The sequence below is a fragment of the Zingiber officinale genome, chromosome 9A (assembly GCF_018446385.1).
Source record: "Zingiber officinale cultivar Zhangliang chromosome 9A, Zo_v1.1, whole genome shotgun sequence".
NCBI classification, from domain to species: Eukaryota; Viridiplantae; Streptophyta; class Magnoliopsida; order Zingiberales; family Zingiberaceae; genus Zingiber; species Zingiber officinale.
The window spans coordinates 131,406,844-131,551,022 of record NC_056002.1 but is presented as its reverse complement, the minus strand read 5'-3'; the positions used below and the strand labels follow the sequence as shown (position 1 = coordinate 131,551,022).

At 37.3% G+C, this 144,179-nt stretch overlaps 10 protein-coding genes and 1 pseudogene across 14 annotated transcripts; 3 read left to right on the top strand and 8 right to left on the bottom strand.

Annotated features, from left to right (window-relative positions):
• Positions 1-30,203: 30,203 nt before the first annotated feature.
• LOC122019593 (putative disease resistance RPP13-like protein 1) lies at positions 30,204-30,629 on the bottom strand. Its single transcript, XM_042577046.1, has 2 exons — positions 30,606-30,629; positions 30,204-30,533 (listed from the first exon to the last, which is right to left on the bottom strand). Exons 1-2 carry the CDS (start codon positions 30,627-30,629, stop codon positions 30,204-30,206), a joined length of 354 nt encoding a protein of 117 aa, XP_042432980.1.
• A 13,944-nt stretch (positions 30,630-44,573) lies between these two features.
• On the bottom strand, positions 44,574-49,099 carry LOC122019592 (putative disease resistance protein At3g14460). The gene is made up of 9 exons (XM_042577045.1): positions 49,003-49,099; positions 48,481-48,553; positions 47,631-47,802; positions 46,604-46,710; positions 46,048-46,517; positions 45,829-45,943; positions 45,644-45,708; positions 45,343-45,548; positions 44,574-45,158 (listed from the first exon to the last, which is right to left on the bottom strand). The coding sequence occupies exons 1-9, from the start codon at positions 49,097-49,099 to the stop codon at positions 44,574-44,576; spliced, it is 1,890 nt and encodes a 629-aa protein (XP_042432979.1).
• On the bottom strand, positions 48,230-50,450 carry LOC122020702 (esterase FUS5-like). The gene is made up of 6 exons (XM_042578711.1): positions 50,149-50,450; positions 49,969-50,067; positions 49,854-49,895; positions 49,642-49,771; positions 49,003-49,104; positions 48,230-48,553 (listed from the first exon to the last, which is right to left on the bottom strand). The coding sequence occupies exons 1-3, from the start codon at positions 50,395-50,397 to the stop codon at positions 49,881-49,883; spliced, it is 363 nt and encodes a 120-aa protein (XP_042434645.1). The 5' UTR covers positions 50,398-50,450; the 3' UTR covers positions 48,230-48,553; positions 49,003-49,104; positions 49,642-49,771; positions 49,854-49,880.
• A 637-nt stretch (positions 50,451-51,087) lies between these two features.
• Positions 51,088-61,262, top strand: LOC122020043 (THO complex subunit 7A-like). Of its 4 annotated transcripts, none has more exons than XM_042577758.1 (5): positions 51,088-51,453; positions 51,549-51,643; positions 51,732-51,800; positions 60,128-60,721; positions 61,009-61,262. In XM_042577758.1, exons 4-5 carry the CDS (start codon positions 60,128-60,130, stop codon positions 61,141-61,143), a joined length of 729 nt encoding a protein of 242 aa, XP_042433692.1. In that variant the 5' UTR covers positions 51,088-51,453; positions 51,549-51,643; positions 51,732-51,800; the 3' UTR covers positions 61,144-61,262. The 4 variants fall into 4 exon arrangements, with proteins under 4 accessions (XP_042433692.1, XP_042433693.1, XP_042433691.1 ...); XM_042577759.1 differs by having other exon boundaries at positions 60,124-60,721; XM_042577757.1 differs by having other exon boundaries at positions 60,110-60,721.
• A 1,105-nt stretch (positions 61,263-62,367) lies between these two features.
• LOC122020169 lies at positions 62,368-68,020 on the bottom strand. The gene is made up of 8 exons (XM_042577959.1): positions 67,868-68,020; positions 66,701-66,875; positions 65,829-65,914; positions 65,715-65,757; positions 65,534-65,596; positions 65,402-65,459; positions 63,531-64,366; positions 62,368-62,657 (listed from the first exon to the last, which is right to left on the bottom strand). Exons 2-8 carry the CDS (start codon positions 66,842-66,844, stop codon positions 62,553-62,555), a joined length of 1,335 nt encoding a protein of 444 aa, XP_042433893.1. The 5' UTR covers positions 66,845-66,875; positions 67,868-68,020; the 3' UTR covers positions 62,368-62,552.
• Positions 68,021-68,257: 237 nt separating this feature from the next.
• Positions 68,258-72,052, top strand: LOC122020045 (sodium channel modifier 1-like). Of its 2 annotated transcripts, XM_042577764.1 has the most exons (5): positions 68,258-68,596; positions 69,674-70,144; positions 70,934-71,074; positions 71,532-71,710; positions 71,916-72,052. In XM_042577764.1, exons 1-3 carry the CDS (start codon positions 68,405-68,407, stop codon positions 70,979-70,981), a joined length of 711 nt encoding a protein of 236 aa, XP_042433698.1. In that variant the 5' UTR covers positions 68,258-68,404; the 3' UTR covers positions 70,982-71,074; positions 71,532-71,710; positions 71,916-72,052. The 2 variants fall into 2 exon arrangements, with proteins under 2 accessions (XP_042433698.1, XP_042433697.1); XM_042577763.1 differs by lacking the exon at positions 71,532-71,710.
• Positions 71,949-75,120, bottom strand: LOC122020044. The gene is made up of 9 exons (XM_042577762.1): positions 74,449-75,120; positions 73,993-74,106; positions 73,806-73,922; positions 73,406-73,708; positions 73,006-73,316; positions 72,827-72,926; positions 72,612-72,671; positions 72,446-72,529; positions 71,949-72,374 (listed from the first exon to the last, which is right to left on the bottom strand). Exons 1-9 carry the CDS (start codon positions 74,509-74,511, stop codon positions 71,949-71,951), a joined length of 1,578 nt encoding a protein of 525 aa, XP_042433696.1. The 5' UTR covers positions 74,512-75,120.
• Positions 75,121-80,830: 5,710 nt separating this feature from the next.
• On the bottom strand, positions 80,831-86,202 carry LOC122019678 (annotated as a pseudogene).
• A 2,009-nt stretch (positions 86,203-88,211) lies between these two features.
• Positions 88,212-92,415, top strand: LOC122020843. The gene is made up of 7 exons (XM_042578869.1): positions 88,212-88,553; positions 90,213-90,270; positions 90,488-90,568; positions 90,715-90,750; positions 90,908-91,147; positions 91,244-91,382; positions 91,689-92,415. The coding sequence occupies exons 1-7, from the start codon at positions 88,369-88,371 to the stop codon at positions 92,177-92,179; spliced, it is 1,230 nt and encodes a 409-aa protein (XP_042434803.1). The 5' UTR covers positions 88,212-88,368; the 3' UTR covers positions 92,180-92,415.
• Positions 92,416-93,106: 691 nt separating this feature from the next.
• Positions 93,107-94,640, bottom strand: LOC122020842 (anthranilate O-methyltransferase 2-like). The gene is made up of 4 exons (XM_042578868.1): positions 94,519-94,640; positions 94,034-94,426; positions 93,692-93,964; positions 93,107-93,604 (listed from the first exon to the last, which is right to left on the bottom strand). The coding sequence occupies exons 1-4, from the start codon at positions 94,597-94,599 to the stop codon at positions 93,236-93,238; spliced, it is 1,116 nt and encodes a 371-aa protein (XP_042434802.1). The 5' UTR covers positions 94,600-94,640; the 3' UTR covers positions 93,107-93,235.
• A 14,476-nt stretch (positions 94,641-109,116) lies between these two features.
• LOC122019590 lies at positions 109,117-110,478 on the bottom strand. Its single transcript, XM_042577044.1, has 5 exons — positions 110,464-110,478; positions 110,142-110,347; positions 109,433-109,545; positions 109,308-109,336; positions 109,117-109,182 (listed from the first exon to the last, which is right to left on the bottom strand). Exons 1-5 carry the CDS (start codon positions 110,476-110,478, stop codon positions 109,117-109,119), a joined length of 429 nt encoding a protein of 142 aa, XP_042432978.1.
• Between the last annotated feature and the right edge of the window lie 33,701 nt (positions 110,479-144,179).

Here is a 144,179-nt window from a genome sequence, read left to right as displayed (position 1 = left end):
CACACATCAGTGTGGATTAGGTCAAGTGGTTCATTATTTCTTTCATTATGTTGAAAGGATGACCTTGTCATTTTCGCTTCAACACAAATCTCACACTTGTGTTTTGAGTCAAGGTGGAATGTAGGTATGTTTTGCACGTTTATTAATCTACGCAACACATCGTAGTTAACATGTCCTAGTCTACCATGCCACAAACACAAAGACTCAAACATATAAGTGGAAGAGCTTTCATTTTTTATTTATCTTGGACCTAATGGACATTACATTGAGCTTAAACATCCCATCAGATACATAGCCTCTTCCTACAAACATTCCATTTTTGGACAATATAACTCTGTCCGACTCAAAATAATGCGAAAGCCATGCTTGCTTAACAATGATCCGAACACTAGATTCTTCCGAATCTCCGGAACATACAGCACATTGTTCAGAGTGAGGTCCTTGCTTGAGGTCATCTTCAGCACCACCTTTCCTTGGCCCATGATGTCCGAGGTTGCTGAGTTCCCGATGAACAATTTGCCTCCAGTGACTTCCTCGAAGTTGTGAAGCAGCTCCTTGTTGTAGCACATATGTTTGGTGGCTCCAGTATCAATCCACCATTGTCGCGGGTTTGAACCGATCAGGTTCAACTCAGAGATCACAGCGCAGAAGTCCCATTTCTGGTCCCTCGTTCAGGTTGGCTTCTTGCTTCTTCTTCGACTTTCTGCACTCCGAAGATTTGTGACCCACTTTGTCACAGTTGAAGCACTTCCCAGAGAACTTCTTCTTGCTGATGCCTCCTCTAGGTCCCATCTTGGAAGACTTGGGGTTCTTCCGCTTCAAGGTTTGACCGAGCTCGACCACGTTGGCTTTCACAGTAGCTTGAGAGAACAGTTTTCTCTCTGAATTCTTGTTGTCTTCTTTGATGCGAAGTCGAACAATGAGGTCCTCCACATTCATCTCCTTCCGCTTGTGCTTCAGGTAGTTCTTGAAGTCCTTCCATCTGGGAGGCAGTTTCTCAATGATAGCAGCCACCTGGAAGGTTTCACTCAGAACCATCCCTTCTGAGTGGATCTCATGCAAGATCACCTGAAGCTCCTGGACTTGGCTGATCACCATTTTGGAGTCAACCATCTTGCAGTCCAGGAATCGGCCCACGATGAACTTCTTTGCCCCTGCATCCTCCATCTTGTATTTCTTGTCCAGGGACTCTCACAGCTCCTTAGCCATTCTCGTCATGTTATACATAGTGTACAGTGAGTCGGCAAGGCAGTTGAGGATATAATTTCGGCAAAGGAACTCAGAATGAGTCCATGCCTCCACTGTACTGATGGTTTGCACATGAGCATCCTCAGGGCGCATGGGAGGGTCCTCGGTCAAGAACCGAGCCAGATTGAGCGTGGTCAGGTAGAAGAGCACCTTCTGCTGCCACCTCTTGAAGTTCAGTCCACTGAACTTCTCTGGCTTTTCCCCATGACTGATTGGCATAGTTCCAATTGGGGTGGAGGGGGCCTGCACGTGTTGAGTCTGTTGCACCTCAACATTTCGTTCCGTGGCCATCTCAACAGAATCGAGTCTGTTTCAAGATTGTTGCAAACCAAACAATCTGTAGCCGGAGATTTATAGGAAATTAGCTGAATCTAAATACTCGAATTAAATTCAACTCACAGTTAAGATGACCTGAGCAGATAATCTCAGGCTGCCAACAGAGGCTGATTTTCTGACCTCAGAGTCTGAGCAATCAAAGCGTCCAAGCAGACTGAAGGATAGACTGGCAGAGCGGGAGAACGGTCGGGCAGATCAGAAGGGCGAGTGGCCGACCCAGCAGATGAAGAGTCCAACCGAGCGGACAAACAGAGCAGCGGACCGAGGCCTGCGATCGACGTAGTTTCTTTGAAACAGATTCGTCCCACCTCTAGCTGTGCTTCGAGGTTTTCTCGGATTGTCTGTTTCCCAGGATACAACGGCAAAACCACGAACGCAACGAAGCACTAGTTGTTCGTGGCGAACTGAGAATGCACCTGAGTGCTATCACAAGTAGTTTAGCTGAGCGGATGCACGACTGAGAGAAAAGAATCGGGGAATGAAGGTGGAGGAATTCTCTTGCTTTTGCTTCGCTTTCGCTTTGCTTTCGCTTTGCTCAAGATCCAGCCTCCTTATATAGGAGCTCTCATCTTGCATGCAATAAATGATCAAATTATGATCATTTAATGCTGAGTTTAATTTCGTCATTAATGAGTTTAATGTCTTCATTAATGTCGAGACGTTACAGAATCATTATTAATGAGATTAATGTCGCCATTAATACTGAGACGTTACGAAATCACCATTAATGAGTTTAATGTCGCCATTAATGTCGAGACGTTACGGAATCAACATTAATTTCACATTAATACTTTCATTACACTCTTGAGCAAGATTCAAGTGGCAATATGTTGGTTCATTCTTTTGGGTAAATTTTACCTCAACCGGTCCGGCATTCGACATGCGCAAGTCGTGCTCGCGCACGAGTCAACCTTGGTTCAGTACAATCCGGGCTCTAGATTTGCACCCACCCCTGCGCACTCATACGTGAGAGATGTAACACTCATAGGATCCCTAGCAATTTTATATAAATTATTGCATGATTAAAATAGGCTTTATGTAGACTTTTCAAAAATAAAGAGCAAAAAGAACCAAAAAGAGGCATGACCAAAGTTTGAACCTTGAACCTCTTGGTAAGTGGTTGTAGGTGATAACCAGTAGCCCCAGCAGGGGTGTGCTGTTAGGAAGAGAAGGGAGATTTTAGTTAAGGGTGGTGAAAGTGAAGCCCCTTTCACTTAGAAGGAAAAGTTTGAGTTTCCTTCTTCCTTCCCAATGAAAAGATGGTTTTGTCTTCTTCCTTCATTTAGCATAAATAAGAGAAAGGAAAGGAAAATTTCATTTTTTCTTCTTCCTTCCTCCTTCTCCTTCCTCCACCGAAAATTCAAGCTTTTCTTCCCTCATTGCCGAAATCAAGCTAAGAGCCTTCTTCCTAGGAAAACTTCTCAAGCAAGGGTACTCTTCCTTAGTAAACCAAGCGAAAGGATGTAAGTATTCCCCTCACCTGCAGTACAAGTAGCTTACATATGCTTCTATGTTTAAATGTTGCTTGAAAAACCTTAGGTCTTGCCTTTAAGTTTCGTCCAAGATAAGGATAAGAGATTATCTATGGTTGTTAAAAGTTTCATGCTACTTGTTGCTTAAGAAGTGTAGAACCATCTTCTTTAGGTTTCGGCCAAGAATAGATAATAGGTTTAGAGAAAAGTTTTGAAACCTAACTATGCTTGTTCATGATTTCTTATGATATATGATCTCTTAAATAATGTTAGTTTAAGTTTTCATGCCATATGTTACTTGAAAAGTTAGAACCATCTCCTTTAGGTTTCGGCCAAGGATAGATAAAAGGTTTAGAGAAAAGTTTTGAAACCTAACTATGCTTGTTCATGATTTCTTAGGATGTATGATCTCCTATATGATGTTAGTTTAAGTTTTCATGTCATATGTTACTTGAAAAGTTAGAACCATCTCCTTTAGGTTTCGGCCAAGGATAGATAAAAGATTTAGAGAAAAGTTTTGAAACCTAACTATGCTTGTTCATGATTTCTTATGATGTATGATCTCCTATATGATGTTAGTTTAAGTTTTCATGCCATATGTTACTTGAAAAGTTAGAACCATCTCCTTTAGGTTGCGGCCAAGGATAGATAAAAGGTTTAGAGAAAATTTTTGAAACTTAACTATGCTTGTTCATGATTTTTTATGATGTATGATCTCCTATATGATGTTAGTTTAAGTTTTCATGCCATATATTACTTGAAAAGTTAGAACCATGATATGTAGGTTTCGGCCAAGAATAGATAAAAAGGTTAAAGAAGAGTTTTGAAACATAACTATGCTTATTCATGATTTCTTATGATGTATGATCTCCCATATGATGTAGTTTAAGTTCTTCATGCTTATGTTGCTTAAAGACCTAGAGCCATGACATGTAGGTTTCGGCCAAACCAAGGAACTAGGGTTTGTGTTTGCTAAAGGTCACACATGTGGTGCTATGTATCATGAAACATTAGATAATTGAGCCATGTTTAAATGTTGCTTGAAAAACCTAGAACCATGACATGTAGGTTTCGGCCAAACCAAGAAAACTAGGGTTTATGTTGCTAAAGGTTTCCTATGTTATGATAAGTACCATGTGATACTAATGTGATGCTTTCCTTGTTTAAAATGTTGCTTAAGATCCAAGACCATAACCCTTGCAAGCTTCAGCCAAGTCATGATTAGGGTTTGTAGAAAGTTCTAAGAAAAAAAAAGATTCCAACTATGCATGAAAATGACTCTCTATGATATGCTATGTGAAATGTGAACTTCATGATTACCATGTTATGTTTATGCAAGACATATGTATGATGATATGCTATAAGAGTTGCTTCCCTATAAGTTGGGATCAAGAGCACTTTTCATAATATGACAAGAACATGCTATGCTCCATGATATGACAAGAACATGCTATGCCTTATGACATGACAAGAACATGCTATGCTTTATGATATGACAAGAACATGCTATGCTTTATGATATGACAAGAACATGATATGCTATTTTACTTTTGTATTGGCTTGTACCGGACCCTAAGAATGGTCCATGGGATGAGCTCCTAAGTTGCCCCTAGTTCGATGGTCAATGAAACATGCCTAGTAAGGGATGGACTTCTAAGTTGCCCCTAGGTCGATGGTCAAAGAAATGGGCCTAGTTCCTAATAGGTTCGAGATTAGCTACCTCGGATTTATTTAGGATACGTGTAAATTCATGTATGTGGTACAAAGCCGAGCCCTCATGTTGAGATTATGTTTAAGTACCTATGTAATATATGTTTTCAAAGGAACATCTTGCATATATGCATTATCATGAGTTTTCAAAAGAACATCTTGCATATGAACATGCTATATGACTTTCTTTATGCTCTCATATACTATGTTTCCATACTCTCTTAAGTGATGTCTAAAATGCCTATATGAACATGCTATATGATTTTCTTTATGCTTTCGTATACTATGTTTTCATACTCTCTTGAGTTATGTCTAAAATGCCTAGATGAATATACGATTACCTTATGCTTATGCTCTCACATGCAATGTTTATTACTCATGTTTTTATGTTCTTTTCCTTTCACGTTATGATTCATGGTTTTGTGAGTAGGAAAGGGATCTTACTAAGCCTATGTGCTTATAGTTTAATTTTCTTGTACTGCAGAAAAGGGTAAAGTGTTGGTTGCTACTCGGAAAGTCTAACGGTTCCACTGTATAAAAATTTTGTACAAAGATCTGAACCTTTTTCTAGCTACCATGTGTTCTTTTAAATTAACCTTGGATCGCTTGCGGAACTTAACACGTTTGATCCTAAGTTTAACTTATTTGTTATTTTAGGTTTAGATTTAGATCTCCTACAGAACATAACACGTTTGATCCAAATCACCTAGGTCACGAAGATAATTAAATATCTATTTCCAAAATCGGCTTCCAATACTGCATGGCGAGGTACTTGGCCTTCTTGGATATGAGAGCAACCACCACCGATTAGACAAAGCCTTTTAAGGAAATTAAATATTTAACCTTCCCATAGTAACCCTAGGTTAACCACTAAGAACAATCAAATCACAAGGAAAAGAAAAAAAAACAAAAGAACACAACTTCGAAAACTAATTCGAAAAACTAGAATCGCATGCCTCTTGTATTTGGTATTTTTACAAAGAAACAAAACTAACATGATGCGGAAAACAATTATTAGTTATACCTTTCTTTGTAGATAATGACCTCTTGATCTTCTACCGTATTCCTCTTCTAATCTCGGACGTTGTGTGGGCAACGATCTTCCAAGACGAGAACCACCTAGCACCTTCTTCTTCTTCCTTCAAGTTTCGGCCAAGCACAAAAACTCCTAAGGATGAAGAACCTTTTCTGTTGGATCGAGACGCGCTAGAGGGGGGGGTGAATAGCACTCGTGGCTATTTCATTTTTCGAATCGCAAAACTATCGGAGTAATTAAAACGCAGCGGAATAAAATAAAGAAACACAAACAGAAGGACATAGAGAATTTACTTCATTCGGAGCCTGTAGCGACTCCTACTCGAAGCCCCGCGATCCTTGATCGCTTTCTGTGGGCAACAACTATAGGTTCGAATAGATTTACAAGTTTGAGTACAAGAAGCAAAATGAAGAATATAAATATAATTTTATACCGACAACTAAACTGCCAAATTGAAGCTCCAGGTCATCGGTGTAGAGTTGCAGCACTTCGGAATGAGTTCGTTAGCCGTTGAATGCAGAAGAATCGCTTGGATGTTGTTATCTTGAAGTGCTGCTCGAAGACCCCTTATAAAGGGCATCCAAGGCACCTTGAAAGCCTCCGAAGGCGCCTCCATGGTTTCGAGTCTACCGTGCAGATGAGCGCTGACCATTCTGCGCTTATCACCTTTGAAGGCGCCTTCATAGGTCTTCAAGGCGCCTTCCAAGGTGCCTTCCAAGGCGCCTCCATAGCCAACCGAGGCGCCTTCAGACCTGCTTCACGTCCAGGTCAGCTTTTGCACCCGAGACGCCTCCAAGCTCCATAGAGGCGCCTCGGACACTGTTCATCCGAGGGAAAACTTCATTATTTTGTACCTGCAAGACATGTTAGTCCCAAATAATATCCTGCAACACAAAGTTAGCATAAAACAACAGTATGAATATGATAAAGAATATTATGACAGTCTCCAGACTGTCTGGGTCTGACTTCGGATTTCCGTCCGGAAACCCTAGGTCGACCCGACGCCTACTGTTCCCTCTACGGGGAACGCGTCCTCACTTACTCCACTCAGGAGATTTACCTGCTGCCAGTGCGATCCTCCAGATCGACTGGACTTTTGCTCAGCACTCGACGCTTCCGAACTTTCTGCTGGACATCTGCTTCCCGGCTAGTCCAGTCTTTCACCTAGTTCGCGACACCAGGACTTTTCACCTAGGGTTACCACCCTCTAGGACTTTTGCCTGAAGCCATCGACCTACCAAGACTTTCTGCATAGGGTTACCACCCCCTATGACCTAGGGTTACCGCCCCCTAGGGTTTTTCCTTTGCCTAACCGCAGCTAGGACTTTTCTCCACCTAGGGTTACCGCCCCCTATGATCTAGGGTTACCACCCCCTAGGGTTTTCACATGCCTAACCGCAGTTAGGACTTTCCTGAAACACTCATTCAACATGTTAGATAACAACAACACTTAACTTTGAACCCTTTGCCATTATCAAAACTTGGGTTCGATCGTCGGATGCTTCCCGCACCAACATTTTCCACCAACCAAGATCCAAGGGATGCAAGCTTCCTCTTCTTCTTCTCCAAGCTAGGATCCGGCCACCACTTAATCTCCAAGAGAAAGAGAAGGTTCGGCCACAAAGATGGAGAGAAGAGGAAAAGAAGAGGCCGGCCACACCAAGGAAGAAAATAGGAAGAAATAGAATAGAGGTTGTAACCATGAAGGCACCCAAACCCCCTCTTTTATAATCCTTAGCCTTGGCAAATAAGGAAAATTTAATAAAACCTTCCTTAATTCTTTTGCCATTGAAAAGGAAAATTTTAATTAATTAAAATTAAAATCCTTTTCTTAATGCATATGGCTGGCCACATCAAAACAAGCAAACAAGGAAATTTTTCACTAGAAAAATTAAAGCTTCCTAATTTGCTTCCGGAAAAATTTTAAAATAAAATTTCTCTTTAATAATCCCTTCATGGTTGATGTTATAAAAGGAAATATTTTATAAATTAAATTTATCTATTCAACATGTGGATGATTTATAAATAAGGAAAGTTATTTACAAACTATCCCTTTTAATCTACAAATAAGGAAAGAGATTTATCTCTTCTCTTAATCTTTTCTAGAAACTTATAAAAGGAAAGTTTTAAATTTTAAACTCTTCTTTTAAATCATATCTACCACATGAGAAAAAATTTAAAATAAAATTTCCTTTTCTATTTTTAATGGCCGACCACACATAGGTTGAACCCATGCTTGGGCCGGCCACAATCAATCCCATCTAAACATGGTTTAGCCGGCCCTTGCTTGAACTCCAAGCAAAGCTTGGCCGGCCCCCTTTTAGATGGGTACGAAGGTGGGTATAATAGTACTCTATAATTAAGAGGCTACGATAGGGACCGAGAGGAGGAATTAGTTTTGGTCTCCCGATAAAATTAAGCATCTCGTGTTCGCCCCGAACACACAACTTAATTTTATCAATAATAATTCATTCCACTAGAGAACTATTATTGAACTACCGCACCAATCCCAAATTATATTTTTGGGCTCCTTCTTATTATGAGTGTGCTAGTCTCCCTGTGTTTAAGATAATGAATGCCCACTAATTAAATGAGTTACTGACAACTCACTTAATTAATATCTTAGTCCAAGAGTAGTACCACTCAACCTTATCATCATGTCGGACTAAGTCCACCTGTAGGGTTTAACATGACAATCCTTATGAGCTCCTCTTGGGGACATTCTCAACCTAGATTTCTAGGACACAGTTTCCTTTTATAATCAACAACACACACTATAAGTGATATCATTTCCCAACTTATTGGGCTTATTGATTTATCAAAGTAAATCTCACCCATTGATAAATTAAAGAAATAAATATCAAATATATGTGCTTGTTATTATATTAGAATTAAGAGTACACACTTCCATAATAACTGAGGTCTTTGTTCCTTTATAAAGTCAGTATAAAAGAAATGACCTCTAATGGTTCAACTCAATACACTCTAAGTTTACTAGTGTAATTATATAGTTAAGATAAACTAATACCTAATTACACTATGACCTTCCAATGGTTTGTTCCTTTCCATCTTGGTCGTGAGCCACTGTTTATAATTTATAAGATACTGATAACATTATCTTCTGTATGTGACACCACATACTATGTTATCTACAATATAAATTAATTGAACAACTACAAATAAATGTAGATAATTTGACCAATTGTGATTCTTTATTCAAAATAAATGTTTACAAAAACTTAGGCTTTCAGTATACACTCTAACATAAAGAATGGCTAAACTAAAGGGAGCAGCAGGAAGGGCAAGTGTGTGTGTGTGGCAGTGGCATGGTGGAATTGATCTGCTTATGTTTTCAAGACTTATATATGCTTTAAACTTTTGCATGTGAACTTATACTATCTCCTATTGCATGAAACCTTGTTAGTTATCATGAACTCTAGAGAATAATATCCATGTTAGTTCCTTCATATTAGGTACACTTTATGCTCTAGTTAAACAAGCATGTATTATGTTTCAAGTGGTAGATATCAAGTCAAGTTATGGACTCTAGCATGTTCACATATTTAATATGTTACAAGATGATATTGTTCTCCATATTATGTTGTTAACATGCATATGATTAAATGAAATGAAAATTTTCTTCCGCTGCCATGACCCCATATGCATATGTATGTATGTATGTAGCATTGGTAACGTCGCCCCTTCTGAGCACGAGAAGGGCGGGCATTACAGTTTGGTATCAGAGCAGGTCTGCCTTTCCACTACACACACACATCAAGCCTCCATCCTGCCACTCTAAGTAAGAAATTCTATGCCTACTCTATTCTTTTATGTATAGGAATGCTTTAATCTAAGTATGCATGCCTACTCTATTCTTTTATGTATGATAAGGAATGCTTTAATCTAAGTATGCATGCCTACTCTATTCTTTTTAATTATGATAAGAAATGCATTAGTCTAAGTATACATGAATATATGTTAGAATGGTAATCTTATGCTAGCATTGTTATCATTGATGAAGATAAGCATGGCTAGAAGACGCAATACCAGAGCTGATGAGACAGTACCCTCACCTGATCTGATGCATGTAGTTACCGAGCTCCAGCGTCAGGTTACAGAACAGTAGCAGGTGATTAAAGCTCTGATGAATCAATAGGGAAACCCTACTACCCCACCAGTGAATCCGAATACGATGCCAGTCGTACCTACAGCTGCACCGGTACCACCCGTGGGCCCTGCCCCAGTGGTTCGACAGGAGGCGTACTTGATTCAGTGGCAGAGGCTGAAGCCGGAAACTTTTTCTGGTACTTGTGAACCGTGGGACGCTCAAGCCTGGTTCAAAACTGTAGAAAGTATAGTAGAGCTTCTGGATTGACCTGAACATGAAAAGGTCAAGTGTGCATCATTCTGCCTTTCGGGAGATGCCAGAATGTGATGGGACAGAGTTAAAGCAAAGAGACAAGTAAATCAAATGCGATGGATGGACTTCGAAACTGAATTTTTCAAAGAATTCTTCCATATGCGTGTGACAAACAAGCACTACGATGAGTTCACCAAATTCTGGCAAGGTGATTTATCAGTTAATGAAGTCGTGAAAAGATTCAACCGACTAGCACGCTTATGCCCAGAGATGGTCAGCACAGAAAGGGAAAGAGTCAGACTCATGCTGAAGATGCTCAAACCCGAGATAGCTCTGAATGTGGCCGGCAGAGTTAATAGACCGCAGACCGCCGAGGAACTGATCAGCAGTGCTCTGATCACTGAACACTATTTGAAGGCGCTGCATGAAGGCAAAGGTCAAGTTCAGTCGGGAGGACAGAAACCTCAAAGTACCAAAGCCAGGTGGAAAGGAAACTGTTGGAGCAATCCCAATGGTCTGCGGGACCATGTATTTTGGTGTTTGGGCAAAGAGTTTAAGTTAGGTTTACCCTCGTTATTTGATATGTGTACTTGAGTTGTGCAGGACTGCAGGTGACACATGTGACTCAGGTTGACGGCTTCGGGTCCGATGAAGGATGGCATTGAGGACAAGCCGCGGGATTGAATGCATCTGAGGGATCGTGGACAAGGCAGCAAGGACAAGGGCCGAGGGAAGCGACTTCGAGGCATACGCGAAGGATGACATTGGAGACAAGCCGCGGGCTTGGATGCATCCGAGGGACGAGAGCCAAAGGAAGTAGGCTTGAAGGCAAGAGGTCAAGGCTGCAAAGAAGAGTCAAGTTGGTCGTGAGGGTCCGAGTGCGAGTGAAATGTACTCGGGATGGGAAACCTAAGTTTAGGGTTGTACCGGTCGGTAATCGGGATCGGTCGGTGGTGGTGAGCATGTACATGCGAAATGTTGGGATCGGTCGGTGGTCATGGGACGGTCGTGATAGATCTTGGAGTGCCGTTGGTGGCACGGTCGGTGGTGCATGGACCGATCGGTAGTAGCAAATCGGTGATTTCCCCAAGCTCTATAAGAAGGAGCTTGGGATGGCCGGCCAACTTGACGAAATTAGACTTGGTTAAGGTCTAATTAGTAGTCTACAAGTGCTCAAGTGTTTGTGGAATCCAAGAGGTCTTGGTGTGTTGTGGTGAGGTTTCTCCACCCACAAGGAGCGACTTGAGATAGCCGGAGTTTCCGGGGGCTAATCCACCGAAGGATCGGGATCGTCCACCTTACGGACAGCCGTGGAGTAGGAGCATCATCTCCGAACCACGTTAAACGAACGTGTATTGGTTTGCTAGTTCTTTTCTTTGTCTTTAGCTTTCGTATTCGTAATTAGTATTTGTATTTCCGCTTGTGCACTAACGAATACGTAGGAAGCGAGTTATTGGGGGCACCGTCCATTCAACCCCCCTTCTAGCCGGCCACCGATCCTCCAACAATTGGTATCAGAGCGAGGACGCTCTCCGTTGGACTAACCGCCAAGGAAGCACAAGATGGCCGGGTTTATTGTCCCTCCAAAATTTGAAGGAGGAAGCCTTGGGGACATCACGTATTGGATGATGAGGATGAAGAACTTCCTCGAGACGGATTGGGACACAATGATGGTTGTCGAGGAACCATTTGAAGTCCCAAGAGGCAAGAAAGGAAAGAAGCTCCGATCACGACATTGGACGGAAGAGCAAACCACACGATCGGAGGCAAATTCAAAGGTAATATCTATATTAATTGACATTTTGCCTAATCATGTGATAAATGGTGTAGGTGAGTATAAGAACGCCCACGAGTTGTGGAGCAAGGTGAAGATGGTTCTACAAGAAGAACCTAAACCTACACAAGAGGAAGAAGAACCCATTGAGATGGGTCTAGTTGCTCAAGTAGAGGGGGAGCAACCGGAAGGTGACGAGCACTCAACTTCCGAGGAGAAGGAGGAGAAGGATGAAGAAATGACATCCATTAGTGTGGATGAGGAGACATCCTCAAAGGGTGAGGAAGAATCCAAGACAAGTGAAGAAGAAGTCTTGGAAGTCAACTTAGTAAGTACCTCCACCGAAGCAAAGTCAAAAGATCACATTGTATGCTTCGGGTGCAATGAGAAGGGACACTACAAGAGTAGGTGTCCAATGAGCAAGAAGAAGGTATCTCCTAAACTCAATTCAATTCCTTTAGAATCTAATTTGAGTTGTAGGAAGAAGAAGGAGAAGAAGCACATTAGATGCTTCACGTGTGGAGAACTTGGACACTACCACACAAGATGCTCGAGGAAGGGAGAGTTCAAGAAGTTGGAGCATCTAAAGAAGTGGGAGAAGAAGAAGAGGAGCTCAAGTCAAGGGGGAGCTTCAAGGGTAAGGGAGGTATACCCTAATTTGAAATGCAATTCAAATTTTCATTCCTCCATGCATGCTAGGAATAATTCTCATTATTTACCCATGCAAAATTTTGGATTTAAATATCATGATAGGAATAGGGTTAATGTAGATCATAACCCTAGGAGGCCAATTCATGAAAAACCTAGGAATGGTAGACCTAAGGAGGCCCAAGGCATTAATCCTAAGAAGGGGAGACACATGTCTAGAAAGGGTAGGTCTAGGAATGTCCAAGGTGGACATGTTGACTCTAGGGTTAGGAACCTAGAAATGGAGAATCAAGCTTTGAAGGCAAAGCTTGATGGTTTAGAGAAATTCCTTAAGAGATTCACTATTGGATCTAAGGGATTAAGTATGATGTTGGGTAGTCAAAAACTCAAAAATGATAGATCGGGTTTGGGATACCGATCTAGTGTCTCCAAGGCCAAAAGGAGACCATGTGCTAGGGTGGCACATGATGAGGGGAAGGGAGAGTCATCTAAAGCCAATGAGAAGAAATATGCTAGGGTTGCATATGATTATGGCAAAGATGATGTGTCCAAGATCAAGAAGATAAGGAGATCTTCTAAGGGACATCATTGTGGTGTAGCCACAATAGATGAGTCACCTAGGGAGGTGACTAAGGTAAAGAGCTCTAGGGGGAGCTCCAAGAGTCAATTTGGGACCCATGGCCAATGGATCTCAGGTGGGTTCTACTTGGGAGTCTAGAGGAGCCATGGAGTATGCCAAATGGTTTGGAGATGGATTTGAGTCTCAAACCTAGGGATTTGGCACACATGAATTGTGTTTCATGCAAGAAATATGACATTTGGGGTCATATAGCATGATAATTGGTTTTGGATGTATAGATGCCATATAAACCAATGCTAGTGATGCATTGTGGGTTGGTATGGGCAAATACATCAAGAGGAAGGCAAAACTAGGACTTTAGGTCAAGGTTCAATTGAACCATTTAGCTAGTTTTGGATTTTGTGTCAATCTTGGGATTGGTGATAGATATATTTTGTAATGTATTTTTCCCAAGTAGACACTGGTACAATAGACCTCTCCACAAAATTTGGGAATTTTTGGAGGTCTAAGGAATTACTGGTGCATTTCTGAAGTTGGCTTGAAAAGGCTGATTTTTTCAGAAAAAGAGTACCAGTCGACTGGTGCAGATACCAGTCGACTGGTAACAGTGTTTTTCGACCACAGAATGTTTCTGTAAGGTTCTGTCGAAGGGGGCAGTCGACTGGCACTTGGGGCAGTCGACTGATACCAGCCTGAAAGTGTTTTTCAGCGCTGATCTTGACCATGTCAACTCGTTTAGATGTATGGGATCCAAGGGGGATTAATACATGAGTTTAGGGTCAGTTTGGATGATAAATTTTCAACAATTGGGATATTGTTGGAGAACTTTTTGGATGTTAGGCAAAGGGGGAGAAGTAAGGTTTAGTTGGGAAAACCTGAAAGTACCTTTGTGTAGGGGGAGCCTTGGGATAGGTTCTTAAAAAGCTCGTTGTAAAAATCCTAGCTCATTGGGGAGCATAGGTGTAGGGGGAGCCTTGGGATAGGTTCTTAAAAAGCCCGTTGTAAAAATCCTAGCTCATTGGGGAGCATAGGTGTAGGGGGAGCCTTGTGATAGGTTCCAATGCTTGGTGCATTGTTTCGGCGGTTGCCAAGTGTGTAGCCTTGGCAATGTAAGTCCATTCGGCGGTTGCCAAGTGTGTAGCCTTGGCAATGTAAGTCCATTCGGCGGAGTAAGTCCAAGTGTGTAGCCTTGGCATCGTAAGTCCATTGTATTAGCATGTTTATTTGCTATTTGTTTTCCCTAACTTAAACGTATTGCCAAATACCAAAAAGGGGGAGATTGTTGGAGCAATCCCAATGGTCTGCGGGACCATGTATTTTGGTGTTTGGGCAAAGAGTTTAAGTTAGGTTTACCCTCGTTATTTGATATGTGTACTTGAGTTGTGCAGGACTGCAGGTGACACATGTGACTCAGGTTGACGGCTTCGGGTCCGATGAAGGATGGCATTGAGGACAAGCCGCGGGCTTGAATGCATCTGAGGGATCGTGGACAAGGCAGCAAGGACAAGGGCCGAGGGAAGCGACTTCGAGGCATACGCGAAGGATGGCATTGGAGACAAGCCGCGGGCTTGGATGCATCCGAGGGACGAGAGCCAAAGGAAGTAGGCTTGAAGGCAAGATGTCAAGGCTGCAAAGAAGAGTCAAGTTGGTCGTGAGGGTCCGAGTGCGAGTGAAATGTACTCGGGATGGGAAACCCTAAGTTTAGGGTTGTACCAGTCGACTGGTACTGGGATCAGTCGACTGGTGGTGAGCACAGAAGCATTCTGTGCCCGAAATGGCTGGGATCAGTCGACTGGTCATGGGACCAGTCGACTGATAGATAGCCGTTGGAGTGCCGTTGGGCTGGCACCAGTCGACTGGTGCATGGACCAGTCGACTGGTAACGGGCAAATCAGCAAGGCTGATTTCCCCAAGCTCTATAAGAAGGAGCTTGGGATGGCCGGCCAACTTGACGAAATTAGACTTGGTTAAGGTCTAATTAGTAGTCTACAAGTGCTCAAGTGTTTGTGGAATCCAAGAGGTCTTGGTGTGTTGTGGTGAGGTTTCTCCACCCACAAGGAGCGACTTGAGATAGCCGAAGTTTCCGGGGGCTAATCCACCGAAGGATCGGGATCGTCCACCTTACGGACAGCCGTGGAGTAGGAGCATCATCTCCGAACCACGTTAAACGAACGTGTATTGGTTTGCTAGTTCTTTTCTTTGTCTTTAGCTTTCGTATTCGTAATTAGTATTTGTATTTCCGCTTGTGCACTAACGAATTCTGGCAAGGTGATTTATCAGTTAATGAAGTCGTGAAAAGATTCAACCGACTAGCACGCTTATGCCCAGAGATGGTCAGCACAGAAAGGGAAAGAGTCAGACTCATGCTGAAGATGCTCAGACCCGAGATAGCTCTGAATGTGGCCGGCAGAGTTAATAGGCCGCAGACCGCCGAGGAACTGATCAGCAGTGCTCTGATCACTGAACACTATTTGAAGGCGCTGCATGAAGGCAAAGGTCAAGTTCAGTCGGGAGGACAGAAACCTCAAAGTACCAAAGCCAGCTGGAAAGGAAACCACAGTGGTAAGAGAAAGCAATGGAACGACGCTAAGAGTGGTCCAGCGAACAAACAACCCTTGTACCCTCAGTGTACCACATGTGGAAAGAAGCATCCAGAGGTATGCCACATGGGCACAAATAGGTGTTACAACTGTGGACTGCAAGGGCACAGAGCCAGAGACTGCCCCACCCAGGTTCAGACACCTCCTCAGCAGTACGTCCAGAACAAGGGTGCTCCCTCATAGTTACACCAGATGCAAGCTGCGATAGAAGGCCCTCAGATAAGCCAAGGGAGATTGGAAGCCCCGCCAGTTACGACGAATGCCAGGATTTTCTCCCTCATCAAGGATGACGTAGTGAACGCTTCTACGGTTGTCACAGGTCAGATATTTATTTTCAGTCAGCATGCTACTGTATTATTTGATACTGGGGCAACACACTCGTTCATCTCTACACCTTTCACAAGGAAGATAGACATGCCACCACAAGCCTTAGATTGCAAGTTCTTAACGACACTGCCCTCGGGAGAAGTTCTTAACGACACTGCGAGCCGCACCCATCAGAATCGCAGATAGAGAACTCTACTGTGACCTGATAGTGCTCGACATGTAGGATTATGACATTATTTTGGGAATGGAATTTTTTGAGCAAGTACGGTGCTTCGATCGAGTGCCGAAAAAGGAAAGTGGTCTTCCGGCCAGAGGCAGAACCGATGTTTGAATTTATCGGAGAGCAAAGGGAAAGTATGGGTTACGGAGTCGAAATCATGTCTGGACAGCTCTCTAACCTGACGATACCACCGACGTTGTTCGATGATATATTATAAAAACAAGCACGTGACCCAAACCTCCAAAAGATCAAGCAAGAGGTCCTAGAAGGAAAGAACGATGGATTTCGTATCACTGACAGTGGAATATTATATCTCAGAGATCGCCTATGTATCCCTGACGATTCGGAGTTGAGAAGGAAGATATTGGAGGAGGCTCACAGAACACCTTATGTGATGCATCCTAGATCCACCAAGATGTACCAAGACCTGAAAGGGAAGTTCTGGTGGTCCGGTTTAAAAATAGATGTGGCTCGGTATGTCAGTACTTGCCTAACCTGCCAAAGGGTTAAAGCAGAGCACCAGAGACCTGGAGGAGTACTGCAGCCGATTCAAATTCCAGAATGGAAATGGGAAGATATTTCTATGGATTTCATCTCAGGATTACCCAAAATGACGAACGGATATGATGCTATATAGGTAATCATGGACAGATTGACAAAGTCTGCCCATTTTTTGGCAATCAAGATGACCTACTCAATTGAGCAACTAGCTCAATTATATGCTAAGGAAATCATCAGATTACATGGGATAGCATAGACCATCATTTCTGATAGAGATGGTCACTTTATTTCTCACTTCTGGGAATGTGTTCAGAAGGCCCTTGGCACGAAACTACTATTTAGTACTGCCTTTCATCCTCAGACCAATGGACAAACAGAAAGGGTGAATCAAGTATTGGAAGATATGTTACGAGCTTGCGCCTTAGATTTTAAGGGGAGCTGGTGCCGATATATATGCTTAGCGGAGTTCGCCTAAAATAATAGCTACCAAGCTACTATAGGAATGACGCCTTACGAGGCTCTGTATGGGAGGAAATGTAAGTCCCCTATATGCTGGTATGAAGGTGGTGAAAAGAAGGAGATGGGACTTCGAACAGATTTCATTGAAGACACCACCCGGGCTATACAGAACATTCACCAAAGAATTGAAATTGCTCAGAGTCGGCAAAAGAACTATGCGGATAAGCGGCGTAGGCCGCTGGAATTCAGTGTTGGGGACTCAGTGTTTCTCAAAGTAGCTCCTATGAAAGGAGTGATGAGATTTGAAAAGAAGGGTAAGCTAAGCCCGCGCTACGTGGGGTCATATCAGATCCTAAAAAGAGTCGGCAAGGTAGCTTACAAACTAGAGCTTGTTGGTGCAATATCCCTCAGGTCAAGGCTGACCTAGTTGACCAAGCTTGAGTCTTGGTTTGAGTTTCGATGTTTGACAATGCAGTTGTTGATTTGGGGAGATTACTTGGTGCAATTCCCCTCTGATCAGGATCTCATCAGGTTGGTTGAAGAAGAGTCAAGTAGGTCAAGGTTGACCAGATACTTGACTGGGAAGTCCTAACTAGGATGTTAGGCAGAAGGAAAATCCTGGTGATGAAGCCAGGTGAAAGACCTAGTGAGTGAAGCTAGGCAGTGAGGAAAATCCTAGTGAGTGAAGCTAGGTGAAAGTCCTGGTGAGTGAAGCCAGGCAGAGGAAAATCCTAATGAGTGAAGCTAGGTGAAAGTCCTGGTGAGTGAAGCCAGGCAGAGGAAAATCCTAGTGAGTGAAGTTAGGTGAAAGTCCTGGTGAGTGAAGCCAGGCAAAGGAAAATCCTGGTGAGTGAAGCCAGGTGAAAATTCTAGTGAGTGAAGCTAGGTGAAAGTCCTGATGAGTGAAGCCAGGCAGAAGAGAAGTTCTAGTGAGTGAAGCTAGGCAGAATGGAAGTCCTGGTGAGTGAAGCCAGGCATGGGGGAAATCCAGATGGGTCAAGGTTGATCAGACATTTGGTGAAAATCCAAGTAGGTCAAAGGATTGACTAGATACTTGACATGATGAAGAAAAGTCCAAGTGGGTCAAAGGGATTGACTAGACACTTGGTGAGGAAGTCCTAGCAGGTCAAGGGTGACAGGATGCTAGGCATGATGAACCAACAGGTCATGGATTGACCAGATGTTGGTTTGGGGGCTTTGGGACTTGGTTTTGGGCAAAAACCAGCAGCTGGATCAATCAGCCGATCGATTGGGGTATCCCCGCAAGAAGCCTTCATCCCAATCGATCAGTGGATCGATTGTGAGGAAGTTGTGAGCACACAGAACACCTCTGGATCGATCAGCCAATTGATCCAGAGGTCTCAATCGATCGGTGAATCGATTGGGAAGGTGCAGGTTGTCGCGATAAGCCCTGGATCGATCAGCCGATCGATCTAGGCAAATTCCTAGAGCACAGAGGCACTCTAGATCGATCCGTTGATCGATCCAAAGCCTCCCTGATCGATTGGGAGCAATTCAATCGATCGGGATCCGACCGTTGGCGCAGATAAAGGCTGCAGGCGTACGATTTCTTCGGTAGAACTCTCGGCCATTTCTTTCGATATTTACCAGCAATCACAGAGCTTCTCCACAGGGTTCTCTCCGCCAGTTCTTGAAGGTTCTTGGAGGTCTTCCAAGTCAAGAGGCGGATCTACAGCTGAAAAAGAAAGCTAGGGTTAGGATTTTCAGTGTAAAATCTGTAAGCTATTGCTTGTATTTGTTTTCTTTTCTTTCTTCTTGTACTGTAAGCTTGTAGGGCTTCTCCGCCTTCGGTAGTTATCGAGAAGGAGTGATTTCTTAGTGGAGGGTGCGTAAGTAGGTGTGGATCCTTGGACTAGTCACCTCTTATGAGGTGGATACCAAGTAAACCCTCCTTGTTAGCGTTATATGTTTTTGTTTCTTGTATTTTCGCTGCACACCATCGAAGAAACAAGATACGACGAGCACCTAGCGCGCGACTAGCTATTCACCCCCCCCCCCCCTCTAGCTACATTTTGGTCACAACAAGTGGTATCAGAGCGAGGCCGCTCTTCACCGGAATCATCGCCGGAAGGGGTAAACAAAACAAGCAAAGCTAGAGGGTAAAGAAGTTGGAGCAAATTTATCAAAGTCAAAGAATTCCAGAAGCTCAACTTCAAGATGCAATTCCAAGATGGACTTGGATTTGACACAAGAGTGGCTCCACCGTACACATCTACTAGCTTCGATCTTTGGAAATCAAGGATCGAAAACTTCTTAATGGTGAAGATAGAGCAATGGTTTGCTCTAATGAAAGGCTTCGAGGCTCCAAGAAATTGGAAGGGCAAAGTCCTCAAGAAAAGCAATTGGAGCCAAGAGCAAATTCAAAGATGTGAGACCAATGATAAAGTGACCAAGCTTTTGGTCAAACTATTGCCTAGCCACATTCTTGGAAAAATTGGAGAGTTCAAGGATGGCAAGGAGCTTTGGAGCAAATTGGCATCAATCCATGAGATCCCCTCCACTGTACTGATCCAAGAAAAATCCAAAGAGGGTGACCCATTGGAGCAAGACCAAGAGGAGGACTCTGAAGTTGAGAGATGCTCAACTTCCGAAGAAGAAGTCCAAGAAGAAGCTTCATCTTCGAGGGAATGCAATGAAGAGAACAAGGAGGGAGCATACTCCTTGTTCCATGTACAAGATGATGAAGCCTCCACCTCTAGGATTGAGGGGGAGCAATTCTTGGTGACACCGGATCTAGAAGAAGGAGAAGTCTCCACATCCGGGTCAAGAAGGGATGAAGAAGCTTCCACCTCCACAAGTCAAGACAAATCTAATGGAGGAGCATCACTACCGGATCAAGAGGAGGCCTCTACATCCACATCACATGGAGGACCAAGTGACATCCCTACACAAGAAGGTATAAATAGTTCAATAAATAACAAAAATAATATTATATGTTTTGAGTGTAGGGAGAATGGGCACTACAAGAGCAAGTGTCCCAACTTGGCCAAGAAAAAGAGCCAAGTGGCACCCAAGGGCAAGGAGAAACCCAAGGAGATCATCCCCGAAACAAAAAGGAGCAAGGAGCACATTGTGTACTTTTTGTGCAATCAAAAAGGACATTACCGGAGTCAATGTCCTAAGGGGAAGAAGGTGGTCAAGGCTCAAGGAGGAAGCTCAACTCAAGGGGGAGCCTCCAAGGTAAAAAGAAAGGTAACCTTTATTGAGCCTACCCCTTTAAATTATGGTAAAAAGCATGCTAGTTCTAACTTATATCATTTTAATGCTATTTACCATAAGAATAGAAAGCATGATAACTTTAGGGAAAGTCATGTAGCTTATCATGCTAAAGCCTCTCAACCTAGGTTTAGAAAGGTAGATAGGAATTTAGGTAAGAACCCTAAGGATTCTAGGTATTTGCCTAAGAAGAAGAAAAATCAAGATTTTAGTGAAAAACCTAAGGTTGAAGAATTAGTGATGGAAAATCAAGTCTTGAGGTCAAGACTTGACAAACTAGAAAAGACCCTAAAAAGGATGGAAAATATCCTTAAAGGGCAAAATGAGCAAAATCTAAGTTTAGGACAACAAGGGTCATCCAAGGGCCATAGAGGTTTGGGATACAAACCTAAAATAAAAAAGGATGCACCTACTTACCATAGGGTTCCATATAGCTATGGAACCAACCCTAAGTCTAGAGGTCAAGTCAAGGATACAAGGGAAGTTATCCCCAGAAGTATCTTTGCAATGACAAACGTGACTAAGACTTCTAAGAAGTCTAAGAAAGTCACAAACAAGGTCACAAGGGAAGCAATCCCTAGGGTTGACCTAGAAAAGGTGACCAAGGCTTCTAAGAAGTCAAACAAGGTCACCAGGAAGGTATCTAGGGAAGTTATCCATAGTGAATACCTAGAGTATCCAAGGAGCACCAATAGGTGTTGGGTTCCTAGGAGCATTTTCTCTACCACATAGATGGGTTAGAGAGTGTCAACTCTAAGAAGAAGGGTAGTTAACCCAACTTTGAAGAAATTGACACTCAAGGAGCATTTTCAAGGTTATTATTAACCTTTGAAAATGAAATAGATTTATCATTTGCTCTTTGGAAGAGTAAAATGTGCCTAATTCCGGAGATATTGATTTTAATCTTAATTGGCACAATTTGGGAAAACATAAGAAATATCAAGTTGGGACTTTGGTATTTTTCTTAGTAATTTAAGGCAAATCTAAGCCTTAGCTTAAAGTGCTACTTCTGTGGAAAAATGAAATATGCCAACACTTGAGGAATATGCTTAATTTCAATTGGCATAAATTAATTCAAGAGATTAAAGAAATGCTAAGTTGGGTTTTGGCATTTTTTGTTAAAAATTAGGCAATCTAGGGTTTAAGTTTTAGGATTAGCTATGTGCTTAAGGATACTTAGATAGATAATCTAGGTATATTTTATTTATGTTAAATCTTGCCATGATTGTTTGCCCATTATATGTCATGACATCATGATTATTTTTGCATTCACATTTTATTATGAAAAACACACCAAAAAAAAATATCATGTCATGACATACATACATCATACAGTTATAGGAAATTTTCTTTTGAAAATTATTTCGTTTTGATGTATGCCATAACATTATCATGCACTATGTTTATTTCCTTAACATTAAGGACAAAAGGCATTTATAAACAAGTGGAATTAACAATTAACATCCTTGGTGGATGTTTACCACTCAAAATGCCTAGATAGATATGCATGATCCCTAGATTAGGGCAAAACCAAAATTTACATCTCACAAAGACCTATAAGATGACTTGTGTGTGTTTTAGTGCACATTAGATACAGGTGAGATGTAAGGATGATGAACAAAACTCAAGATGTTGAATTAGTGCATTCTTTTGAGTTTTAAGTTCATTAAAACACATAGTTATGTGTTTTCCCATCATTGGGAAAGCTAATGTACAAGTCATGTGCATTAAGCCCAAGGAACATGGTGGGATATTGGTTTTGAAAATGTTTTTAAAATGATTTTGGAAAACCTTGGTGAAGGCTATCTTTTGATAGTAATCGTCATTGAATAGTTAGACACAAACTTGAAGAAAACACTGAAGTTTTTGCAAGTTTTCAAGTTTGTGTCAATCTTTGAAAATATGAATTATTTTCTTAGAAAACTATTTTCCCATGATACAGTATGCCCTAAATAATGTCTACACAAATTTTCACAATTTTTAGATTTTTGTAGAATTTTCTAGGGGTTTCTGAAGTTGATTGAAATGGAATTTCAGTAATTATCAGAACTCCAATCGATCAACCGATCGATTGGAATGCCTCAATCGATCGGGCAATCGATTGGGAAGGCAAATCCCGCGAGCAGTAGCTCGCTGGATCGATCCACCGATCAATCCACACTACCTGAATCGATCAGTGGATCGATTCAACATGGTCCGATCAATTGGGACCCAACTCCAATCAATCGAAGTTGTTGATTTTGGTTGGTAAAGCCTGATTTCAGCATTTTTGAACCATGGTTAGTCGAGTAACCATTCCAAACCCTTAAAAATACATTTGTATACATAAAAAGGGTATTTTCGTGTTGAAAACAAGGATGGATTGGTTAAGAAAGACTAAATTGAAGTTTAGGTTGAGGTTTGTTTCAATTGAATTTTTGAACCTCAAAACTTCTAAATTTGGGTTTCCTAAAGGTTTAGGGATTCCAAGTCATTGTTGATGCAATGACAGAAGTTACCACCATGTCCTTAGGGGGAGGGACTCTTTAAAGACATGAAAATAATTTTTCATGAACCTTGGAAAGTGGTTAACCTTCTTTTCAGAATATACTCAAGGTTGAGCGTTTGAACTTTAATGGGGAGTGGATATCCTCATTGTTCAAGTGGTTTAAATTAAAAATGCTCAAGGATGGGCATTTGACTACATTAATGGGAAATGTAGGGTTAGGAGGATAATGAAGGGTATGTGACTTTCATTGTCGTGTTGATCACAACGAGTGAAGTTGTGAACAATGATGAGCAACTCTTCAGGGGGAGAGTCTCAAAGGGGAGAGTTTTCAATAAGTGAATTTGTTGATGTGTGCCCAGAGATGGGGCATTTGTTGATGTGTGTCAATAGGGGGAGAATGAAGGGTTTAAGTTAGGGCTTCATTACCTAGAGGGAGTTTGCCTTCTTAGGATGAGAATGAAGGGTTTAACTTATGCTTTCATTACCTAGTAGCATGAAGGAGGTTGAGGCTATGAGATTAGCCTAACTTAAATGTGGTATTGTCAAAAATCAAAAAGGGAGAGATTGTTGGAGCAATATCCCTCAGGTCAAGGCTAACCTGGTTGACCAAGCTTGAGTCTTGGTTTGGGTTTCGATGTTTGACAATGCAGTTGTTGATTTGGGGAGATTGCTTGATGCAATTCCCCTATAATTAGGGTCTGATCAGGTTGGTTGAAGAAGAGTCAAGTAGGTCAAGGTTGACCAGATACTTGACTGGGAAGTCGTAACTGGGATGTTAGGCAGAAGGAATATCCTGGTGAGTGAAGCCAGGTGAAAGACCTAGTGAGTAAAGCTAGGCAGTGAGGAAAATCCTAGTGAGTGAAGCTAGGTGAAAGTCCTGGTGAGTGAAGCCAGGCAGAGGAAAATCCTAGTGAGTGAAGCTAGGTGAAAGTCTTGGTGAGTGAAGCCAGGCAGAGGAAAATCCTAGTGAGTGAAGTTAGGTGAAAGTCCTGGTGAGTTAAGCCAGGTAGAGAAAAATCCTAGTGAGTGAAGCTAGGTGAAAGTGCTGGTGAGCGAAGCCAGGCATAGAAAAATCCTGGTGAGTGAAGCCAGGTGAAAATCCTAGTGAGTAAAGCTAGGTGAAAGTCATGGTGAGTGAAGACAGGCAGAAGAGAAGTCATAGTGAGTGAAGCTAGGTAGAATGGAAGTCCTGGTGAGTGAAGCCAGGCACGGGGTTAATCCAGATGGGTCAAGGTTGATCAGACATTTGGTGAAAATCCAAGTAGGTCAAAGGATTGACTGGATACTTGGCATGATGAAGAAAAGTCCAAGTGGGTCAAAGGGATTGACCGGACAATTGGTGAGGGAGTCCTAGCAGGTCAAGGGTGACAGGATGCTAGGCATGATGAACCAACAGGTCATGGATTGACCGGATGTTGGTTTGGGGGCTTTGGGACTTGGTTTTGGGCAAAAACCAGCAGCTGGATCGATTAGCCGATCGATTGGCTGGAGCCCAATCGATCGGCCGATCGATTGGGGTGTCCCCGCAATAAGCCTTTGTCCCAATCGATCAATGGATCGATTGGGAGGAAGTTGCGAGCACACAGAACGCCTCTGGATCGATCAGCTAATCGATCTAGAGGTCCCAATCGATCGGTGAATCGATTAGGAATGTGCAGGTTGTCGCGATAAGCCCTGGATCGATCAGCCGATCGATCCAGGAAAATTCCTATAGCACAGAGGTACTCTGGATCGATCCATTGATCGATCCAAAGCCTCCCCGATCGATTGGGAGCAATCCAATCGATTGGGATCTGACCGTTGGCGGAGATAAAGGCTACAGGCGTGCGATTTCTTCGGTAGAACTCTCGGCCATTTCTTCCGATATTTACTAGTGATCACAGAGCTTCTCCACAGGGTTCTCTCCGCCAGTTCTTGAAGGTTCTTGGAGGTCTTCCAAGTCAAGAGGCGGATCTACAGCTGAAGAAGAAAGCTAGGGTTAAGGTTTTCAGTGTAAAATCTGTAAGCTATTGCTTGTATTTGTTTTCCTTTCTTTCTTCTTGTACTGTAAGCTTGTAGGGCTTCTCCACCTTCGGTAGTTACCGAGAAGGAGTGATTTCTTAGTGGAGGGTGCATGAGTAGGTGTGGATCCTTGGACTAGTCACCTCTTGTGAGGTGGATACCAAGTAAACCCTCCTTGTTAGCGTTGTATGTTTTTGTTTCTTGTATTTCCGCTGCACACCATCGAAGAAACAAGATACGACGAGCACCTAGCATGTGACTAGCTATTCCCCCCCCCCCCCCCCCCCTCTAGCTACATTTTGGTCCCAACAGAGCTACCTCAGGAGATGTCGGCTATTCACAACGTGTTCCATGTTTCAATGCTCAAGAAATGTATTCCCAGTATAGACCAAGTGATCGAGCCACACACAGTACAAGTCAAGAGGACCTAAGCTATGAAAGTCGACCCATTTAGATACTAGATCGGAAGGTCAAAAGACTAAGAAACAAAGAAGTGCCCTTGGTGAAGGTCCTGTGGCAAAATCAACGATTCGGAGAAGCCACCTGGGAACGTGAAGATGATATGAAATGAAAATACCCGGAGTTATGCTAAGTTCGAGGATGAACTTTTAAGATGTATGGGGGACTGTAACACCCATAGGATCCCTAGCAATTTTATATAAATTATTGCATGATTAAAATAGACTTTATGTAGACTTTTCAAAAATAAAGAGCAAAAAGAACCAAAAAGAGCCATGACCAAGATTTGAACCTTGAACCTCTTGGTAAGTGGTTGTAGGTGATAACCAGTAGCCCCAGCAGGGGTGTGCTGTTAGGAAGAGAAGAGAGATTTTAGTTAAGGGTGGTGAAAGTGAAGGCTCCTTTCACTTAAAAGGAAAAGTTTGAGTTTCCTTCTTCCTCCCCAATGAAAAGATGATTTTGCCTTCTTCCTTCATTTAGCATAAATAAGAGAAAGGAAAGGAAAATTTCATTTTTTTTCTTCTTCCTTCTGTTGGTGCGGGAAGCATCCGACGATCGAACCTTAGTTTTGATAATGACAAAGGATTCAAAGTTAAGTTAGTGTGTGATCTAACATGTTTGAATGAGTGTTTCAGGAAAGTCCTAGCTGCGGTTAGGCAGGTGAAAAACCCTAAGGGGTGGTAACCTTAGGTCCTAAGGGGCGGTAACCCTAGGTGGAGGAAAACCCTAAGGGGCGGTAACCTTAGGTCCTAGGGGGCGGTAACCCTAGGTGGAGAAAAACCCTAAGGGGTGGTAACCTTAGGTCCTAGGGGGCGGTAACCCTAGGTGGAGGAAAACCCTAAGGGGCGGTAACCTTAGGTCCTAGGGGGCGGTAACCCTAGGTGGAGAAAAACCCTAGGGGCGGTAACCCTAGGTCCTAGTGGGTGGTAACCCTAGGCGAAAAGTCCAGTCGGTCTGGAGGACCGGACTGGCATCAGGTAAATCTCCTGAGTGGAGTAGGTGAGGGCGCGTTCCCCGTAGAGGGAACAGTAGGCGTCGGGTCGACCTAGGGTTTCCGGTTGGAAATCCGAAATCAGACTCGGACAGTCCGAAGACTGTCAGTTATTCCTTACTATGTTTTATCAGATTCTAACACTGTCTTGCAGGGGATTTTGCTCAGACTAACCTTATTTTGCAGGTGAGGAACCTGCTGGAAAAAGGTGGTCCGGGCGCCCGGGACCAAACTTTATCTCTGCCGCGACTTCGCCACATGGAGCATCCTGGTTGGTTGGCCACGTCACACTCCAGGCGCCCGGAAAGGATCCAGGCGCCCTGAATGTCATATAAAAAGAGGGTTGAGGTGCAGCTTCAAGAACAACAATTCAACAAGCTTTCCTTCTGCTGTGTGCTGCTCAAGAAACGACCCCTGTTACAGTCGCCGACGACCTAAAGCTTCAGTTATTATTTTGTTGTCGGTATTATTTCAATTCCAGTTGTACTTATTTCCTTGTACTTATTCACGATATTATAGTTGTTGCCCACCGTAAGCGATCAAGGATCGCGGGCCTTCGAGTAGGAGTCACCTTAGGCTCCGAACGAAGTAATTCCCTGTGTCTTTGTGTTTGACTGTCTTTATTCCGCTGCTTATTACTCTATTAGTTTCACGTACGATTTACGTATTTCGAAAAATGAAATAGCCACGAGCGCTATTCACCTCCCCTCTAGCGCTTTCGATCCATCACCTTCCTCCTTCTCCTTCCTCCACCGAAAATTCAAGCCTTTCTTCCCTCATTGCCGAAATCAAGCTAAGAGCCTTCTTCCTAGGAAAACTTCTCAAGCAAGGGTACTCTTCCTTAGTAAACCAAGCGAAAGGATGTAAGTATTCCCCTCACTTGTAGTACAAGTAGCTTACGTATGCTTCTATGTTTAAATGTTGCTTGAAAAACCTAGGGTCTTGCCTTTAGGTTTCGGCCAAGATAAGGATAAGAGATTATCTATGGTTGTTAAAAGTTTCATGCTACTTGTTGCTTAAGAAGTGTAGAACCATCTCCTTTAGGTTTCGGCCAAGAATAGATAATAGGTTTAGAGAAAAGTTTTGAAACCTAACTATGCTTGTTCATGATTTCTTATGATATATGATCTCTTAAATGATGTTAGTTTAAGTTTTCATGCCATATGTTACTTGAAAAGTTAGAACCATCTCCTTTAGGTTTCGGCCAAGGATAGATAAAAGGTTTAGAGAAAAGTTTTGAAACCTAACTATGCTTGTTCATGATTTCTTATGATGTATGATCTCCTATATGACGTTAGTTTAAGTTTTCGTGCCATATGTTACTTGAAAAGTTAGAACCATCTCCTTTAGGTTTCGGCCAAGGATAGATAAAAGGTTTAGAGAAAAGTTTTGAAACCTAACTATGCTTGTTCATGATTTCTTATGATGTATGATCGCCTATATGATGTTAGTTTAAGTTTTCATGCTATATGTTACTTGAAAAGTTAGAACCATCTCCTTTAGGTTTCGGCTAAGGATAGATAAAAGGTTTAGAGAAAAGTTTTGAAACTTAACTATGCTTGTTCACGATTTCTTATGATGTATGATCTCCTATATGATGTTAGTTTAAGTTTTCATGTCATATGTTACTTGAAAAGTTAGAACCATGACATGTAGGTTTCAGCCAAGAATAGATAAAAAGGTTAAAGAAAAGTTTTGAAACCTAACTATGCTTGTTCATTATTTCTTATGATGTATGATCTCCCATATGATGTAGTTTAAGTTCTTCATGCTTATGTTGCTTAAAGACCTAGAGCCATGACATGTAGGTTTCGGCCAAACCAAGGAACTAGGGTTTGTGTTTGCTAAAGGTCACACATGTGGTGCTATGTATCATAAAACATTAGATAATTGAGCCATGTTTAAATGTTGCTTGAAAAACCTAGAACCATGACATGTAGGTTTCGGCCAAACCAAGAAAACTAGGGTTTATATTGCTAAAGGTTTTCTATGTTATGATAAGTACCATGTGATACTAATGTGATGCTTTCCTTGTTTAAAATGTTGCTTAAGATCCAAGACTATAACCCTTGCAAGTTTCGGCCAAGTCATGATTAAGGTTTGTAGAAAGTTCTAAGAAAAAAAAAAGGATTCCAACTATGCATGAAAATGACTCTCTATGATATGCTATGTGAAATGTGAACTTCATGATTACCATGTTATGTTTATGCAAAACATATGTATGATGATATGCTATAAGAGTTGTTTCTCTATAAATTGGGATCAAGAGCACTCTTCATGATATGACAAGAACATGCTATGCTCCATGATATGACAAGAACATGCTATGCCTTATGACATGACAAGAACATGCTATGCTTTATGATATGACAAGAACATACTATGCTTTATGATATGACAAGAACATGATATGCTATTTTACTTTTGTATTGACTTGTACCGGACCCTAAGAATGGTCCATGGGATGGGTTCCTAAGTTGCCCCTAGGTCGATGGTCAATGAAACAGGCCTAGTAAGGGATGAACTCCTAAGTTGCCCCTTGGTCGATGGTCAAAGAAACGGGCTTAGTTCCTAATAGGTTCGAGACTAGCTACCTCGGATTTATTTAGGATGTGCACAAATTCATGTATGTGGTACAAAGCCGAGCCCTCATGTTGAGATTATGTTTAAGTACCTATGTAATATATGTTTTCAAAGGAACATCTTGCATATATGCATTATCATGAGTTTTCAAAATAACATCTTGCATATGAACATGCTATATGACTTTCTTTATGCTCTCATATACTATGTTTCCATACTCTCTTGAGTGATGTCTAAAATGCCTATATGAACATGCTATATGATTTTCTTTATGCTTTCATATACTATGTTTTCATACTCTCTTGAGTTATGTCTAAAATGCCTAGATGAACATGCTATTATCTTATGCTTATGCTCTCACATGCAATGTTTATTACTCATGTTTTTATGTTCTTTTCCTTTCACGTTATGATTCATGGTTTTGTGAGTAGGAAAGGGATCTTACCATGCTTATGTGCTTATAGTTTAATTTCCTTGTACTGCAGAAAAGGGTAAAAAATGACTAAATTAAATGGAGCAGCAGGAAGGGCAAGTGTGTGTATGGCAGTGGCATGGTGGAAGTGATCTACTTATGTTTTCAAAACTTATATATGTTTTAAACTTTTGCATGTGAACTTATACTATCTCCTATTGCATGAAATCTTGTTAGTTATCATAAACTCTAGAGAATAATATCCATGTTAGTTATCATGAACTCTAGAGAATAATATCTATGTTAGTTCCTTCATATTTGGTACACTTTATGCTCTAGTTAAAGAAGTTATGTTCACATGTTTAATATGTTACAAGATGATATTGTTCTCCATATTATGTTGTTAACATGCATATGATTAAATGAAATGAAAATTTTCTTCGCTGTCATGACCATATGCATATATGTATGTAGTATTGGTAACGCCGTCCCTTCTGAGCACGAGAAGGGCGGACATTACAAGAGAGTCTCTCCCCATGCATATGTTTACAATGCATATGTCATAATTTAAATCAACAATAAAGCCAAGAAACTTTTAATGTAGGACTAAACTCATGCACAATAGAGTCTCTTCGTCTCCACCTCTTTATTCTATTCACATTTCCAACACAATCTTCCCCTTCAATCCTCCCTTCAGTTCATGCTAAACCTCTGACATTTTCAGAATCTACTCTTTCTTTGAAGAAGGATTTCAATATCTTTCATGATAGAGCAGCGACATCAAAGTGTTCAGAAACACTGATCCATCCTCTTAGATCGAAGTAACTTTTCACCCTGAGATCCTTGTACATGAGATGAGCTACTGTGGTGTTGCCAAGACCCCCCATTCCAGTTAAGGCAATGACTGATACTCTATTCATTGATGCATCATCCTCTGACAGAATCCAGTCGACTAAGATCTTCTTCTCCTGTTCCCTTTCGAGAACACCTGATTCAGCAACTCCCATTTGTTGATTCGAGATCGGCGGGGTTCTTTTCCTCTTGCTACTTTTCTTGATCAACTTGAGGGCTATCCACTCCTCAGCAATCTTCTAGAAGCTTTCGATGATCTACTTGACTCTGCTGGCCAATTCATCAACAACTGCAGTGTTCGAGTAGCTTACCTCATGTTGAGCTTCAGCACGCATTAGCTCGTATTTGTATTCTTCGACGACGGCTTAGGCGGCGTAGGCTATGTCTTTGAGCTCGCTCAGCCAAAGCTTGACCTGCTCGCTGCTACTTGAATCATGATCCTCGGAGATGGCGAGCTGGACTTGGATTCTCCTCATCGTCTTCTTCAGTTTAGTCATCTCTTGCTCAATGGTAGTGCACGAAGGGTCTGCTGAGGCCAAAGGAAACATTCAGAAATTAATTTTTATCATATAAATTAAATTTTTTTTTATATGCTCGAATGTGTAACAGACACATTAATAAACAATCAGAAACATTCAGACGTTAATGGCATAGCCGCGCCTAAGTGTAACGATACCAACAGTTGACGTTATGACCTAGATGGGTGGAGATAGTAAATCGTCTTTATTCGACCATTAGTTGGACTATAAATTGGAGCTTATATAAGGAGATCCTATTTGAGCAAAAAAAAAAAGAAGAGTACTATTCCATCCAACTGTCTCGGACCTTCTCCACTCTCTGTCGAGCAATCGCTCCACAACTCTTTTCCCGCTTCCCTATGATAGCATTTAACTATAAATTCCATTCGCTATGAAAAAAAAAAAGAATTGGGCTCATTTGAATCAATCTTCCGACCTTCTCCTCGAACAGACTTCCTCTCTGGTTTCTCATCCCTCGAACATTGTGCACGTCCTTCTCGTCCACCAGTGTACTCTTCAGCAGCATCTCATCCCTTGACGCACCAAATCTATCTGCTCTCTCCATAGTTGTCCTTCTCGCTAGTTGTGTCTTCCGCTTGATTTCTTGTGTTCTTAAGCTCCTACACATTTAGACACAAGGATCAAATACAGCAAGACCTAACTAAACTTGGTTGACCACATTAAAACTACCCCGGGGTTCTAACGATCTCTCCGTTTTTTATGTGCATCAACCCAAGTTCATGTTAAAGTTAAAAAACTGCAATAACATAAGTAAATTACAAATAACAATTGCAATACAATGAATTAAAAAAAAACTACTTGATTATGAAAATATCCAAATTCCGAACTTGTATTTATTTATCCTCCTTTGATCACATCAAAAATAAAGTGAGAAAGGTAAAGTAGAATTTTCAAAAATAAGTTTCAAGACTTGTCAGATTTAGAAATGAAGTTTTGGCAAATAATCCATAGAAAATCCATTATTTATCAAAAAAATTTTAAAAAAAATCCAGTATTGAAAAAGTCTCAAAATTTTAATAGGAGTTGAATATATAAAATTTTGCAAAAGGGGTTAACAAAAGCATAAAATAAATTTAAAAAACTTTAATTTAAAAACTACCTTTTTAACAAATAATTTTTTTATTTGAAAAAAGATTTATAACAGTTAACTATTTAACAATTAGTCTATTAAACATTCATTTTAATAATTGACTTCCAAGTTATGGTGAAACACTAGACCTTCTTAGATATTAAAACAACAACCACTTATAGACAAAGTCTTTTAAAGAAATTAAATATTTAATTTTCTTTCTGTAAATTGTAACTTTAACCAAATTAATTTATTCTAAGCAGGATTTGGTAATTCAATATAAGTTTCTTCCTACTAGATTGATTAAGTATCTTTTAAAAATATATTTTGGTGATAACTTTCTAATTTGGCCCTTATGGTATCTAAAATATCAATTTAGACTTTTATAATTTTTTCAAACATTTTGATTAAGACATGTAGAATTTCTAGATTTTTTAATTTGGTCCTTTAATTTTTTATTTTCTTCCTTTAACTTATCATCCATTTCTAAAGGGCAGGTTTTTGCTAAGATTGTTTTTAGTTCAACATTTTCTCTTTTTAGTTTTATTAAATCCTTGGAGAGTACTTTAATAAATTGAAATGACTTTTTAGGAGTTAAGACGCGTACCTTACTTACCTCGTATTCTAATATTCCCTCTTCATCGCAGCTTTCTTCTAATAATCCTCCCCCTTCATTGATGCTCATTCTGAGCTACTTTCATCTTTTCCTTGGTAGTCGGCCAGTAGTGCTAGTCCGGCATAGGCCTCTATCTCAGATTTGGAGGATGAAGATTCATCACATGTTGCCTTTAAATTCTTGAGTTTTGCTTTTGTTGGGCTTTTGCCCTTGTGTTTCTTCAATTGAGGATGGTCGTCTTTGATGTACCCTTCTTTTTGACAATTGTAGCATCGAATCTTCTTTTTTGCTTCTTAAGTCCTTTTTCGTCTACAACTTGAATTTGTTAGATCTAATAAATCTATTAAATATTATTACCAATAATGCTACTTCATCTATGTCGATGGATGCTTCGAAGTTTAAGTCTAGTCCACTTTTCTGGGCTTGTAGTGCTAGGTTCTGACTTGGTCCCTTTCTTTGTCCTGCACATCAAGACTCGTGTAATTTGAAAGTGGAAAATAGGCTTTCTAATGTACTTACCTAGAGGTCTTTAGAGATATAGTAGGAATCTACTATAGATGTCCAATCAGGTGTCCTCGGAAATGCATTTAAAGTATACCTTTGCGCGTCCCGATTAGTTACCATTTCTCCGAGGTTTGTTAATCCGATAATTAGCTCTTTGATTTTTCTGTGTAGATGAGCAATCGATTCGGCTTCTTCCATCTGGAGGTTGCTGATTTGGTTCCGGAGCAGATCCTGTCTTGTGAGTTTGGCTTAGGATGTACCTTCTGTTGGACCGGGTAGGCCAGCTAGAGAGGGTTGAGTCGGCTGAAACACTAAAACAAAAACTCCTTTCTCGTCTTTCAACTTAGATTAGCAAAGCAATTAAAATAGAAATAACAACTTAAATAAAATAAGTAAAAGGTCAAGAATTACTTGGTTACAACCTAGATAGTTGTTAATCCAAGACAGATGAAAGCACACAAAGAATCTCTTTCGCTGAAGGTGGAGAAACCTTTTACTCACAATGGAAGCTTAAAAAAGACTAGGAAAGTGAATACAAAAGTTGTTCCTTCTTTCCTAGGTCCAAGGGTCTTTTTATAACCCCTGGAATATATTATCCGCAGGTTGAAGACACCTTCCATAGAGCTAAGAGGCGCCTCCAACGAGGCCAAGGATAAAACTTTATCATTTTCTGCAACGGTCAGAATTACTTGGTCGAAGACGCCTTCCATGACTGGTTAAAGGCGCCTTCTGCCTGAAGGTCGTGGAGGCGCCTTCAACTCTTGTTGAAGGCGCCTCTAGTAGCTCCATAGCTCCACTTTAGCTCTTTCGTTGTTTCGATCGCCTTGGTGATTTCGGTCAACCGAAATAGGGCTCACCCGAACCTAATTTTCGGCCTTCTCCTCGGGCAGGCTTCCACTCCGGCTTCTCGTTCCTCGAATGTCATGCACGTCCTTCTCGTCCACCGGTGTACTCTTCTACAACATTTAGTCTCTCGAATACACCGAGCCCATCAGCTCTCTCCCGTGCTGTCCTTCTCGCTAGCTGTGTCTTCCGCTCGATTTCCTGTGCTCCTAAGCTCTTGCACACTTAGACACAGGGATCAAACCATAACAGAATGTAACCTAAACTTGGTTGAACACACCAAAAAAACCTTGGGGTTCCAACAATCTCCCCCTTTTTTGATATGAGCAACCCAAATTAAGTTAGGGTAAACTAACCATATATTAAATATTGCAATATCAAGTAAAAAATTGCAATACCAAGTAAAGATAATAAAATTGTAATAAAGTGCAAAAAGATTGTCAATTGTAAATTAAAATTTGAATTTTAACTACTACCTCCTCTTAAATTTAATCTTCCCTTCTCTCCCTTTGATCACATAAAAAATTAGGGTACCAAAAAAAATCTAAATGTAACTTTTCTAAAAATTCAGGTTTTCAAAAAAAAAAAAAACTTATCAAGTTTTTGAAAATAATTTTGACAAACTTTGAAAATAATTTTGACAAACTTTGAAAATAATTTTGTTATTAAAAAAATTACAATGTCAATATTTTTAAGTTTTGAAAAAAAAATAATTTTTTAAGTTATGAAGTTTTCAAACAATTGACAAAAATTGAAAGCATTATTTTAATTAACTATTATATGTTTATCAGTTTGTCAATTAAATATTTAATTCAGTAATTGACTTCCAGGCTGTGGTGCGACACTAGGACTTCTTGGTTATTGGATCATCAACCACTTCTAGACAAAGTCTCTTAAAAAATTTAAACATTTAATTTTACTTTCTAAAAGCCTAACGAAAATTTCAATTCAAATATTCTTTAGAAACCCAATATAGGTTCCTTCTGTTGGAAACCCAAGGTTGTTTTTAGTGTGATCAATCCAGTTAGGTTAGGTCTTCTTTTGGTTTAATCCCTGTGTCTAAGTGTGCAGGAGTTTAGGAGTACAGGAAGTCGAGCGGAAGACACAGCTGCGAGAAGGAAGACACGGGAAGGGAGCCGACGGGCTCGGTGCGTTCAAGGGACGAGAGGGTTGCGGAAGAGTACACCGGTGGATGAGAAGAACGTACAGAACATTTGAGGGATGAAAAGCCAGAGCGGAAGTTTGCTCTAGGAGAAGGTCGAAAATTGGGTTTGGGTGAGTCATATTTCGGTTGGCCGCAATCACCCAGGCTATCGGAGCAGCAGGAGAGCGAACGAAGTTGGAGAACACTGCTGGAGGCGCCCTCAACAAGGTGTTGAAGGAGCCTCTGAAGCGAGCCAGTGCCTTCGCCACCTTCATGCGGAGGGCGCCCTCCATGCTTATGGAGGGTGCCCTTGACCTGGCCAAAATAGTCGTTCGCAGTGGATAAAATTTTATCCGCGGTCGCGTCGCTGGAGGCGCCCTCCAATCCCTTGGGAGGCACCCTCGAGCTATGGATAGAATTTATATGAGATATAAAAAGGCCCATGGAGCTAGGAAATAGAACAACAACTAAAGCATTCATTTCCTAGCAATAGTCTGAGTGTTCAAAAATTGTAAGAGGCTTCTCCGCCTACACGAAAGAGATTTTTTCTAGTGTTGTCATTATCATAGATTAACAACCACCCCAGTTGTAACCAAGTAAAATTCTGAGTCTCTTTCTTTTAGTTTTTGTATTGTTTATTTTTATGCTATTGCTACTAATTTAATTCCAAAACTCGAGAAAGGTCTTTAGTGATAGATCGGATGAGTACGATAGAGGGGGTGAATATCGTACTCTTTTAAAACTTTTCTTTTCCTTTTTCAAATCAGAAATATGAAGCAGAAAGTAAAGAGAGAGACTCGTTTGTTTACTTCGTTCGGAGCCTAGCTCGACTCCTACTCGAAGGCCCGCGGTCCTTGACTGCACCGATGGACAAAGCACTAAAATCCTTCTTTCCGAGAACCTCGGAAAGAAGTGGATCGTACAAGTACAATGATGTAAGATAGTAACACTCCTACTATCTTACAGGAAATTAAGTACAGTAATGAAATGATATACCGACAATAGTAGTAGTAAATCGTAGCTCGGTCGGCACTATCGGATGAAGTCTCTTGCAGCGTTGATGAAGACTTGTAGTGTGAGCAGCTTGCCGAAGAGCACTTGAATCGATCAGAAAGTTCTGTCAAGCCTCAGATCTCGAGCTCCTTTTTATAAGTGCCACTGTCGTTCGGTCGACCGATCCCTCTGTTCGGTCGACCGAACCCGCTCCCTTCCTTCCTAGCTGGAGTCTGACGCTGGCTCGATCTTCTGCATTTACTGTTCTTTAAGGGTTCGGTCGACCGAATCATCTTTTCGGTCGACCAAACAAGCCTTTTCCTTATTCATCGAAATATGCCAGAGATCTTCATTTAATGCTCCATTAATACTGATTGGATCGGTCGATCGATCCCTGGTTCAATCGACTGATCAAGCTTCGATCGGACTGTGTTGCGCTTTGATCTAAACTGATCTCTGGTCTGAGTCAAGCTGGTTCGGTCGACCGATCCTCCTATTCGGTCGACCGATCAAGCCGAATCTGCAAAACAAAGTTAAACAATATTCTTGCAAAACAAAGGTTAACATAGTAATATAATGCATGAGTAATATAGACAGTAGAACTGTCTTGATCTCAACTTGAAAACCTTCCCGGTTTCTTCAGTTGGATCAGCGACCTAAGGTTGTTCCCTTTAGGAACCCGACCTCACTGTCGCTCCTCCAGTTGCATACCTCAACTTACCTGTCAAACATTGGTCCTCCAGACCTGTTTGGACTTTTGCCAGCTCAGTGTTTGATCGCCTGATCCACTAAGACTTTCCTGCAATACTACATTAGCCAACAGCAATAATAGTAATACAAAATACAATGGTAAACCTAGACCTAGATTTACCGAGATCCACTGGTCCGGTCGACCGCGTGTGGTCGACCGAAAACCATCCAATCAACCTTGCTTGGAGTTCACTCCTCCAAGACTTCTCATTACCTAAGGCTACCACCCCTAGGATTTTCTCCACTTGGCTTCACTCACCAAGACTCAGTATTCGGCTACCAAGGGATCAAGTCCTCCAGACCTATCCACCTGACTTTCATGATATACTGAGATTTCCCTTACCTAGCCTACAACTAGGACTCAGTATTCGGTTACCGAGGGATCAAGTCCTCCAGACCTATCCACCTGGCTTCCACGATATACCGAGATTTCTCTCCTTGTCTAGCCTCCAACTAGGACTTCCCTTGCCTAGCCTACAACTAGGACTTCCCTAGATCAAGCTCCATACTTAAACATATTTGTCTGACATTAAAACCTTGGAGGTCGATTGCACCAACATTTAGTTATTTTTCAGACAAAATCCTCTCCAGCCGACCTATCCGGACCTATAAGTGGTATCAGAGTCAAAGACGCTTCAAGAGGACTAACCGCCGAACGAAGCACACGAGATGGTCGGATCAAGCATTCACCCACCAAAGTTTGAGGGGGACTTCGCCAACTGAAAAAAGAAGATGGAGGTATTTTTCAAGACCAATTTTGATTTATTTTTGATAATGGAGGTTGGTTTTACAGCACCCGAAGGTAAAGACAAATATCACTGGACCAAAAAGGAGCAGGCTGATTTCGTGGTAAACAGCAAAGCAGAGATCCATCTGCTAAGCGTTCTATGGCCACAAGAAATCAACCGGATCGGAGCCTACGAGTCTATGAAAGAGCTCTAGGATAAATTCCTAGAACTACACGAAGGAACCTCGGAGGCAAAACTTGTAAAACGGAACTTACTTCGCAACCAAATCAGCAACCTCCAATTAGAAGAAGGTGAAACTGTAGCACATCTTCACTCGTGGATCAAGGAGCTAATCACCGGACTTTCGAATCTCGAAGAAAAGCTAAGCAATCGAGATTCGCTAAGGTACGCACTTAATGTCTTCCCTAGAAATCAAGAATAGGCATTATTAGTGGATGTCTATTATATCTCTAAGGATTTAGAATCTGTTATTTTAGATGAATTATTCTCTACTTTTGAAGTCCATGAAACAAGATGTGAAGATTCAAAAAATGAGATATAGCACAATGTTGCTTTTAAAGAAAAAATGGATGAACAAGAGCCAGAATCCTCCTTCGATGATGATGAACAACGCTGATGGTACGTAAGTTTAAAAAATTATTTAAATCTAAACAATTTAATCAAGTACAGGGTAGAAGAAGAAGAAAAATAAAATAGTACCAGTGTGATGAAGAAGGGCATGTAAAAGAAAACTGCCCTAAATTGAAGAAGAAGGATAAAGGCAAAGATAAGAAGCTCATCCAAACAAACAAACACAAGACCCTAAAGGCGACGTGGGACGAAACATCGTCCGAATCAGAGGTCGAAGCTTTCTCCGGACTTGCATTGATGGCAAGTCGCCAAGAAGACGACCATGAAGCAAGCTCGTTCGAAATGAGCATCAAGATCATCGATGAAGGGGGAGTGTCAACAGAAGAAAGCAGTAGTTCAGGGGAGCTACGGACAACGAGATCAATAAGGTAAGTAAGGTGCGATCTCTCCCACCTGACAAATTGTTTAAATTTATAAAATTATTAACTAAAGAATGTTGCAAGTTAGAAAAATATAACATATATTTGAAATACAATTGTCCAAAGCATGTCTGCTAGATTTATATGATAATCTGAAAAATATAAAATGACAAATTGAAAACAGAAATAGAATCTCTGAAAAATCATGCATATTCATACAATGAAAATATTAGAAAGTATAGAAATTTGAACTGATATCTTAGATTTCATAAGGGTCAAATTAGGAAAATTCCTAAAGGTTATGTACCCCCAAAATTCTTGATTAACCCTGTAGGAAGGAACCTATATTAGGTTCCAAAAACTTGTATAAATTAAAAAAGAAATTAGACTAAGGATTTTCATATAGAAGATTAAATATTTGAATTCATTAAGAGGCTTTGTTTAGAAGTGGTTGATGATCCAATAAACAAGAAGGTCGAGTGTCTCGCAACAACCTAGAAGCCAATTTTTTAATTGAATATTTAATTGACAAACTGATAAGAATGAAATAATTAATTTAAATGCTTTTAATTTTTTTGTCAATGATTTAACCTTTAAAATTTTTTTTACTTAACTTGCAAACTTCACTTAGAATTTTTTTTAAAATTTTAATTGCAAGTTTCATTTAAAAATTTCATTTTCCCCCCTGTTAAAACTTTTTTTTACCCTTAGATTTTATTGAGTACGCCAATTTTTGTGTAATCAAAGAGGGAGAAGGGAAGATTAAGTCTAGGGGACGTAGTTTAAAAAATTTAAAATTTTGAATATCTTTGCACCTTATAGCATAATTGTAACTTTATTTACTTAGTATTGTAATTTTATTATTATTATTTTTTTACCTTATGATTGTTTTACCCTAACTTAACTTGGGTTGCTCACATCAAAAAAAAGAAGAGATTATCGAAACCCTAAAGTTATTTTTGGTGTGATTAACCAAGTTAGGTTAGATCCTGTTTTGGTTTAATCTCTGTGTCTAAGTGTGCAGGAACTTAGGAGCACAGGAAGTCGAGCGGAAGACGTAGTTAGCGAGAAGGACGACACGGGAATGGACCGACAAGCTCGGTGCGTCCGAGGGATGAGAGGGTTGCGGAAGAGTGCACCGGTGGACGAAAAGAATGTACACGACGTTCGAGGGACGAGAAGCCCGAGCAGAAGCTTGCTCGAGGAGAAGGTCGAAAATTGGGTTCGGGTGAGCCATATTTCGATTGGCCGTAATCACCCAAGCAATCGGAGCAGCAGGAAAGCGAACCGAGCTGGAGAACACTGCTGGAGGCGCCCTCAACAAGGTGTTGAAGGCGCCTCCGAAGCGAGCCAGCGCCTCCGCCACCTCCAGGCGGAGGGCACCCTCCATAAGCATGGAGGGTGCCCTCCATGCCTATGGAGGGCGCCCTTGACCTGGCCAAAATAGCTGTTCACAGCGGATAAAATTTTATCTGCTACCGCCTTGCTGGAGGCACCCTCCAAACCCTTGGGAGGCGCCCTCAAGCTATGGATAGAATTTCCAGGAGCTATAAAAAGGCCCCTGGAGCTAGGAAATAGAACAACAACTCAAACATTCATTTCCTAGCAATAGTCTGAGCGTTCAAAGATTGTAAGAGGCGTCTCCGCCTACACGAAGGAGATTTTTTCTAGTGCTGTCATTGTCTTGGATTAACAACCATCCCAATTGTAACCAAGTAAAATTCTGAGTATCTTTCTTTCAGTTTTTGTATTGTTTATTTTTATGCTATTGCTACTAATCTAATTCCAAAACTGGAGAAAGGTCTTTAGTTATTTTTCAAGCAAAACCCTCTCCAACCGGCCTATCCGGACCTACACCTTCCTACTGGGTTAATTAGAAATTTGCAGAGTACATAACTTTTTGGAACTTTTCTAATTTGACCCCTGTAAAATCTAAGATATCATCTTAGTCTTTTAAAATTTTGAGCTTGAACAGTTAAACATATATGGTTTTCTAAGTTTTCTACTTTTGCCCTCAATTTATAATTTATAATTTATAATTTATAATTTTTTAAAATCTTCTAACAGACAAGATTGGGCTAAAATTATTTTTAATTCTTTGTTTTCTTTTTTAAGTTTGCAACAGTTTTTAGTTAATAATTTAACACATTTAAACAACTTATCAAGTGGAAGAGATCGTACCTGACTTACTTTGTCGATTTCATTGTCCGTAGTTCCCCCTAAATTGCTACTTTCTTTTGTTGACGCTTCCCCTTCATCGATGCTTTCGATGCTTATTTTGGACGAACTTTCTTCTTGTTTGTCTTTTTGATGACTTACCATCAACGCAAGTCCAGAAAAGACTTCGATCTCTGATTCGAACGACGTTTCATCCCACATCGCCTTTAGGGTCTTGTATTTGTTCTTTTGGACGGGCTTCTTTCTCTTGCCTTTGTCCTTCTCGTTGATCTTTAACTTAGGGTAGTTGTCTTTAATGTGCCCTTCTTCATTACAGTGATAGCATCTGATTGTTCTTCTCTTTCTACCCTACGGATGGTTAGATTTTCAAGATTTAAGTAATTTTTTAAAACATCTTACCATCATTACCGTTTCCTCATCGTCGAGAGAGGATTCTGAATCTTGTTCGTCCATCTTTTGCCTTAAGGGCAATGTTGTGCTTCGGCTCCATCTTCGAATCTGCACATCTCGTTTCGTTGACTTCAAAAGTAGAAAATAATTCTTCTAAAGTAGTTGAATCTAAATCCTTAGATATGTAATAAGCAACTATTAATGATGCTCATTTAGCATTTCTAGGGAATGCGTTAAGTGCGTACCTTAGTGAATCTCAGTTACTTACTTTTTCACTGAGAATCGTGAGTCCAGTGATGAGCTCCTTGATCATTGAATGAAGGTGTGCAACTATTTCGCCTTGTTCTAGTTTGATGTTGCTGATCTGGTTTCTGAGCAGATCCCGTCTCGCAAGTTTCGCCTCCGAGGTTCCTTCGTGTAGTTCCAGAAATTTCTCCCAAAGCTTCTTCGCAGACTCATAGGCTTCGATTCAATTGACTTCTTGTGACAGTAGAATGCTTAGCAGATGGAACTCTACTTTGTCGTTTGCCACGAAATCAGTCTGCTCCTTTTTGGTCCAGTGGTATTTTTATTCACCTTCGGGTACTACAAAACCAAACTTCATTATTAAAAGCAAATTGAAATCAATTTTGAAAAATACCTCCATCTTCTTTTTCCAATTGGCAAAATCCCCCTCGAACTTTGGTGGGTAAATGTTTGATCCGATCATTTCGTGTGCTTCGTTCGACGGTTAGTCCTCCTAAAGCTGTTAGGCTCTGATACCACTTGTTGGACTGGGTAGGTCGGCTGAAGAGGGTTGAGTCACCTGAAACACTAAAACAAAAACTTCTTTCTCGTCTTTTGACTTAGATTAGCAAAACAATTAAAATAAAAATAACAACTTAAAGAAAATATGTAAAAGACCAAGAATTACTTGGTTACAACCTAGATGGTTGTTAATCCAAGGCAGATGAAAGCTCACTAAGAATCTCCTTCGCTGAAGGCGGAGAAGCCTTTTACACATAATGGAAGCTCAGAAAAGACTAGGAAAGTGAATACAAAAGTTGTTCTTTCTTTCCTAGGTCCAGGGGTCTTTTTATAGCCCTTGGAAAATCTTATCCGCAGGATGAATGCGCCTTTCATAGGGTTGGGAGGCGCCTCCAGCAAGACCAAGGATAAAACTTTATCCTTTTCCGCAACGGTCAGAATTGCTTGGTCGAAGGCGCCTTCCATGGCTAGTTAAAGGCGCTTTTAGCCATTGAAGGCGCCTTCTGCCTAAAGGTCGCGGAGGCACCTTCAACTCCTGTTGAAGGCGCCTCTAGCAGCTCCATTGCTCCACTTTAGCTCTTTCGCTGCTCCGATCACCTGGGTGATTTCGGTCAGCCGAAATAGGACTCACCCGAACCCAATTTCTGACCTTCTCCTCGGGCAGGCTTCCGCTCCGGCTTCTCGTTCCTCGAATGTCGTGCACATCCTTTTCGTCCACCGGTGTACTCTTCTGTAGTATCTCGTCCCTCGGACGCACCAAGCCCGTTGGCTCTCTCCCGTGCCGTCCTTCTCGCTAGCCGCGTCTTCCATTCGACTTCCTGTGCTCCTAAGCTCCTGCACACTTTGACATAGGGATCAAAACATAACAGGACATAACCTAAACTTAGTTGATCACACCAAAAATAACCTTGGGGTTCCAACACCTTCGTGTAGTTCTAGGAACTTCTCCTAAAGTTCTTTTGCTGATTTGTAGGCGTCGATTCTATTGACTTCTTGCGGAGGTAGCACATTCAGTAGATAGAATTCGGCTCGTCCATTTGCCACAAAATCTGCTTGCTCCTTCTTGGTCAATTGATACTCATTTTTATCTTTCGGTGCTACAAATCCATATTTTAATATTAACAATAAACCAAAATCAATTTTAAAAAATACCTCTATTTTTGTTTTTCATATTGCGAACTCCCTCTCAAACTTAGGCGGGAAGATGCTGGATCCGACCATCATCTCGGTGCTTCAGTCGGCGGTTAGTCCTTCTAAGATGTGCAGACTCTGATACCACTTGTTAGGACCTGTGCGGCCGACAAGAGGAGAGAGGTGAATTACCTATAAATTAAAGATGAAAACCCCCTTCTTGTTCTTTCAACTTAGATTAGCAGCACAATAGCACAATTATAATAACAATAAATGAACAAATAATAAAATAAAGAATAGTTAAAATGCCAGAGGTTTACTTGGTTACAACCTAGGTAGTTGTTAATTCAAGACATTGAAAAACACTAGTAGATCTCTTTCGTTGAAGACGGAGAAGCCTTTTACAAACTTTGAACGTTCAGAAAATTGCTAGGAAATAAATATAGAAGTTGTTGAATATTTCCTAACTCCAGAGACCTTTTTATAGGTCCTAAAAAATCCTATCTGTGGCTTGAAGGTAACTCCAAAGAGATCTAAGGCGCCTTCCATCAGATAAATGTTATCCGTTGAGGATAAAGCTTATCCGTGGCTAACGACTATCGGAAGGCGCCTTCAAAGACTGGAAGGCGTCTTCGTACTGTTCATTGAAGGTTCCTTCTAGCCATAGAAGATGCCTTCCATAGAGAAACGCGGGGGCGCCTTCAACTCTGTTGAAGGCACCTCTAGCAGCTCTTACAACACTTCCTTTGCTCTTCCGCTGCTCCGATCGTCTGGGTGATTTTATCCATCCGGAATTGGGCTCACCCGAACTCATCTTCCGGCCTTCTCCTCTAGCAGGCTTCCTCCCCGACTTCTCGTCCCTCGAACATCGCGCACGTCCTTCTCGTCCACCGGTATACTCTTCCGCAGTACCTCGTCCCTCGGACGCACCGAGCCCGTCAACTCTCCTCCGTGTCGTCCTTCTCGCTAGCTGCATCTTATGCTGAATACATTTTGTATTCAGCAATTTTAATTCAATAAATTTTAAATATCTCCAACCAAAACATGAGGGACCATGCATATTCAACTCAACTCGTTCACCATGCTCAATCAGCTCACCAACTCATTGGGTTCGCTCGACGAGTTCAACTTGCTTGACTTGTCTAGCCTGATTAGATTGCTCTTGCTCAGTCAACTTGGCTCACTCAATCCACTTAGTGCATCTCAGCATCTCACCCTTCCTATACACTCAAATGAATTGGTCCATCTTGACCATCTAACTCATGATTCATGTCTTGTCAAGTCCACTAAGCTCACTTAGACTGTTAGCCAAGCCAGTTGGTGCCAGACTCAGTTCACTCATACTACTCAACAAACACAAGCCTCGTCTAGAATGAAGTAGATCGAGTTTGAAATATCAAAGATAGTGTTTGTCGACAAACTAAGACTATCGACACAAGCTTGCTACACCAACACCAAGCCTTAGCAAGCATAACAAGAGAGAAAAAATAGAACATCCCAGTCCAGAGGAAGAGCAATCAAGATTAAGTACACCAGCAAAAAGAAACTATTAAGTTTGTATGGCATTCGCCTCGACTTAGTGTTCACTCAATCCATCATGGCAACCACATTGGAAGGTAAAACTTTAACTTTGGCGACTAATGAAACTTTAGGAGGCCAGAGACACCATCACAACCTTTTATGCTCAATTCTTTCACAGAAGACATGAGATGATGAGGAAATTTGGTCAGTTTGGGGCATTCATAGAGTTTGATGTGTTGGAGATGAGGAAAGTCGCCAACCTCCACTTCATCCCACACTTCCCAGTTAGGCATACGAACGAATGCCAAGCTTTCTAAAGATGGGAAAGCCTTTACCATAGGGGAGGAGCAGAATTCACGACCGACAATATGCATGCCATCCATTTCTTGTATGCAGAGAATTTTAAGAGAATGCAGTTGTCCGAGAGGTGGAAGGAAATTGCATTTCCTGCATCTACACAGCCATAGTTGGACCGGTTTGGAGAAGGATGAAGTGCCTACCCATTTAGCAAAACTTACACCCGGATAATCGTATATTTGAAGCATTTTAAGATTGGCGTGTGGTCGTAGGTACTCAAGCAGCCTCTTTTCTTTGATAGCATGTTCATCGCCTTTTCCCTCTTTGGAATTGCCATAATATTCTTCATCTTCGCAGTCGTCATGATCTTCTTCAGCTATAGGTCTTGACAACAAAGTCACAATCTTTATCATTATGACCACAACATAGCCTCATAGTCTCAAGCTGATCTTTTGATTTCAGTGGTTTCGAGTTTGGAACATAGGAATTCTGGTTCACATATCTTAAATTCCTAATGGAAAGACAACCTTTGAGTTGTGCCAAAGGATTCAATTCACCTAACTAAGAATGGATATTTCGACTGCTAACACGGAAGTTGGATAGTGTTTGCAAGTTGGTCAGCTCACCAATTCCTTGTGGAAGATAAACACAACTGACATATAGAAGCAGATGACGCAGACTTGTCAAATTTACAATCTGCCTTGGTAGTTCACTGACATAAGTTTTGTTCAGATTCAGAGTTTCTAAGTTGTATAGGTTGCATATGGAATCCGGTAGGCTTTTGACATCGGTTCCTACAAGAGAAAGCCATCGTAGTAAATTGAGGTTACCTATTGAATCTGGTAGCTCTTTTATGTTGCTGTAGCTTAAATCAAGTGCCCATATGTACCTGAGTTTCTTAAAAGATCAGCAAGGGATCCACAAATACTAGCTCTACATAATGGGCCTTGTCCTCTGATAAAAAATGTGTGCAAAGATTTTAGACCCTGAAAAGCTTCAAGGTATACAGGCATATCACTCTCTTTAACATTCTCTGATAAGTGTTGAAACTTTCAATATTTGCTTGGGTCAAACACGTTATCTTCTATTCCAAGGCATTCATCCCGCACAACAAATTGTGCTAGACTCTGAAAAACATCATGCATTGTATAGGTTTCATCAGTTTCCGCATAAATTGGACAATCATCATCTTCAAGATAAACAGCATCATCATAATCCACATATGGCTGCAAAATTGACCTTTTGACTAATCCCTTTTGTAGTTGCTGCCTATTTCCTCGGCTTGCTTGTTACCTCGAGGATGAAGAAGACCTATTCTTGAGGCGGGCTGAAGAAAACCTTGTGACATCCATAATAGGACTATTCTTCCTGGCCGTAAAACTATGTCTTTAGGAAACAAGGACAGGTATGGAAAGCATCTTCTTAGGCCTGTTATGTTCATGTAATCATAGCTTATTTGACGTGCTGGTAAAATCTCATCTTTTCCTTCATCGAATTCCCACATTTCACTTTCTAAGACATCCATCCACATATATTCATCGTCTTTATTCCTTAAAGCATACCCAAGCACCTTCACAGCCAATGGCAATCCTCTGCATTTTTCTACAATCTTCAAACCAATTTCTACAAAAGTATCATGCATGCTTGGATCTCGTCCTTCAAATGCAATTCCCTTGAACAACGACCAGCATACATCAAAAGGCGAGACATTTAGTTTCAAACTATCTCTAGGTGTCTCCATTATTTTAGCAACCGATTCACTCCTAGTAGTTACGATGATTTTACAGACAGTAGTAGAAAGTAAGGGGGTCTTTACTTGCTCCCAAAGAGTAAAATTATCATCCCAAACATCTCTTCATGGTTTTTTCCAGCTCCCTCATCTCTTGTTCTAAATTGCTCTCTGTTGCAGGCGAGGACGACGATGATTCCAAATTGTGTAGCTTCTCCAATGGCCATCTGATGATGAAAGATAGAATGTCCCAGACTGCCATTCTACTCTTTTTCTCTCTTCCTTTTCTCACTTTCTGTCTGCATTCAAGGCAGTCAATAAACTCAGAGGCCACAGTAGAAGCTTTTCTGTTATTCTTTTCCGACGAAGAGGTGGAGGAGCACAAGCAAAGCAGAATATCACATCGTCATCATCAAATTCAGTGATCGCTAAGCTCTACATTATAATTGATTTATAGATAATAGGTAAATGCCAGCAGAAATGATCATTCAAAAGAGATGCTACATCCTGAAAACAAAGATAAAAGCAGTTCATTTAGAGAAGGAAAAAAGAAACAATCAAGAGGATAATAAAGAAAGGAAAAAAATATTAAAGCAAAAAATCAATAGCAAAAGATGAATGAGCAAGCGATCAACATACATTTTTTGCAGGCATTAAATTTGGTCTACCAACTGCTATCGATCCCAACTGAGACAGGGAGAAGAAATATACACCAGAACAAACTTGATGTAGAAAATTAAAAAGACACCTGCTGACGCATGTATGTTTATGTCATTTAACCCTTGGGATCAAACCCTAAATCCTAAAACCAGAAAGAAGATCACGAAACTCTGAAAAGACAAGGAATTGTTTATCTAGATAAGATACCTGAATGTATCAATATAAATTGTTGTACGCTCTAAAAAGGCGATTTGATCCATTACCTAAATGATATGCCTCTCCTATGGATTAGGAAATTGGCGATTTTAAGCAAGAAGAGCAGGGGAAGGAAAAAGGTGATATCTGAATGGGGTAGTCAGAAGACATCGATTGAATTTGAAACAAGGAAAAGAAAACATGAGTTTTTGGTATCAGATGCTTGGCGGCGAGAGAGGGGGCAAAATATCTCAAATACTATTACTTAACTACAGAAGAAGAAATAGTTTACCTGAAGGAGATGAGAGGAAAGGGGATGGAGGTGCAGCTTCTGGACGGAGGAGTGTTTAGCGGAGAAGAGACGGAGGGAGGAGGAAGTGGCGAATGCCAGTCGCGAGACGCAGGCAATCGGCGACGGCCGGCGTATGGGCGAAGGGAAGGACGGCGGCGGATTCAACTGAGTGCTATTAGTTTATTTAATTAAAATTAAATAAGGAAAATTTTTAAAATGTTCCGCGACAGCGTTTAACAGACTGTCAAAATTCGATTCACAGAAGTAAAGGTAATTATCATACGCATCAATCAGAGTAAATCCCCATATTATAAATTGTATATTTTAAATAGGACAAAAATTAAAAGATCACTTTTATAAAAAAATCATCAAATGAATACGATTAACTATTTATAACCATTAATAGCATTATACTACTATTTAGTAGCTGCCATAATTATTTAAAATTAATTTGGCCAACTTAAATTAATTTTAATAAAATATAAATATTTTTGATAAATCAATAAAAAAATATTTTGATATAATAGTGCTTAGGACTCAACATTTTGAAATTCAACTGTATAGCAGTTAGGTAAGTTGTTGCTACAACGGTTTGCATGTGATTTTGAAAATTATTAAAGAATATTGATATAATAATATTGAATACAAACATCAACAACCACCTTTATCCTACTAAATGAATGAGGTGGACAAACTAAAATGTTGAACAATCTGACATAATTTTTAGATATGCTCCTGGATGCCAAACGAAAAATTATGAGGCAAAATGGAAAATGAAGCGAGGCTTCAAATGTCTAGGAGTATGAATTTTTAATTACTATGTTAACTTAAATGGGCTTCTTCCTCATGCTTGGTTTCATCACGGGGCAGATCGGCTTCTATCTTCTCCAGGAATTCAAGCATTGTCTCCATGCTTTTCTCATCTGCGAAAAACCAACAGAATATACCCTTAAGAATTTTGGATTGTATATGTCATTTAATCAAGAACTCAAGCAGGCAAAATGAGGACTGACAGGCTTTTTTGGACATGAAAAATTGGTTGAAACAAAATTGTACAAACATGAAAAGATGGACTCGCCCAATTTGGATGAAAAATGAATGTATTTTTTTTCACGTGTTTGATAAATCTCAGTGGGAAGAGATGCAAAATTATCCAGGGTTTTCAAAAGGGAATGAGATCCATGAGAATCTAACAGTTAATAATGATCCGGAAGCTAAAGTATCTCAAATGGATTGATAGAAAAATCTGAAAGATTAAATTTTAGTCTGATTCAACAAGAAAAATTGAGCACTAGAGGATCAATCGTTGGAAAGATCGTAAAGAGCTGGAACTACAAAGTGATAGGGAAGATGGGGAAGTGAGCAGACTCACCGAGTCTCGGGACCGTGTGGCCCTTCGGATGTCGGATGATGTAAGGATTCACAAAAGACTCCAACAGTGCTTCTCCAGATGCCTTTAAGAAGTCCATGTCACCTGAAAAACAAAGATTTAGTACTTGTCATAGTTCAGTGATACTTGAAACTTTTTGGAGAAATTTTATCAGATTCATAGTTCAACAAATTGATTTGGATCCTAACAAAGTGACCATCTTGGGTTATTTAAATCATTCTACTACCAGTTGGACACCAGGAAAAACACATTTAAGAGATAAACAAACTCACACAAACCATTTCAAGCCAAAATGAATCAGTAAGCTTGGATTTTGTGTATTAATGTGCCCCAAATGGTCCTGTGACCAATTGAAAATGGAACAGAGTGATTTGAATGATTGCATAAAACAATTTGACAAAGCACTGCATCAAAAGAAAATAGACATGAGGGTATTTGTGGAACACGTGTGTGACTTTTCAATTCAACATTGACACACGTTCTGTTCCTTAATTTAAGATCCTAACAAATGTACCAATTCAATTCGACTTCGTTAGCCATCGTCTTCACCGACACTACTGTTAATTGTGAGGGATTGTTACCAGGAGAAGTGCAAATTATGGGGTGGGTTTTAAACTGTACCTAAAAAATGTAGCGACGTGCAGTCCGGCGGAGACGGGTACGCCTTCTTGGCCACCGCCGGGGACTGGAACTTCGCCCCTCCGATCACGACCAAGTACCTCACCTTCGCTACCCTCGTCAACGCCAGACCCTATTGATCAAATCGATAGAAATTAAATATTGTGATCCAGAACCAATCCAAGATGAATTAGTACAAGGATCGGAAGAAATACCCGAGATTGAAGACCCACGAGCGCCGACTAGAGAATCGCGCCCTAAACACCATAAAAACACACTTCGATCAACAAATTTGTTAGTGGATGGTCGGATCAGAGCAGAAAAAATTACCTGGGAGAACCCCATCAGGCCATCGAACGGTCCGTGTTCGATCATCAAGTTCTCAATATACGCGAAGCATTCGTTCAAGTTCCGGTATTCCATGAAACTCTACTTAATATGATCGGAATAAATCAAGGGAAAAAAAAAAGAAACCAAGGAAGGATTTGGGGGAAAAGGGAGAGAAGGAACCTTATCGAACTGAAACCACTCGTAGTAGGGCGGAGGGAAGATCCCGTCAACGTCGGACTTGCCCTCGGCGGGGAAAGGGGCGTCGGGGAAGACGAGATCGAGGCGGGCGGTGACCTCCTCGGGCCACTTCCCCACCACCTGCGTCCGCATGATCTCGCCGCTGGTGCGGAAGCCGTGGAGGCAGAGGAACTTCGGCCTCCGCGGCGCACCGCCGAAGTCGCCGGCAACCTCCGCCGCGAGGCTCCCCATGGCGTATCTGAGGTGAGGACAGACGGAATATTCCCCGATTCCAAGAAGGCTGGGTGCGTGGTCTTCCCGTGGGGGGCGTAGTCCTTTTATAGGAAAAGGTTTGCCGTTGTGATGCCCCGCGGAGTATTGTAACAGCCAAACTATTAGCGAACCCAGGCTGAAGGGAATAAATTATTTGTGGATGACATTGTAACAGCCAAACTAATTACGAGGGACGTTCACCTCCGAGTCTTGGTTAAATTTTATAGTTTGAAATTTAGCTATAGTGTATTATTAAAAAAATTTCTTTTTATAGACAGTGGATTTGAAAATATTGACTATCAAGATTGAATTTTATATAGGTGGTAGAAAAACCTAATTCAATCAAAATTGGGGGGACAAGACAGGGGGCAAGGACAAGACAGGACGGATACAGAAATTAACTTAAGAGAACCATGTGGGAATTTTTTATGTGAGATATGTAAATAAAAAATAATAATAATAAATGTTGTTGAAGGATTAATCATGTGAAAATTTTTAAAAAAATTTCTGAATTTAAATAGAGTGTGTATGAGTCATTTAAAGGGATGGATATATCGAGCGGGAAAGAATGTGTTTAAATAGATATGTATTATTAGGTTTGATTGAGGAGTTGTCTAGGGTTTAATTTCCTTAACCTAAGTGGACTATATAATCGGGCTTCACCCCTCACCCGAACTCATTACCGACCCGATCTTCCTCTCTTCTTCCTCTTTCTCTCTCGCGTGCAGACAACCCGACATCGACGGAGAGCCTTCTCAACCTGCGATCTCAGCTTCATCGCGCCATCGAAGGGAAAGCGTCGCCGGATCTCGACGGTACCAGCCATCTCCAGCTGAGTGGTCGACTCTTCGATCATTCTTGCTCGCGGTCGGCAGCAGCTCGGCGTCTAGGGCACGGCGAGGGAGTTGATTCGCATAGTTCCCTGCCGATCGATCTCCTAATTCCTCCTCCTTGATCTGTTCACTGGAGAGCGATCCGCATCTCCACACCAACTGGATTAGATCGGGCGATACCACTTGGAGTCGACCAATCGAGGTATGCTTCTTCTGGAATCATACAGCTTCAAAGATCTTGTCAGATGGATCTCCATTGTGGCATTCTTTCTGATCTGGATTAGTGGGTGGCATCAGACCAGCTAATTGGTGGATTTCTCCTTTGCCGATCTTTACTTCTCCACTTCTTGTAGCTGTCGAAGTCTCGGTGAAGAGGTGGAGGTTTGTTTGAGGTGAGTAAGGTTCTGTTTGTTAGGTTTCCAGCAAATTCTTTGTTGTACAATTGCTTTCTAGACTGATTCTGAAAATATTTGGTGTAAGGGTTCTTGATAGCAGTAGGTAGGAGTCTTGTTGGCTGTGTGATTCGGAATTTGCTGTCAAAACCTCAAGGTAAACATTTTTCTAGTGTATACTTCTGATTTTCTGATCAGTAAGCTACTTGATTAGAGTTTCTAATGGGTTGTAGGGTTTTGTTTTGCTTAAATTTACTGGTAGGTATTGTTGTATTCCCTGTTGATATTAGATTAGGGATTTTGGATTGGAAACTATAGGTATGGGTAAGGATTTAAAGGTGAATCATATTTGAGCCTAATCCAATTGATTATGGAATATTAGGGTTATTCCATTTTGAACAATTATGAAAGGAGAAGTGATTTTTAATTTAATTAATAGAAGGGGGCATTATCTAGGGTTAGCTGATGCATTAGGGATAGTTATTTATTTTGATACACGATTTATACATCGTAGTATATGTATATACTTTGATACATAATATGATACAAGACCTTGATCGGTGACGAGCCGCGTGACGTGGGTGGTTCTGTTGATATAAGATATATCGAGGCGGGTATTTCTTTCTTGATTCTTATTTAGTTCTTTGAACTTAAAGCATGACTATATTTTTGGATGTTTAGGTTGCTTTACCTTAAATCTGTAAATTTACCTTTTTCTGCTTGTTACTTCTGCTTGATCTTGGAAGTAATCTAGTTTAATTCGATACAGTCTCGACTTTTGTTATCTGAACTCTATAACATATACACATGTAGAGTTTGTATCATAGGGATGTCCAGTTTATTCGGTTAGCATGCTGATTATGTATATTGATGTTGAGTATACACATGATGGGTATGTGTTGTTGGAGTTGCATTATTGATTGATCATTTGCATTGTGATGTATGCATATACGTTTGTTGTGGTTATTGAAGACATTATTGGTTGTTGCATAATCGATGATAGTGTCTATATTGTGATTATTCACATCATGTTCATCATTCATTACATGCTGACGACTATTGTCTCACTTTGTGGTAGAGAGAGTTGTCAGTCATTTTGGTTTAGCGTCGTACACTCAGCCACTCATGGATAGTGGTAGCTGAAGTAGTTGTCACTTGTCCTATCGTGCCACCCGGTCACGAGGCTTGTGATATCCGGCGTTGTGAGCAATCAGGGACCTTGATGTTATGTAGTTAGATAACTACTAGCGAACTGTCCGTCTCGACCACTCTATAGTGGGTTGGAGGGTAGTACAGTTGTCACGGACCCAAGCCTCTTGGCCATACAGAGATCGTGGTGTCTAGAGAGGTGGCGGGGTGACCATGGAGCATGCATGCGCATTTTGCATATGATGCGTGATGTATTTGTGGAGATATATTTGCATACATGTCTAGTAGATATTAGTTACATGTGATTGTGAGGTGTTACACTTGTTTGAGCTATGATTGCTGCATTTGGTTGTCATACTTCATACATGTCATTTATTTTACATGTATATGCTGTCGTATGTATATATTGCACAGGTGTTACGAGTAGATCTGTGGCTAACCCGGTGAGTTTACTGATCATTTTTGTTCCAGCCGTGTGAAAACTTTGAATTAGAGAAAAAAGGGCTTCTTCTACCTCTCTGCACACACCAAAGAGAGCAGACAGGACGTCAATGCCAAAAAGCAGAGGAGGGTGCGTAGGCTCTGCAATGCTCAAGTCAGTATATTAGCCGAGCGGAAATAAGAACAGTAGATGAATGTGAATAGTTGAGCATAATTGAGAAGCTTAATTGAGAGTAACTTAATGTGATTTTTCGTACCTCGCCAACGAAGAAGACTCTTCCTTTATATACCACCTCTCATAACATTTGTAATCATAAGGTATCAGAGAATGTCAAATGTTAGAAGTTATCGAGTAAGGGAATATGTACAACTTGGAAGGCGTCTAGTCACCGTCCGAGGAATCTTCTGTTACTCGTATGCACCCCTTTTGTAAGTTATGTCATTAATGAGACAGTTGAAGAAATATGCTGTCATAAACTGTCGGTTGATGGGAAGTGTAATCATCTTCGAAGAAGGTTCTAGTGAATGCTCATATTACAATAGAAGAAAATTCTCTAACAAAACGGTTGTTATTTTAATAGGTTCTTGTGATTCTCTGACCATGTTGTTTGCTGAGTGTATCTCGACCGAATCTTTAAATCGGACAATTGTATAGTCATCCTTCCCTTAAGTCACTTGGTTATGCACTAGGTGATGTTGAAGATCTACTCTGGAAGTAATATGAAGCTAAGTCCCTTAGGTCTGGTTGATTCTTTAGTCGACTAACCATATATGCGGATACTTGCCTATGAGAAATGAGGAACTGAGTTCACAAAGATTCAATCGGTACTTTAAGTTGATCGCCCATATGATCGAAGACTTGCCTTTAAAGTGAGAACCTTAAATCTGGAAGTCTGACCGAGTTTATAAGGAGAGTTGTTTTACACTTTTATCTTCTGTATGCATAAGAGACGAGCATGCTAAGCTATAAAAATCTGACCGACATTATTATCGACCGACTATATGAAAAAGGGCTGTCATGTGAGGAAAACCATAGAGTTGACCGGTAATAGGATCGACTAATTATACTCTGAAAGACTTATATTGACTGTAAAGCTGGATCCCCATATTCCGACCGACCGTAAGACTGACCGATTCTATAATAAGTCAAATACCCCTTTAAACTTGATCAATTATCAAATAGTCAAATATATAATAGATGTCTTAATACAAGAATAAAGTATTAAGCATGTATCAATACATGTATATATATAAACTCAACATGTATTGATACATGTACTTAAAATTTTAGTTAAAATAGTAATTTGATTAATATTTTTATATGTATATTATAAATTATATAGACTCGTAAAAATTATAGATATTTAAATATAAAAAATAAAAAACCAGGATTAATTTCCTTAATAAGTTTGAGCTTAAAATGATTTTTAAAAATTTATTTACAAGTTTATTGGTGAAGATAATTGAATATAAATATTTTATTTACGGTCCTATTGAATCTCTCCATCTCTACTTGTAAACCTCTTGCAAGAGCTTAAACTTCCTCACTCTGACTCTACTCGCAAAACTCTGCTTTTGCCTCGATCTCGAGCATGGTTCAAGCTCGTCGTCAGCTGCTACTCTTCCTCGTTTCCTAGTTCCTCCATCCTTCGAGCCGCCATTAACGTGCTGCCTTAAGCACCAATTGCAGGCGCTGTACCTCTCCAGCTTGGGGTACAGATTGCTGCAGTATCTGAACTTCAAAGAGGAAAATGACCATCGATTATGATCGAAGAAACAGAGAAGAAGAAAAGACAGGGAGGAGGAACAAATCTTACTGGTGCTGGAGTCGAACTCAGCAGACGCTGCATGGAAAAAGCTGCTCCGAGATGCCCAGATCACCACACATGCAACAGAGAAGCGAGGTAGAAGAAGTATGCATAAGCATGTTCAGTGACTCGATGACAAGATGTCGATGCATTGACAACAGAGAGAGAGAGGTATTTATCAAATGCCTTCGCCGGAATTGGTGGAACTGATTGATTGATTGATTACCGGGCAAGGGACATCAATGTGGTGCATGAGATAAGAAGAGTTGACTCCGCGTCTGAGTCGTCGTCTTCTTCTTCATGGGTCAACGGATAAAGAAAGGAGACGATATGGATGCTTCCAGGAAGAGGAGTCTCAGTCGATCGGTTTCTGCAATCCAAATCAATGTGAATGTGTTGTTGAGATTCGAGAGGAAAAAAAAAAAAGGACTCCGAAGCCTTCAAGAATCTACACGTTTGATGCGATAACGATGAAGGACTCCATCTCGTTGTCACGGTGGAGATCAAAAGAGGTAAAAATTAAGACGGTCAACGCGTAGATGACATCGACCGATCGGACGAAGTATGACCCGATCGGGGAGAAGGCTCCGACCTGCCGTCACCTTCGACACGGAAGTAATCAAACAACCAACGCTCAAGGGAGACAATGTGCAGAAGGCGAGTCGAGTGCCTATCCCGCTCAGCCAGACAACAGAGATTGATATGCAGAGTTCAACTTTAGTTGAGCGACTATTCCGCTCAGCATGACAACATGCTTTGGTCGGGCAGCTACCCCGCTTGGTCGAACAGCGGGCTTCGGTAATAACAAAATGAACCTACGGTCGAACAGACACACACTGAGGAACGACGAAGTTCCTACCAGCCAGACGGGGCAACAAGGAGGTGGAATTCCAGCCGAGCGGCCAACCCGCTCGCCCTAGCAGTACACCTTTGATGATATTCAGTGATATCCTTTTGAGAATTGGTGCCGCCGACACCGGGCATTGACTGCAAGAAGATCGTACGGCCGAAACTTCCACAGTCACTTTAAAGATATGCTCGACCTGTTAAGGTACTGTGCCAGAGACACTTTTCTAACAAGCTTTTTCAAAGAAAACTATGAGAAACATGCTCGCCTTGGGAAGCATGCGCGCGCGGTGTCGGAGCTTTATATAAAGGAAGTCCAAGCATCAGTAGAGGTATGCAATATTCACTGGTTGCGCTACAGTCTGTTGGTACGGAAAGCATCCGATAATCAAACCTAAGTTTTGATAATGGAAAATGGTTCAAAGTTAAGGTTATTTGTGATCTAATGTGTTTGAATGAGTTTGCAGGAAAGTCCTAAGTGTACTTAGACAAAAGTCCTAGCTGCAGTTAGGTAGGTGGAAAACCCTAAGGGGCGGTAACCCTAGGTCCTAGGGGGTGGTAACTCTAGACGGAAAGTCTTGATGGGTCGAGTGCTTCAGACAAATGTCCTAGAGTTGAGGACTCTAGGTGGAAAGTCCTGGTGTCGCGAACCAGGTGAAAGACTGGGTGGGTCGTGGAACGGGCGTCCAGCGGAAAGTCCTGGAGCCTGGGATGCTAAGCAAAAGTCCAATCGGTCTGGAGGACCGGTCTGGCAACAGGTATATTCTCTTGAGTGGAATAGGTGAGGGTGCGTTCCCCGGTGGAAAATCCGTATTTTCAATTGATATTCTTTAATATCTTATCAATCTTTGTTGATGCTTTGTTTCATTGTGTCATTCTTTCTGACATTGGATTTGCCTTTCCTCTTCACTGCCCGTTGCCCTATTCGACAAATACGAACTTCAGAGTCATTCACATCAACACTCGTATCTGGATTTGATATTGAAGTGTTCCCTGCTGATTCATATATCCTTGCCTTCTTGCTAGAGTAATGATCAACTGATTATGGAGTATATTTCTCATACTCTTTGAGAACCCTCTGCACATGCATATACTTGAAGTCCTTGTTGCAACACATTCTCGTCACTCCAATAGCTTTGACGATGAGTATAAAAATTATTCTAGGTTGTAGAAAATTCATTTACCATCGATGCAAACTTATAGTAATGTAATTTTAGTCGCTGATAGCTTCTCGTCATATTTCCAGAGGGTCGATGCTTATTGTAGTAATCAACTATACGTTTCCAAAAAACGTGATCCTTCTAGCCATTACTAATGACTGCGTCGGTGCTGATAGATACCCATGACTTCGTAAGCCCCACGTCTTCATCGAGAGGCCAAAATCTTCATTTCGAATAATCTTTCTCCGATTCAACTTCACGCTCTTCTTGTGATGAGTGTGGTAACCACTTAGTTGCTGGAATAGATGATGGCATTATAAGTTCTTTGACGTTGATAGATGGGTCGATAGTAGCCCTTGTTGATTCATTCGAAAGCATGACTTGAGGTGGAGAAAATACCTAAGGCAGAGAAGACATCCTAAATTGGTTGCCCATCACTGACCAATATTGGGGTGAATACATACCAAATAGAGATGGGGCGGTGTTACTCAGATTCGTTAAAAGTTTTTAAGAATTTTGGGAAATTTACAGGATATTGTGGAACATATGAAATATTTTGAAAATTTGGAAGGTATTGTGTGTGAAAGACAAATTCAGTATATTGAAAATTTAGAGGTATGCGAGTATTTTTAGAAGATGTATTTTCTTTCACATTTGAAGAATTCAACAGATTTGTAAAAGAAGTATTGAAATTTTCATCTATCTCGAATACAAATAGAGAATGAAAGATAGAAAGAAGTAGGGAGTGAAGAGAATGATAAGATGGATGAAAAAAAATAAAAGATTGGAGATGTATATTTTTTTAAATAAAAAATTAAACTTTTACCATTGAACAAGACATATTTCTGGTTTTTAAAAAAAAACTTTAAAAAAATCATTTTAATAAATAAAAAAATGAAATCGAGGGAGCTCCCTCCCTCCCACTATGGGAGAGCTCCCTCCCCATTGCCACGTTGGTAATGGGAGCGCCGATGCCTTTAAGGAGCCACTCCATCAATCTTTTTAATTAAAATGATTTTTTAAAAAAACACAAACATGTCGGTGTTCAACAATAAAAATTTAATTTTTTATTTAAAAAATATATAAATACATCTCCAATCTCTTATTTTTTCATTCATTTTATCATTCTGTACTTTTTCTTTCTTCCTTTTATTTTCTATTTGTATTTGAGATGGATGAAAATTATAATTTACAAATATTTTGAATTCTTTAAATATGGAAGAAAATACATCTTCTCAAATTACTCGCATATCTCCAAATTTTTAGTATACTCATTTTTTCTCACATACGATACCCTCCAAAATTTTAAAATATTTCATATGTTCCACAATATCTTTCAAAATTTTCAAATTCCCAAAGTTTTCAAAAATTTTTGATGAATCCGAGTAACACTGTCTGAGCTCCATTTGGTATGTATCCACCTCAAAGATTGGCCAACCGCAGCCTGCCTTCTCTGCCTTACATATTTTCTCCTTCTCAACCATTAGTCATGCTTTCGAATGAATCAAGAAGGGCTACTGTCGACCCATCTATCAGCGACAAAGAACCTATAACGCCATCATCTATTCCAGCAACTTAGTAACCACCACACTCATCACAAGAGTGTAAAGTTGAATCAGAGAAAGATGATTCGAAATGAAGATTTTGGTCTCCTAATGAAGTCGTGGTCCTTGCGAAGTCATGGACAACTATCAGCATTGACGCAGTCATTGGTAATGACTAGAAGGAATACATATAGTTGATTACTACAAGCATTAGCCCGCTAGAAATATGACGAGAAGTTATTAGTGGCTAAAATCACATTAAAATAAGTTTACGTCGATGGTAAATGAATTTTGTGCAACCTACAATAATTTTTATACTCATCGTCAAAGCGATTAGAGTGACGAGAATGTGTTGGAGAATGTACCGAATATGTGGAAACCAACAACAATAACAAGGACTTCAAGTATATGCATATATGGAGGTTCTTAGAGAGTATGAGTAATATACTCCACAATCAGTTGATCATTACTCTAGCAGGAAGGCAAGGACATTCGAATCAAGAGGAACACTTTAACATCAAATCCAAATATGAGTGTTGATGTGGATGACTCTGAAATCAACATTCATTCGATAGGGCAAAAGACAACATAGAAGAAGGGCAAATCCAAAGTAGGGCGACATAATGAAACAAAGCATCGACAAAGATTGACAAGCTATTAAAGAATATTAAATGCAAAAAATGGCTTTGCGGGAAATTGAGATCTTTCATAAGAATTATGAAAGATACTAGTGAGATGACACTAGGACAACTTCATATGCATGAGAAAATGGTCGACAAAATTAAACAGAGACGTGACCTAGTGTAGATGCGTCTAAGTTTATTTTTATATATTATTATAATTTATGTCTTTTTATTTTATGTATTATAATATTTATATATTTTTTATTATTAATGTTATTCCATGTTAGCAATTTATGGATTTAAATTTTATAAAAATTTAATTATATATAATATAAAATATAAAGAAGACATGAGAAATAATATATATAATGAAAAAATGTGAGACCCATAAAAGAGTTGTTACGAGGTTTTTTTGTTTTTTTTACTACAGTTGAGAGATGTGTGAGATTTTTTATTTTTGATGTGATACTGATGTGGCATCAAGGGAGCTCTTGGAGAGCTCCACGACAATGGATGCCTTGGAACCAAACCACTTTAACAATAGTCATATAATCTTGCATGGAGCTCATTTGAGTGCTAAAATTCATGTCCAATGCAAATTTGATGACGCTTATAACTTGTATCATTCTGCATTTTAATTCCCTTATTTTTTCAGATGACCCAATAAAATTTTAAGATATTCATTTTTTTAGTCGAATTCTCAACCTATTGTTTAACATTGTAATCACATATATGCGTTGCATTTCTCTTCATAGTTCTATCTATGTCGTTTCCCATAGCCGATAATGATATATAACTTTTTTGCAGAGTTGTCTTTTTTTTTTTTTTTAATTGTTATTTTAGGATTCAAGTTTAAGAACTTCTTAAGTTGCTTGTATCTGCTGAAAATGCTCAGTGTCCTATTTAAAGTCAGATGTCAGCAAAAGCGAGGAAGGTCACTGGAAGAGGTGAACAGACAGTTGCTCATTATGCTTTCCATCCACTGGAGGATGATGCAATAATCAAACATAGGCTTCTAACTCGAACAACAACCACTCGAGGTGAACCACCACTGAAGAAGCTGCAGAAAAAGTTTGTCGCCTTTGCACATGAAGTTGAAAAAGATGGAGATAATGCCGAGGACTTGGAGAAGGCTTACAAGGTCTTCTTACAAGAGATTATTACATTCGAATTACCACTTCTGAAAAGCAAAGCTGTAGTTGATGCCAATCTCCGAGAGAAGGAAAGTTTCAATGAGTTACAAACTGAAATCCAGCGGCAAATAGTCCAAGCCCAGGCTGATATAGAGGATCTTAAGAAACAACTCGAGCTAAGCAAAATTGAGAGGCAGCACAAGGAAGAGTGTGAAGTCATTCGGAAACTGATTGCCTCACAGCCCCCCAGGTCTGAAACACAGAAACTTATATCTGATCTTGAGACAGAAATTGCTGCTTTGGAGGCGGAGAATCTTTCCTGTGCGAAGACGCTGGATCTTAGGAAGAAACAATTAACTCTTCTACTCCATGTGGTGAGTGTTTATCCAAATTTACAATCTTAGATACTACTTTCCTTTTGCCTCGAAAAGTCTACCTCTTTTTCCACATGTTTCTTAGATTGCTTAGCTACTCTTTCTTGAGTTTAACATCACGATAGATTTGTCACATGTTTGTGGAAATTGAGTTCTTTTGGTATCGTTGAGATATAACTTATGATGCTCGATGCACTTTGGTGCATATGAGCGATGAGTTCCCATTACTGCCTTTTGTTCCATGGTCGAGTTATAATGTCCATCTTTTGAACTCGACTTCAATGCAGGTTGACGAATTGCAGAACACAATTGAAGATGAACAGAAGAGTCCAGTAGATGAGCTGCAAGCAGCTATTGAAGAGCATAAGATGAATGTGGAAGAAGACAGTGGCCCTGGATCTGAAGCTATGGCTGTTGATTAATTTATGAAATGTTAAGTTTCGACATCTATTTTCCCACCTTTTGTTTGGATTATGAAACTAGTAGAACAATGTTTTGCTATGCAATTTTCTTCCTTGGCAAGAGAAAATGGTAAAAAACATATCATAGTATTCGATGTAAATAGATAAACTATATTAGTATCAATTGAACATTCACAAGTTTAACCAGGCTTGAATTTATGAGTTAAAAAATTTTAGGGAAAAAAATAAAGGACGCTCCTTTTTTTTCAAATTGTCAAAAGGGTCATTCTATTTGGATTTTTTATTAAAAGGACATCCTATCCATTGTAAAGTGATGCAATTACTTTTTATTGTATTGTTTTCATTATTATTTTCAGCCTAAATTTGAAACTGAGGATACATTATAACAGTTATGAATGATAGTAATTATAATTTTGTATTTGTTATATAATTATAGCAATTATAATTTCATAACTATTATAATTGAACTGTTACATAGTTGTGTAGCAATTATTGTTTCTTAATTGTTATAATTTGAATTGTAAGTGAACAGAGTTGAATCTACATTGTTAATTAAGATTGACTATGTGAATCAAAGTGAGATTTTCCTCTATATTTTGCACCCAAATAAACACACCATTAAAATTAAAAAAAAATAAAGGTGAAAAAATTATAATGAACCGAATCAAATATATAAGGTAGAGTGATAGGGAAAAATATTTGTAATTGATATGATTTCATAACTGTTACCATCATCCAATTGTTTAAAAATTAGATGGGAGATTTAGACGGAAAATAATAATACTCAATAATACTAGAAGACAATTAAATAATTGTATAGGGCCGAGGATACTTTGATGATTTAGAAAAAACACCTTCTTAATTTCTACCCAAAAATTTATGAACATCAATGTTGGTCTAGTTGGTGTGCTCAAGTTCAACTTGGCAATGTTGGTCTAGTTGGTGTGCTCAAGTTCAACTTGGCAAAACTACAAAATTTTAAAAATCAGAGTTTGTCATTGTACTCCAAAGATCAACTGTTACTATCAGGATCAGCACACCCATTTCTAAAATTCTACCACAATAATTATATAATAATTATTATAAAAGTTAAATGTTTTTTCTATTAATTATTTTGCTCCTCTTATTGATCTCGTATTACTCAAATATCAACAGAGGTTTTCTTCTTTACATTAAAATAAGATAAAGTTTATAGACAAGTAAATCAGTGTGCATCTTTCAACCGTTAACCAGCACAAAAAGTTTACACCAAAACACTGGTCATCAGACCCTACACTTTGCCTGCAATGAACTGTCCAACAAAATCTGAAGGCAAACTTAGTGTAACAAAAAAAGGGGAGTTAAGAGTAAGCTAGTTCACAAAATTATCAAAAAACTACAGAACAGGCTGCAAATTAAACTTCATTTGCTCAGAATGGGGATCCAAGTGGAGCAATGAGTCCAAGAGTCTGCATCACTTTAGTTTTTCTTGAACTGACAATATCCAGTGCTGCTTCTGTTTCAGAAAACTTTGCCTGCAATATCAAGGGAAAAAAAACTGAATATGAAGTTGAAAAGTGGTGTAGAAGTTTAAGAACATGGTAAAAAAATAGGGCAAATTGTTGACAACAGGCCCTATCAGTGAAGCTATTCAATGTTCTCAAAAACAAGGATGTTAAGGCTCCAGAATCCTGCATTGACGGGAGTTTCGTGTTTCGTGTGCCAGGCTGTCCTTTAACCAGTTTATCCAGTTTTCAAAACATTTCTTCTGTATGAAACATGCTCAAATCTAGCTTCCCTAGCAGCCATTGTTTCAAACCACTTGAAGAATGACATTCTAGATCAAAATTACGCATTTATGCTAATCATCTGGATTAATTTTAGCACAATTTTAAAACAATATATTGTTCATAAAATATCCTTTTCTGATAATCAAGTCAAACCACTTGAAGAACAGTATGTTATATCAAAATTGTGCAAACATTCACCAATAAACTTAAGTCATCAAGTTTAATTTTGGCACAACTTTGATATGCAATTATTGTTCATAAAATACAATTTTCTGGCAATTAAACTAAACCACTTAAAGAATGTTATTTTATATCAAATTTGTGCAAAAATTTCACCACTACAGTACATTGCTATCATCTGGATTAATTTTAGCACAATTTGAATACAAAATAGTGTTCATCAAATTGTTTAGATTTAAAATTGTCAATTTCATACTTTTGACATCCTGTCCTCATATTCAGTGTACTAGTATTATCTAGGTCAATTTTGGCACAAGTTTGACATAAAAGAGAGTCACCAAACAAATAGCTTGATGGTGAAGAATATTTTGGTACTATGAATGGAAGGAAGACTTCAAATTGTAACCATATTGGAAATTTGCACAAAAATATACTCACAGATGCGGGGGTCTCCAGTTTTGGGTCTTTATCATCTTCATGCTTTTGATTTTGTAAACCATTTTGTTTCGCCACAGATATAGGGCTCTCCAATTTGGGGTCTTTAACTTCTTCATGCTTTTGTTTTCTTAAACCATTTCGCTTTATGGTTTTGCCTCCGGTGGCACCGGATTCTATCCTCTTCCTTGCATATTGGTTTCCAGGTTTAACATGCTTCATCAGTTCATTTTGATGTACTTCTTTCCCATCCTCTTGTAAACTCTGTTCTTGAGGTCCACTTTGCTTAGTCCTTTTATAAAAGAGATTCTTACTCACTCCTTTTTCTTCCGAATGTAGTTGTTGCAACTCATGTTTCTCTTCCTTAATTTCATCGTGATTCCTTTTTCTGAGAGTGTATTTCCTCACAATTTCAGGTTTAGTAACTTTATCTCCTGAAACACCATTTTTGACTTGTTTTCCAGTTGAAGCTTCATTGAGAAAATTTTGCTGTGCCTGTTCCCAGTCCATCTGCCTCAATTGCTTAGAATCAAGATGCTTCATGTCCTCAACATCAAAAGGTCTTGTTTCCACTTCATCTATCACAATGACATCTCCATACTGACAAGTTCCTAGGTTTTGGTACTCCAAGTGTTCTGCTTTGTTCCTTTCTATTATGCCTACCTTACTGGCATTCCGCATTGAACGCCTCCTCATTGAACGTCTTAAAGAATGTAATTTTATGCTTTTGGATCCAGAAGTACCATCAGAGTCAGTCTTGCTGATATGTTGGTTTTCAGGGATACCTTGCTTTATATATTTCGCATCATCTTTCTCCTCTAGCTTTGAGCTGCCTCTGTCTGGTGTTTTGTAAAGCATGTATTCAAAATATCCGAAAGTAGTATAGTATTAAGCTTCATTCATAACTACGAGTTTTATAATATCCTTCTAACACACTCAATATCCAAAAGAAAAAAAAAAAAATCAGATACAGAAAGTATACGAAATACTGATACAAGAAGTGATCTTAACTAGGTGATAAATAGATCAATTTGACTCATATAGGGCTTGGGAGAACCACATAGGCCTATTTTGCTTCTAGGAGAAAACTAAGTCGTTTAATTGTCTACCGACTAAATCCTTAGGATGACTTAAGAAAGATTTTCTACTGCTGTTTTGCAATAAAATGTTATAAGTGTCTCTTGTATCCTTCTGTATTGAAGAATGAATATGACAAAGTCAACAAATTAATAACATCATGAATTGTAGGTTAAATGAAATGTGGAGAAGAAATAGAAAAGAGAAGGCAAGAGGATAATACCCACTGCAACACTGATTACGATAATAGAAGTATGAAAAAACACAACAGTAATACCACACAATGACACCAATGAAAACATTATTAGTCAATATAATAAAAAAGATTTAATTAATTTAAATATCACTGTGATATAGTCTTGCATTGCATTGAGGGCAATGGAAGAATATAATTTATGTCGCTGACCTTAAAGAGTTGGGAGGAACAATATTGATAACGATCAAGGAATTCATTGCTAGATATGTTAGCATTGAAAATCCTCCTCACTGATCATGAATAGGAGAAACATTCGGTTCATCTATAAATTCTTTAAAACTTGCAGGAATGTGATTATGTACATTTATGAATATGAATAACAGGAGATAAAATCTGGATTAACCTAAACTACTTAACTACTACCTAAAATCTGAAAGATAAAACGTAGATTAGGTGCACCTTTGCAAGAAGAGGATATTGTCATCTAAATATCTATCCAAATAGGACAAGTTTATAGCACCAAAGCAAGTTTACAGGAAAACAGAAAATGGCATGTTTATCGTCCTATCTTAAACAGGACAAAGTGAAAATTTTGATTAACCTCTAAAATGACGACCTGTTTTCTTAGTTTTCCCCCTTGAGGATATTTGAGAAAGTTCCTGTCACATCAGAAAAGAATAATGAACTCATCTCTTTCAAAGATTATTTGAGAAATTAAGGATGCACAAATGACCTCTACCATATCCAATGATCTTCTGAACACTTCCTCTGAAGAAACATTATCTTGCTTGACAATCTGGAAGTCATTCACAAGACAAAGTCGTTCATTTTTTTTTTTCAGTAAATATGCTAACTAAGCAATCAATCAGCACAACGAGAGAAAAAAAAAAGCCAAATGCCATTGCTGAACTCACTTTTTCAAACGCCATATTGCATTTCAAAGGGTCCACATACAAACTGAGCAAATGAATAAATAATCAATGACACCTGAAGATCAATGAGATAGCAAGAAAGAAGCAGAAACTCACTATTCATAACTTCCATATAAGCGAACAAGGATTTCATCCTTTGATTTCTTTTTGGGTCCAGAACCAACACTTTTCTCATCAACAACCTTTAAAGTAGAAGTGCAATGACAAAAAGACTGTTATGCCAGTACTTAAAATCTATCAAGCTACAATCATGTACTTAGGAAACAAGAATCAACAAAGAAGATCTAGCTTCTTTGAAATTTCTTCAAGAAATAAAATTCAGAGGCACGCAACAGGTTACCATTTAGAAAATGTCTTGGCAAAAGGTTATCTTACAAGCTACCGATTCAACATTTCCTATTTCTGTTTTTCTCCAGCATTATATTGCTATTCTATTTTATTGTATGCATTTTGTCCCGCCATTGCCACTTCATAATTGAACCTAAAACAGGAAAATTAATCTTAAACTACTATATGACTGATTGCAATATTTTCAGAGATATGATGGCAAGATAGGTGTTGTGAGATGTTGAATGGTAAGGCATTACATGTGTCTATGACAAGGGCTAGTGCTAATGTGGAAACCACGCTCAAGCAATTTGAAAGAACACATGTGTGCACACATACACAAGAGAAAAACACAAAGGTAGGCAATGTCGGATTGTTTTCTTGGTTCTCATCGGTAACTAACCTATAATTTACCCAACAATGAATTATTACCTGAACTATGAGAAGCCAAACTTTATTTGGCCTGACCAAAAATAAAGGTTTATCAAATCTGAGAACATAGAAGCTGCAATATCTGTAATTAATATAAGGAAATAAATCTTAGGGGTTTCCACATGTTTTAGCAGTGATTCAGGACCTACTAATAAGTAATAATTGGATTAAAAATTCATTTCATATTAAAACCTGATATGCAAAAATACCTGAGCAGGCCACCATATGTGGTTCTTGATTTTTGTCCATGCAATATCCCCTGGAACAAATTCTTGCTGAATTTGATGATCCCGAGAGGCTACCAGACCATTGCTCATACAACTTTCAGTACTTTTAAAAGCTTTTCCTCTCATTATACCTTCACCCAAGTAGGGAAGGATGAACCTAAGTGCAATTCAAGATGCTAAACAATTTAACTGCATATCCTATCTTTAGATTTTAACCAAAGAGATAAAAGACTGATACAAATAGCTAACAACAGACCATTGCATAAACAACAACCTGACCTGAGCCATGAGGAACATCATGCATGGAAGATTATTGAAGGACAAAATGTCCCTAATGTCACAAGTAGGGAAGGATGAACCTAAGTGCAATTCAAGATGCTAAACAATTTAACTGCATATCCTATCTTTAGATTTTAACCAAAGAGATAAAAGAACTGATACAAATAGCTAACAACAGACCATTGCATAAACAACAGCCTGACCTGAGCCATAAGGAACATCATGCGTGGAAGATTATTGAAGGACAAAATGTCGTAACGTCACATTCTAAGAGAACTTTATGAAATAAGCAGGCCTTAAGAATTTGATAAGTCACCTTTTCAGGACCAAGAGACAGATGATAGAAGGAGTACTCAATGCAGAATCATATATGATACAAATGGATTGACAGACTTGGATCCTAACTTCACCAGACAAAGTACATTATGTTCATTAAAGAATGATCCAACTAGGCGCTAGTTCGATAGAGTCTGACAGTGAACAAAGGCGTGAACGATTTTCCAAAAGACTCATGAATTTCTGCAGCTTATCTCGCAAACTTAGAGGATTTCCACTTGCCGTTATCCTTGGAGATCTGTTTTCAGCATCTTACAATATCAATTTAGCCCTAGGAGTTGAAATCTAAAACTGAAGCTTAATAATCTCTTCGAGTTCCTTTAACGGCTTCCCTTGTTAGATACGAGAGGAAGAAGGAGAAGTGACAGAAAAGAAGTATAAAATTGTGAGTTTTCCTCTCCCTCCTCCCAACCCTCCATCCAAGTGCTAGTACGAACGATCACAAGCCGAAAAGAAGAGAACAAAGCAAAAAAGAACAGTAGCCACAAACAGCATCAAGAAGAACACACAGAGAGTGATGATGAACGGCGATACCCTGAATCCGCCACCTGAGGACTGCGTCGAAGTCGTCGCCCACTCTCTCTCTCACTCTCTCTGGTGGCTTTCGAGAACGGAGAGGAGCGCGCTCCCCCCTTTCTCTCTGAACGAAGACTGCAGATGGCGGACGGATTCCCGAAATGGCATGTGTCCCACTATTTCTTCAATCAGCTGTTGATGCTAAAACACGCAACACCATTTTTTCAGCTTATACGTGTCAATCATCGGATCGTATTACCTCCGGCCACGTGCGTGGCTCGGCCCAATAACATGTCCGGCCCATAACGGTCATCTAATAATTCAAAATTTAATTAATAAATAATAATAAATATATTTTGATCTAAATTTGGATGATTTTTAAAATTATATTTAATATTTGATATTCAGTTCAGATCGGAAGCAGAGGAAATTAATCGGAAGGAAGATCGCGATCTTGCTGTCGTTCCACCATTCGTCGAATTGCAAATCTTTGGATTCGTTTTGATCCGCGATAGAGGGCAATCTTCGCAGTCGCAGCGGCAGCAGTCACCGAGGATGAGCACGTTTGGAGGGGATAGTTGGGGGAGGGAGGCGCATCACCGGAAGAGAAGAGTCGACGATCTCATGCTCTCCTCCTCCTCCGGTGATGCTGCATCATCTCCTTCTTTCAAGAAGCTCTCCAGCGGAAAATTCGTCTGCCTCGTCTGCCCTCACAATCCCATCCTCGATAACCCTCTCATGCTGTCTGTAAGTTTCTCAAAAATCCCCCTTTTCACCTACCCTAAGACAACTCCTATAGCACAATTTGTTTTTGGTTAGCCAAAGGAAATCTGATGCTTTATCGAATGATTTTTTGGGATGGAGTTGGTTGTTATGAAAAGAACCAAACTTTTTTCATATGATTTTGGCAATTAAAGACTGAAAAAAATATGCAATTCTCATCTGTCGATGTATTTAGGAATTGCAAGTATTTTGGTGAAAATCATGTTAATCTGCTTTGCATCTGATGCATCAGGGTGTTGTTCAAAATTATCCTTCTGGTTAATGTGTTGTTCACAATTCAATCTTAATTGCTGTTCTGGTAAGCTTGATTTGATACAAGATAAACAGTTATAAATTTTTTTTGGTTGGCTAAAGAAAATCTGATGCTTTATGGATTGATTTGTTGGGATGAAGTTGGTTGTTAGAAGAAGTTGGCAGTATAATCAACTTGTTCTTTATGAAGAGAACCAAACCTTTTTCATATGATTTTGGCAATTGAAGACTGAAAAAATATGCAATTCTCATCTATTAATGTGTTTAGGAATTGCAAGTATTTTGATGAATGGAATAATCATGTTAATCTGCTTTGCATCTGAAGCATCAAGGTGTTGCTCAAAATTATCCTGCTGGTTGTTGTTCAAAATTCAATCTTAATTGCTGTTCTGGTATTGATTTGAAACAAGAGAAACAGTGGTTTTCTTATTGGTAATACAAAAAGATATGATTTATGTTTTTTTCTTCGTCACTCAAAGCAATTTTAGTGTCTCTCGGATCAAATCTCTTTATCCTTACTAAAACAACAGTCATGTTCCAGCAGTCCTTATCTACTCTGACCAAGGAATACCCATGCAAAACGAATATTATACTTTATGCATTTGTTTGTTATACTCTTGTGTAGTGCTCAAAGGAAGGATAAGATCTTTGTAATCAACCTAAATACTTGGAACAAATATGGCCTAATTATGATGATGATGCATTTGTTTGTTGTGCTTGAATTTTAGTGGCATGATTGTTTTATTCTGTTTTGACACTTCATCATAAATGACTTGGGTGGTGTAACAGATGCATAACAAGGGATCTCGGCATATTGCTGCAGAATCAAAGGCGAGGGAAAGTGAATTATCTAAACGGGATGAATCAAAGAAGAGACTAGCTCTGTCAGCTGATTCTACTGGCCTGTCAAATTCTGGTAATTCAAGACAGCAAATAAAAAATGTAATGTTCCCTAACAAGCCACTGATCCAGAAGACAATGAAGGCGATTTCAGAATCTCAATGCAAAAATGTGGACAATCCAAATGCTGCAAATGCTGGGCATTGTTCTAATATAACAACATCATCTTCTATTGGCGATTCAAACTATACTTGCACTACTGATGGCATCAGTGTGCCACCCAGAAATATTACTGGAACGGCGAATAAGATACTTGCTGATTGGAATTCAGAACTACTTGAGCGTCGGGAGAAAGAACTGAAGTTTACTGCTGCTGGTTGGAAGCGTGATTGTCATGGAAAATGGTACAGAGATGAAAATGTGAGTTCCCTCCTGTCTCAGAAATATATCTGAACAAATCTGGTTTAATTATAATTTTGTATGCTTCTTTGTTGCTTGTGAATTCTCCTACTTGATAGATGAAGTTACTTAAACATGATTAGAAAAGAGTTTATATAAATAGAACAAAAATTTATGAAATATAAAAGAATTGAACGAGTAGTTAAAATGAATGTACGTGAGATCTCAATAAGAGTTGAAGATATTTTGGATTCATTAGTCAATAGAATGGAGATATTGATTAAAGATATAATAATTAGAATAAATGGACTATGAAAATGAAGAGAAGGTTCTTGAATCTTGTATGTTCATCATGCCCCCTTAGGCCAATAAGAAAGTTTGTAAGGCTGTGGTACAACTCATGAAGGTTGTGGATCGAAGTGGTAGGTTATTTGAAAACAACAATGATAAGGTTAATGCAATAGAGATGAGAATGCATTGATTCATGGAGTTACCAGTAAGATAAATTAAAATATACTAGATATTTGAAATTCTTTTAGATTGAAAAGTGTGAGGGATAAAAAGGAGTTCAATGAAGGGATAAGACTTGTAGCCGGCTATGAATAGTTGGGCCAAAAACGAGTTTATGATGATAATATGATGGCCTATGATCATGATGGTAGGATGAACATAATTTTGATCCAAACCTGTGTAAGATAATTACAGATCCTTACCTGGGTTCATGACTCATTTGTTCACAGTGGTGTTCCTACCTCTTATCTGAGAACACAAGCTTGTAACAATTTCTACCTATGCCATTGTTTTTAACAGGTGGAATTTGACTCTGATGAAGAAGATCCAAACATGGTCCTCGAATGACTTCATTTCTCAAGTCATTAAGGATGCAGAAGTACTAGAAATGAATTCCCAAATATCCTTATCACCAGATGATTATATCAATCGTCGCTCAAGGTTAGTCAAGATTAATGCCACATTTTTGTTGGGCAAGATTAGTCAAGATTAATGTCACATTGTTGTGGGCATATATGTCATAAAGTGATCTACTCATAACTTACACTGCAAAGTACAATTTTTTTTTCTTTTTTGCTTTTTGAAAAGAAGACAGTAATTTATTCCAAGATGCTTGATGATACCAAACCATATGTTCTAATAAGTAGGGGTGAGGAAAAAAAAATCAGATCCAATGAAAATATGGTGTGACAAAAAACAAACTGACCTCAAAAGTTAGTTTAATTATATGGTGATGTACTTTATTATAAATTTATATTTATATTTATAATGTAACTGCTATGATGCAAGCATATCTTCTCCCACTTTTTTTGACAACATTTGTACTTAAAAAAATGTGAATTATTCTTCAAATCTTTAATTTTTTTTCCATCCATTTTTTATTTTTGTCCATCCAAAGTTCTCATACAGACGATTCCATCTTCAATCGCTATTTAAAGATACATTAGCAGTATTGCACATGTAATTTGGCAAACACGCAATGGTAGATCTTCCACAACAAGAGAGTGTATGGACTTGAATGCATAAAACAAGGAGGAAAAATGATACAAAAGATGCCCATAAATGGAGTTCTTTCATGTACGATCCTACGATCTTTTTTTTTCCCTCTTCATTGTTCATTCAAGTAAACAGAACCTAAATGCCGCTTGGATGTCTTCCTCGACCACGTTAGTAGTTCTAACTAGTACTGTATTCTGCTAGCAGTTGTTTTTTTGCTTCTAAATATGACAAAGTAAACACTTCTTTTGTGGTTTTTCTTTCTTACAATGATGTTTACTTACAGAGAGTTCCAGCAATTTGATGGATCACTTTATATCTATTGGGCCAAAAGGTACCTGAATCTGAATTCATAAGGCAGAATCTGTATCGCCTGTCGACTGGCACTTACTCGGCTCGTCTCGAGGCATTCTACTGCTTCAGTCCTCAACGGCCGTGGTAGTTGTGAACATATCCAGTCCATTAATGACTCAAGATCCTTGGCGAAATCTGGCAGGTACCAGTGAAGCAGCTGAGGAATTGCTAACTTATTTGGTTTGGATATGCCAACTGCTGCTTGCAAATAATCCCTTTTCGCTGTCGCTAATTCCTTTTCAACTCGTGCAGCCGTGTACACTCTCACAGCAGGCGAGGACCAACTTCCGCACGACAGAGCAAATGTAACTAGAGGTTCTGGCCACTCCAATACAAAGACACCTCGTATGATTGTGCTCTCATTTTTTGGACCTTTCATCGAGACCTTTGCCTACATAAATGAGTGAGTTATCGATCCATCACAATCAAGTTCCTGAAACTTAGATAATAGAAAGACCTTACATCTTTTATGTGACAAGGCAACCTCAATATGAAATGCTCGATTGTCATTGCACTAAGCAAATGACCTCCCACATTTATCACTGCCTGAAATAAAATTGGTAGACATCGAAGCGAAAGTTTATTTCATAGACCGGGAAAAGGTAAAGAAAGGAAGTGAAGATCATACTTTTGGCATCAATGCGACAATCATATCAGGGCTTGTAGGTATTCCTTGCTCCAGAAATGCCTATAGTTAATTCGATAAACAAGAAAGGTGAATCAAACTAAGAGAAAGATGCTTTTGCAAAGACACATTCAGATCACAGAAGTCATAGCTAACACAATTTGGTTGAGAAACTTCATATGATAGAATATATGAATGTTACATTGGTCGAGGCTTACATTCATCATGCATGAATTATATATGTTGATCCAGAAAGCCAGCTTCTGCCAGTGTGTAAGGTTTGATATGTCAACTGATTCGAGCTTTCTGAATAAAGGCCTGAAGTTAAACAGAGAAGTAGTTCTTACATATCTTGAAGATATTAAACAATCGAATCATATAAGAATCTGATACTCACTTTACCCTGTGCCTGAAAGTTGATGGCATGTTTGAGCTCACTTCGACCGATCGAAAATGCTTATACGGACCAATGTCTCGCTTGCCAAACCTAGCACATATACCATAAGGATCTCGAGCATCCATCTCTACGAAATTCTCATAAGAACCTGAACTTGAGGAAGATGTTTCCATGTCATCTGGACTCTTTGAACAGACAATTCGCAAGAAGATGTTCATCAGACATTTCAAGATATCCTCAGATAATTCGTTCGGGCCGCTAGATTTGTCGAACGACACTTCATCTGAGGCATCAGACAATGCCATTTCTTGCTGGATTAACAACTCTAGTACGATTAGCATAAACACTAGATTCACCTAAAGAAAACATGGCGAGTAGCATCAGAGGCAGAGAAATTTACCCTTGCTTTCGGGACTTTCTTTACCGGCGATCGATTCTCTTTCCCTTGTTGATTCTCAGAGAAGTCCAAAGAAGAACTCCGTCTCGAATATCGCCTCGAATGAGGAGTTTTTGCTGAGACTAAAGATTCACATTGTTTAAGTTGTTCATCGAAGCTTCCATCAGACGCATTTGCTTTGATCTTCTTCGATATTGAAATGTAGATGGCTTCCTGATAAAGCCCTTGCCAAAAATTAACTACCTGTTCTTCAAGTCGAACCACTTCTTCTTCCAACACAGCTACTTCAGCCAGAAGCTCTAGTGTCTTCAGTTCAGGCGCAGAGACAGAGTAAAGCAATCATTCTTCTAGAGCAAGTAAAAGGTAACGAGATCGATGGAATGCACGGAGAGAAGTTAGTTACTTGAGAAGGGAGATACGGAGGGAGTCGAGGAAGAACACCCAAAGGTCTGGTGAAAGCTCTCTCCAAAGCTCTGTGAACATTCTCTTCCTTTCTGAGCTTCTTCTTTAGCTTATCGACCTGCAGATGCGAATAATGTGAAGAGAAGATTCAACAACGAGGTCGCAAGTGTGTGATAAAGAACTTTTACATCTTGTTCCAAGGCGATCTTTTTTTCGCTTTTGGATTGGCGTCTGTTGAATCCTTTTTTCGTGCCCATCGATTTGTTCGCCTGCATCTCGAGTTTCTTCTCCTTGTTCGTTTCCTTGGCAAACAAAAAGAAGATTAATTGGTAGGAGAAGATAAAGAAGGGCAATACTTCTGATGGATTCCACAGGCTTAGATTCGATCGGAATAAAGAAAAAGCTACGATTTCAGAAGAATCAAAGATAGATGATTCCGTCGCCCTAAAGGGGCGGACTTTCCAAAGGAAAAAAAAAAACAGGGAAAAAATTCATTTGTAAAGCTCATCTGATTTGCGATTTGGTTTCGGAAGATGAAATCATCGAGAAATTGTAATCCGGAGCACATCGACTCCCCTCAAAAGGATCCCATTTCGCATCCAAGGAAAGCAGAACAACGCGTCAATAGGAGACGGCGAACCTACTTTAATTCGCTTCACAGGGACTTTGACGACCGGCGACGTCGTCCGTAGTCTGCTATTATTCATCGCCTCCGCTCTCTTCTCCGCCACCCGAAACCCACCAAAAACGGTGCAGAAAAGGCCGCCGATGCGTGAAGCCAACGCCACTCCCCCGAAACAACAGAACTACATACGAAAGCCGCAGCCGCAGCCGCTGCAGATATGAAAAGGCCAGTGCGAGGCAGCGAGCGCCAGCCAATAGAGTATGCCTCCAATCAATTCTTCCCCGTGCGCCGGGAAGAAGACACCAAAAGGGCTTCCACAGAAGAGAGAATCGAACGCTATGATTGAAATTGAGAAGAAGAGGAAGAAGAAGAAGAGTGACGTCGCGCTTGTCTTCTACCGTCGCGTGCGATGAGATCTTCGTCGAGCTGTAAACAACTGGGGAAAGCGAGAGGGGGACGGCGACGCATACTTATTGCTGCGGCCTTAGGCTCACCGCGACGCAGTGGACCGCCGCGTCCGGCACGCAAATGGCTTGCGCTGGCGGCGCAAGATAGCGTGCCGCCTAGCGGGAGCAGACCGTGGGGCCGCGCAGGTTTAGGTGGTCCGGAGCCACGCGGTCACCGTTACCTAACTCCCGAGCTCATTTTAAGAATCTCCTCTGGCGTTCGCGCCTAGAAATTTAATAAACAGGGGAAAAAACAAAACAAAAGGAGAAAAATGAATATTTATTTTTATTATTTTTTATATAGTAAAATTAAACTACAATATTCATAAATTATATTAAAATTTAAATTAATTCATCATACACAACTTTATTCTATTTTATAAAAAATTATTTTTTCAGATTCAAATTCACGGTGCCTAAATCATAAGATATAACTCTACTCTCTACCAGCCAAATTCCCCTTCTTCAATAGACATAAGTTTTGATATATCAAAATAGCAAAAAAAATAAAAATAAAAAAAATAAAGAGGTATGAATATTATAAATTTTGCAATTCTGAAACTATAGTTAATATGATAGTTATATTAGCTACAGAGCTACTACAATACCAACTTATCTTATTTAATAATATATATATATATATATATATATATATATATATATATATATATATATATATAGATTATAGCAGTTATAAAATAATAATTGCTGTATTATTTTACTACTCTAATATTGCAATTAAGATTTCATTTGTTATAATATAGATTTATTAAGTTTATATAATTGGTCTATCATCTAAAATTTAATATATAATAAAAAAATATTATTATTAAATAATGTACATTGGATTTTTTTTCATAAAATGAAAAGAAAGGATACTCTTTTAATTTTTTTTTTTCTTTAAATTGTGGTAGAAATGTGATTCGCTCACCTCCGGTATTCCCATTGATTAATTATCATTGTCTAAGATGTTAGTTGTTATATCAACTACAAACATCGACAAGATAATCTTTAGATAATCAATGTAGTATGTACATATATACTTCATCCAATCAATATACATATTTATCATAATATAGTCCACCTATATTAGGTCTAGTGGCTAGTGCATGAGGCGTTGCCACAATGAGGTCTGGGGTTCGAATCTTGGCAAAGTCGAGATAAATATCTCTCTTATGTGCTAGTCACTATTCCAAAGGCTAGTAGCCGCCCGTGATTTATCTCCTCCGTATTGGCCTTGGGACGGATTATCAGGGGTGCTGGGGGCGAGCATATTCGTCTTTTTTACCATAATGCTACAATAATATAGTCCATCTAGCATTGTCCTTCAACCCCGCAAGGACCATACCGACTATATATAAGGACCATACACTTGGGCTAGGTTACATCTCGAGCTCGAGTCCATTGCTCTTTTTCACCTTGAATATTAAAAAAAAAATACTCCTTTTTTTTAGTAAAATATATATAATTAGAATTAGAATAAAAAACTAATTTCTATGTGAAGTCAGAGACAATATTTTTTTAAATATGTTTTTAGTTTTTTTTTCAAAAACAAAAACAAAAAACAAAAAGTGGTCTGCCATGAGAGGACTTGGAGATGTCCCTAAAGTGTCTTCTTGTTCTTGGAATGCACCAAGAAAGATATAAAAAATTTAAAAATTATGACCAAAAAAAAGTTGAAATAAATGGCCAATCATATCAAGATCGGCCGGTCGATGAGTAAGGATGAAGAATTCAATTGCTTTGGGTTAAGAAAATCCCGACAGATCTCGACAAATGCTTGTTCTTCATTGTCACATACATAGTTTTAAGAAGTGGTTTGACCTTCAAAAGTATTCACTAGGGCATTCAAATGACCAATTGAGACGAGTTTAAACGTCTAAAGTCATACTTTCGAACGCAAGGAGGGTTCGGTTTATCGCTTTTTCAACACGAAGGAGGGTTTGAATTTCGATATTTTTGAAAATAGGGGCTTACTTGCAAAAAAGGTGCCATGCTTTTTACAGCCTTTTTTTTGTGTACCTCATGTTCCATAAAATGAAAACAGACTTGGCTGGCAACAAGAAGAAGACAGTGAGAAGAAAAAAAAAGTGTTTTCCAGTGACAAAACAAATAGCAAAAAAACAGATTTAACGGATCAGTTTAATGTCTTTCTCAAAGAAAAATAATAAGAAAAGCAAAAAAACATAAAAGATGTTCCTTTTAGCAGAAGTTTCAGAGTCATAGAAGAGGCTAAAGTTCAACTTTAATCAAGAAGGCTGTCAGAAATGGGCACTGTAAAGATACATTGATGTTTGCATGATTGTTTGAAGCTAAACTTTGAGTACCACAGACAAAGAACTAAAAGGTTGACTTCGATATGGATACATCTCTCGGTCGACACCGCTATAACTGTATTAGTACATACGATACGATAGTGATATTTACTCATGTTGATACGATGTTGTTGTTGCAATGTTACTTGGGATGCAAAGTCTACTATACAATGAAATCTATAGTTTGAAATACCATTTGTATTGGTTGTGAGGCTTTTCTTTGATTCGGGGAGTGTCTTCTTCAATTTGGAAATAGCGCGAAAAAGAGTTGAAGTCTCAAACAAGTTCCATCATCAATCAAACAAGAAACCATAGATACATAATTGAGCTTGAGTCAATTAGCCTAAGCAAAACATGCTCAACCGAATCTTGCGTCGAAAATATACAATCGGAACAAAAGCTCGTCGTGGAAGGGAGAAGTTTTTTGTCTTAAACAACTACTAAAATGCATGAGCACCGCTCTTTATCGACCGTGCCATCCTGTGATTTGCACAAAGTCTTCGATATGAATGGTCACGACACAAATAAGAGAAGGATCTTCGAAGATACCACTTTTGCAAGGGGGAATTGGATGGTCAAAGGCTTCTCCCACAAAGATCATAAGAGATATTGTTTTCTTTTGAAAAGGGTTAAAGATTCACTAGAATCTTGGCTTTAATAAGAGGAAATGGATGGTTAGGTTGGGCCTCAAGAAAGCTTTCTTTAATAAACTATATCATTCAACACTTCAAATACTATATTTGAGGTGATGTTCTTTATTCTCCCTTTTTTTGTTGAATATGTTGGGTGACTTTTGTGATTCTACTATTTTTAAATGCTCAAGTTAGAGAATTTCTTTGATGAGTTAATTAAAAAAAGTTAATGTATTCTTTTTTCTTTGATAACTCGGGTGTTTGAACTTCCCTCAACTAATTCTAATTCGCCTAGTAGATAAATTAAGAGCACAATTTATGCATGCTCAAAAGTCGACCTCCAAAATATTCATCTCATTTGAGATTCAAATTCTGAGTTTAACTACCATGAGGACAAGAATTAGTGAATTCTTTTTGGGAAAGAAGACGGTTTGATTATACAAGAGTTGAAATACATTTCTTCTTTAATTTATGCGAAATTTAAACCTCCTCACAAGCTCATGGCCGAGTCACCGCGAACTCACAACCTCCTCGCGAATTCATATTCAAAGCCATCGTGAACTTACAACCTCCTCACGATGGTCTTCCTCATTTCTATCATGGATCTTTTTCTGAAGGATAATTCATCTTTCTTCTAATCGTGGGTAAACACACCATACAAGATAAACTCTATAAAACTTGAGAAACTTGAGAGTATTTAACAGACAACATTTGAACATGAACATAAGAACATAACCTTTATTCTTGAATTCAATCATAATTGGCAATCACAGAAAGTGGGAACAATATGGAGCAAATTTACATAACATTGAGTTTACACATGATACTTACACTATCGCACATGCAATCGACACTTTAGCATTCAGTGTATAGGTTTGTGGCCTACTCCGGGGCTATGACCGGGTGTCGACGGTCGAGCGTCTCCTGCAGTGGAGATGATCTTTGGATTATTAACTACCTCTGTTTTGATATCCTTCAGTGTTGCCTCTCTAGTCAAGATCCTCTTGTATTGCTTGGATGCTGTCAGCTTGTACTTCCTCGTTGCCAAATGCCTCGCCTCGCTTGAGAAGAATGATTCACTCGTGAAGATCAATGCGATGATAAGGACAGTAATTCCTTTTACTGCCTTCATTCTTGCAATCGCAAGAGATTACTGTCCTTGAGATTGAACTCCTCCATTGCACCTCTGCAAGGCTATTTATAACGATGTAAAGTGTGAGTTCGAGAATCCAAAAGTAAATTTTCGTAAGACTTCATGGTGATTAATTCTACCTGAGATCTTAGTTAATTCGATAGTTGACCAATCGAAAACACTTTGAGAAAAGCAAAAGCCCCATGTAACTAGAAAGTGTGAATTTTAAAATATCAACTTTTCACTTTTGAGTCATCATTCATTACAATCTAATTGTGACACCCTAGGCTCACATGGTAGATTGTCGAATGATCTAAGAGTTATCCGAAAGATTACTAATGATGAAGCTTAAATAAATACGCTATTATTGACTTGAAGATAACCATCATAATATTAATTTAGTAAATTCTATATATGAAATAGCCTTTTACTAATCACATTTCTAAATTCAGTGTGAAAAAGAATAATTAGTTGGACAGAAAAATATGATTTTGTCTACATTTTAAAAAAAAACTAACAAAAGTTGACCATTGATGCTTTTCTCTAATTTAATGAATCCATGATTTGGAAAAAGCAATGGAAGGGATGATTTATACCAAGGAATCTAAAGAATCTCTCTAAGGAATATTGTTGGTACACAAAAAGATCAAACAATTTTATATTCTGGAGCAAAGAAACGAATAAGAATGCTAGGGTTGGTGATTCATTTGAATATTGACAAAAGAATGAAGCTATTGAATGCCATGTTGTGGTGGAGATTGAGAAGACAACCTCCACCCTCCATTGATAGAGTAGGCTTCCTAGCTAGGGAAGAACTTTGCCTTTAGTTTCACAGAATCTGACTTCCAAGAATCAATTTGGATGGATGTTACTTTGATTTGGCTCAAGGTTCATGGTCGACTAACTTGGGCAGGTTTTCGATGCTAGATTCTAGGCAATGTCTCGTGGTCGGTATGATATGCACGTCATGCCTAGAAAACGATGACACAACATGGCCCATTTTAAATAGAGTTCAGAAATAAAGTGACACAAAATTTTATTGAGCAACGACTGGTTGCATGAGTGTTCCAAGAATAAAGATCTGTTAGATATACTACAACAATAGAATCACAAGACCAGCCGATTAAACTACAGTTGAAATGCTGTGCAGTGAGAAAGGAATAATGGCTAAGTTTTGTAGGATGGAAAGATGAGCAGGAAAGAGAAAAATTCACAAAATTCTACACGAATCATGGATCACTTATGTACGTTTATGCATTGTTATCCCCATTCCTTCCTTTCCCAGGGCTGGATTTACTTGGTGGAAAGGTAGGATGGTGAGGAGAGAAAGAATCATGATGTTACTTGGATCATGAATCAATCGTGTAAGTTTCAGTTTTGTTGGGTCGATTGTTCTAGTTTTCCATGCAATTAAATTCAGCATTGATATCCTTCAAGGTTCAGTACTTCGTACCCTGGTTAGAATTTCAGCTCCATTTTCAGTAATCAGTATGGTATGTTCAAACTGTGCCGATAAGCTTCCATCTTCAGTCACTGCCATTCATTTATCATCCCAAATCATAGGTTTTGTGCTCCCAATTGTCAGCATAGGTTCTGCAAAAGTTGATAAATGAGATATAAGAGGAATAGCTACGGTTGACAATCTACTATCATTAAACATTTTACTCGATAGTGTTATCATCTACGCTACCTGCTTAAGCTGCATTATTACACACGTAAATAGTCCTCTCGGATGGGTCTAGTGGCTAGCGCATGAGGTGTTGCCACAATGAGATCTGAGATTTGAATCTCGGCAAAGCCGAGGTAAATACCTCCCTTATGTCAGTATGTGCTAGTCAGTATTCCAAAGGCTAGTAGCCGCCCGTGATTTACCTCCTCCGTGTTGGCCCTGGGACGGGTTGGCGGGGGCGCTGGGGGCGAGCGTATTTGCCTTTTGCCACAATTATTACACACGTAAACATAGATTAACAGGGAAATTATCCAATTCACAAAGCTAATTCATGATATACAATTTTTCGTATTGAACCATATGACTTAAAATACAGAAAGTATATGTCTGACTAGATCATTTATAGCTTTCACCAAACTAAATCACCTGCTCTACTTGCACGTCATTTTCTAAGTAGAGTTTTATGTCCAAGAAACAATAAAAATCTACTGCATGAAGTTACCAAATGCAACAAGATACCAATTATTATCACTATATATTGATTGGCATTCGAAGATTAATAGTAGAAAGTACCGTAAATGTTTGGCCCAGTTGCATACGTCCCCATTCACGATTTCCTGATAAGAATATTAATATCCTTTCAGTTGTCAAAAGCTATCCAGTAAAAGAGGCACATGTTACTAAGAAAAAATGTATTAGAGATTGTGATCCTTTCAAATATAAAAGTATAAAAAGTCCTAATGATCAAAGAGATATCAACAATAGTAGTAACCATTATACTTTAGTAATTACAAAATCACGGCATCTCAAATTATAGCCGATATGCAAGGACTTACAACATGTACACAAATATGAATTTGAAGAAAAAACTAGTTGCAAGCTATAGTCAAGAATAATGGTTGCAACTAGTTACAAATAAATCAAGTGACAAAATATGAAGAAACTTTAAATTATAAGAAACTTTAAATTATAGGTGAATTACTTCTATGTGCATATACAATTAGATGACAACCTGATTATTTTGTAAGAATCTTGAAACTCAATATGCACTGTAATAAATTATGGGTCAAATGAGAAATTTTATGTGAGCCTTTACTAATTTAAAGACTTACTATAGTGAAGAATAGCAGGATCAGCATGAAATACACGTCCAATGCCATGACCAAAAAAATGCTGAGCTACACCATATCGAAACTTATTTGCATGATCACTCTGCTAAAATATAATTTAATAGCCAACCCCATATACTGATTAGTACTTGAAAAGACAAGCAGAAAAAAAAATTAAATTCAACTTAAGAACAGTTTCCAATAATTCAATGCAATATCTGTTGAAGATTAGTTCCCTCCCTGATACAGCTTGGGGTTTTGGGTTAAATGATCAGCCACTTATCAAAGTTGGAAATTTTGTGTTTGAATCTGCGTATATCACAACTTTTTACCAGAAATCTAGCTCTTCAATTACCACTGTTAGTTCCGATGGATGTTTCAAATGTTCACATTTGAACTTGATTATGACATTTACCTAGGTTCTAGCAAACATATATGGACTCTTGACGAGGTACTACAGAATTATATTTTCTCTTGCTATCCATTTTTAAACAGGATGTGTGCAACAATAAGCCCAAAATCGATATGCCAAAACTGAAGTTAAAGATACCATCAAATATCAAGTACATACTCTAGGCGCACATATTGATATTGTTTTGAGAAGGCATTCTCTTGTTACCTGAAAGGCCATCATTAAGTACTACTGGTACTCTGCCAACTAAAAAATTTAAATTTGCAGCAAGAATCACAGTAAATGAATTTAGCTAATAAAAACAGGAATTATACCATTACAGGAATCTTGCAGGAGCATAGAAAAATTAAAAACAAGATAAACAAGCATAAAATGAGATTGAACAATGTGCTGAAATCCAAGCTGAACATGAGTTTGTTTTTCATGATTGCGACTCTTCCACCAATTGATGAACAAAAAATGATTCTTGTAATTTACCTCAACGAGCTGCCTTGCATCCTCATCAACATTGCCACAAAAGAATGTAGCAGAAGTATAGCCATGATGGCCCTAGTCGGCATATTAAGCCTCTGTAAGATGAACTGAAGACTTATCTTTGAACAAGAAAACATGAAAATTACCAACTTGCCAACAAGATTTTATATATATATATATATATATATATATATATATATATATAATAGTTAGCCTATTTGTTTGTGTATGTGCAGAAAATGAAATTTGTGATAATAAAAGTGGGGTACACTAAGTAACTATCACCTACAAGATCAGATCTTTGCCATTATTAAAGAAGCATCTATGTTCAATCAACAATAACTAAAAAATATTGAAGTGTCAATAAATCATGGAACCGAGCAGACTTTTTTTTTGAACTAAACTATCATGATGATAGCTTAGCATAAACTAAACTATTTTTGGTTTTATAAAAATGAGACACTATTATATGTTGTGAAATGAGACACCAACATGCCAGCAAACTATCTGGTAACATAGAAAGCCTACTTTGTTCAAAAACTTACATTCAAAAATACTGTAAGTCTGTAACATCAATATTGACAATATCCCCATCCTGAAATCCAAATTAGAAGGTAGTTATAAAAACAACTGAGGTAACAAGTTAAAGATAACATTAAATTGGAGCACCTCAAGTGGACGGGAGTCTGGTATCCCATGGCAGATACATTCATTTACTGATGTGCAAACACTCTTTGGAAAACCACTATAACCCAGAGGTGAAGGATGTGCTCCATTTTCAATGATCATCTGGTGCACTTCCTTGTCAATATCATCACTCGTTGTGCCTCGCTGATAATAGAAGTGCATCTCAGTCTTCTAAAGGGTCACGAAAGTTTAAAGTGACAGTCATTCCCAAAGTTATTTATACAAGATAAGATGGTTAAGTTCCAAAGGACCATAGAAATATGGTCAAGTCTCATTCATGCAAGTAAGACATTTTGAAATAATATAATTGCTAAAGCTTACCAAAAAGGAAAAAACTTTACTCATCCAAAAAGAGGCAACCACCTATTTCAATATAATGTTTACGCATTGCACTAAATAAGCTACCACCTCCTCACCCACATATTAGAACACTAGCAGCATGTATGCCATTCAAGGACATGAAACAGTTATTCCTAATATAATTTTATTAAAATAATTGCATGAAATTTATGAAAAAAAATAAAATGTATGAAATATTTTAAACAAGTTTTCTTTGTCTTGGCTCTTGATCAACAAAATGTAAAACCAAATGTGATAGAAGCAATAATGTTTGTCTCAAACTTCTGGTGCAATCTTGCTCATAAATTAGGTTGGATATAAACAACAAAATATGAATGTGATAGATATACTATTCAGCATTAAATTAAAGGTTTTGATAGCAATTAGTCTAGTTGTTTGAAGTATTTTATCTTTAAGCTGCCTTACCATGATGCAATAAAGTCTTATGAAGCAATACACAAGTATATAAAAAATCTAATGCCAAGAAACAGATCCATTAGTTAACTGCATATAGTTGTGAGACTGTAGTTGTCAAATGATTGCAAAATTAGGAAAGAACCAAACCTTCCCTTAGTTGAAAATTAATGGAAATAACTTAGTTCGTATTAAGCATCATTTGAACTGATTCATAAGAATGACAGTATGTTCTAGTATCAAGGTAGGATATTTTAACTACAAGTTTGATAGGAATATTACAAAGGAACCTAACCTTTCCTTGGTTCAAGTCATTGGGAACAACTCAGCCTGTACCAGACTTCATTTCAATAGATTAATAAGGGTGGCGGTATGTTCTATTTATGTAGCTTGAATATATTAACTAGAAATTTGATAACTTACAAAACAGTTGTCAACATCACCTGAACAAGTGTTCCAGAATATTCCAATACTTCTGCTGCAAGCCTTCAAGATGCCCGGATGAATTCCATCCCTTTATATCATGAATCTCTGGTCTACTAGCAATTTGAGGAAAGTGACGGGAGTTTACATATGGAGGCTTCATTATGTGATCTGGAACATCAAAACGTGGAGAAACTTTTCCAGGTTGCAGACGTTTGTGTTTATTGTTTACCATGCCATCTTCACTCCTGCTAACCATAATAAACATTGTGAAAAAAATCCAATAATTTCAGACAATGAAATAATAGCTGCAGAATTTTCAGGCAACTAAGTACAATGGATAATTTTTTTTCTTGAATTAATCAAACAACATATGAAGCAAATTGTCCATTGTGAGTGCTTTTTAACCTTTCATTCATACAGTTTTTTTGGGGGGAATATCTCCATATACACACTACATAGAATCAGTTAATATATCTACAGAGTAGAACTACAGAGTAGAACTCAAACACGAGAATGCACTCATCAAAGTGCAATGCTCTTGGCTAAAATCAACAAATAACTGCACCTTAACCTAAATATAAATTCAAAATGGAACTTACGCATCTCAACTTGGATTGCACCTTGATTTAATATGCTTCCAGCTCAGTAATAGTCCAACTCGAGATGCAGTTATCTATAATATCTTCTTGGCAGTGTTTAACTTCACACAGAACTTTTTTAGTTAATGTGTCATCTGTAATTACTTAAACTGTTGGCATAACAAGTACAGTGCTTTAAAACGTAAATTTAAAAGTTCAGAAGCCAAACAAACAAGTTAACAAAATAAACTTGAATATTTAAATACAAGTATGTACATATATTGAGCGAACTAAAAATTAAAGCAATCAATAGTTACTGCTTCTTTACTAAGATAACTATGGATATATGTAACAAGAGATACTGCACAATGAAAATGTCATCAGTACTATCCGACCACAACCTTTGGAGAAAAGATAAGCTTGCAAGAAGAAGTGAATCTATTGAAAGACAAGAACAGAAAAACAAAAAGTATCTGCTAGTTGCCACAAAGAAACTGAGACTTGTATTTATTTTGATGGGATGAGACAGATGATAACACAACAGCAGTGACTTGAAGCTATTGAGTCTTAGACATCAATTTTCTATTTGCCTTGCAACAGAAAACACACACTGAAAAGGAGAAAATCAAGGAACTTTAGTATCAAAGGTAAAGAGGACCAATACAATACCTTTTATTGAATAGAATATAAGCTGAGTTGTACAGAGTCCTAGAGAATTGGATTCGTGAATTCCTTATCCCTGTAAATTATATTTAAAAATATTAGTCACAAAGATAAAACAAAATGGAATGTATTCACCAGAGACATAGTATCAAACATTGACACAGTAATAGATAAAGAACCAAACTTTCTTCTTTCAAAAACACATAAATCTCACAAATAAGTGTCATAACGATTTGCAAGCGAACAAAATGGTCCCATCGATCGGAGAAAGAAATCGCGTGAAAAAAAAAAATCAGGGAAGAAAGGAGGGGTACTGACCTCCGTTGCGGCGGAGAAGAGGTGTGGAAGAGCAAGCGAAACGATCTACAAAGAAGAAGGAGAGAAGACAGAGTTGAATTGGAGATGTGCGCGCCGGCATTTCTTCCTTCTCCGATCACGATTCACAAAGCGTACGGCTCATTTCGAGGGTTTATCTGGTACACAAATCTGGCAAAACATAATTTAATAAAAAAAACCCTTTTTTTAGAAATATTTCATTTTCATACAACAAATTATTTATTTTGCAAAAAACGCTCACTTGGTCGCCTATTATTATCTTATAAATAAATTACTAAAAATAATTATTAAAGGGAAAATATTAAATAATTTGATATTAGTTTGTACTTTCAGACAGTGAATTATTATATAGTTTTATTTTAAAATTTTATTCTAAACAATTATTATTATTTATCTATTATTAAAAATAATTAATTAAAATTGTAATTAATTACTAGTCATTTTTGCCTATGCACATAAATTATAAGGAATATTTTTCTTAGTATAACAAATGTAAAAAATTTAGACAACGAGATATTTTATATATAATTAAATTTAAAATTTATTAAAACAATTTATATATTTATATATATACATCAAAATTTCAATTAATGCCATAACCAATAAATTCCTTTGTCCCACTAGCAAACAATAACGTAACAATCCGATAGTTCGGAGTAGTAGTGCAAATGAGCCGAGCCAAACTCGAACAGATCTCCTCAACTCGAGCTTGAGAAAATTAAACACTCAGTTTGAGCTCAGACGAGTTTGAGCACGCCTCAAAAAATTAAATTAAAATGAAATCAGATTGTGTGGTTCAAAGGACAAGTAAACCTAATGAAATTCTCTAGCCATGAATATCTTCTTAATTTATTATTTTTTTTTATTATTTTAAATATTATAATATTGAATTAATCTGATTCAATAAAACTTGACGAGTCAATATTAAATAGTCTCAAGAGCGTTAAAGAAATCGACTCGAACTAGATTAACTCCGAGCTCAAGTTGAGCTTGACTGAGTCGGTCATGTGCGGATCGCGAGCAGGTGGACTGATTTAGGAGAGTTTTGTTTTTAATTTTACCGTCGGAGTTTTTATATTTTCTATAAAATTCTCTATTGACATTTCAAAGTTGAGAAAATATCTTTTAAAATTTCACTTTTATCATTGGAAAAGTAAATATGCCAAAACTATTTGGATAATAGAGTTATTTTAATAATTTTAAAACTATAGAGGGTATTGTAATAAAAAAAAGTCAAAAATTACGGCGAAAATGATAATTTACCGATCTCTAGTTACAAGTCCAATAGCAGACAGGTAGAGAAGCGGGTACATAAACTACGAGTAAACGTAACGATCATCTTAGGTGTCAACGCGGCTAAGATATTCCAAATCACCGGAATAGTTTCTGTTATTTTCAGCTACACGATTGTGCAAAAGGTGAGTCCTATCGCCCAGCGGTCCCTAGGTCTGACCTGATAGAAATCCTAAGAGGAGGTAAATCAGCGGTGAATACTGACCCGGGTAAAGCGTGGTATCTCCGGAATTTAACACAGCCGACCCAGATTATTCATCCAGTGCACGTCCGTGGACCTTCGACCCTATAACTCATTATGCAAGGATGTCACACCTTAACCGGTTAATCCAGCCCGCGAAGGTTATTTTCAACTACACGAGCCCGTACACCTTCGTGTTGGTTGGGGATAGCGGTGGGGACGTACGAGTGTGTGCGTACAGTATGTTTTAATTATTTTTTTATAAAATTTCTGATTGTGTAATAAAATTTAGAATTAGATTATAGTAAGTATATAAAAAATTTTAAATTGAAAAAAAATTATAGATAGATCTAAATATTTAGATTTGATGACAGCGCATCTTAAAAAAAATTAATTTGTTTTTTTTTATTTTTTTAATAATACTATAATTCAATCTCTGATACCTAAAAAAATCATTAAAAAAATTTACTGTGCTCAGTCGCGCACATGCATTTTCCGTAAGGGGTTGGATCCAATTAACTCCGGTGGAGCCCAAGTGTGGGGCTCCCGGGTCTAGAGTCACGAGGAATGTAAGGTAATGGGTATTTGTCTAGGAGTCGCTGTGAAAAACTGTTCATGCCACGGTGGCTCGGGCGTCGATCCTATCCAAATAATTTAAGGCTTTCCGTGGACGAAAGAGTGGAGGTGCGCTCGATTTTACTCCTTTGTTTTTCCCCCTCGTTTCCTTCTGATTTCGTCGGATTCGAACCGCAGCATAATTAGGGGTTCTTCAAATCCTCGAGGAGGTTGGAGGAGTCAGGAAATCTAGGTTTTAGGTCGCGGAATTTGGCCGGATGTGGGGAGAGGGAGGGCGGTTCTACTGGGGGAGGTCGGAGGGAGAAGGAAGGAGGGAAGCGAAGGGAATCGCCGTGCTCTTCTCTTGGCTCTCAAGCCAGGAGAGCGATCTGAAGCCTTTCCTCGATCTGTACTGGTCTCTAGGGTGGAGTCCCCTCGTTTGCCACGTCGACTTCCTTACGCTGTAAGCGCTGCTTCCTCCGTTTTTTGCTCGATTACTTGGATGTAGTGCCTTTCAGTTGATTTTTATGAAAAAAAATCTAGTTTTTGGTTGAAAATTTTGAACGTATTAAACTGGATCTGTCAAGTTTCGATCTTTATCATCTTCCCTTCATTTCTGAACAAATAAGGTTGCTTATTCTCCATTTTCGGTCACGAGCCAACTGTTATTATCCTTCAACGGTCGCTCAAATTTGCTTGACACAAAATTGCCATGTTTATTGGTGGAGTTTACTGAAAGGGACTAGGAATATTACTGTATCTTATAAAATAGAAGAAGATGCTGGTTCTTTCCAAATCTTATTCAGAGATTCTGTTTCTTTTTGTATCTTAATTTTGTTAGTGAATGTGAAATAAATTATAGCCGTGGTCCACTGTTTGAGCTTTGAATTCATCAAGTTGTGTTTACCAGTCACTTGTTTTGCTTTTAAGAATTTAAATATAATTTTAGTCTTTTTTTTCTGTTTGTATGATGTTCAATTGTACCGCTCTACATCATTAGTGGAAAGTTTGACAGTTACTCGAGGAGTTTGTTAAAACTCGATCAATCCTCTTTGTTCTTAATTAGATTTCCCTTCTCTTACATCCTTCAAATAAATTTTTGTCAATTGCATTTGAATAGCATTAGCTTATTGGGTGAGGAGTGCATGAGACATAGATATGAGTTTGGGTTGATCTTGTTGGTATTTTCTACTTAGATTCTTTTGCTAGGCACTAGTTTTCTCTTCTTATAACAATCATCATATCATGGTTTCATATTTAGGATCATGTTCTGTTATGTGCTGCTCTTCCATGTCAGATTTCACATTGATAGTGAACAAGAATAAATAATTACAATTTGTTTACATCAATAATTCATCAAACAGGTTTAATTACAAGTAACTCCCTCCTTATCTTTGTTTCTCCTTTTCCTCTTTTAAGAAGACCAGTGTGTTCTTCTCTCTAAGTACGTTATTTCTTGTCATCCGTGCTACTCGAACATGGCATCTCTTTCATGTTTATCTCAGTTGTAGTGTCCTACATCTTCCTTTTGTTTCATGCATTGTTCTGTTAGACATCTATTTCTCCTCTTTCTTCTCAAATTTTAGTTTTTATTTTCTTCTCTTAACAGTTTCTGTGCGTTTACAATGTACCAAAGTTCACCTGATTTTGCTATTAACATTGACAAGATCCAGCAAAACAACATGTAAATAGTGTCGCGTTGTAAAAAAAAATTCCACAGATTACTATGAAGCATAAATTATTTAGTATGAAAAAAAATCTTCATCTTAACTCCAACCTTTATGGGCCCTGTGAGTGTCCGATGTAAAAACATCTGCTTTGCATGCTTGTACATTGTTTTCGGTTTTCCTCTCTTCTCTAAGTATTGCAATCTTCTCTAAGGGTGTCTATTGAGTGTTTGTCATCTTTGTTAAAAATTCATAAAATATTATTGTACAGAGCATGCTGATATTATTTTTCAAGATGCAAGAATGATCTCCTATAAAATTTATGATATTACAACCGTGGATTATGTAGTTCCTATGAATTTGACACTGGTTCATTGCCTTGTCCAACATATCTTCTCATTAAGATGTTCAAGATTTCAGATAGTTTGAGTTTCTAATTTGCGATTCTTTTGTAGGTATTACCCTGACAAGGTCACTTCACTTGCCCATGGTGTGCTCGACGAGCTTGTGAAAGTTAGTATTACTAATAAAAGGCAGTATATATATTGTGAAGTTATGGTCCATATGACAGTTGCTTTCCTTCAGTTAAAGTCATGTACCTTCCCTGCTCCATATGTCCACGATTGAGCTTCAATAATGCTTCTGTCATGACTTTCTTTTTATACTTTGTGTTCAATTTTTGCATTCTATTTTCCGACAACCATTTATATATTGCATGTCGAATTAACAGGTGATAAAGATCAAGCAGTTACCTATTGTGTTCGTTTGCTTTTCTTTGGGATCAAAAGGCTGCATGGATAGAATTCTTCAGGTTCGTGCAGTCATGCTCTCCCAAAATGCATACATATTCTCCTTTGAACTGGATAACTCTTCTCCAATTATATTTTAGGTTCTCTACTAATTACCTAATGGCATTGTAGAATTATTTTATGCTCAAATTTAGTTTTCTTATGCTAGGTTCTTGATGGAAAGTGGCAAGGAGGACATATACCGGTATGATTATATTTTTCTATAAAAAATCAATCTACTACATAAAAGAAAATTTTTGTTTCCAATTCTTTCATGAGAATTATTCAACATATTAATTCTTTCATGAGAAAAGTATTGTGTTATGACAATAGCTCTCTAACTCTATTTTGCTGTCTTAAAGGATGAATATCGGCTTATTAGAGACTGTGTCTGTGGTCAAATACATGATTCCGGTCCAGTAGACTTCACCAATGAATCGGTTGCTCGATTCATCCATCATCCGAGTGCTCAGCGATTGTTTAGACTGACAAGAATAACCTCATGGGCAGCAAGAGCCATGACGTCTGGTCTTGGTAATATTTTCGCAAGTAGACTTGAAGCACAGCGTGTTGAGTATTGGAAGACCTTATACTCATCGGCGGTGATGATTTGAATGCTTAGGTTTTGGTTATTGCTTAATGCATCCGGAATAAGTACCTAATAATATATTGTTTCCTCGATTTTGACATGCCTGCAGAGTATGGGTGCTTTTCTCATATTTTGCTCGGAAGATGATGAACTCGCATCGTACCAAACCATTGTCAACTTCGGTCAACGGCTGAAGGAGCTTGGCGGTGATGTCAAGCTTGTTAAATGGAGCAATTCCCCTCACATAGGTAAGTTTTCAGCTCATTTTCTAAAATTTTCATCTCAACTTGATTGACAAAACATGATTTTGCAACTATCCCTACACATCGAGGCAAATAGTTTGACAAAGATAAGCTAAGTGAGCAAACATTCGTTAAATTTTCTGACATATACCGAGAATCAAGTGAGTATGTTTAAGGACTTGGGGAAACTTGATAAGGAATTGAATTTGAAAGTTAGAATTGAAATCCTCGATTGATTTGTCATTGCGCTTCACTTTTGTTGCTTTTGATAAATTTTTGAATTGCTTTGTAATTGCACATTCGACTGCGTAGGACATTACAAGCATCATCGAAATGAATACCTCTGTAATGTCGTCGAGTTGCTGGACAAGGCGGGCGCAACATTTTCCCAAAGATGTATCAATAACGGAGCAGCTGCGGATCTTGGAAGTGCCTGCAACAGCATACTAGAGTCCATTTGCAGCCTACGCGAAGCGGCACTTACCTCAACCGAATGCCTAAGAAAAGTCATCGTCGAACCCGATGATCACTTCACCTTACCCAGCCCAAACGACAACTTCGAAACCAAGAACGGAAGCTCTTCAAGCAACGATCAAACTAGTAACTCATTCACTCAGCCCAGCATCAATCCACAAGGAGTTCTGAGCCAAATTCTGTTTGATTCATGTGTTCCTAAGAACGTCGAGGGCTGGGATATAAAGCCAAGCATCTCCTCCAAAGGGAAGAAGCAGTGCTTCGGCTCTGGGCACCGTAACCGCGGTCCCATGAATCCCATGCGATACATTAGACGCTCGAGATTGTGAAAGTTTTCGTGGCAACGATATCGTATGTACATACACTTTGATGTGTAAATACAAGGTGACTACTGAGATTCACGATCGAGAAAGGGTTCATGCCACGTAGATTATGCAAGATATTTTGTTTCCTTCTTTTTTTCTCCTTCAAAATAAAATGTATGCCGGTGTAATTGTAATAAGGAAATGCTGAAATTATGTACATAAAGAGAAGTTTATGAGGTAGTCTCTCCTGTTAGATTTCACCTGTTGAGCTCAAATCCTCAACTGTTCATGGCACGAAGGGCTACTTCCGGAGGTGATCGCAGAGGCGGCCATGAATTCGAGTAGGAGGAGAGGGAATAAGCCGAAGGCGGTGACGAGCTGGTGACGAGAGGGCACTCCACGTTTGGGTACGTGGTGCAGGGGATCGGTGGATATCGGCCATGGATTCTGATGAGTCCCGGCGTCGAGCGGCGTCCACGGAGCTGGGTTGTCATTCTACTGTGGGGTAGTCGTGGGTAGAAGAGAGGAAGAGGAAGCAAGGGGAGGACTGAGGAGGTGATGAGACTCGTCGGAAAGTGTGAGGACGTCGCCGGAGGCCTGAAGCTTGTGAGTAAGTTGGGCCGCGTAATTCCAAAACGTTATTGTGCCAAAATGAAAAATAATTTTTATAAATAAAACACTTGCTTTAGCCACGCTTCAACAAGCTCTTCCATGAGACTTAATTTATATAAATAGGGTTTAAGAATGCATAGAAAATAATAATTAAATAGTTTAATTTGAAACATTTAATTCAATTTAAAATTAAAGTAGTATAGTTGGGTTTTCACCTTTAACATCATCTATATTTTTTGAAAAAACAATTGAAAATTAATCCCTAAATTGATTTCCATTGACAACAATAAAAAAAAAATCATTATAACTTACTAATTAGTTGTTTAGAATGCTCATGCATATAATAATTATTATTTTATTTATATAAAGGAATACATACTAGCAACCACCATTTATATATATATTTATGCATATAAATCCTCATTAGGATCTAAAAATATTGGTCCCTCAATTTCTCTGGTTCACTTTTTAAACTTTTTTCTTCAAGGCGAAGACTAGAATGGTGTAATTGGCCTTCTCTTTGAGCAAGTGCTTTGAAACACGATCTGCGTATCGCTCAAATAGATCATCAAGTATGGCAGCCCCGAACTGATGCACAATTAACGGTTCAACTACCGCGCGAATGTAATTCGCCACATTTTTTCCCCTTCTGGTTTGATTTGATATAGTATAGAGATCATCTTTGGAGTCATCAAATGGGTCCCAACTAGACTCCAAGATCTCTGCTCGATCCAAATCAAACAACCCTTCGTTACGAATCACCGACTCCACCTCTTCGAAAGAAGCCCCATAACTCGGCAAATTAAAAGTATCAACCTTTTCTTCTGGAATAATCCCCTAAATTGATAGACACATGAAAAAAATAATACAAGTTTAACACAATCTACCTGACATTTTTATACATGTTAATAAGTATGTACGTACCTCTAGGACCATCGAGTTAAGAGCTTCTCCTAGCAGTCCATAAACATGGATTAAGTCACCATTCCCTGGGGTTCTATTTCTTCGTCCGAGAAAGACCAACACCATCCTCCCGCCAACACTTAATTCTGTGTGACGTGACCTAAGAAATATTGAAAAATCTTTTTGAAATTGCTCCCGATATGCTTTCTCTACTTCGACCAAACTTGTCTCTGTCCAATAAATATTTCCTTTGTTTAGTGGACCACCGTTTTCCGTCTTTAGTCCTTCGGGAACCTGATCAATAATTTCATATACAATAAGTAATATTAAAAAAATTAAGAGCTACATGCATTAATTAAATACCTGGGAAAGCCACATTAGACAGAAGGAAGAGTGAAACAAATGAACACTCGCACGAGGAAAAAGCCTCCCATAGAATGATCCTGCCACTCCAGCTACATAATACGGTACTAGTAAATTCCCTTTAATCTCCCTCTCCGACCTCTTCTTGAATCCCTCCAAGGATAGAAAGAGACTGTTAAAGTCATTCCCCGGGAGGTCATTTAAGAAGAATTGCAACTCCATCGTGGTAGGGAGTTTGGCTGCCACACTAAGAACATGAGAGAGCACGAGTAATGTGTTTGGGCCAGAAGAGCAGCCGAGGTCGACAACAACCATCTGATCAGGGTGCAAAGCCTTGTACGTTTCTTCCACTGCAGTGGCTAACATAGACTTGGTTTGATGGATCGCCTTTTCCTGAGCAACAAATAATATATAACAGTCTAAATCTATCTACGAGGATATTAGAAGAAGGAAATATACAAGGTTAGAGGGTTGTGTTGATCAACTTGTATTCTCGAATTGGTGGCGTAGCTGGTTTCTCCGGTGCCTCCGACCATGTGAAGAGCTTGCTCTATCTTCAAACTCATCTCTCCCTCTATGGCTGTGGGATGGGATGATTTTGAGGGTCTAGGGAGCATGAAGAGGGTGGTTATATAATTAAGGATTAAAGGCTTGGCCTTTTTTCTTTGCACATTCTTTAAACATGATCGATTAAAGAGAACATCAATGGGAATTAGAAGCTAGACAACAAGACAACGTCAATCTTAGTCATTGTTTAATTATAACATATGACACTTTTTATTTATTTAGTCATTTCAGGGCATTACGATGGTCAAAACATGGGGTCATGAAATTCGGCACATGACCTACCCCATGTCTTGGGACGGATTGACGTGTTAGGACAAGTGAATTATTTTTTTATTACCCCATGTTTTATTTATTTAATTAACTGTAATGTCGGTGCAGTCATTTAATAATAATAATTGTTTTCATTTATCTAAAAGAATATTAATCATAATTTAAATACTTTTATTTAGTTAATATAGTAAGTGCATTTGCTTTTTTTTTAAATAAATGGCAAGTGTTCCACGTGTTAAATTTATTATATATCTAATTTGTTTGTTTTTAAATGTGATAGGCCACCCAAGTGATTTAAATTTTAAATAGCGGCTCCATATTATAAAAAGAAATAAATTAAATAGTTTTATTTGAGTAAATTAAATGGGCGTATTTTATTATCATTTTCGTCAAAAATACTAAGTCTAAAAAATATTAAAATAATATTTATTTTTATCTTATTTTTTTTTATAAAAATTTTCTTTTTCTAACGTTATAGTAACTTTTATGGGTGCAATACACTTGGGGAGGTTTGACTAAATTGATTAAGCTCAATTGAGATTTTAAAATTTGATCAATATGTTATTTGATCAAGGTTGATCGAATATTTGATAGTTGATCAATATATTTAATTATTTGAGTTAAAAGTCAAGTATATTAAGATTGACCAGATATTTGACAATTAATCAATATATTAACTTAATTGACACTACAATAATTACTATATTTTGGGACGAATTTTGGGACGAATTTATAAAAAAAATTCGTTGCAAAAGATTTGGGGACGAAATTTGCGACGAAAATTTTTTCGTCCCAAACAGGTTGATGCCAACTTTTGGAACAAATTTATGTTTGTTGCAAAATTGGCAACGAAATTGGGGACGAAAATAGGGACGAAAATAATTTTCGTCCCCAAATTCGTCGCAAAATTTGTAACATACGTCGCAGAAGTTTATAGAATTTTGGGACGAAAAATTTTTTTGTTGCAAACTTAGCAACGAATTTGGGGTCAAAAAATTTTGTAGAATTTTTTTTTGTTGCTAATTTTGTCCCAAATTTTGCGTATGATTTCCAACGAATAGTAATTTTGTTGCAAAATCGGCAACGAATTTAACAACAAAATTTAGCAACGAATTTTATTTTCGTTGTCAAAGCCGTCGCCAAATTTGCAACAAAAACCCTTATTTGTTGCAATAGTTCATACAATTTTGGGACGAAAAATTTTTTTGTTGCAAACTTAGCAACGAATTTGGGGTCAAAAAATTTTGTCGAATTTTTTTTTGTTGCTAATTTTGTCCCAAATTTTGCATATAATTTTCCAAAATAGTAATTTTGTTGCAAAATCGGCAACGAATTTGGCAACAAAATTTAGCAACGAATTTTATTTTCGTTGCCAAAGTCGTCGCCAAATTTGCAACAAAAACCCTTATTTGTTGGAATATTTCATACAATTTTGGGACAAAAAATTTTTTTGTTGCAAACTTTGCAACGAATTTGGGGACAAATTTAGTGACGAATTAATTTTTGTTGGTAAGTTAGTCCCTAATTTTCCAACGAATAAGATATTTGTTTCAAATTTGGCAACGATTTTGGCAACGAATTAAATTTTCGTTGCCAAATCCGTTGCTTTTAAATTTATCAACGGTATCAACTATCCATTTCATAGCAACGGTAAATTAAAATATAAGAAGTATCTTGAAGTTAGCTAATAATTTCTTAAATATAATACATCCTATTTCACCATAGCAAATAAAAGCTACAAATATCCTATTTCCATTTGGCATGAATAGCATGAGATGTATTCTTAAAAATCCTAACATATGAAAATATCTCAAATGAATAAAACACAAACTAGTTAATATCAAATTGGTTCCAAACACCTTCCTCATTGATTAAAGACATCACTGAATTAGTTTGTTTCAAATATAATCAATCAAATGACCTCCAGAAGATATGGTTGACAAATCCGTCAATATATAATGCAGTAGTAGCAAATTCGTCTATATCAATCTAATTTGATAAAATTTTAAATGATTTCATTCTTTCTTCGTGCTGACCTAATTTTAATTGATTCCCTCCTATGTAAACTAATAATGCAGTAGTAGCAAATTTTAATAAATTTTTAAAAAGAATGATACCCTTATTTAACTTTTCAAATGCAACTGAAAAATATAAATAAATCAATAAAATTAGATTACATAATACTTACTTTTTTCTCTAGCATACATTTCGTCTCACCAGCCCTGTTAAAAACAAATCAATCATATTAATTAAAATAAAAATTAGAGAAGTTAAGAAACTATTAATTAATGTTGAAAACACTAATTAGGAGACATTTAATCAGCGTACATAATTAAAATCAGGAACAACCATCACCACCATCATCGTTATCATCATAGCCATCATCATCGTCGTCATTGGAAGGAACCTGACTTTGAGCGGAGGTCAACTGAAGGTGTTGCATGATAAATTCTTGCTGTCGGCGCAATGCTCTCATATCTTGCTCCATTTTCTCCCTTTCTTGGTCTCTTGCACCCTTTCTTGGTCTCTTTGTGATATTATTTCCTTCAGATTGCTAACCTCATCAGTCAAGGTATTTACTTGGGTCCTAAGTGTTGTTGAGGAGGAAGATGATCCAACTATTCTTTGGGTTCTGCTCAAGGAACTCATTCCCAAAATCCTTCCCCCTTTTGGTCCTCCACTAGCCTCCAACCATAAACTCAAATTATTGCCAACAGACTCCTCAGACCCCTGACTATCGACACCAGCTTGTGAGCATGATTGGGCTAGCTCGAGTTCATCATATTTGTCCTATTTTTTAAAAAACATAAAGATATTGATTAGATATAATAGAAACACATATAATATTAAGACATCTACCTAGAGTACAATTAAGTAAATAAATATTTATTCAAACCTTGACTGCTTTTGCTCTCGCCCCACTCCAAGTGTTATTTTTTTTTAAAAGTGCGGGTGAAAGTATCAATGAAAGAGGGCTCCTTCCCTAGCTCCTTGGTCTAAAAAAACATAATTACAAATAATGAAATAATTTGATATAAATAATTAATTTGTGGAAGAGTTAAAAAATTACCAATCTCCGTCTATGCTCATCTATGTTAATGGAGCCTCCCGCATATATAGCAGATGAGTCACCAGAATTGTGAGATTGATTCATTCTATTCAGGCCACTCCTTTGCTTACTCTCCTCTGTTGCCCAAAACTGGGTGATCCTCTCCCAATTTTCTTCGGTGATGAAGTTTGGTTTTTTCCCCCGGATGCTTGGCGTGACTTAATACATGTCTGATGTGATCGCCACATTTTTTTTAAAATATTCTGCGGATCTCCATTTCATCATTAGGGTCCCAATTATTTAGCCGCTGAAATGGAAATTTTTTTAATTATATATTAATTTTAAATTTGAATTAAATTCAAGAAAATATACCTTGAACTCGCTCCACCATAGTTGTTTTGTGGCTGGTGGGGTGCTTGAATATGTCATCGACTCTCATCCCCAATGGTTATTCACAATTCTATTAATCTCGCGAACAACTTGTACAGGATTTTCAAATCTGCATTAAATTACAAACAAATTATGTTAAATAATTAAGATAAATAAAAAAAATAAAATATTTTATAGTACTTCCGAATCTTCGATGGGGACTAAAAATTCTCTATCATTTCTAAACTCAGCAAATGAGCTTCTTGCAGAGTCAGGAAGATTTGTGGGGGCTGGTAAATGCGCTGGGGATGGTAATGGCGGCGGCGAATTTGAAGCCGGTGGAGATGGTACATATGATGGTCCTGCCTGATCAGGGGGTGGCATAGGTACACTGGCAGGTGATGAATTTGTTTGGTCCTGTGAGCTCCGTCTACGCCCACCACGTCGAAATATATGCTGAAAATTCCAACAATATAGGATAAAGTAAATTATAGATATGATACATAAAAAAAGGACATTTAAAAACCTTACCATTTTTACGTAAAGCTTATAGAATAAGGAGGAAAAAATATGAGATAGTCACCTCTAATGACCTGTAGGAACAAATACAATGTATTAACAAATAAAATAAATAAAATTATAAATGAGACACTATAAAAAAAATATGGTAAATTTCTTTAAATAATCTAACAAAACTTACCCATCATCAAAAATCAAAGTCATCATTATCGTTATCATCATCCTCCCCTCCTCCTCCTCCTCCTCCGACTCCTCTTCCTCTTCCTCTTCCTCTTCCTCTTCCTCCTCATCATCATCGTCAACATCATCAATTTCACTTCTATCCACGTTTATCACTACACCGGTGGGATCTCGTAAAGTTGGAATAATAAATTCCTCAGTCTGAAAGGTGTTTGCAACTTCCTCTTGTTGATATGCAATGTTTTCCCAACGTGCCTCAATTTTTTTTCGTGCTTTGGTTTTACAAATAGCCCACCAATCAATCTTATCACGTTTTAAACTTGGGTATGCAGAATAAAATACTTGGATTGCTTGTTGTGCCAATACAAATGGTTCATATCTCTTATAAAATCTCTTATGATTTATTTCAACCAAATTATAATGTGGATGCACCTTCATCCCTCTAACAGGGTCAAACCAGCGACACATAAATAATATAACTTGCATTTGTGGCCCTGGGTATTCTACTTCTATAATTTCATCCAACAAACCATAAAAATCATTGCTTGGACCTCCTTCATTAGATGACGATACACACACCCCACTATTCATGGTATTCTTTCTCATTCCATATTCTTGAGTATGAAAATTATATCCATTTATGAAATATGCTGGCCAAGTGCGTATGAATGATTTTGGACCCCATGACAGATGGAATAGCCATTCTTGCTCAAGGTGAGCTTGATTACCTTGAACCTAAGGTCAAAACACCAATTGTTAAACATATGCATATGATTCAACCAAATAGATATTATTTACTTACATATGATTTGAACCATGCAGCAAATTCTTCTTTGCAAAATCTATCGAACTCTTGTGGCGACAATTCAGAATATAAGTTTTGAAATATCCTACTTAAAAAAAACATATTATTACACAACCAATTTACGGCATAAAAAGAATTAAAATATAAATATATACTTACTCGTAATACGACGATACTTCTGGACAATTTAGTAAAATATAGGTTTGGGCTGCCCGCCATTCTTTACCAGTTAAATATCTTTGTTTACATGGTCCACTTGGTCGACCAAGGTAGTTAAAGATTGAAAATGAGTTGACATTTGGATCAATAGGACCCTCATCATTTCTGCCCGCTTTTCGCCTTTTGCTAGGGACATGAGATTCAAAATAATATGATGCAAAAGTTGTTACTTCCTCCACAATGTATGCATTAACAATAGAGGCTTCAACACGTGCTTTATTTTTCACTTTTTTCTTCAAATGATATAAGAATCTGTTGAAAATTTAATAAATTATGTTAACTATTAATACATAATCCAGCATAATTAGTAATATTTTTCCATTCAAAGAGTTAAAGTATAGGAAAAAAGAAATTCTACCTTTCAAATGGATACATCCACCGAAAATGGACGGGTCCTCCAACTTTAGCCTCATATGGCAAGTGAACCAAAAGATGTTCCATGGAATAAAAAAAAGAGGGTGGAAATATCCTTTCCAAATTGCACAAAATGATTGGAATGTCTCTCTCTAACTTCTCCATGTGTGAACGTCTCAAAACTGTTGAGCAAATATCATGTAGGAAAATACTTAACTCCGTAATCGCTCCCCATACAAATTGTGGTAAGAGTTCCTTAAAAGCAATAGAAATCAATCTTTGCATTATTATATGACAATCATGACTTTTCAAGCCAAATAATTTGCATTCTTTGATATCAAGACATCTTCCAAGATTAGAGACATACCCATCTGGAAATTTCAAAGACTTCAACCATTCACATAGGGCACGTCGTTGATCCTTATTTAATGTATAAACTGCCTTTGGCTTTGGTCCCCTACTATTTTCATCAACATCAAGAGTGGGTCTTTTACAAATGAGTCGCATATCTTTTCTTGCATTGAGATTGTCTTTTATTTTTTCCATTGATATCCATCACTGTATTTATCAGATTATCAAAAACATTCTTCTCAATATGCATTACATCGAGATTATGATGTATCAAATGACTAAACCAATATGGCAAATCCCAAAATATACTCCGTTTAGTCCATTATGTGTATGCCCATAATCATATGTTGTACCATGAGGGTTTTCAATAACAGATGGAAAGTGAAGCACTCTGTACCAAATATCTAGACCTGTCAATCTCAAAGGCGGAAGTGTTCGTTCAATCCTATTTTTAGTGAATTCATCTTTATTCCTTCTGAAATTATGATTTGTTGGTAAAAATTGCCTATGACAATCAAAATAACTCGGTTTCTTCCCATGTTTCAATCTGATTGACTTTGATCTCTCCATACATATGGGGCATCCTAAGATCCCAGCAGTACTCCAACCTGATAGCATACCGTAGGCTGGAAACTCATTTATGGTCCAAAGAAGAGCAGCCTTCATTATAAACATCTGGTTAGAATTAACATCGTATGTAGGAACACCTTCATCCCATAGTTGTTTAAGTTCAGCTATCAGGGGTTGCATATAAATATCTATCAACTTCTTTGGATTTTGCAACCCAGGTACAACCAATGTTAAAAACATATAAGGTGTTTTCATGCACATCCCAGGTGGAAGATTATATGGCGTTAAGATAACTGGCCAACAAGAATAATTTCTTCCTGATTTACCAAATGGAGCAAATCCATCAGCACATAGACATAATCTAATGTTTCGAGTCTCCTTTGCAAAATATGGATATGTTCTATCAAAATTTTTCCACGCATCTGCATCTGATGGATGACACATGAGCCCCTCTTCTGTTTTATGAGTTGCATGCCAAGTCATGTGTTCTGCTGTTGCCTTTGATGCATACAATCTTTGTAATCTAGGAGTTAAAGGTAAATAAAACAACTGGCTGTATGATTTACGTCGTTGTTGACTCCTTCTGGTTGTCTTATACCTATCTTGATTACAGAATTTACAAACATCTGCATATGCATCATCTCCCCAATATAACATACAACCATCTCTGCAAACATCAATTCTTTCAACCGGAAGACCTAAATCTTTCACCATTTTTTTCATACTGTAAAAATCAGGAGGCAAAATGTGATCACGTGGCAATGTATCATCAAAAGCTTGAACAATATCATTAAAACAATCTTCGGAGAGATTATGATCTGCCTTTATATTTAATAGTCTGGTGGTGAGAGATAATTTAGTTTGAGTATCACAATCATCCCATAATGGTTCATTTGTGACACTCAACACTTCATTAAATTTGTGATATATTTCATCAAGACCTGGTACATCGGGCTTCTCCAACGGTGATGTATTAGAAACAAACATTTGTTCACCTGTTGGGGGAAAACTAGAACTTGCACCAAGCGTATTGGGAATAAAATTCTAACATCTTGCATCAATTACCATCCTCTGATATGGATTTACTTGTTCATCATAACTATGATCCCCACTAACAGAGGCTTGGAAATTCCGTTCATTATCCTCATTAGATATGAACGGTTCACCATGACTTGTCCAATTATAATAATTGGAGGTAAAACCAAATCTACAAAGATGTTCTTCAACTTTATCGGTGGGTAAAAATTTGCCATTGTGACACTTTCTACATGGACACCTTATCTTCTTGCCATCCATATACTTAACTTGACTAGATGCAAAATGCAAAAATTGTCTCAAACCAGTGATAAACTCATTAGTTAACCCTTGACGATTAGGTAAATTCTTATTATACATCCAACTTCTTTGATTCTGCATTTTACCTGTATGTAATTATTTAGTTAAACATTATTAAAAGTTACTACAAATTAAATCTTATCATTGAAGACTAAGCAACAAAGAACATCAGATCAAAATGAAGGAACACAATTAAACACCTAACTATAACCTAATTATTTAAAGTTAACTTAATATACAGATAAGAAAATGTATATTAATGTACTTAGGAATACCGAAAAGAGGTGAACAAAAATGATTGTCCTGATCGTACACTGATATCATGACAAATTGATCGAGACCTGCAAAAAATAACACAATGAATTATAAGAGCAACTTTCAAATTTTAAATAAAAATGTATACAATATTAATTTCCATGCTGCCGCGCTTAGCGGGGGCAGCCGTGGCCATCCGGGGGCATCCACGGCCAGCATGGGCAGCCGCTGGCACCCTACATGTGCAGCAGCGGCCATGCCCCGTCACGGCCAGATTTCGCCATTGACTGCCAAGGCCGGTCAAGCAGCCACTTGTGACCAAATGCGGCGACTCGCCCACCCACAGCAGCCCACGGCCAGGCGCGGCGACTCGCGCCTGCCGGCATCCACGAACAGGCGCAGCCAAGCGCGCCGACTCGGCCAGGAAAGGCGACTAGGCCAGGCCACGCTCAGGCGCGACGACTCGGGCCTCTCCGCAGCCACCTGCGGCCACTCGCGCCTGCCGGCGACCACTCGCGCTTGCCGGCAGCCACCCGCGGGTGACACCGTCCGCGCGGCCATAGAGGGGAAAGGGGAGATGCATGGGAGAGGCCGAGATAGAAGATGCATACCTACACAGGATTCCACCGTCGGAGATCAACGCCGCCGCCGGAGTACAAAGCTGCCGCCGAAATGAGCACAGATCTGGGAAGGTCGCAGTGGCAGAGACGAAGGGGAAGGGACAGAGACGAAAAGAAACTAAGGAAACTAGAGCCAAACATATTAGATCTAGGGTTTTGTTTGCATCAAACAAGTTTTGTTGCCAATTTCGTCCCAAAATTTGGGACAAATAGATGAATTCGTCCCAAAATTTTTTTAAAAAGAAAAACAATTGAAAGACTTACATATCGACCTAGAGACATCAGAATTTTATGAAACAAGTTTCTATGCGTTCGTATCATTATCTTGATCGTAAATATATATTTATAAATATTTTTGACCAAATATATTGATTGTTTGAATTTTTTATCCTAATTTGACCTAATTTGATTTTAAAAAATGAATCTCTCAAAATATTAATTAAAAATTATGGATGATGATATATTTACAATCAAGACAATAATACAAATCCATAGAAATTTATTTCATAAAATTCCGATATCTCTAGGTCCAAATTTAAGGTTTCCGTCACTTATCTACTAACAAGCGTTGCATAACAACTATTAATTTAGTTGTAAACTATATATGTTTAAAAAACATCTACCTAGAGACATCAGAATTTTATGAAACAAGTTTCTATGCATTCGTATCATTATCTTGATCGTAAATATATATTTATAAATATTTTTGACCAAATATATTGATTGTTTGAATTTTTTATCCTAATTTGACCTAATTTGATTTTAAAAATTGAATCTCTCAAAATATTAATTAAAAATTATGGATGATGGTATATTTACGATCAGGACATAATACAAATCCATAGAAATTTATTTCATGAAATTCTGATATCTCTAGGTCCAAATTTAGGATTTCCGTCACTTATCTACTAACATGCGTTACATAACAACTTTTAATTTAGTCGTAAACTATATATGTTTTAAAAAACATCTACCTAGAGACATCAGAATTTTATGAAACAAGTTTCTATGCGTTCGTATCATTATCCTGAGCGTAAATATATATATTTATAAATATTTTTTTACCAAATATATTGATTGTTTGAATTTTTTATCCTAATTTGACCTAATTTGATTTAAAAAATTGAATCTCTCAAAATATTAATTAAAAATTATGGATGATGGTATATTTATGATCAGGACAACAATACGAATCCATAGAAATTTATTTCATGAAATTCCGATGACTCTAGGTCAATATATAAGCCCTCCGTGTTTTTTTTTAATATTTTCAATTCTGGGACGAATCCTGGATTCGTCCCAGATTTGGGGACAAATCCTGGATTCGTCCCAAATTTTGGGACGAATTCAGGATTCGTCCCAAACTTAAAAAAAAAAGATATCAAATCGTAAAGCTTACATATCGACCTAGAGACATCAGAATTTTATGAAACAAGTTTCTATGCGTTCGTATCATTATCTTGATCGTAAATATATATTTATAAATATTTTTGACCAAATATATTGATTGTTTGAATTTTTTATCCTAATTTGACCTAATTTGATTTTAAAAAATGAATCTCTCAAAATATTAATTAAAAATTATGGATGATGATATATTTACGATCAGGACAATAATACAAATCCATAGAAATTTATTTCATAAATGCCGATATCTCTAGGTCCAAATTTAAGGTTTCCGTCACTTATCTACTAACAAGCGTTGCATAACAACTATTAATTTAGTTGTAAACTATATATGTTTAAAAAACATCTACCTAGAGACATCAAAATTTTATGAAACAAGTTTTTATGCGTTCGTATCATTATCATGATCGTAAATATATATTTATAAATATTTTTGACCAAATATATTGATTGTTTGAATTTTTTATCCTAATTTGACCTAATTTGATTTAAAAATTTGAATCTCTCAAAATATTAATTAAAAATTATGGATGATGGAATATTTATGATCAGGACAATAATACGAATCCATAGAAATTTATTTCATGAAATTTTGATGTCTCTAGGTCAATATATAAGCCCTCCGTGTTTTTTTTCTTTTATTTTTAATATTCTCAATTCTGGGACGAATCCTGGATTCGTCCCAAAAGTTTAAAAAAAAAAAGAAAAATCGTAAAGGTTACATATCGACGTAGAGACATCAGAATTTCATGAAACAAGTTTCTATGCTTTTATATCATTGTCCTGATCATAAATTTATATTTATAAATATTTTTGACCAAATATATTGATTGTTTGAATTTTTTATCCTAATTTGACCTAATTTGATTTAAATATTTAAATCTCTTAAAATATAAATTAAAAATTATGGATGATGGTATATTTATGATCAGGACAATAATACGAATCCATAAAAATTTATTTCATGAAATTCCGATGTCTCTAGGTCAATATATAAGCCCTCCGTGTTTTTTTCCTTTTTTTTTTTTAATATTTTCAATTCTGGGACGAATCCTGGATTCGTCCCAAAATTGGGGACAAATCCTGGATTCGTCCCAAACTTAAAAAAAAAAAAATCAAATTGTAAGGCTTACATATCGACCTAGAGACATCAAAATTTTATGAAACAAGTTTCTATGCGTTCGTATCATTATCCTGATCATAAATATATATTTATAAATATTTTTGACAAATATATTGATTGTTTGAATTTTTTATCCTAATTTGACCTAATTTGATTTAAAAAATTGAATCTCTCAAAATATTAATTAAAAATTATGGATGATGGTATATTTACGATCAAAACAATAATAAAAATCCATAGAAATTTATTTCATGAAATTCTAATGTCTCTAGGTCCAAATTTAAGATTTCCATCACTTATCTACTAACATGCGTTGCATAACAACTTTTAATTTAGTCGTAAACTATATATGTTTTAAAAAACACCTACCTAGAGACATCATAATTTTATGAAACAAGTTTCTATGCGTTCGTATCTATATCTTGAGCGTAAATATATATTTATAAATATTTTTGACCAAATATATTGATTGTTTGAATTTTTTATCCTAATTTGATTTTAAAAAATGAATCTCTCAAAATATTAACTAAAAATTATGGATGATGATATATTTACGATTAGGACAATAATACAAATCCATAGAAATTTATTTCATGAAATTCTGATGTCTCTAGATCCAAATTTAAGGTTTCCGTCACTTATCTACTAACATGCGTTGCATAACATCTTTAAATTTAGTCGTAAAATATATATGTTTTAAAAACCATCTACCTAGAGACATCAGAATTTCATGAAACAAGTTTCTATGCATTTTTATCATTGTCCTGATCATAAATATATATTTATAAATATTTTTGACCAAATATATTGATTGTTTGAATTTTTTATCCTAATTTGACCTAATTTGATTTAAAAATTTAAATCTCTTAAAATATTAATTAAAAATTATGGATAATGGTATATTTATGATCAGGACAATAATACGAATCCATAGAAATTTATTTCATAAATTTCCGATGTCTCTAGGTCAATATATAAGCCCTCCGTGTTTTTTTTTTTAATATTTTCAATTCTGGGACGAATCCAGGATTCGTCCCAAACTTAAAAAAAAAAAGAAAAGAAATCAAATCGTAAGGCTTACATATCGACCTAGAGACATCAGAATTTTATGAAACAAGTTTCTATACGTTTGTATCATTGTCCTGATCATAAATATATATTTATAAATATTTTTGACCAAATATATTGATTGTTTGAATTTTTTATCCTAATTTGACCTATTTTGATTTAAAAAAATTAGTCCTAATTTGACCTAATTTTTTATCCTAAGTTCCTTGGAAAACTCATTTAGTTTTTGCCTAGGCTCTTTTTCAAGTTTTGCAGCACCACCTGATAGCAGGTTAGTCCCAAGAGAAAAGGACCACTTAAGTCCAGATGACGGAGCTTTTTTAATCTCAGATGTTAAGCCCTTTGGTTTTGGCATGATTAGTTTTCCAGCCACCTTCCATAAAACTGTGTGCTGAAGGAGTAAATTAGCTATACCATCTGAATAACTAAAGCATGATGAAGCAAAATGGAGTTCAGTAAAGCTATATTCTTTTAGCATTATTACCAAGACAGTCAAATTTTGGCAGCACAGAGTAAGCATTCATATACATCTGACTTGAAGATGAACCAAGAGGCTAGCATGAATACCAAAGGATGTCAAAAGACTAGCAATGACAACAAAGGCTTGTAGAGTAACCCAACAGATTTGTCTTTGTAAAGAGCATCTCTACCTGCATGGATGTTGTATGTCATGAATAGCATGGCCATTTGCAAAATTCAAACAAGTTTAAAAGTTATTGATGGCGATGCACTAGTATCGTATCATGAAGTTGGAGTGGTAGAATCATTCTATGGGAGGTTTTTTTCCTTGTGCAATTGTTCATTTATTTTCAGGGTTGGTCTGAACGGAAGTTGAATGGTTAGAATGAGTGTTTCAACATAGGAATATCTTTGTTGGTATAATCGTCCTCAGATCAAGGTTAATCAGTTTGACTAAGTTTGAATTGGCTCGAGTTTAAGTTTTGATGTTTGACAATATATGAATAAGAAATCAAGTAGGTCAAGGAATGACCAAATACTTATTCAATGAAGTCCTAACTGGAGGTTAGACAACGAAAAATTCTAACTGAAGGTTAAGCAATGGAACGTCTTAGAGAGAGGTTAGGCAACAGAAAATCCAAGTACGTCAAAGAGGATCACACATTGACTATGGAAAATCCTACCTGCAATTAGGTAAGGGAAAACCCCAACTGAAATTAGGCAGTATGTAAATCTACAAAAGGACTAGTCTTAACTGAGGTTTGATAACACTACAATAAAAATCCTCATAGACATCGATTTTCCACCGGTGTCTATTTCATTTTCGACCGATGTCTATGAAGCCGATGTTAAAAGTCTGTCATTTTAGACATCGGGTTAAAACCGGTGTAGTATCACTTAACGACACCGGTCTTGATCGGTTGATAATCGGTGTAGTATCACTTAACGACACCGTTTCACAACGGTGTAAAACCGATGTAATATTGTATATTAATAACACCTTTGATTTCCGTAAATGACCGATGTAATATTAGTTAATAACATCGGTTTTGCAGCGGTGGAAAACCGATGTAATATGTATATTTTTAACAGCACAAATTTGATTTCCGAAACAATGAAAAATCGACAATAATAAAAAAAATACACAAATATTCACAAATTATACAAATATTCTTCATTCAACAATATCCATAAAATACACAAATATTCACAAATTATATAAATAATCTTCTTACAATAGTATCCATAAAACACTCAAACATTCTTTTTACATCAAAAGCTAGCTAATAGATATCAAAATCAAGGTAAAACATTCTTTTAACACATCAAGGTAGAACCACACTTCAAATGTAATCTAGCATGCATTCAACCCACTCGAACCGCACTTCATCAATTTCAACTCTGGAGTACTTGAGATTTGTAAACTGTAAAAACACATAAATAATATATTAGTAAACCAAGACCAAAGATCATAGTTGAAAATGCAATAAGAGCACTAGGTAACAAGATGACTAATTGGAATGTGCTTAAAAAGATAAACATTCATCAATTATCTCAACCACATCATATAGTGATAGATCTATGAATAACAAGTTCAAATCTAACCCTTGCATCCTTTTGGGAGGCAATCTAATTTGATAAACGAGCAAAAAGATGATTTACTCAAAATTAGTTTGCATTTGTAAAAAACAATATCACTTCTGATACTTTATTTTTGTACATTTTATCAGTTAAAAGGAAAAAAGTACACTTACCACATTGAATACAACAGGGGCTTCTTTACCTGGAGACAAATTCATGTTCAGAAACAGATACTGAGACAAATCAAATTAATAGATGTGTAAATATTAGTGGAACTGTTTCTTTCGTTTTCGGTTACCTGTTTCAAGATCATGCCAAGGATGGGCAGCCACTGATCTCTTGGACAACGACGACAATATCCTTTCATTCAACTTTGGAGCTGCAACGTTCTCCTGTTGTCCGCTCATATTTCTACATACATAACAACATAATAAGGAGTGTTTGAGGAGATTGCAAGAGTTTATTGATAACAAAAGTCCAAGGTAACTCATGATCTATGAAAAAAATATATAGAGAGAAAATAAAAAACTAGCAATCTGGAAGTTTTGTGCCTTGGCATTATCAGAATGAAAGTTTAGTAATATGATAGCTGACGTCAAATAGAATTGCAAATCCAAAAGATGGCCATTTGTTCCCCTATTATGGAAGTTAATTAACAATTGAACTTGTATCCAACAAATTAAAGAATGAAAAATTACTGGACAAGTTGGAAATATGTTATTGTTTCATTTTTATGCTCGCATAATCATTGTGGTACTAATGAACCGTATACAAATTACAGGGCACTAATTGAATAATCAACCAACTGCTTGCATTTAAAGCAATGTAGAAGGTTTCATCACTTAACAAGACCTCATAAAAACAAATCCTTCATCAAGTTCACCAGCATTACTACAGCAGATCGATAATTCACGAATAGTTTAATGATTTCAATGCAAGTAAATGATCAAAATCAAGACTAAAAGAGATTAAAGCAGGAACCGGAACCGAGAGTGCGATGCTTTTACCTTGACGAAGGAATCGGAAGCGATGAGACAGAACCAACAATTGAGTTATTGGAGATGGATACCAGCCATTCCCTATGACCTTGATGACTGTTATCACCATCATGGACTTTCACTGCTACTTGAAGGGGTTGCAGCCCATCCCTGAGATCTTCACTGACCAAACCTTTGTAAACTCTACCAAATCCTCCAACACCCAAAACATGATCCTGCCTAAAATTCCCAACTTATTACTGAAAATGCCATACTAATTAACTCATGCCATACTAATTAATATCTATAACATGCCATACTAATTAACTCATGTATCTTGACATCTACATACTGAAAATGGCTCCATATCATATCTATAAATGGGATGTCCCTTGCTGTCAGATTCTAATTGCTTTCTCTCATAATTCCTTGGTCGAATTACTTCTTCTTCAAGTAGTTTCCACCTTTTAGAAAACGGCAACTACACCACCCAGAAAAAGCAACATGAGATAACTCTTGACACACTTAGCATATACAGTGGAAATTCATGACACAGACATGTATTGAAATTGTAATCACTAGAAAAGAATAGGATTTGAGCTGGTAGAGAAGGATAAAAATGAAAATTGTATGGCACGAGACTAGATGATAACTAAATAGGTCATAGGCTAGAACAGTAAGGTCATAGCAAAATATAGTAATACACAAAGTTACAGACATCTGGAGATGTTTTAAAATACATCTTTTACATCAATGTTTCAAAAGGAAGGAATGATAAAAGCTTTTGGTTGCTCATTCTAAAATGCAAACCAGCCAAAACATGGTTACATGGGAATTTAAGATGGAAACACAATATTAGATGGAAACACAATATATGTAAACCAATAGATTGTTTGTTCCAAAAATCCAAATATACATTCATAATTTTGCAGATTTGAACATTGAAACACAATGAACTACTAGCTGTCTTTCACGTCAGGCTAAAGATGTTAAATAAATAAGGTATGTATATATATACACACACACATATATATATATATATATATATATATATATATATATATATATATATATATATATATATATTGACAAGGATAAAGACACACCTGTTAAGAGAAACTGGATGTGAACCAGGAAATTGTGGGTTTGTTCTTCCCTAATAACCAAGAATAAGAAACAGAGAACTAATAAGAAATAAAATATAAATGAGTTAATACGATCAAATAAAACCACAGCAAATAAAACCAAATCGCATTGTGAAAATGTGACTGTTAATTGAAAATTTTAGTAGGGCTGGATCTAAAGTATAACTATATTAGTTACCAAAATAACAGGTACTTGCGAATCAATAAATAACAGAGGTTCCCTGACTGATTATGTATAACAGATTCATAAAGGTTTGAAAAATAAAATTCATAAAGAAAGACCATAAAAGAAAAGTGGCAAACTGAGAAAAAACTGAATCATAAATCAAGAGGTGCTAGAAGAAGGGAAAAAAAGTAGAGCTTATGATCTAAAATTCCAGTGTAATTGCAGTAACTTCCTATTACAGATGTAGTATTATTTAATGACCATTTAATATGGATAATATAATTGAAAGAAATAACAACTATTACAAGGTGAAGTATCCATACCGTAGGCGGCATTAAATCAAGGAATTGGTAACAGAGGTGGCACATTGCATCTTGCTGATCATAAGGTATTGCATCACCTAGAACATCATCATTTGTTAAAATTTTAATATCCACATTCTCCTGAAAAAGAAAGCAGGTGTAAACTTCAACATTCACCAAAATTGAAAAGATTATTGATAGTACAGTGCCTCTACTGACTGCTAAACCCACACAAAGAATAATAAAAATAGAGTCTTGTGTAAAGGATATCCATGACATATATACATACATTTTATAGCTGACACAATATGATGTCAATACCTCATCAAAGGTCTAATTATCCATGTAACAATTAACATTCTAGAGTAGATAACAAATACTAAAACCATATAAAATGTGAAATAAATCTTCAAGAAGAATGAGACCTTTTGAGAAAAAAAAAACAGAAAGGCATATTTTCTGATACCATTAAAGAATTTTGTCATTTACCGTCAAATAAATCATCTAATATCAAATTATCAATTAATGGTGATAATGAACTTTAATTTTTCTTGTATTCCAATACACTACTGTACTTCCAGCAGAATCAAATTGCTTATTTCCAGATGAATAGGCGCAAACATAAAGATTAGTAAAATTAAAATTAAAAAATGGACTTACCTTAGCTCCTTCATCGCCAATATTATTTCCTGATAGGTTCAGAGTTTTAAGCATGGTATTCGTCTGAAGAACACCATAAAGTGCCTTTAGGCTAACTGCTGTAATCCCATTGCCAGAAAAATCAACTTCCTCTGCTGCCTGAGACTTGGAAAAAAACTAATGAGATGTTAAACGACACAAAAAAAAGTTATGCTTAAATGTCTTGCTTTAGTAATGGCATACCTTTAAGAGTCTGGTTCAGTAATAGTTTACAAGTAGGAACAAGAAAAAAAAGTAAGGTTATGGAAAAGGAAGGAAAAGAACTAACCTGTTGTAACCAAGGCTTTCAGCAAGAAAAAACAGACCATCATCACCAAAGTTACGACCTAATAGAATCATGAATTTGTTAAATATCTACAAGTATTCCTTTACCTTGGTAAAGTAAATGTAAGTTTAATCCCCTGAAAAAGTTATCTCAGCATATTCATTACCAGATATTAGATTTAGAAATAATCAGTTATAGAGTGAACAATTGTAATCACTTGCTGTAGATACATCCTAACAAGTTTAGTGTGCTAACCTGACAAGTCAACACTTCTGAATGTTCTAAGTTCCTTGGAAAACTCATTTAGTTTTTGCCTAGGCTCTTTTTCAAGTTTTGCAGCACCACCTGATAGCAGGTTAGTCCCAAGAGAAAAGGACCACTTAAGTCCAGATGACGGAGCTTTTTTAATCTCAGATGTTAAGCCCTTTGGTTTTGGCATGATTAGTTTTCCAGCCACCTTCCATAAAACTGTGTGCTGAAGGAGTAAATTAGCTATACCATCTGAATAACTAAAGCATGATGAAGCAAAATGGAGTTCAGTAAAGCTATATTCTTTTAGCATTATTACCAAGACAGTCAAATTTTGGCAGCACAGAGTAAGCATTCATATACATCTGACTTGAAGATGAACCAAGAGGCTAGCATGAATACCAAAGGATGTCAAAAGACTAGCAATGACAACAAAGGCTTGTAGAGTAACCCAACAGATTTGTCTTTGTAAAGAGCATCTCTACCTGCATGGATGTTGTATGTCATGAATAGCATGGCCATTTGCATAACAACTTTAAATTTAGTCGTAAAATATATATGTTTTAAAAACCATCTATCTAGAGACATCAGAATTTCATGAAACAAGTTTCTATGCGTTTTTATCATTGTCCTGATTATAAATATATATTTATAAATATTTTTGACCAACTATATTGATTGTTTGAATTTTTTATCCTAATTTGACCTAATTTGATTTAAAAATTTAAATCTCTTAAAATATTAATTAAAAATTATGGATAATGGTATATTTATGATCAGGACAATAATACGAATCCATAGAAATTTATTTCATGAAATTCCGATGTCTCTAGGTCAATATATAAGCCCTCCGTGTTTTTTTTTTTTTATATATTTTCAATTCTGGGATGAATCCTGGATTCGTCCCAGAATTGGGGATGAATCCTGGATTCGTCCCAAATTTTGGGACGAATCCAGGATTCGTCCCAAACTTAAAAAAAAAAAAAGAAATCAAATTGTAAGGCTTATATATCGACCTAGAGACATCAGAATTTTATGAAACAAGTTTCTATGCGTTCGTATCATTGTCCTGATCATAAATATATATTTATAAATATTTTTGACAAAATATATTGATTGTTTAAATTTTTTATCCTAATTTGACCTAATTTGATTTAAAACATTGAATCTCTCAAAATATTAATTAAAAATTATGGATGATGTTATATTTACGATCAGGACAATAATACAAATCTATAGAAATTTATTTCATAAAATTCGGATGTTTCTAGGTCAATATATAAGCCCTTCATGTTTTTTTTCTTTTATTTTTAATATTCTCAATTCTGGGACAAATCCTGGATTCGTCCCAGATTTGGGGACGAATCCAGGATTCGTCCCAAATTTTGGAACGAATCCATTCGTCCCAAATTTTGGGACGAATCCAGGATTCGTCCCAAAAGTTTTAAAAAAAGAAGAAAAATCGTAAAGCTTACATATCGACGTAGAGACATCAGAATTTCATGAAACAAGTTTCTATGCGATTTTATCATTGTTCTGATCATAAATATATATTTATAAATATTTTTGACCAAATATATTGATTGTTTGAATTTTTTATCCTAATTTGACCTAATTTGATTTAAAATTTTAAATCTCTTAAACTATTAATTAAAAATTATGGATAATGGTATATTTATGATCAGGACAATAATACGAATCCATAGAAATTTATTTCATGAAATTCTGATGTCTCTAGGTCAATATATAAGCCCTCCATGTTTTTTTTTTTTTTTAATATTTTCAATTCTGGGACGAATCCTGGATTCGTCCCAGATTTGGGGACGAATCCTGGATTCGTCCCAAACTTAAAAAAAAAAAAAGAAATCAAATCATAAGGCTTACATATCGACCTAGAGACATCAGAATTTTATGAAACAAGTTTCTATGCGTTCGTATCATTGTCCTGATCATAAATATATATTTATAAATATTTTTGACTAAATATATTGATTGTTTGAATTTTTTATCCTAATTTGACCTAATTTGATTTAAAAATTTGAATCTCTCAAAATATTAATTAAAAATCATGGATGATGTTATATTTACGATCAGGATAATAATACAAATCTATAGAAATTTATTTCATAAAATTCTGATGTTTCTAGGTCAATATATAAGCCCTTCGTGTTTTTTTTCTTTTATTTTTAATATTCTCAATTCTGGGACGAATCCTGGATTCGTCCCAGATTTGGGGACGAATCCAGGATTCATCCCAAATTTTGGAACGAATCCAGGATTCGTCCCAAATTTTGGGACGAATCCAGGATTCGTCCCAAAAGTTTAAAAAAAAGAAGAAAAATCGTAAAGCTTACATATCGACGTAGAGACATCAGAATTTCATGAAACAAGTTTCTATGCGTTTTTATCATTGTCCTAATCATAAATATATATTTATAAATATTTTTGACCAAATATATTGATTGTTTGAATTTTTTATCCTAATTTGACCTAATTTGATTTAAAAATTTAAATCACTTATCATATTAATTAAAAATTATGGATAATGGTATATTTATGATCAGGACAATAATATGAATCCATAGAAATTTTTTCATGAAATTCTGATGTCTCTAGGTCAATATATAAGTCGTACGTGTTTTTTTCTATTTTTTTTAATATTTTCAATTCTGGGACGAATCCAGAATTCGTCCCAAACTTTAAAAAAAAAAAGAAATCAAATCGTAAGGCTTACATATCGACCTAGAGACATCAGAATTTTATGAAACAAGTTTCTATGCATTCGTATCATTATCCTAATCGTAAATATATATTTATAAATATTTTTGACAAATATATTGATTGTTTGAGTTTTTTATCCTAATTTGACCTAATTTGATTTAAAAATTGAATCTCTCAAAATATTAATTAAAAATTATGGATGATGTTATATTTACGATCAGGACAATAATACAAATCTATAGAAATTTATTTCATAAAATTCCGATGTTTCTAGGTCAATATATAAGCCCTACGTGTTTTTTTTCTTTTATTTTTAATATTCTCAATTCTGGGACGAATCCTGGATTCATCCCAGATTTGGGGATGAATCCAGGATTCGTCCCAGATTTGGGGGCAAATCCAGGATTCGTCCCAAATTTTGGAACGAATCCAGGATTCGTCCCAAAAGTTTAAAAAAAAGAAGAAAAATCGTAAAGCTTACATATCGACGTAAAGACATCAGAATTTCATGAAACAAGTTTCTATGCGTTTTTATCATTGTCCTGATCATAAATATATATTTATAAATATTTTTGACCAAATATATTGATTGTTTGAATTTTTTATCCTAATTTGACCTAATTTGATTTAAAAATTTAAATCTATTAAAATATTAATTAAAAATTATGGATAATGGTATATTTATGATCAGGATAATAATACGAATCCATAGAAATTTATTTCATGAAATTCCGATATCTCTAGGTCAATATATAAGCCCTCCGTGTTTTTTTCTTTTTTTTTTTAATATTTTCAATTCTGGGACGAATCCAGGATTCGTCCCAAACTTAAAAAAAAAAAGAAATCAAATCGTAAGGCTTACATATCGACCTAGAGACATCAGAATTTTATGAAACAAGTTTCTATGCGTTCGTATCATTATCCTGATCATAAATATATATTTATAAATATTTTTGACAAATATATTGATTGTTTGAATTTTTTTATCCTAATTTGATTTAAAAATTGAATCTCTCAAAATGTTAATTAAAAATTATGGATGATGTTATATTTACGATCAGGACAACAATACAAATCTATAGAAATTTATTTCATAAAATTCCGATGTCTCTAGGACAATATATAAACCCTACGTGTTTTTTTCTTTTATTTTTAATATTCTTAATTCTCGGACGAATCCTGGATTCGTCCCAGATTTGGGGAGGAATCCTGGATTCATCCCAAAAGTTTAAAAAAAGAAGAAAAATCGTAAAGCTTACATATCGACGTAGAGACATCAGAATTTCATGAAACATGTTTCTATACGTTTATATCATTGCCCTGATCATAAATATATATTTATAAATATTTTTGACCAAATATATTGATTGTTTGAATTTTTTATCCTAATTTGACCTAATTTGATTTAAAAATTTAAATCTCTTAAAATAATAATTAAAAATTATGGATGATGGTATATTTATGATCAGGACAATAATATGAATTCATAGAAATTTATTTTATGAAATTCGGATGTCTCTAGGTCAATATATAAGCCCTTTGTGTTTTTTTTTCTTTTTTTTTTAATATTTTCAATTCTGGGACGAATCCTGGATTCGTCCCAAACTTTAAAAAAATAGAAATCAAATTGTAAGGCTTACATATCGACCTAGAGATATCGGAATTTCATGAAACAAGTTTCTATGTGTTCGTATCATTGTCCTTATCATAATTATATATTTATAAATATTTTTGACCAAATATATTGATTGTTTGAATTTTTTTATCCTAATTTGACCTAAATAATTTAAATATCTTAAAATATTAATTAAAAATTATGGATGATGGTATATTTATGATCAGGACAATAATATGAATCCATATAAATTTATTTCATAAAATTCTGATATCTCTAGGTCAATATATACGCCCTCCGTGTTTTTTTCTTTTTTTTTTTTTAAATATTTTCAATTTTGGGTCGAATCCAGGATTCGTCCCAGATTTGGGGACGAATCCAGGATTCGTCCCTAAATTTGGGGACGAATCCAGGATTCGTCCCTAAATTTGGGACGAATCTGTTATTCGTCCCAAATTTGGGGACGAATTTAGCAACAAAATATTTTTCTGTTGCCAACTTGAAATGAAATATTTTTGTTGTAAATTTCGTTGGAAATTTGGGTCGATATTTATTTTTGTCGCTAAATTTATCCCAATTTTGGGACGAATTTTTTTTGTTCGAAAATTTTGTCCCTAAATTAGTGTTCTTTTGTAGTGTGAGAGAAGGGTCAAGTATATTAAGATTGACTGAATACTCGATAAGATATAAAAAGTTCAAGTGGATCACGGTCGACCAGATACTTGGCAGTCAAAAGTCTAACATGGAGTTGATACGAGACAAAGAGTCCAAGTGAGTCACGGTTGACCGGACACTTAGTGATCGAAAGTCCAATATATAGTTGGTAAAAGAAAAGTCTAAATGAGTCATGGTTGACTGGACGCTTACCGATTGAAAGTCCAATATAAAGTTGGCAGAGACAGAAAGTGTAGCGACCCACCTTCTTTACTACTACCACTCTCTAGAGGTGGACGCTACTTAACTGCTAACTCTACTTAACTGGTGTGATCGAAACCACGAGGAATCTCTACCGAAAAATTTCGACAGAGTCTCCCCTGTACCGGTGACCATATCCGTAAATATATACAGAGTATACTCAGCCACAGGCGGCTGGAACATATATTTTCACAACCACGCAGTTTAATAAATCAAATCATGTAAGTAATGAAAAGCGGAAACATAACTTCCTACTACAAAATTTTCTTATCAACTTAATAAGAAATTAAGCTAAACAAATTCTTAAACTAAGTGAGTTCTTTAGCTAAGTCTCAAGGATCTCCATAGTCCACACATCACACACCGTCACAGCATCTCCTTGTCGCCTTCTTCCTTATACTTTATCTTTTCCTTTATCTGCAGTAGGAGGAAAATAGTATCTATAAGCTAAAAGCTTAGTGAGCGCTATCCTACTCACAAAAACTCGATATGCATGTATATAAATAAAAACATGCTAAAACTGAATGCTAACATGTAAAGCTACTCATGCTCATAAATAGCAAAGAAATCAACTAACTGAAAAGCTAACATGTATAGCTACTCATGCTCATAAATAGCAAAGGAATCATGCTAACTGAAATACTAAACATGTATAGCTAATCATGCTCATAAATAGCAAAGGAATCATGCTAACTGAAATACTAAACATGTACAGCTAATCATAGAACTATCATGTGTATCAATAGGAAACTGAACTGATACTGTAACGACCACCCTTCTTACTACTACTACTACTCTCTAAGAGTGACCGTTACTTATCTACTACTCTACTTTAACCGGTTTATTAAAAATCTTTAGGAAAACCCTACCGAAAAATTTCGGCAGAGTCTCCCCTGTACCGGTGACCATTTCCCATAATACAAGCATAATATACTCAGCCACAGGCGGCTGGAACATATATCTTCACAACCACGCAGTATAATATCACAAATAAAAGAAAGAAACTACCCTATCAATAGCAAACATCAATATCACTCCATCAATAGAACCCAACTACAAACGCGGAATAAACTTAAATACAAAAAACTAAAGAACTCTAAACAGAAATGTCTTAATAATTCCTTAGCAAACTCTTGATCTCCCCATAGTCCAGCCATCACACACCTTCATCACCACCACCTTGTCGCCTTCTTTGCTAAATCTTTTCCTTTCCTTTATCTGCAGTAGGAGGAAGTGCAGTCTATAAGCATAAAGCTTAGTGAGCGCAATCTACTCACAAAAACTCGATATGCATGTATATAAATAAAAAACATGCTGAAACTGAATGCTAACATATAAAACTACTCATGCTCATATATAGCAAAGGAATCATGCTAACTGAAATACTAAACATGTATAGCTAATCATGCTCATAAGAATGAAACTATAAAAGAAGCATACTAAACATGTAAAGCTACTAAACATGTAAAACTTCTAAACATGTAAAACTAAACATGCTCATAAGACTAAAACTATAACAGCATGCTGAAAGCAAATAAAACTAAACATGCTGAATAATCTAGTAGCAAGAAACAAATAAAACTACTACTGAATGCTTCAAACATCAAGAACTAAACTTTCTAATTCTAAACATATTTGAAGCTTGTTTCATTTATTTCAAAACTTATACTTTAATACTTCAAAATAATAATAAACTTCTTTTGGGCCCGGCATTGTACCACTTTGCGCGCATTCTTAATAAGAATCGAGGTAGCTAATCCTGAAACTACTAAGATACTTCTAGGCCTTGTGCCTAGGGGCAACTTGGAGCCCATCCCTTGGACCTTGTGTCCGGTACATGCCCTTAAAAAGTAAAATACTTTTTTTTTTATCTTAATTACTTCTTCTTTAAATGCGTTGGCATTTTAATAGACACCTTGTGTGCCAAAAATCCCTAAAATCTTGACTTTGGGATTTACTTAAGGCCTTGGCCTTTCTCTTTCTTTTCTTTTTCTTTCTTTTACTTGTTAATACTTCTAAAAGTATTTAATAGGATTCTCATTTTTCCACTAGAATACATGGCTGTTCATGCATATTAAAATAGCAAATGAAAACAACTTTGAGCTTACTAATCATGCTATAAAATAGAGCAAAAGAAAGCAACTTTGAACTTACTAATCATGCTATAAAATAGAGCAAAAGAAAGCAACTAGGACTTTCTAAACATGCTGTAAAATAGAGCAAAAGAAAGAAACTTGGACTTTCTAAACATGCTGTAAAATAGAGCAAAAGAAAGCTAACTTGGACTTACTAAACATGCTGTAAGATAGAGCAAAAGAAAGCTAACTTAGACTTACTAAACATGCTGTAAAATAGGGCAAAAGAATGCAACTTTGAGCTTTCTGTACATGCTGTAAAATAGGGCAAAAGAAAGCAACTTTGGACTTTCTAAACATGCTGTGATAAGAGCAAAAGAAAGCTAATTTGATCTTTCTAAACATGCTGTGATAAGAGCAAAAGAAAGTAACTTTAAGCTTACTAATCATACTTTAAGCAAATCTACATCCTAAGCTTAACAAATCTGCACTATACTGCTTAATGAAATCTTTAAAAACAAAGTGGATGTTCTAAAATTTCATGGGAAAAACTAGTAGCACATGCTCTACTGAATACTCCCAAAACTAAGGCTGTACATGTCAAATGCATGGCACAACAAGACTATAATCTGCTAAAGTTTAAACCTATGTAAAGCTTGGTGCAGTAGCAAATGAAGTCAATTATTCTGTTATAATTGCATTTCTGGTAAATAGCACAGAAATAACAGATTTCAAAGAAATAAAACCACATGTACAATTACTACTACTACTACTCTATTTCAAGTTCAGCAGATCCTTTTCACGATTCTGTTGTACGTGTGGTTCAACAAATATTGACTTGATCCGATTTAATAAATCTGAGCCTTCTTATAGCCAGCTCAGTAGCCGAAATTGCACAGCAACCCAGTGGAAGTTACTCGTGCCCCTTTTTCTTTACATAAGATCAAGTTCATCTCGCTCTAAAATTTAAAATAAACCTAAATGACACCTTCACAGCTTAACTCTTATTGTAAAGCAACCCAAAATCTCCAACGTGCTGCTAATAGGGTAGAACTACTACTGGAAACCTAAGTTTTGTAACTGTTCTTCATGCTTAACCTAAACTAATCCTTTTCTTCTTTCTTCAACCTCACGACAACAAACATGAGGTGGCAACCTGTACGGTATGATCCGAAAACAGGGAAGCAAGGGAACAAACCGAAACCTAAATTTGCATGGCAAAATACCTAGCAACAACTAAAGGAAGGGATGCATGACAACCCTAGGACCATCTATTCGGCACAATAGAATCCATGAGCAAGGAAACGAAAATCGAAAACTCGGAGCTACTCCTACTGCAGGTGAGAAGCAACTCACCTCTTGTTCTTGCACTTACTGTTGGTGCAATATCCCTCAGGTCAAGGTTGACCTGGGTAACCAAGCTGAGTCTTGGTTTGGGTTTAGATGTTTGACAATAAGATATTGATTGAAGAAGAGTCAAGTAGGTCAAGGTTGACTGGATACTTGACTGGGAAGTCCTAACTGGGATGTTAGGCAAAATGAAAGACCTAGTGAGTGAAGCTAGGCGATGAAAGTCCCGTGAGTGAAGCCGGGCAGGAAATGAGTGAAGTGAGGCGGTGAAAGTCCCGTGAGTGAAGCCAGAAGAAAATCCCGGTGAGTGAAGCTGAAAAGTCCCGGTGAGTGAAGCGGGCAGTAAGGAAGTCCTAGTGAGTGAAGCTAGGCGATGGAAATCCCGGTGAGTGAAGCCGTGAAAGTCCTAGTGAGTGAAGCTAGGCGATGGAAATCCCTGAGTGAAGCGTGAAAGTCCTAGTGAGTGAAGCTAGTGATGGAAAACCCTAATGAGTGAAGCTAGGTGAAAGCTCCTGAGTGAAGCCAGGCAGGAAAATCCAGATGGATCAAGGATGATCGGACATCTGGTGCGAAGTCCAAGTAGGTCAAAGGATCGACCGGATACTTGGCATGAAAGAAAAGTCCAAGTAGGTCAAAGGGATTGACCGGATAGCAAGAGAAAGTCCAAGTGGGTCAAAGGTTGACCGGACACTTGGTAAGGGAGTCCTAGCAGTCAAGGGAGTGACTAGATGCTAGGCATGACATACCAACAGTCAAGGTTGACCGGATGTTGGTTCGGGAGGTTTCGGACTTGGTTTTGACAAAATCAAGCGGATCGATCGCGGATCGATCCGCACTGCCCCAATGACGAGAGCTTCGATCGATCCGTGGATCGATCCAGAGGTCCCAATCGATCGCGATCGATTGGGACGCTGTCGCGCGATAAGCGCTGGATCGATCCGTGGATCGATCCAGCGCTTTCGCTCGAGGCGCCCGATCGATCCGTGGATCGATCCAAAGCCTCCCGATCGATTGGGAACATTCGAATCGATCGGATCCGACCGCTGACATCGTTTATAGCTGCAGCGTCGATGGCTGCGGTATCCTTTCACCGATTCACCCGAGCTCTCTCCAACTCCTCTACAGCGCTCACACAGTTCTTGAAGGATCTTGGAAGTTCTCCAAGTCAAGAGGCAGATCAAAGCCAAGAAGAGAAGCTAGGGTTAGGGTTTGTACTCATTGTAAGCTTGTATTTCTTGTATCCTTTCCCTCTCTTCTTGTATTGAGTCTTGTAGGGCTTCTCCGCCCTTGGTAGTTACCATAAAGGAGAGTTTTATTTAGTGGAGGGTGTGTGTGTTGGTGTGGATCCTTGGATTAGTCACCTCTTGTGAGGTGGATACCAAGTAAAACCAACCGTGTTAGCGTTGTGTGTTTGTTTCTGTATTTTCCGCTGCACATCTTTGAAGGAACAAGCAACGCCGAGCAACGAGCGAAACGCGACGAGCTATTCACCCCCCCCCCTCTAGCTACTTTTGGTCCTAACAAGTGGTATTAGAGCAAGGCCGCTCTTCACCGGAATCATCGCCGGAAGGGTCAAGCATATCAAGAAAAGCTAGAGGGTGAAGAAGTTGGAGCAAATTCTTCAAGTTCAAGATTCTATCAAGCTCAACTTCAAGATGCAATTCCAAGATGGACTTGGATTTGACACAAGGGTGGCTCCACCATATTCATCTACAAGCTTCGATTCTTGGAAATCAAGAATCGAAAATTTTCTTATGATGGAGATAGAGCAATGGTTTGCTCTATTGGAAGGCTTCAAAGCTCCAACGAACTCCAAGGGCAAGCTTCTAAAGAAAAGCAGATGGAGCTCAGAGCAAATTCAAAGGGGCGAGGCAAATGACAAAGTGACCAAGCTTCTGGTCAACTTATTGCCTAGCCACATCTTGGCTCGAGTTGAAGAATTCGAAGATGCCAAGGAGCTTTGGAGCAAATTGGCTAAGCTTCATGAAGAGATCCCCTCCACTGTACAAGATCATGAAGAATCCAGAGAGGGTGACTCTTTGGAGCAAGACCAAGAGGAGGACTCTGAGGTTGAGAGATGCTCAACCTCCGAAGAAGAGGAAATCCAAGAAGCTTCATCCTCAAGGGAATGCACCGAAGGGAATAAGGAGGGAGCATACTCCTTGTTTCATGTTCAAAATGATGAAGCCTCCACCTCTAGGATTGAGGGGGGGCAATTCTTGGTGACGCCGGATCAAGAAGAAGGAGAAGCTTCTACATCCGGGTCAAGTGAAGAAGAAGAAGATTGTGCCACCTCCGAAATTCAAGAAATATCAAATGGAGGAGCAAGTGCCATCCCTATACAAGAAGGTATAAATGTTTCAATTAAAAATAAAAATCATATAATATGTTTTGAGTGTAGGGAAAGTGGGTACTACATGAGCAAATGCCCTAAATTGGCCAAGAAGAAGGGCCAAGTGGCAAAAAAGGGCAAGGAGAAGCTCAAGGAGACCACCCCCGAGACAAAGAAGAGCAAGGAGCATATTGTGTGCTTCTTGTGTCAACAAAAAGGGCATTACCGAAGTCAATGCCCCAAGGGGAAGAAGATGGTCAAGGCTCAAGGAGGCACTAGTCAAGGGGGAGCCTCCAAGGTAAAAAGGAAGGTAACTTTCATTGAGCCTATTCCCTTGCAAAATGGTAAAAAGCATGCTAGGTCAAATTTTTATCATTTTAATGCGATTTACCATAAGAATAGGAAGCATGAGGGCCTTAAGGAAAAACATGTGGCCCTACATGCCAAAACTACCCAACCTAAGGTTAGGAAGGTAGATAGACACTTGGGCAATAACTCTAAAGATTTTAGATACAAGCCCAAAAACAAATATGCTCATGAATCAAATGAAAAATCTAAAACTAAGGACTTAGTGATAGAAAATCAAGTCTTGAGGTCAAGACTTGATAAAATGGAAAAGACCCTAAAAAGGATGGAAAATATCCTATTAGGGCAAAATGAGCATAACCTAGGTTTAGGGGTACAAAAGCCATCCAATGGCCATAGAGGTTTGGGATACAAACCAAAGGCTAAGAAGGATGTGCCCTCTTACCATAGAGTTCCATATAGTTATGGAACAAACCCTAGGTCTAGTGGTCAAGCCAAAAATACTAGGGAAGTCATCCCTAAGAGTATTTTTGCAATAAATGTGACTAAGACTTCTAAGAAGTCTAAGAAAGTCACAAACAAGGTCACAAGAGAGGTTATCCCTAGAGTTGACCTAGAAAATGTGACCAAGGCTTCTAAGAAGCCCAACAAGGTCACTAGGAAGTTATCCCTAGTGAGTACCTAGAGCATCCAAGGAGCACCAATAGGTGTTGGGTTCCTAGGAGCATCTTCTCTACCCCATAGATGGGTTAGAGAGTGTCAACTCCGATTAGAAGGGTAGTTAACCCAACTTTGAGGAAATTGACACTCAAGGAGCATTTTCAAGGTTTTTGTTAACCTTTGAAAATGAAATGGAATTATTATTTACTCCTTGAAAGAGTAAAATGTGCCAAATTGGAGAAGTATTGATTTTATTTTAAAGTGGCACAAATTTGAGAAAACACAAGAACTACCAAGTTGGGATTTTGGTATGTTCTTAGGAAATTAAAGGCAAACTAAGCCTTAATTTAAAAGTGCTACTCTTGTGGAAAAATGGAATATGCCAACATTTGAGGACATGTTTATTTTCAATTGGCATACATTAAATCAAGGAAATTAGAAATGCCAAATTTAGGCTTTGGCATTCTCTTGTAGCATTTTAGGGCAATCTAGGTTTAAGGTGTAAGTTTAGCTAAGACTTTAAGGATACTTAGATAGTTAATCTAGGTATATTTTATTTATGCTAAACCTTGCCATGATTGTTTGCCCATCATATGCCATGACATCATGTCTAGTTTTGTATTCATGTTTTATTATGAAAAATCCAAAAATACCATGTCATGACATTCATACATCATGTAGTAATAGGATATTTTCTTTTGAAAATTATTTTCTTTTGATGTATGCCATAACATAATCATGCATTAAGTTTAATTCCTTGTAATTAAGGACGAATGGCATTTAACAACCCTTATTAACAAGTGACATTCTAGGTGGATGTCTAATATTTCTAAAATGCCTAGATAGATATGCATGATCCCTAGATTAGGGCAAAAACCAAAATTTACATCTCACAAAGACCTCTAAGATGACTTGTATGTGTTTTGTCGACAATAGATACAAGTGAGATGTTAGGAAGATGAACAAAACTCAAGATGTTGTTTTAGTGCATTCTTTTGAGTTTTAGGTTCATCAAAACACATAGTTATGTGTTTTCCCATCATTGGGAAAGCTAATATACAAGTCATGTGCATTATGCCCAAGGAACATGATGGGATATTGGTTTTGAAAATGTTTTTAAAATGTTTTTGGAAAACCTTGGTGAAGGCTATCTTTTGATAGTAATCACCATTGAATAGTTAGACACAAACTCAAGAAAACACTAAAGTTTTTGCAAGTTCTCAAGTTTGTGTCAATCTTTGAAAATATGATGTATTTTCATAGAAAGCTATTTTCCATGATTAAGTATGCCCAAATAATGTCTACACGAAATTTCATAATTTTTGGATTTTGTAGAATTTTCTAGGGTTTCAAGTTGACTGAAATGGAATTTCAGCAACTATCGAACTCGATCGATCCATGGATCGATTGAGTTCTGAATCGATCCATGGATCGATTCAAACGGCAATTCCCGCGCGAAGTCATGGATCGATCAGCCGATCGATCAGGAGTCCGAATCGATCGCTGGATCGATTCGAAGGTTCAATCGATTGGAACCCAACTCCAATCGATCCAAGTTGCTGATTTTGGCCGGGAAGGCTTGATTTCAGCATCTTTGAACCTCTTTGAGTCTAGGTAACCATTCCAAACCCCTTAAATACATTTGTATACATACAAAGGGTGTTTTCATGTTGAAAACAAGGATGGATTGGTTAACGAAGACTAAGTAGAAGTTCAGGTTGAGGTTGTTTCAAATTTTGAATATTTGAACCTCAAAACTTCAAAATTTGGGTTTCCTAATGTTTTAGGGATTCCAAGTCATTGTTGGTGCAATGATGGTTACCACCATGTCTTTAGGGGGAGGGACTCTTTAAAGACATGAAAATCATTTTTCATGAACTTTGGAAGGTGGTTAACCTTCTGTTGTGAACTTGCTCAAGGTTGAGCATTTAAACTTGAAATGGGGAGAAATGAGGAGTGGATATCCTCATTATTTCAAGTGGACACTCAAGTGGTAGATAATGCTCAAGGTTGGGTAGTTGTCTACATTGAGGGAGAAGTTAAGGATAAATGAAGGGTATGGGACCTTCATTATCGTGTTGATCACAACGAGTGATGTTGTGAACAACGATGAGCAACTCTTCAGGGGGAGAGTCTTCAACAAATGGATTTGTTGAAGTGTGCCCAGAATTGGAGCATAGGTTGATGTGTGTCCAACGATGGGTTGATGTGTGCCAATAGGGGGAGAATGTATGGTTAAGCTTAGTCCTTCATTACCTATGGGAAGGTCATAGGGGGAGAATGAAAGGACTCATGAAAGAGAGTAAGTTAGGCTTTCATTACCAAGATGGAGTTTGCCCTCTTGGGGGGAATGAAGAGCTTAATTTATGCTTTCATTACCTAGTGGCACGAAGAAGGAGGCTATGGATTAGCCTAACTTACATATGGGATCGTAAGTGTTATTGTGGTATTGTCAAACATCAAAGGGGAGATTGTTGGTGCATATCCCCTCGGTCAAGGTCGACCAAGCGTGAGTCTTGGTTTGGGTTTAGATGTTCGACAATAAGATATCTATCAAGAAGAGTCAAGTAGGTCAAGGTTGATTGGATACTTGATGGAAGTCCTAACTGGATGTTAGGGAAAATGAAAGACCCAGTGAGTGAAGCTAGGCAAGATGAAAGTCCCGTGAGTGAAGCCAAAGGAAATCCCGTGAGTGAAGTCGTGAAAGTCCCGTGAGGAAGCCGGAAAATCACAGTGAGTGAAGCTGGTGAAAGTCCCGTGAGTGAAGCCGTAAGGAAGTCCTAGTGAGTGAAGTTAGGCAGATGGAAATCCTGGTGAGAAGCCGTGAAAGTCCTAGTGAGTGAAGCTAGGCATGGAAAGTGAGTGAAGCCAGTGAAAGTCCTAGTGAGTGAAGCTAGGCGGATGGAAAACCCTAGTGAGTGAAGCTAGGTGAAAGCCCCGGTGAGTGAAGCAGGAAAATCCAGATGGATCGAGGATGATCGACATCCGTGTCGGAAGTCCAAGTAGGTCAAAGGATCGATCGGATACTTGGCACAAGAAAAAATCCAAGTAGGTCAAAGGGATCGACCGGATACTGGCACAGAGAAAAGTCCAAGTGGGTCAAAGGATTGACCGACACTTGGTAAGGGAGTCCTAGCGTCAAGGGAGTGACTAGATGCTAGGCATGACATACCAACGTCAAGGTTGACCGGATGTTGGTTTGGGAGGTTTCGGACTTGGTTTTGGACAAAATCAAGTGCTGGATCGATCGATTCGGAGTTTCGATCGATCAATGGATCGATCCGCACCTCCCAATCGGTCAGCCGATCGATCCGTGATCGATTCAGAGGTCCCAATCGATCGCGATCGATTGGGAGCCGCGCGATAAGCGCCGGATCGATCCGTGGATCGATCCAGCGCTTTCGAGCATGGCGCTCTGGATCGATCCGTGATCGATCCAAAGCCTCCCGATCGATCGAACATTCGAATCGACGGATCCCACCGCCGACATCGCTTATAGCCGCAGGCGTTCATGGCCTGCGGTATCCTTTCACCGATTCACCCAGAGCTCTCGCCAACTCCTCTACAGCGCTCACAAAGCTCGCCAGTTCTTGAAGGATCTTGGAAGCTCTCCAAGTCAAGAGGCGGATCAAAGCCAAGAAGAGAAGCTAGGGTTAGGGTTTTGTACTCATTGTAAGCTTGTAAGCTTGTATTTCTTGTATCCTTTCCCTCTCTTCTTGTATTGAGTCTTGTAGGGCTTCTCCGCCCTTGGTAGTTACCATAAAGGAGAGTTTTATTTAGTGGAGGGTGTGTGTGTTGGTGTGGATCCTTAGATTAGTCACCTCTTGTGAGATGGATACCAAGTAAAACCAACCGTGTTAGCGTTGTGTGTTTGTTTCTGTATTTTCCGCTGCACATCTTTGAAGGAACAAGCAACGCCGAGCAACGAGCGAAACGCGACGAGCTATTCCCCCCCCCCCCCCCTCTAGCTACTTTTGGTCCTAACACTTACAACCGAGAAGAAGGGAAGGAGGGCTTCTAGGGCTCGGGTAGCAACTTTTCCGGCGTGTTCTCGGAGCTCTCGGGCTTCTCTCCGTCGGGAACAGCCACCGTGGATGAGGGACGGCTGGAATCAAGTCTCGCCGGCGCCGGAATCTCCAACCCTAGCTCGCTCTAGGTTTCCGCCGCAGCTTTGCGCCGTCGCGAGGGAGAAGAGCGAAGGAGATTAGGTTTTCGGGAGAAAAAGTTAGGTTTTCTTAAAATCCCAAAACTTATTTCCTTTTATAAGTATTCGAATATAACCCAACTATACTATAACCTTATTTAACTCTATATGAGATTAACATAAATCTCTTATCCCAGCTGGTCAAGCCGGTTTGGCTTGGTTCAGTCCGACCCGAGGTCGCGGGTTTGAACCTCTCCTCCAACGTTTTTTTTGCTTAAACTTCTTTGGTTTTGTAAAAATACTAAACGACCTCCAAAAATTACGCAAAAATACTCTAAAAATTTCTAAAAATCTCTAGAATATTTTAACAGTATTTTCAAACATTTTTATGGACGTTTGAAACTCAGAATAGGGAAAATTGGGGCGTTACAGATACATTAGCTGAACTAATTAATGCTAAACTGAGTCTAACTTGTATTCACATAACTAATTTGTGAAGTTTTGAAAACTATTTACATAATAGATCAAAATAGTAATCATGCTGCTAATGGGCCCGGCAACTGTACTTGCTGTGCGCGCATCCCTAACTAAACCCGGGATTGCAAGTTCCGAGTCTAGTAGGGTTTACTAGGTTATCTAAACCTAGGGACGACTGTGGGAGCCCAACCCAATGGATATCTAATCCAGTACAGTGCCACTGCTGAAAATAAAATACTGATTTCATAATTAATTTTCTTACCTTGCTTTAACTAGGTTATCTGAACCTAGAGGCGACTGTGGGAGCCCACCCATTGGACCGTAGTCCCATATAAGCTGAAGCAAGACTAAATAAGTTATTTTAAATGCTTCTACTGCATTAACTGAGTTATTAAAATGTCTACTGTAGCATTATATTGAGCTAAGCATTTTATCAAACACTTGGTGTGCACTAGAACACACCCTGCGTACTGAAAATTTGTATACAAAGCTTAACATAAATCTGCATGCAAAGCTTAACAAAAATCTGCATATTAAGCCTATCAAAAATCTGCATACTTTACTTATAAAAATCTGCATGCTATAAAAATAGAACTGCTCATGTTATTCCAATAGCAAATAGGAAACTAGAACAACTTAAGCATGCTGTGAAAGTAAAACCAATTCAACTACTAGGCATGCAATAGAATCTAGAAAATAAAGGAATCGTTGCTGCATGGAATTAACAGAATATCATGCTTCATCAGGAAATACTAAACAGCAATGAAAACTAAAACTGCTCATGCTTGAAAACAACAAAAAAAAAGAACCTGAAATCAATAGCAAATGGGTACTAAAAGATCTACTCATGTATATCTATATAAACTAAATTCACAATGCTGTTAACATCTAATCAACTTATTCATTTCCAAAAGATACAGAATTAATAGCTTGCTTTAGATACCCAAGGAATTAAGTACAGTCAATCATGTACACTGCTCTAAATAAATCCATTAATCTACCATTAAGGAAACCAACAGATTAAACTAACTCATAATACTCAATGTGCATATATATGTATATACATCAAAACTGAAACTTAAATGCTTAATAAACACATGCTGGTCCAGTAAGCTATAAAGGAAATCAAATTGGCATGTCTAATTAAGCTACAAATGAATAAGTCTACTAAGGAACATAAACAAATAAAACAATTTGTTCCAAAATCTGAAAGCATCACTAAGGAACATAAACCACCTTGAATCCGATCTAAAATTTGCTCACAAGATAATCTGCATACTACCAATGAATTTCTGCATATAGGCTTGCTAAAAATTGCCATTTACCAAAATAATTCTGCTGATATCTAAAGTTGATACGTGGATATGATGATACACTAGAACCTACAAGGAACCAAAGCATGATTGTTCTTCTTGTTATGTGCCAAGGCAACAAACTAAACGGAAATCACTGCTGTACGGCATGCTTCAAATTCAAGGGAAACAAGATCCGAAACTTACTATACTAACCAAAACCTCAACAAGACTTAAGCTGAATACCAAAGCTTTAGATCTGAAAACTAGGGTTCTATGGCTACTTCAACCTTTAGAGCAATAAGGAAGAAAATCACGGAAAACAAGAATCCGAAAGCCATGAAAACGAATCAAAGCTCGGAACAACTCCTACTGCAGGTGAGTAGCAACTCACCTCGCTGTTCTTGGACTTACAACCGGAGAGAAAAGGCTGCTAGGATTCGGAGAAGTTGTTTCCTCAAAGATCTCTTGGTATCTACTTGTTCTTCTCGACGAGGGGATCACGAAGGTGTGGAGATCTCGAAGGAAAAAGTCCTCGTCGGCCGCCGAAGATGAGCCCTAGATTCGGCTCTGTTTCCGCCCGAGAGCCGGCGCCGTCGCGAGGGAAGGGTGAGGAAAAGTTTTGGTTTCGGGAATAAGAAATTAACCCTTAATAACCTAGGTTTTATTTCTGCTCCTTACTATAACTTAAATACATCTCGCTTCATACTTGGTTAACAACTCACGCGTAGCCCAGTTGGCTGGCTGTGTTTGGTTCATGGTTGGAGTCGCGGGTTCGAATCTCGCCGAACCCCCTTTTTATTCCAATTTATTTCCTATTCTGTTTCCTATTAACTATTACTTAAATAAATTTCATTCCCTTATTAATCATCAATGCTTGCTGGGACACTTGGTCAGCCGCTCCGCTTAAAGCATTTGCTGCGGCCGTAGGTTGCCGGGTCAAGCCTTGGCATCAGGAAATTTTCTGCAACCTTTTTAAACCTAAGGTATTCCTGTTTCAAATAGAGCTTATATATATTTCGTTCCATATATGTTCACAAACCACTGGCGGAACAGTTGGCTAGCCAAATTTGCTTAAGGTTCTGCTTAATTGGAGGTCTCCATTTCGAATCTCGGCTTGGATGACATTTTTGCTGAAACTTCTTTCGTTTAGTAAAAATACCAAACGACCTCCAAAAATTACATAAAAATATTCTAAAAATTTCTAAAAATCTCTAAAATATTTCTATAGTATTTCTAAATTTTTATAAGGACTTTTAGGACTCCAAATATTGAAATTTGGGGTGTTACAGAAAGTCCAAGTGGATTATAGTTGATCGTACACTTGATGATCGAAAGTCCAATAGATAGTTAGCAAAAGAAAAGTCCAAGTGAATCATGGTTGATATGATATTTAGTGGTCGGAAGTCCAATATACAGTTGACATGAGGCGTGAAGTCTTGGTAGGTCAAGGTTGACCAAATGCCAGATAACAATAAAGTCTCGACAAGTCAAGTCGATCGGATGTTAGGTAAATAGGAAGTCCCGATAGAGCAAACTTATAATGACCATAACTTTTCACTAGGATATCAGAACAAGATGATTGTCAGTGCGAAATGTAGCTTGTTCAAAGATCTATTATATATTTTACTCAATATCAATCGACTGATCATGGGTATCAGTCGACTGATGACTTAGAACCGAATAGAAGTAAATTTAATTTGATTGTTCGACTCAACTAATGACATTAATTGATTGATGATTAATTTCATTCGACCATTAGCTTCAGAAATTGAATAAAAGTGAGTCAAATTCGCTTGATTCGATGATAGTTCACATTAGTCGATCGATACTGATCAAAATTGAACAAAGGGAGTCAGATTCGACTGATTAAATCAGTCGAATGATGATTTACATCAATTGACTAATATTTGAATAATCAACAAAATCAGACAGATTTCAGAAAGTTCAGAGGTCATTCAATGATTGAAGACCATATTAATCAACTAATAGGCAAGATAGTTGGCTGATAAACAGAAATCAATCTCTCGACCTAAAGGTTTGAAAAGAGGACGTTTTACGAGTTTTTTCATACTGGTTCTTGGAGATTCTAAGACGAGTGCTGGTATATTTCCGGATCAATAAGAGACATTCTCAAACAATTGTTAGAAATTATAAATGAAAAAATAATAAAAAAGTTTAAATTTCTTTTGGATGATTAAAGGTGCATCTAATGAAGAGATAGTATGCCTCTTAGTAAAGGATGCGATCTACATCACCCATTTTGAAATGGATTGATCAGATCTAATTGAATCAAGAGGTTCTTATACCCTTTCATATGTATAAATAAAGTCTCTCACACACTCATTCATTCATTCATTCACTCACTTCCTTCCAAGTAAAGCAGTCATTGTATTCTTGCATTGGAGAGTTCAAAAAGCTTCCTCGGTTCGGAGGTCTTGCGATTTGCAGTGCTACTATCGTAAGAAAAAAGTCATTGTATTTTGGGAGACAATTGCCGTATTCCATGAGCACCGTGTGCGGGGCAAATTCGTCTTAAAGAGATAGAGTCTAACTCTAGCCTTGACTTAGCCGAAAATGGTGGTATACCATCATTCTGCTTGCGCTCAGTTTGCATCAGCAATAAAGGACCCAACATTTTTAAGACGAATTTTCTTTGTGCAAACTGATGGTATGTTCCAACCGCCGTTACAACCGGAGGGAAGCCGAAAAAGTTCAACGGAGTCGACTTCAAAAGATGGCAGCATAAGAAGCAGTGGAGGAGCGGTATCTTGGAAATCCACAAAGCAGACATGCATAGCTCGGTCAACTATAGAATCCGAGTTTATAACATTAGACAAAGCAGCTGAAGAAGCTAAATGGATGCGGAATTTCTTGGAAAATATTCCGAGCTGGACGAAACTTGTGCCCACCGTATTTATACACTGTGATAGTCAATCGGCGATTGGAAGGGCACAGAATAGTATGTATAATGGTAAGTCTCGACATATACGTCGTAGACACAATACCATTAGGCAGTTGATCTCGAACAGAGTGATTGCAACCAACTATGTCAAATCCAAAGATAATTTGGTAGATCCTTTTACGAAGGGGCTAAGTCGAGATCAAGTATACTGCTCATCGAGAGGAATGAGATTAAAAATCTACAACTAAAAACGACTATAGCGGTAAACTAACCTTGTTGATTGGAGATCCCAAGATCTTGGTTCAATGGGACAACGAACTTACAGAAGTTGTGTTACAACACATGAGATATATTATCATTTTCTCTATCCCAATCCTAGGATGAACTTGTACTATCCTACCACATGTAGTGAGGTTAAACTTATGCTTTTAATGTCTTCTATACCTTAATAAAGTGGAGTATGGTAGGATACTCTTGATAGAATTGTCACCTATATGACTGTGAAAACTGACCGTTTCAATGAAACACTCATGAATCCAAGATGGTATCCATGGCCAAAACGAAACCAACCATGAGAACCCAAAGAAAGTGAGATAAATCTTTGTGTGGATGTTATTGTCTTAGTATACACAAATAGCTGAACAGTTCAAGACATCACGTTCACTGCGCAACCTAGTATGCTCGATAACATTCCACTACAGAAGGTTCAAAGCCATAAGCTACCTCTTCCGATACATTGACTTATCAATTGAACTCTCCGTAGGAGATAACATGCATGCATTATTTTTCATTTATGTGGGGGATTGTTATAAATTATAAATGGAAAAATAATCAAAAAGGTTTAAATACCTTTTGGATGATTAAAGGATGCATCTAATAAAAAGGTAGTATACCTCTTAGGAAAGGATGTGATCTACATCACCTATTTTGAAATGGATGGATGAGATTTAATTGAACCAAGAGGTTCCTAAATCCTTTCATATGTATGAATAAAGTCTCTCACATACTCATTCATTCATTCACTCACTTCCTTCCAAGCAAAGCAAGCATTGCATTCTTGCATTGGAGAGTTCAAGAAGCTTCCTCGGTTCGGAGGTCTTGTGATTTGCAGTGCTGCTATCGCAAGATAAAAGTCGTTGTATTTTGGGAGATGATTGTCGTATTCCGTGAGTACCGTGTGCGGGGCAAATTCGTCTTAAAGAGATAGAGTCTAACTCTAGCCTCGACTTAGCCGAAAATAGTGGTATACTATCATTCTACCTGCACTCAATTTGCATCAGCAATAAAGGACCCAACAATAATTAATAACTATCAAAAGCAAGATTAATGTATAGTTGATTACATTTTCACTACAAAAAAAACACCCGTATAGGTGCGGTTTTTTTTATTTTTAAGAGCGGCTTTCAACCATTCCTACACTTTTACCAACGGTTTGAAAACCGCTCCACTTGTCGCCGTCCCTATATCCTATCGAAGCAGTTTTCGTAACCGTTGGTAAAAATTAAAAAACCACTTCTATTATACTTTATAGGTATGGTTTGAAATCGATCTTACACGTTATACATATAACAACGATATCAAACCACTTCTATAGCTATATATTCAAGAGTGGTTCAAACCACTCTAAAACTTTTTAAGTGTTAGAATGATTTTAAACCGCTCTTACACACCATGAATATAGGAGCAACTTCAAAATGCCTAAATGTCATAATTATAGGAGCACTTACAGGTAGACTCGTCGACCTCGGGCTCTTAATCGAACCTTATTTTTATTTTTATCTTCTTTTAAAGTTGGAAAAGAAATTAGTTATTACTGGGATTCGAACCTAGGTCTCCTAAATTAGAATCTAATCTCCTAACCAACTAGACTATAACTATTAATATTTGTATATGTTAGTTAATTATTTAATAACTAGTCAATAGTTTCTTTTGTTATATTGTTATTCTTAGTAATTAGGAGAAGATTAAGAGACATATTTATTAATTTATAATAGCTTACTGATAGATAATTTTATATGCTAGTTAATTATTTAATAATTAATTAATAATTTTATTTTACTATATATTTATTCTTAATAAGTCCAACAATGTTGAGTTTAGTAAACAATTTTGATTACCTATGGGAATATGAGACTAAGATGATCTATGGAAAGAATTTTGGTTCTAGTTGATACTGAAAAGTGGAAACAAAAAAATTTAGATTAGCTTTACTTGCTATTAGAGGCTAATAAAAGTAAAAATTTAAGAGAAAAAAAAATAATAAGGTTAATATATTTTAAAAATAATGGTTCTATATAAATAATAATAGTATTTAATAATATTTTGATCATAAATAATCTAATATTATTTTTTAATTTTAAAATAAATACTTTTTACTAAATGTCATTATAAAATATTTATAAAAAAATATCAAAGTTATATTCTAGTAGTGCGAATTGGAGGATGGATAGAATCGAATAAAGAAAGAGAAAGGTTTTTCAGAGTGAGATTTAGGATTTTGGAGTTGAATAGAGGAAGAAGAAAAGTTTTTGACGTAAGATTTAGGTTTAGAGTTGAATAGAAAAAGAGGAAAGTTTTTTAACATGAGATTTAGAATTTTGGCGATAGATAGAGGAAGATGAAGGTGTGGAGGTTGCGTGCGATGCCGGGAATGAAATTTATGTGTTTAGGGAAAAAATATTAAGGAAAAAAAATTTAAGGAAAATACATATAAGAAAGGAAAGAAAATTGGTATATATAAAATTAAGAATTTTCTTTTAACAAAAATAAAAATAAGAAAAGAATGGAAATTGATATAAATAAAATGAAGATTTTATAAGTTATTTAAAGAATAATTTGTTCGACTAATAAATATTTATATTGAATAAATTTAAATTTAAGATGCACAAAATAAAATTACATTAAGTAAATTATACATTTTAATTGTTATTTTTTTTAAAAAATATTGATCAATTTTAACTTCGATAAGAATAGTTTACAAAATGACTGCTAAAAGTGTACTATTTGATAACTGTTATTAGAGATTAGAGCAATAGAAATAGTTAGTAGCAGTGTTTAATATAGAATCGCTGCTAAATGTACCCAATATCAGTAGTTTCAAGATTACTTTTAATAGTTGAATCATTAAGAATGATTTCAACAGCGGTTTATTCAAATCGGTGTTAGAACTATTCAACAAGAGTGGTTGCAAAATCGTTCTAAAAAGGTAAGACATTAGAAACGATTTAGTTCAAACTGTTTCTATTATTTGATTTTCAAGAGCGGTATTAAAATCACTCCTAATAACCGCTCCTATACGAATATTTTTTTTGTAGTGTTTGGTATTTGCTTTTATATCTTATTTTGTTATTGTATTATCATGTTCTTGTAAGAATAAAGTTATAAGAAGCTTCTTTGTTATTGAAAGGTTTTTAAAAGGGAGAGAGTTTATAGTGGATGGAGATCACTAGAAGTAGACCTTAGATAAGTCATCACAAAGACGGATAATAAGTAAATCCAAAAGTTATGCATGTGACATCGTCAATTTTAAATTCAAATTTTTACTACATATTCAAATGGCAAGTATACGATCAAGATAAATTGATTGGAGTTATTCATCTCCTCTAACTCGATCTTACAACTTTTTTTAATAACCGTTACAAATTCATAGAAGAAGTAATTTCATCAAAACTATTTATAATAATTTTAAATAACTCATTACTTATGTAACATATGTAGTAGTTTTGAATAAAATTATTATACGTTATAATAATTTTGAATAAAATCTTCGCTTGGTTTTCATACATTAATAATAAAAGTTATTATAATTTAAGAATTCATAATAAAATATCTCATAAATATAATATTCTAGTGTAGCTTGATATATATCACCGAGTGTACAGAGATACTTGTATGGTTTGCTTAGATTTAAAGAACTTTTATTTTTATTTTTTTCAATTTGACATTGGTAAACTACTTTGTCTTTTTGAATTTATTAGGAGAATTTTTAATTAACTTGAGACTTATACTTAAAATATACTAGGTGAATTTTCTATGTTCGAAGATTTGGAAAGTCTGGTTAAAAAGATAGTTGAAACGGGTAAGAATATAATTTTTCATTGATATATTGTTTGATCGAGTTAGTGTTGGTTTTACTAATTGCAACTGTTTCTTTTGAAAGAGCTTTTTTTGTAAAGAAAATTATCAAGAATGATTTACGTAATAGGATGAGAGATGAATAGATGAATGACAGTTTTGTAGTATACATCGAGAAAGATATTTTTACCATAATTGAAAATGAACAAATTTTATAACATTTTCAATAGATGAGCAATCGAAGGATACAATTGTCTCTTTTTGTTTGTATGTCCAGACCTGGTACTAAGTATCAAAAAATAATTACTTTATTAGCATGTACATAGTTTTATATTTATATCATTATCATTATCAATTCAGTACTTTTATCTTTTGATATATTTATTTGATAGTAAAAAATATTTTTTTAATCCCTTCTTTAAACACCCCTCTAAAATTTTATCTAGATTCGCTAGGGATATAATCGAGCCGAGCCGAGCCGAACCGAACTCTTAAATGTTTAAGCTTGACTCGTTTATAATCGAGTCAAGCTCGAACTTTATTTAACAAATATATTCATGGCTCACGAACTTATTCGAGCTTTTATCGAGTCTCAACGAACTTAATAAATATAAATTATAAATTTAAATTGATGGTTCTCGTAAAACCTAAGCCCATTAGACATAAGTTAGATCACTTTAAAGGGTTCGGATTGTATTCACGTGTGCAACTTACAAATAAGCCCACCTAATAAGGATAATTATATCCAACATAAATATTTATTAAAAACTAAATTATACATTTAGAGAAAATTATAATATTCTTATTAAAATTTATAATTTTATTTTAATAAAGGAATTTAATATATTTATCTATATGTTTGTAAAATCTATAAATTCAATATTAAAACTATTTTTTTTTATTTAAAAATTGATCCATGAGCTTAACGAATATGTTCACGAGCTAACGAGCCGAGTATTGTGAAATTTGAGCTTGGTTTGTTTATCTTAATAAGCCTCATTAAACGAGTTTTTATCAAATCGAGTTTCGAATAACTCACGAGCAACTTAGTTCATTTATACCTATAAGATTTGCCACTACATCGAGATCATCATCTTTGGAGTCTCCACTTGATCTAATTCAAACAAACCCTTTGTTGTGGATCACTGACTTCACCTCTTCCATAGAAGGCCAGTAGATCGGCAAATTGAAGGTGTCGACCGTTTCTTATTCCCTAAATTCATAGACACGTGAACAAATAATATAAATTTAGCACAATCTTTTAATGTTTTCTTAAACACATCTATGTAAATATTTTTATTACATTAAAAATGATTTAGACAATTGTGATGTTAATGGATTTATTTGATCAAGATGAATTATACATGTGAAAAAGTATGAACCGGTCAAATACCATGGACGGTCAAGTCACTAATCGATGAGTGTAAATTATACATATTTTTAAAATATTATTTGGTATACATTTTCTTGCATTTCACAAACATATTTTGTATTCTCATATCCTCTTTTTATATATTTGTGTTATTTTTATTCTTTTAGTTTGAAGAGCTCCTCTTTTCTTGTTTTCATTGATAGGACATATTTCAAAGCTAAAATGGAGCATAAACTTTTTGAAATATGGAGTTGGAGTAAGGAGCACGCTCTAGCCGTGTCTCATGACACGGGCATACGATTACTGTCAAAGAAAAATGAAGAATGGAGTGAAAAATAACTCAATAAGGGCTTTCCATGCCTTATCATCGAACTTCATGATAGACAAGGATCATATGAGAAGAAAAAGACATTCAAAAGATCATTAAACTGAAGTTTAATTTAATTAAGGAATATGCTCTAGCTTTGTTTCATAACATGGGTCTCCAGATCAACTTTAGGGCAAAATGGAACTAAAATGGAGTTTACAACCTCTAGCACGCCTCAACCGTGCCTTTTAGGCACAACTGTGTTTTTTCTGTAGGTTTTCCAAAACACGGGATGTCTGTGCTTCCTAGGCACGATCATATCAGCCTCGAGTTCAAATTGCAGATCAAACTTCGAACGACCATAATTTTAAACTCGGTTTAAGTCATGGGTCGTATAACCTATCAAAATGTAGATAATTTCAAGTTTTGTAAGGTTGTTTAGAGTGAAGCCCAAGAAAACTAGGTCTAAGGGTCAAAAATCGAAGGAGTCCTGTTGATTTAGGTGGTCCAATGTGTTTAGGAAGCTATAAAAAGGATGAAGGGCCATCTTGTTAGTGCATCTTTATATGGATGTTGTTTAAACCGGTTTTCACTTCCTAATCTTGTTAGTGCATCTTTATATGGATGTATAATTGGTTTTATAACTAAACCTAATATAGTAAAATATTAAAATATATCATTCATTAAAATTTTTAAATAAATAAATTTTTATTTCTTTACCAATTAACAACATTTAATTATATTTTATTCTTTATAATCCTAATTATATAATATAATTGTTTGATAATCATATAACTAAAATTATATATGATAATTTAAATTAAAAGTATTCTAAATATATATCATGACTAAATGAGTAGGCGTCAAGTACGAGTTCAAATCCTCTGTCCTTAAATCTTTCTGTCCCCGTGTCTCACATATCGTCCCAGCCCACTGTCGGCGGCCTCTGGCCGCCGCCCCGATCAACACTATAACCCTTAGGGAAGGTGAACCAAGGGGGTCGTCATCAGTATGATTGGGGTCGGAATTCGGCCGGATCTGAGCAGGGGCTTAGATCGACGGTAGAGGGAAGTTTATTCAGATCTGGCCGAATTCCGGCGCCGATCATGTCGATGGCGATCGCCTTGGGTTCACCTTCCCTAAGGGTTATAGTGTTGATCGAGACGGTGGCCGAAAGCTACCGACGGTAGACTCGGACGATGAGTAAGATACGAGGACAGGTAATATTAGGGACGATCAACCATCCATTTTCCCAAATAACACTCTCCAACGTGGCCTTCACCACTCCTTCCTAGGCTGACTTGTCAAAAGCCCATTTCTTACCATATCCGCCTGGGAGCCAACTAGTTTGACTGTCACATCGAAAAAAAAACAATTGAAAATTAATTCCTAAACTTGATTTGCGTTGACAATAATAAAAAAAATCATTATAACGTACTAATTACTTGTTTATAATGCTCATGTACATAATTAGCATTTTTATATGTAAAAATACCTACTAGTAACCACCATTTATATTTATATTTATATAAATTCTCATTAAGATCTAAAAATAATGTTTCCCTCAATTTCTTTGGTTCACTTTTAAGCTTACTTCTTCAAGGCGAAGATTAAAATGATGTGATTGGCCTTCTCTTTGAGCAACTGCTTGGAAACAAGTAGTTCGGATCCTCTGTCCCCATTTCTCTTTGTCCTCCTGTCCTGTTACCGATCGGATGGATCAGATTAAATTTCAAGGCATCATGTCATCTTTAAAATATGTGCAGTATCCTCGTAATGTGCAATGATGCTTTGAGATTTAATCTGATCCGTCCGATCAACAATGGGACACGAGGACAGAGAGAAATGAGGACAGAGGATCTGAGCTAGGAAACAAGATGTGCATATTGCACAAATAGATCGTCAAGTATAGCAACCCTAAATTGAAGCACAATTAACGGTTCAACTCCTGCACGAATGTAATTAGCCATATTTTTTCCACTTCTGGTGTGCTTTATTCAACATCCAGTCAATCGTTGTAGGATCGAGATGTATTAAAGGGGGGGGGGGCGGGGTGAATAACGCTAGTGACTTTTTCACACTTTTCAAAACAATCAAGTAAAATACAGCGGAAAGAAAGAAAAGAAAAACAACGCTAACAAAACCAAGTTTTATTTGGTTCGGAGCTTATGACGACTCATACTCTAAGATCCGCGATCATTGATCGTTTTCATTCGGTAATCACTATAATTTCAGAAAAACCTTATAAATTACAGAATTACAAGTGCATAACTTAATTATAGTATTTTAAAATTATACCGACAACATGGAATAATGAAAGTAGAACTTTTGGTCGTTGGAGCAATGTTACAGCTTCATCGGATCATTTTTTGAGCAACTTGCAAGAGAAAGATTGAGAAGATGAGTTGTGCTTAGCCCTTTGCTCGAACTAGCCTTTTATGGGCTGTTGAAGACACCTTCTATTGGATCGTAGAAGTCGCTATAGGGGGGGGGGGGGGGGGGAATAAAAATCACAACGCTAGCATGAACCAATTTTACTTAGTTCGGAGCCTTCGTCGACTCCTACTCCAAGGCTCGCACTCATCAAGTGCTTTCGTTGGACAATTACTAATAGACCGCAAACAGGATTATAATAGTAAGTACAAGAACTAATAAAAAGAAAATACCGCCAACAATAAAAAGAACTTGAGCCGCAAGTTGTCGGAGAGGCTTCGCAACGTCGCAAGAGCAGAGCGTAACAGAGCAGTTGTAGAAAGTAGTTGTTATACTCAGCTCTGGAGGTAGCCTCCTTTTATAGGAGAGCTCCAGGCGCCCGGACCATGACGTAGGCCTGGCCAATCAGCGCGCTCCTTATTGTGACGAGATAAATTTTTGCCTTCCGGACGCCTAGACTAGTTCCGAGCGCTCGGACCACCATTTTCGAGAAATTCCTTTTCCTGCAAGAATATGTTAGTCCGAAGCAAAATAAAGATTAAACTACTATGCAAAATAAAAGTTAGTACAAATATAGTAAAACAGAGTAATAATTAGATTTTGTCTCACCGAGAAAGGAATCTAGTCACGATCTCAACTTAGATTCCCGAAATGGTTCTAAGTTGGATTGACACCTAAGTTCCCTAACTGGGAACACGTTCTCACCAAGTCACTCCCCTCTAGTGAATTACCTTAACTTACCTGTAAGACTTCTGGTCAGCCCGTCGACCCATCTAGACTTCGTGCCAGCTACTCGGTTAGCCCGTCGACTTAGCTGGACTTCGTGTCACACATCCGGTCAGCCCATCGACCTGTCTAGACTTCGTGCCAGCTATCCGGTCGGCCTGTCGACCTAGCTGGGCTTTGTGCTAGCTATCTGGTCGACCCGTCGATCTAGCTCAGCTTCTCCTGCATACTTAGTCAAAGTATTAGATCACAACGAAACTAACTTATCCTACTTTGTCATTCATCAAAACCTGAGTTAGACTATCAGTGCTAATCACACCAACAATCTCCTCCTTTTTGATGCAATGACAACCTGTGTTAAATTAATGAAAAAATATGCAAAACATAAGCAATTATAAGAAATGACATGGTTTTTAAGTTAGCCTTGTTTTATATTTAGTATTTTGTTGCCAACTAACTTAAACCATTTAACCCTCCCTCTTTGACATTCATCAAAAATAGCAAGTATAGATAAGTAAAGAAGAAGGACAGAGTAAAAGAAAACAAATTTGACAAAAGAAAACTTTGATAAAATAAAATTTTCAGTTTGACTTGGGGGAATTAACTTAGAAAAATAAGTTAGTGGAAATTTTTTGAAAAAGTCGTTTAAGGCAAAAATGTAAGCTTTTTAAACTTTCGGAAATAATTTTCAACATCTAAAATAATTAAAAAAATATTTTCTAAAATAATTTTATAAAATATTAAGGTAAAAATCGACTAACTTTGCAAGTTTGCAAAATTAAATTAATTTTCAGAGTAATTTTCAAAAACAAACTTTGCAAAATTAATGCAATTTTTAAAAATAAGTTTATAAAAATCAATTTTCAAAAATAAGTTTGTAAAATAAAGCAATTTTTCAAAACATTTATCAAAAACAAGTTTATAAAATCTAATTTTCAAAAATAAGTTTGTAAAATTAAGTTTGCAAAATTAAAGCAAGTTTCAAAACAATTTTAAAAAAAAGAGTTTGCAAAAGTAAAGCAATTTTCAAAATAATTTTGCTAAAGTATTTTTTAGGGAATGAAAAATACTTTTCAAAAGTAATTTTGTAAAAATATTTTCAAAGAAGAGAAGATAATAAGTATGAAAATAATTAATCCTCTTCTGAACCTGACAAAAACATTTATCGTAGACTTTCAAAGTTTTTTAAAAAATTGAGGTAGGATTTTCAAAAGAGATTTTAAAGAGAAATTTGATAAGGAATAATTAAAAAAAATCTAAGGAATTTAAAAAAAAAAAAACTTAAGGAAATAATTTTTAAGTAAATATTTTAAAAAATTGATCTCTTCCTGAATTTGATACTCCCCTAAATTTGATACTCGCCCTGGATTTGATATTCCCTCTTAATTTATTACGTTCACTTAATTTATCTCTCCCTCTTAAGTTATCTCTTCTCCTTAAGTTAACACTAAAGTTTGGGTATGTTAAATTTCAAAGCCTTAATACATTTTTTTACCTAAGTGTTTGAGGAGATTTAGTTACACTTATGTTTATAAATT

Coding starts and splice junctions, on each gene's coding strand:
- LOC122019593 (XM_042577046.1), bottom strand. CDS start 30,629: ATGCGTGCTGAAGCTCAACATGAG. Junction 30,534..30,605: donor GTGCTGAAGCTCAACATGAG/GTAAGCTACTCG, acceptor GAAAGCTTCTAG/AAGATTGCTGAGGAGTGGAT.
- LOC122019592 (XM_042577045.1), bottom strand. CDS start 49,099: ATGGACTTCTTAAAGGCATCTGGAGAAGCACTGTTGGAGTCTTTTGTG. Junction 46,518..46,603: donor GGAAAAAACCATGAAGAGAT/GTTTGGGATGAT, acceptor CGTAACTACTAG/GAGTGAATCGGTTGCTAAAA. Junction 45,549..45,643: donor TGATCTTTTAAGAAACTCAG/GTACATATGGGC, acceptor TTTCTCTTGTAG/GAACCGATGTCAAAAGCCTA.
- LOC122020702 (XM_042578711.1), bottom strand. CDS start 50,397: ATGGGGAGCCTCGCGGCGGAGGTTGCCGGCGACTTCGGCGGTGCGCCG. Junction 50,068..50,148: donor AGTGGTTTCAGTTCGATAAG/GTTCCTTCTCTC, acceptor CATATTAAGTAG/AGTTTCATGGAATACCGGAA.
- LOC122020043 (XM_042577758.1), top strand. CDS start 60,128: ATGTCAGCAAAAGCGAGGAAGGTCACTGGAAGAGGTGAACAGACAGTT. Junction 60,722..61,008: donor TAACTCTTCTACTCCATGTG/GTGAGTGTTTAT, acceptor ACTTCAATGCAG/GTTGACGAATTGCAGAACAC.
- LOC122020169 (XM_042577959.1), bottom strand. CDS start 66,844: ATGAGAGGAAAAGCTTTTAAAAGTACTGAAAGTTGTATGAGCAATGGT. Junction 64,367..65,401: donor AACAGGTCGTCATTTTAGAG/GTTAATCAAAAT, acceptor ACAAAACACCAG/ACAGAGGCAGCTCAAAGCTA. Junction 62,658..63,530: donor AACTGGAGACCCCCGCATCT/GTGAGTATATTT, acceptor TTGATATTGCAG/GCAAAGTTTTCTGAAACAGA.
- LOC122020045 (XM_042577763.1), top strand. CDS start 68,405: ATGAGCACGTTTGGAGGGGATAGTTGGGGGAGGGAGGCGCATCACCGG. Junction 68,597..69,673: donor ATAACCCTCTCATGCTGTCT/GTAAGTTTCTCA, acceptor GTGGTGTAACAG/ATGCATAACAAGGGATCTCG. Junction 70,145..70,933: donor AATGGTACAGAGATGAAAAT/GTGAGTTCCCTC, acceptor TGTTTTTAACAG/GTGGAATTTGACTCTGATGA.
- LOC122020044 (XM_042577762.1), bottom strand. CDS start 74,511: ATGAATAATAGCAGACTACGGACGACGTCGCCGGTCGTCAAAGTCCCT. Junction 73,923..73,992: donor AGATCGCCTTGGAACAAGAT/GTAAAAGTTCTT, acceptor TCGCATCTGCAG/GTCGATAAGCTAAAGAAGAA. Junction 72,927..73,005: donor ACTTTCAGGCACAGGGTAAA/GTGAGTATCAGA, acceptor GTTTAACTTCAG/GCCTTTATTCAGAAAGCTCG.
- LOC122020843 (XM_042578869.1), top strand. CDS start 88,369: ATGTGGGGAGAGGGAGGGCGGTTCTACTGGGGGAGGTCGGAGGGAGAA. Junction 88,554..90,212: donor CACGTCGACTTCCTTACGCT/GTAAGCGCTGCT, acceptor ATTCTTTTGTAG/GTATTACCCTGACAAGGTCA. Junction 90,751..90,907: donor GGCAAGGAGGACATATACCG/GTATGATTATAT, acceptor GCTGTCTTAAAG/GATGAATATCGGCTTATTAG.
- LOC122020842 (XM_042578868.1), bottom strand. CDS start 94,599: ATGAGTTTGAAGATAGAGCAAGCTCTTCACATGGTCGGAGGCACCGGA. Junction 94,427..94,518: donor CCACCAATTCGAGAATACAA/GTTGATCAACAC, acceptor TTTGTTGCTCAG/GAAAAGGCGATCCATCAAAC. Junction 93,965..94,033: donor GTCTAATGTGGCTTTCCCAG/GTATTTAATTAA, acceptor ATTATTGATCAG/GTTCCCGAAGGACTAAAGAC.
- LOC122019590 (XM_042577044.1), bottom strand. Junction 109,546..110,141: donor CTTCCGATTCCTTCGTCAAG/GTAAAAGCATCG, acceptor TTATGTATGTAG/AAATATGAGCGGACAACAGG. Junction 109,337..109,432: donor TTGGCATGATCTTGAAACAG/GTAACCGAAAAC, acceptor ATTTGTCTCCAG/GTAAAGAAGCCCCTGTTGTA.